Consider the following 137296-nt stretch of genomic DNA (forward strand, 5'->3'; position numbering starts at 1 on the left):
AAGAATGAAGCAGCTCAATACCAAAGCGGAGCCAGTGGAGCTGACATTATGAGAGCGGCTTTGCGAGTCTTCTTTGACGACAACGGCAAAGAATTCAAACATGTCGATGTTTGGGAGGCCGTCAAAGACGTTGAAAGGTGGGCCGTGGGTGTCCAGTCCAGCCATGGCTCGAGCTCGAAGCGCACGAAGCACACGACGAGTGGCCAATACTCGTCTAGTGAGGGCGGGTCAGGCAGCGCCTTACAAGAGGTTTCCTCACAAGAGGTTGAGGGCACGACCACCGATGCAGGGGGCTACTCCCGTGGGCGCCGTCGGCCGCAAGGAACCAAGGCGGCGAAGGCGGCTAGAGGGAGGAGGGGTCGAGGCGAATCAAGCCAGGCGGACTCGGGCTCGGTTTTGGGCTCGAACACCCTATTATCCATGTACTTGACCGCCACGATGGCGGACACTTCCCGCATGACGCCTCCACAATATCAAGTTCATCTTGCCGGAATTGAGTATATGGCAAGACAAATTGGTATTTCGCCTCCAGGTAGCTTGAGTGCACCGCCACCGCCTTCGGGGGATGATTCGCCGGCGGAGTAGTTTTTTTAATTTCTATAAAATTATATTTAAAATTATGTAATTTTTATTTTTTTTAGGATTTTAATTATTTTTTTTGAATTTTAAGTTGTATTTTTATTTTATTTAATGAAGTGTGTTTTTTATTAATTGAATTTGTTGGAAAAAAATAAAAAATGAAATTGAATGAATAGTTAAGGGATGAGTTGGTTAAGAGACGGTTAAGAGCATCCACAATGGTTTTCGCCCAGCCATAGCCCAACCATAGCCTAGCCACAAACTCCTCCTGCCACATCATCAGCACTAAAAATCCTCCTGCCACATCATCAAGACAAGCAAATAGCCCAGCAATAGCCTAGCCATAGCCTAGCCACATCACTCAAAATTATATAAAACAAATAATTAACAATCACACAAAATACGGAATTAAATTTACGCCACAGATACGAGAAACTGCAATAATTTTATTTAAATTTTTAAAAAAGTACATTTAAAAAAATTACATAATTAAAAAAAAACTAACTCCGTGCAGTTCTCCGCCGGCTGCAAGGCTCTTTGCATCCATTGGTTTATCTCGCGGGTCGTATAGGCCTCCAATGCTTCGGCCATTCGACGTTCGTACTCCTCAGCATCCCCCCACTACCACCCGCGTTACTCATTTCACGTTGTTGCTCTTGTACAGAAATTAAGATAGAGAGAAAACTCGTTAAAACAAGTTGTGCGAATGAAAATGAAGTGCAAAACGCGTATAAATAGTGTTTCGAAAATTAAAAAATAAAAAATCCGCTGGGCGATGCGCTCGGCGATCCGAAGCCTGCAATGGTACCGAGCGGATCTCCCAGCGCATCGCCCATCGCCCAAACATCGCCTAGAGCTAGGCGATTTTTTTTTCCGGAAACCGGCTCGGCGGTTACAGTGGTTCGCTGAGCGCACCGCCTAGCGCCGGGACTCGGCTAGGCGGTGCGGTAGGCGCCATTGTGGATGCTCTAAGAGACGGAGGGTTGCAAGTGTTGTCTCTTAGTTAAGAGATGAGATGAAAAGTACAGTGAGACCCATAAATAGTGAAGAGATGAGACGGTTAAGAGACGAATAAAAGATAGCGTTGCGGATGACCTAATGATTGTACGAGACCCAATAAAAGAAACTACTACACTCTTTCCATTCACAAAAATTTAACAACACACTGTGATAATGTATGGTTAGCATATAAATAGAAATGATCCTATTAAAGAGATAAATTTAATGTAAATATCAGCATTATTTTTTGTGGAGAGTATTATTTTAAAACGACTCTAAAAAAAGTTCAATAGTCAATGTCCCAAGGGTAATAATAGACGACAATGTTCTATGTTAGTACGTATTAGGTAATGTTATTTGTCGTTCGCATTTATATCCTCTACGTAAGTTCCATATTCAAGTATATATACAAATCCATGACGTCATAAATAAATACATTAAATATGTCATGCATGCAGAAGAGATAGGTGGTGAATGAGTATTGATTGGTAGTAACAATAAAGATGGTCCCATTCTGTTCAATTATTATTGCGTTTGTTGATGATATGAATGTCCTTTTCACCTTTCAACGTGATGCATGTCTCAACTTTTTGAGGAGATATTCACTTATTTCACCTACTCAACTTTTGAATTCTCTCAATTCCACATGAAGACTTCAATATTTAATGAATTAGTAGTAGAAATACACTGTATATATACATACATACTATAATCGTGTCTATACAAAGCAATTGGACAATTTTTTCATAGGGTCAAGTGTGATCTCATATGCCTCCGACAGTATATTTGGGCTCTTTGTTAGTAGCTAAACAAGATCGCTCATGCTACCTTCAACGATATATTCGGCTCGAGCATGTGGCAAGCTATGATACCATATTAGATTTTACGCGCACTAAGCATATTTAATATGTGGATGGTGAAAACAATCAAACCTAGTGAATTTCAATCCAAAAATCAATTAGTTATAGGAGAAGTTGGTCACTAGACACCTTTGCTTCACATTTTGCCCTTTTTTATGTGTGACAATTTCCTTGTGAATGTCTGAACGTTCGGTCCTTAATATTTCTATTCCCTTCGTCCTGCAATAAGTGATACAGTTCTTTTAAGTACGAGATTTAAGAAAATGGTGTTTAGAAAATTAAAGTAGAGAGTAATTGTGTAATGCTCTGTAAGAAAATGTCTTACTTAGATGGGACGTCCAAAAAAAGAAGTACGAGTCATTTATTACGACGGAGGGAGCACTAACTATTGCATGAAGATAAAGAGGGTATCACATATTGTGCTATAAAAGCTACTACAACCTTATCACATATTGTGCAGCACAACACCTTCCTAGCCATCAAGTGCAGCTCATCATCTTCCTAGCCATCAAAGCCCTAACTTGTATGCATAAAAATGGCCTCTCCGAAACCTAGCAAAGAGTACTCGAGCATCAATATACCGCAACCGATAATCTACAGAGTACCAACGCAAGTGCGAGGGTCTGGGGGTGGCCAAAACAGAGTGCCATCACTGGTTCGAGGGGCAGAGGGTAGGCACCAAATCTATGACCCGGTCCTAGTCTCCCTCGGCCCCTACCATTACGGCCTCACTCAACTTAGGCCGGTCGAGGATCTCAAATCCGAGATCCTCGACCTGCTCATCCCCGACAAGCACCAGCAGCAGCAGCTGATCACGGATATACAAAATCACTCAAACCAAATCAGAACCTTCTACGAACGCCTGTCGATACAAAACGACGTCGATTTGGCTGAAATGATGCTCCGCGACGCCTGCTTCCTCATCTACTGCTTGAAGCAGGCGGACGAGCACCATGGCAACGACGACAACTGCGTCGTCCTCCGCCGCCTCGGAATGTCGAAGCTGGCGTTCGTCGTCCGCGATTTCTTCATGCTGGAGAATCAGCTCCCCTATTTCACAATCAAAATGCTGATCCCCCACACATGCGAACGCGCTGCCGGTAAATCAATCGATGCGTATTTCTACGAGCTCGTGAGCTCCATGATGAACTGCGAAGAAAAACCGCCGCAGGGGAGAAAAATCACTCACCTCCTCGACTGCTGCCGTACGCTTCTCGTCGGAGATAATAAGAGCGGAGGAGCTGAAATTAAGGGGGAGAAGGAGAAATTGAAGGTGGTGAACAGCCAATTCCAATCGGTAATGGATCTAAAAGCAAAGGGGGTCCATTTCCGGCCGACGAAATCGAAATCGTACCGATTAACCGACATCGAATTCAGATCTCATTCCTTTTACGGGATGCTCCGCCTCCCGATCCTGCTGCTGGAGAGCAAGACGAAGGTGATACTGTCGAACATCATCGCGATGGAGATGTCGCCGGGGAGCGGTACCGATTTCGCGGTGACGTCGTACGCGAAGTTCATGAAGTCGCTGATAATGAAGGCGGAGGACGTGAAGGAGCTGCGGGAGAAGGGGATTCTGGTGATGGCGTGGCAGGCGGACGACGAGGAGGTGGTGAGGATGTTCAGGGAGCTGGAGACGGAGGGGGCGTGCCGGAGGGATATTTTCCGAGGGGTTAGAGAGAGAATCAACGATCACTGCAGGAGCAAGACGAAGACGTTCAAGGCGGAGCTGCTTTATACGTATTTTCGGAGTCCGTGGACCACCATAGCTCTCCTCGCCGCCGTGGTGCTTTTGTGCATCAATTGCCTCAATTTTCTGCTGAATTATCACAGATTCGCCCTCCAGCTTAAACGCCAATGATCATCCCAATAAACTCTGTTTCTCTCTACGTATAGTCTGCATTTTGCTGCTGTGGGATTGTACTCCATATTATAGAAGCTTCTTTTACTCTTCAAGAAATGTGATTAAATTTTGTTAAATTACAATTATTTTCAATTATTACATTCGGTTCGGTTTTCGTGATACTCAAAATGACATTTAATTATAAAAAAACAAAAAATTACCACTTATTTAAGAAAAACATTTTAGTAATTTTTAAGTATGGTCAAAAGGAGGAATGATATGCTACCTACCTTATGTGAGCTCTTTATGTGAGCACCACCCTCGTTTAACGCACATTTAGCGTTGCTCGTTTCAATTTATATATTTAGTTTGATTCTAATACATTAAAAAATGTTATTGAAATTTTTAATTTCACAAAATTCATAAATATCAAAGCTCGATTTTGTTATTTTATTAATTCATTTGAATTTATATAGAAAACGAGCAATTGATATTTATGAATTTTGTGAAATTAAAATTTTCAATAACATTTTTTAATGTATTAGAATCAAACTAAATATATAAATCGAAATGAACAATGCTAAATGTGCGTTAAACGAGGGTAGTGCTCATATAAGGAGCTCACATAAGATATGTAGCATATCATTTCTTTGTCAAAAGACCATTTTGGATATAAGTTAGCCATTATTGAGACCTTTTAATTTAATACTAGTAGGAGTATTATACTTTCACATGACTGACGAAAATTTGACAGATGATAAAATTATTATTATCCCTAACTTTCAAAGTAAATTATTAAGCCCTCCGTTCCTTCATAGTTGAGGCGGAACTTTTCAGCATGAAAGAAAATGATGTTTAGTGTGTTAAATAGATAAAAAAAAAAGAAAGATAAAAAAATTTAAGAGAGTAGAGTAGAAAGTGAATAAAATAGGGAGAATAAAAATAAAAAAAAAGTAAAATAAAAGTGGCAAAAAGAGTTTTAATTATTAAGTGGTATAACTATATATAGAAATAACTCAACTATGAGAGAACTTCTTAAAATTAAAAAAATGACTCAATTATGAGGGAACGAATGGAGTAATAAATTCTCAATCAGTATTTTTTTAAAATTTCAGCATTTTTAATTATCCTCCAATTTATAGCATTTTTTATTTGTAGTATTAAAGTAAATAACTCAAAATGACATTAGTTAAATATATAAAATAACATTATTCTATATTTTCTACAATTACGTCATTTAAATACTTGAAAGTACATAGATTAAAATTCAATTACATAATTTAAGTTTTTCAGAGGAATGTAAAACATGTGAATTGTGACTAAAATTAATAATTAAAAAAAAACAATTTTGTGATGAAAATTAAAACAATTGATTTGTGTTTGGCAAAGCAACGGTATACGGGGCTGGACTGGAAATCAGTTCCGGAATCACACCTCTGGAGGGGTCCGAGGCCCAGTCTCCCACATAACGGACAGGGTCCCCATACCTCTGGAGCGTTCCGACCCAATTTTAAAGCCCATTACTGATGCTCTTGCCGATAAAAATAATAATCAAACTGACACTATAATTTTATTGATAAAAGATAAAACCAAAGGCAAGATGTGGAGTAATATCCTTCGAATATAATCACTACGTTTAAGCAAATCTCCAAACTGGCCACGAAATTTATAAAACAACAAAACATAAGAACTTAAATTATCTGCAAATTTTCTACCAATCAGGAGAAGTTCGAGTAAACAGAACATATGGGGAAAAAGAGCCCTTTCTGTGCTAGGATTAAATACTAATTAAATCAATAACGATATAAGAAAACATGCTTGCTCTTTTCTCGATTTGGGAAAGAAAAAAAAAAGAAAATGGCAATTTTATATCTGTCTAGTGAAAAAGTTGGCCACATGTTCTGTTAGTAATTCTTGCTGTATAACTATTTCCCTCAACATTACAACACAGTAATAAGTCACTTAATAGCAGGCTAAATATACGATAAATGAGTAATGGGATCTCATCTCTAGTCCAAATCAAGACAGGCATAAGCAAAACCTCATGCCAAGTACCTACTAGAGTATCTTGGTGAGAGCTGCTTGAAAATATCAGCCTCGGAATAATTTTATGCAGAGGACGATCTCAAGCCGGTAATTCAAGCTTTGCATTATTCTTCCAGCTGAGAAAATGAAATCAGAAAACAAATCAGTATAAAGAAAGTACAAACTTTGGTCATGTGGTCGCGATATCAAATGTACTTTACCTTTTGAAATAGTAATAAAAGAAATCAGCATAAAGCAAGGTCTGGACAAGCCCTGAAACCCAAGCTGCAGGGCAGAAATAAGCACATCAATTTAGTACTATAAATTTCGGTAACCAGCTGTTCCTCTTTAGAGATTCTAGCTTCCGCAGGAACATCAACCAAATTTCATGATTATAAGGCAAAACAGATAGACAAAGAGAGAGAGAGAGAGAGAGAGAGAGAGAGAGAGAGAGAGAGAGGCTTTACATATCCAGTGGACAAAGTGTGGCTGAGTGAAGTAACGGTAAACCCAGTTCAAAATGTAGAATGATCGGTAGGCACTGCAAGAAGAAACCAAGATATAAAAAAAGTTAAACTATAAACTACTTACAAGAAAATGATCATAAGCAATTACTTTATCATCATCAATGTAACATCATTTTGCTATGCATACAATCGATGGAGTTGTTTACCCATCAACCAGTTAAGAGTACAAAACCTAGTAAATTTAGCTTTAAAGAAAGGAACAAGAGGTTCTAATGGAAGTGGTAACTCGGTAAAATCATGTTCCACCAAGTAAGCAAAAGAATATCATGAAATATGAATATTTTGACAGACATAAGTTACCAGCGACCTTCTTACTGTGAAAAGGAATGGAATCTGATAAGTCAAATCCATCTAATCATTTTTCCATCTCACAAACTAATTGTAAAATTTATGATAGAGACAACAAATACACCAGTCGATAACTAAACTGGATACCAGTAGTTATCAAGATAAAGAGTACAGAGTGAGTAATATGAGCTTTAATCAATATTTCTACTATAAGTGGAGTCTTTCATGGGAATAAATTTCCACTCCTATTATAGTACATAATTGATGTTTTTCTAGCAATAAAGTTACATCAACTGTTCAACAAAGAGTGGTAATGAGAGAGAAGACTGTACATAAATCATCACCGTGCATCCTAATAAAAAATTATGTTCTAGCTAATAGTGTTAATAATATTTTAGAAAATGTAAACAATTTTCAATTGGAATTACATCAAAATTGAAAACTAGGTCTGCTTAACAATCACATCTGAAATCTTCATACAAGCTACTTCCTCCATATATATTGTAATGCTCTAATTATAAGTCATGTCGCAAGCACCCAAGGCAGCATAACACATACCGAATTCAAATATTCACACAATCTGTACATTACATAACAATAAATCCTAATAATTGATTTCGAAAATCAAGGCTGAATCTCATAAGCTATACTTTTACGGTTTTACCCAAGACTCTTTACCCTATTAAAGTATAAATTGGATTTTATAACAAAAGAATAAAAAAAAATTAAAGGGGGGAATCATATATTACCCTAGAAGAAAAACATATTGCCCTGTCAAGTTGTCAATATTTCTCGTTCTCTGTAACAAGACCAGTTGAGGAAGGATGGCAACAGCTTCCAGGTACAGGGAAAAGGCCCACATAACCTAGTCAATCATATAAAGCATAAATATTTGACACAGAAATATGTCGGTACATATAGTAGCTTTCTCATGGGATTACAGTACCTCTTTAAAGGTAAACTTCTCATGAAAGACCAGGGCTAATAATAAGCATGGAAGAATTAGAAAATAGTGGCGAAAAGTGTCGTGATCTTTGTCGTATGATCTGCGCACAATCTTGTGACGCCTCATATACCAGACGATTGAGAAAGAGCTCACCAAAAATATTACTTTCATAAGTGTGTTATAGACAGACACATATTGTGTAAATAAATCCAAGTAGCGAGTAGCAAAAACAATAGCATAGAGCTCCTGAGTCTTCAGAGAAACGCCTGCATAAACACATACAGTCAACATCGTAAAAATGATTAAAGAGACATGATTCACTTGGGTGGAACACAATCAAGCCATGAGAAGATGAAAAGGCACACCTCAGCAGGCAACATATTCAACTGATGAGTTGCACATATTAGGTCCAGACCCTATGCATAATGAAGTGAAAGTAGGCTGCAAATGTAAGTCATCATCTACTCTATCTGATTTACAAAGCATGTATACCGTTTCCCAATTCGATTTACAACCAAAATAGAAGTGATCTACCAATCATATATGTCTATAACGGATCTAAAAATAGATGCAGGGTCTCAATGAGCTTAAGAATTTTCCACTGAAAGTACAATTTTGTGAGCATTAATACATCATTATACTTGTAATACCACCAACCTCAAAGGATTGGTAGTTTTTCAGCTAATCTGAAGCATAAAGCTTGCAGTTAATTTTAAATACACTACACCAGTAAACCTCATCACCTATGTCTTGATGTTACCTCAGCTAATCCACTATCAAAGTATCAATAGAATCATTTAACCTCTAAAAAATAAACTTTCCTTGATTACAATTATTTCCACCCTAACAGATGAATCTCCTCTAGAAACTCTTACATTAAAATAGAAAGAGGAAATGACCATCAAACTACTCCAACCTTTGATCAGTTACTTGGCTGAACACCTGGTATATTTATTATAGCTCTCATTACTAAGATAGCCTACAACATCTCAATTTGACCTCATTACATCTAGCTCTACCTGGTCTCCGAACATGACTAAGCCCAAACAACAATGCCCCAAACACCCTTATGCCAAGTGCACAAAAATATTTGCACCCAACCTTAATGTGCATCAGTTTCACGATTGATAATTTAATAAGTAAAATTTAGATTGACTGCGCCACAGTTCGTGTGACACGTACGGAAGCAAGAGAATATGTTCCATTGCCAGAAAATAAAACCATTCCACCAATTATACAAACACACAACAATGAAATCGTTTTGTCTCACTCTGTCTCTCTCACACACACACGAGGCACTGAATTAGGGCTTTAGATGCAATAAATGGGGGCGTTTTTGCCGCAAACACCAAATCTCTTAATCTGGATCTTGCGAAGCAAATTGGATAAGAAAAAAAGGGAAATTTGAAAATGCATACCTGCACATGATTTGATAGTGTGAATCTTGAGGAGCAGGACAAGAACACTTGCCAAATGTGTCATATCCCCTACTAGCCTGAATATATTCATCTTCACTACCTTTTCTTCTCACTCTCTCTCTCTGCAAACCAGAAAATTTTTGCTTGTGCCCAGAAAATAGCAGAATAAGATTTTGCGTAATACTAGTATTTCCCTTTTTTTTATTTTAGACAAAATGAAATTGGGAATTTTTTTTTGAAGAATAAAAAAATGTAGTGAGTTAGAAATTGAAACTGTAACGTGGCACGTGCGATAGGTCTGAGGACGTGTTTCAGCCAATGAGATAAAAGTTTGACGCGTGTGATCTTCAATTTAGTTTATTTAGTTATATTTATATATAAATACAATAATTTTTAATAATTTTTTGTTTTATTTTTCAAACTTTATATTTTAAATTCAAAAACTTGAATTTCAGATTTCTACTTTTTATGATGATAAACCACTTTGATGAGATGACGTAGACTATATACATATCATCTACATGTCAGAATACGACAAATTATTTATTTATAAATATATAAATTTCAATATTATTTAGTATTTTTTTTACCCATTAAACCAGTTTAACTTTTTCCTTTTTCCAAAAAAAGGTGAGTAGATATACATAAAAACGGGATTTTTGGGAAAAAAACATTATGGTTACTTTTGAATGCACATGTGAGGTTATAAATTAAAATAAATTGAATATTCAATCTTCATAAAGTTGAAAAAGTAAAAAATTATTTTTGATTCTTATGATGATCACCGGTGGTAATAAATAGTTATTGAAAGAGATGAAATGAAAAGATTTTAGAGTGTTATCTATTGAAATTGTATTTGTAAAAACTTGAAATAAATCGAATTCCATCTTCATTTAGTTGGAGAAGTAAATAGTAGTAGTACTTATTAGTAAATTTTTTTGGTTCTTGTAATAATGAGACCATTTTCAATCATACATAAAAAAGGAGATTTGGTGTAGACAATTTCTACAATGATACATTAAACCCAAATCTATTTTGGGTCTTTTCTATGGACCTATACCCAACATAGTGCTACTATAAACATATACTTACAAATTGTGTAAAATTTGAATTTGACATGAATATTTAGACTAAAATTACTTTTTAGTGTAACATATAGTTAAGAAAATATTTGAGTTTGGTATAAATGGTAGAAGATGATTTCAAGAAAAATGAGTAATTGAGGAATCTTATGTTTTGTATAAAATGAGTTTGATATAAATGGTTGAAGATGATTCGAAGAAAAATGAGTAATTAAGGAATATTATGTTTTGTTTGGATGGTCTAATAATTTATGTAGTACTGTGTTGTTTTGTTGACATAAATTTACTTTTGCATAACATATTTCTCCATCGTTATATTTTCATTCTATATTTAACTACTATAATTCAGTTTTTTTTTCTTGTTTTTTTTCCCTGATTGGCAAATCTCAAATGCATTTTTAGAATTTTAGAAAAGTGCAAGAAAAGCACGAAAGTTTATGTACTCCTATCTTATATATATACACAATTATCTTTCTTTTATAAAAAATGACATAGCTAACACATCTTAGAGAAAATATAAGTGGACCGCATATCAGGCCAATGGCCTCATCTCAATATCGGATATTCTACGCGAATAATAGGGCAAAAGAATATTCTTCTCAAATAAAACATTTCGATTTCGATCCATCAAATTTATTATTAATAATATTATTATGACTAGTTTAAAAAATCTCAGTTACCTTATGCATATACTTATGTAGGCACAGATTCATAAAAGTTAATGCCTAATATTTTTATTTTTATTTTCATTATTCTATAGGAGTACTATTTATAGTAAAAAATACTAAGAAAATACACTTTAAATATATTAAAATCATGTAGACACAACACATAGTCCATTATTTATGCGTACTAAAATCATACTACTAGAAGTTAATGGCTACTATTTTTATTTTCATTATTACACTATTTATTGTAAAAAAATAAGAAAATATACTTTAAATATATTAAAATCATGTAGACACAACACATAGTCTATTATGCGTACTAAAATCTATCAAAATATTAAACTTCAAAACAATCAAAATTCATATTTGGATGCATATTTGTTGTGTCAATATGATTTAATTAAATAACTAATCATACTTCATTATACTATGAAAAAGCAAATCAGTATGTGTTACCCTTTAAAACTTCATAATTTTGAGATCTGTAATTGATTTTATTTTTTTTAGATTTACAAATTGATTGAGTTAAGCAACAATTCAAATTTAAATTTATAAATTTTATAGTATGAAAAATGACACATACGACTCACACAACAAGATGATGCATGAACATACCTTACTAATTAATTACACCATTGTACTTGACTACTTTCAGCATTTAATTTTTACAAATTGGAAGTATGTAGTGTTGTAGACACGTTCAATGCATAAATTTTGTTTTAGTAAACACTGAAATCAAATCTACTATGCTAATTTAGGGGATTTAGTTGAAAGAATGATCGAAAGAAGTAAATCAAAATACATAAAGCGTAGTTCATTGAATTATCATTTGAAATATGCCTCGAAAACGGCAAGCATGTAGCAATTCTCTGATTTCGAGGTGCAGATTATAATTGACGATTTTGTATCGATTGATTATATAACTGACATAACCGCTCATCACTGCCCTTTTAATTCTTCACCCCATCTTCATATTCGAATTCCTTTTCACACACACATGTCTATATATACAGAAATAGCCACTTTGTAGGAATGAGAATTTGCAGAAATCTAGAGCTCTTAAAAGAAGTTGCGTTTTGGGAGAGTTTCGTTTGACTCATAAAGAAGGGAGCTTTATTGCTTTCAAGATTCTTTTTTCTATGCTTTGATTTGGGTTTAGATTTAGCATTTTTGAAGGGGGGAAATGGCCCCGCAAACAGGGAAAATGGTGGCTGCGGTTTTCATTCTTCTTTTCTTGGAATTAATTCAAATTCATTGCAAAATTCCCACAACCCTCGATGGGCCCTTTGATCCTGTCACTGTTTCGTTGGATGAGAATTTCAGGGGAAATGCTATTGATCTGCCTGATTCTGACCCCAGAGTGCAAAGGGATGCCTCAGGTTTCGAACCTGAACAAATTTCGGTGTCTCTCTCTTCCACTCACGATTCTGTCTGGATTTCTTGGATTACAGGTTTGAATCTCTTCTTTTGAGCCTTCAATTTGGTTATTTCCTGTTATTTTCTTTTTGTGCATTCATTCTGTGGTGAAACTTATGATGGATGAATGTTAAGCTATGCTTTAGTTTTTGTTACTATATATGTGTCTTGCAAGCCCTTTTCTTGAATTTGTTGAATTATAGATGATCAGTTATGATATGATTAGGCCTAGTTACTATTTTGAAGTGAATGCTAATCTTATGAATAATGAATGCTAAATTAAGCATAGTTACTTTTTGTATGAATGTGAACTTATGATGAATGATGAATGGATGCTGAACTTATGATGAATGATGAATGATGAATGAATGCTAAATTAGGCCTAGCCGAATAAATGAGCGCTTCATTTTGTGACTGGCTTCTTGATGATGATGATGATGTCTTGCAGGGGAATTTCAGATTGGTGACAACATCAAACCGTTGAATCCGAAGAGTGTTGCCAGTGTGGTTTACTATGGAAAGCTAAGATTTCCTATGCATCGCATAGCTACCGGAGAATCTGAAGTCTATAGTCAGCTTTATCCCTTCAAAGGACTCAAGAACTACACTTCCGGAATCATTCATCATGTCCGTCTCACAGGTGTGGTAAAACAGTTTTTGCCTTTTCATGTCGAGTTGCTTGATAATGTTTACTTGAAGAACGCATCCTATCCGTCAATCATTTAGCTCATAATCTGAATTGTAGTGTGCTTCCAAATATGGAATTGTAGTGTGGTAAAAGAGTTTTTGCCTTTTCCATGTCGAGTTGCCTGATAATCTTTACTTGAAGAATGCATCCGATCCATCAATCATTTAGCTCCTGGTCTTGTATTGTAGTGTGTTTCCAACTTTTGTATTCTATGAGAATTGATTTTTCTGCTCAGATCGTCCCTTTGCAACGCACAAATCTTGATTTAAATTGTGATGGTAGATTTTCATTTATTGTTTTGTAGATTTGGATCCTGATTCTAAATACTACTATAAGTGTGGTGATCCTTCAATACAGGCAATGAGCCGTATCCAACATTTTAGGACAATGCCAGTTTCTAGTACACATAGCTATCCTGGTAGAGTAGCTGTGGTTGGAGACCTTGGTCTCACATACAACTCCACTTCCACGATTGATCATGTAACGAGAAACAATCCTGATCTAATTGTGATGGTTGGAGATCTGTGCTATGCAAACTTGTATCTTACCAATGGCACTGGTTCTGATTGCTACTCGTGCTCGTTTCCAAATACTCCTATACACGAGACTTATCAGCCTCGCTGGGATTATTGGGGAAGGTAACATCTCGATTATCTTAAAAACAGTTTCTCTTACTGGTTTAAAATGTGTAACTCTAGTTGTCATAAACTTCAAACAGTTGTGAGACTATATATAACTGTACTATTTGGTGTATGATCCTTTCAGATTTATGCAGCCACTGATATCGAGAATTCCAATAATGATGGTGCAAGGGAACCATGAAATAGAAGAACAAATCCACGGCCAGACTTTTACTTCCTTCACTTCTCGATTTGCATTCCCACATAAAGAAAGTGGCTCTTCTTCCCCATTCTATTATTCGTTCAACGCAGGAGGCATACATTTTGTCGTTCTAGGTGGATATGCTGCCTATGGCAAGACAGGTAACAAGAAGCCTTGAATTATTATCCTAAGTCTCTGATAATTGGTACAGTTGGTTCTAATTCCATGGCTCCTTCACTGCAGATGATCAATACAAATGGTTGCAAAGGGATCTAGCTAATGTGAACCGAGATGTTACTCCATGGTTAGTCGCTACATGGCATCCTCCCTGGTACACCACTTACACGGCACACTACCGGGAAGTTGAATGCATGAGGGTATCCATGGAAGAGTTACTGTACCAGTATGGTGTTGACATAGTCTTCAATGGACATGTAAGTTTATATGGTCGTAAATCATGGTTTATTAGGTCGTTCTTTTGCTAAAACCTGAGAGAATAATAAAAAAGGTGGAAACAATATTTAGGTACATGCATATGAGAGGTCAAACAGAGTGTACAACTACACTCTTGATCCCTGTGGTCCTGTCCACCTCTCAGTAGGCGATGGGGGAAATAGAGAGAAAATGGCAACGACACACGCTGACGAGCATGGAAACTGCCCAGAGCCCTCCACCACACCCGATGACTTCATGGGAGGATTCTGTGCACAAAATTTTACATCTGGACCAGCTGCTGGGAAGTTCTGTTGGGACTCACAACCTGAGTATAGTGCTTACAGAGAAGCCAGCTTCGGCCATGGAATTCTCGAGGTACTTCCATTTTGTCTGAATCATTCCTTACAGTCTGAGGGCCTAACTGGGAGTATGGATGTCATCTATGTTGAGAAGTCAAGTCTGTTCTAGTTTAGGTCATCTCGTTTGGGTTTATCCGTGCAGGTGAAAAATGAGACACATGCTCTGTGGTCGTGGCATCGCAATAAGGACATGTACAACGAAACTGGTGATCAGATTTACATTGTAAGGCAACCTGAGCGATGTCCAGTTCAACCCCAGGTAATCAAAATCTGGGGAACTGATCATTTGAACAGTGCATCTTTTTTTGATTCTATTAATTGAATCTTTAGAAGTTTCTGGATCTTGGAGGGTATGAATTCTTATTGTATCCTTTAAGGTTTCAACTGGAAACAGCTGTAGCCTACTGCAAAAATGAAAATTTGAAGAAAAAAACATTGTTAGCTTGTTAGTAGCTTTTTAGAAATATTGTTAGCTCGTTAGCTTTTAAGGTTTTAGAATCTTATACATTACTACAACTTGTGTAAGATTGTCAACAGATGTTCAGTGAAGGAAAATTTACTTGAATTTCTTGCCTTTTCTTTTTCTCTTTCTCTTATAATCTCAAGGTTTCTTCCAATGGCTTATTGATCTGATTCAATTTTTTGTTTATGTAAATCTGCAGCTTTAACATATGAAAACTGAAATGATCTGAATGGGGGTGAAGAAATTGCATTCATTTATAATTATGGGATTGTTCTGTATAATTATTCATATTCTTTGGTGTCACAACATTCATGTAGAATATGTATTATGTAAGGATTAAAGAGAAGATTATATGGGATCCAAATTCTTGAGCTGCTAATCCAGTCTAATAAAACATTAAATGATCAAAAAATTGGGTATTAGTTCTACCAACCTTCAACTGGGAAAATGTTGAGCTTGCCAATACAACTCGAGGAAAAGATCAAATATCTTCCTGAGAGAGACAAATCAAGGAAGGCTACAAATGGCTAACACAAAACTGGGGTTCACCTACTTCTCGAGTTATATATATATATAATATCCTGGTGATTATACAGCACTATATTATCCGGCAAATAATCATGAAACCGAGCAAGATGATCAGAGGAGACGAGGCTGCTTGCTGCAGTAAGATTTTGGACCCCTTAGACATGGGGGCGTCGGGGATTACTGTCCCTGTCCCTGTCCCCGTCCCTGGTGTTAGTCCGGCTCCACTTCCGTATAGAGGAGTGGCTCCTGATGGTGGTGTGGTTGAACTTGGAGTGGTTATGCTCGTGGGTGTTGTGGATGTTATTCCTGATGAGACTCCTCCTCCGGCAGAACTGCAAAAAAATCAAGAGACACGAGTGTCGTTAATGTATGCCTTCCATGGATAACACTTCAAATTTACAGGTATGCACAAATGCTAAGCAACCTTAGATCTCTAAACTACAAACCTTAAGCCTTTCCATAGAACTTTTCATTTCTACAAGACATGACTTCTGTGGTTATTTGGCACGAGGTCCCAACATTTCGACATTGCAATTTTATTATTCACAAGAATTAAGTCCTTAGCCTATGGATGCTAACCCAAAGTGTAATTATCAAGAAGTGCGAACCCAGATGAACAAAAAAGACAAAATGAAGCTCCCATATCCAAGAAGCATATTTCTTATATCTAAGCGATAAAATACATTATATGATGGAGTACAAAACACCATGTACATAACTCGATGACACTTGTAAAAATAAAGGCATATTGCCACTCCAATTCTTTATAGTGTTATTACAAATTTAATGCTATATGTGAGAATTTATAATATGAGATGTCATTACAAAAAATGGGAATAATGTTAAGGCACAAAACAGCAAAATGAGCAACATTTGGAAAAGCACAAGAACTCACTGCAGAAACATATGCAAATGGAGTGAAAAAAGAGAAAGTAATACCTTGCAGATGATGGGTAAACACAAGATCCATAGCCTGAAAACAGAGAAAAACACCAACAAATTTATAGTAAAAAGAAAAAGAAAAAAATCAAGAAGAGTCACCAAAAAGTTTCAATATTCTTTCGACAAGTAGAGACACACTAAAACACAGATATGTAGGGAGGGAGAGAGAGAGAGTAAAGAAAGGAACTTGGATCAGTTCTGGCGATGGTAGAAGTGGAAGCAAAAGAGCAAGAGTCGGGAGCATTGTTCTTGCGCTGATAATAGCTGTTGAAAGCGTAGGAGGCATGAGCCTGCAGCGTATTAGGCAGAAAGCAAAGCCCATTCGGCTGAATAGGCGAGCAGTCAGCTCCGGCGCTGCATGAATAGTCCAGAGCCGTCTGCAGCGCCTGCTCACTCGCGTCGCTCCTCACCACGCACCAGTTTCCCGCCGTCGCCGCCGCCGCCGCCGAGAGCAGGACCACCACTCCGAACACCGCTTCTGCTGCCATAGAGAGTGTGGAAGAAAGAAGTCAAGAAGGTAGAGAGGGTGGTCAAAAATGGGGTTTATTGATTCTGTGTGTGTTTCTTTATTGCTGGGGCCGATGTACTTTCCTTTTCTTTTGCTCCATCCCCTCCTGTTTTTCCCTATTTGTCATGTTTTGCTCTTGCTGAACAAGTTCATGTTTTCTGCTACCCTCGCGACCATCGAGGAGTCCAGTCAAATTCATGCTGTGGAACGTCTCAAATTTGAAATACAAGAAAACAAAAATTGGAGTGTAGTAGTATCACATAATAATTATCCATTCTTCTGCAATGAAAAAAACACTGGGTTTTGATAGCTGGATCTGGGCTATGAATAATATATAAGTAAATTGGACCAATACCATTACTTCTATTTTTTTGTGCTTAACTTCTGGATAAAGGAACATATAAGAAACTTTTGTTTTTTTATTAGTCTTTTCGTCACATTATTTATGGGAGGGAATATCTTCGTAGTTCTATTTTTTTTCATTTTAATTTAGTTTATCAAAATTGGAATCTTTAATTTATGATATTTTTTTCATTTTATAGATGTGAAGTCTATTCTTTATTAACAAAATTTTTAATATATTTCTTTTAACATCAATTTTTGCATTAAAACTTATCACATCCACGGTCAAAATCATTTTTTATATTTCTTTTGTGCCGTCTATTTTTACATAAACACATTTCAGTTATCAAACGTGTTTATTATACTCATATAATTTTAAACTAATATTGATATATATGTATATTTTCTCACATATTTTTCAATTCTCCTAAAAAGTTAGTGTTTTTATTAACGAAATGGAGAGAGTAATAAATTGTATTGTTATTTATACTATGATTATATCAAAGAAATATTTATTGATATAAACTTCAAAGGATTGTTTTATTTAATCAATTCCTCCCCGTGGGATTAATTGCCGTCCTTGTTAAAGTTTTTGATAAAACACAACGATTTCATATCATATTATGTTATTTGTGATGTGTTTATTGTGAATGAATACAGATACGAATATTTTCATGGCGAGAAACGTATGATAGTTCAATTTCCCAAATCGAACATGGGCCAAAATTATAGCGAGCTTTAAATTTTCAAATCAAATGAGCCCGTTACGTATATAAATAATCACTAACCCTGCAAATGGGATTAATTAATTCGTAAGGTTACGAAATACTTAGTTTTTTTATTATACGAGATGTGACATTTATAATTCATAGTGATAGTACAATATTTATAAGTCACTTTTATTTTTTTAGACCCTATATAAGTGTCTAAAAAAGTCCCTATCCTATATAAGTGGAAATATTTTAAAATGTGAGTGGTTGCACCGTGACCAAGTTATAATCGTACCTAGCCAATGTTTCGTCGTATTTATTCGTTCTTTTCTTTATTTAGTAAATAACAAACTAAATGAGGTGGAATTATGTTAATAAAAAATTAACGGACTCAGCACGCGAAAGAGAACGAAAATATAATGAAATATGTAAAATATGATTCAAAATCGCAACAACCTTCACTCCCATAATGGAGTTGTTTAACTAGGATGTATCAAGTTTAATTAATAGTACAAGTTAAAGTATTTATTTTGCGAGTAAAGGCCAAAATTGGTCCTAAACATATAGTCATTTTACGATTTTGGTCCTAAACATTATCTTTTGGATTTTTTGGTCCTGCACATATGGACATTTGATCATTTTGGTCCTCCGTCAATATTTCCGTTAAAAACTAACGGTCAACATTATATTTTGGATTTTTTGGTCCTGCACATATGGACATTTGATCATTTTGGTCCTGCACATATGGAATTTTGATCATTTTGGTCCTCCGTCAACATTTTCGTTAAAAACTAACGGTCAACGGCCGATTTTTGACTAAAACAATGGGTTGGGTCGAGTCGTGTTTGGGTCGGGTCGTGTTTGGGTTATACGTTAAGAAAAAAAATAATATTTTCTTAAAATCTAAGCATAATATTTTCGTTAAAATCTAAGCATAATATTCTTAAAAAATTAATTAATATTTTTTAATTAATAAAATTAAAGTATAGTATTTTTTAATTAATTTTTTCATGAATTTGAAGAAAATATTATGCTTAGATTTTATTAAAAATAATTTTTTAATTATTTAATTTTATTATATAGATTTAATATTAATATACTTTAATTTTATTATTTTGATTAAAAAATGATTATTTTAATTTGGTAATATTTTATTTTATTGTGTAATATCATGTTTAAATAGAATAATAACATCATGTTTTAGTCGTTATAATATTTTTAATCAACAAAAATAACTAAAAATTAAAGTTTTATAATTTTTTAATTAATAAAAAATAATTATTTTTTTTCTTAACGTGTAACCCAAACCCGACCCAAACACGACCCGACCCAACCCATTGTTTTAGTCAAAAATCGGCCGTTGACCGTTAGTTTTTAACGAAAATGTTGACGGAGGACCAAAATGATCAAAATTCTATATGTGCAGGACCAAAATGATCAAATATCCATATGTGCAGGACCAAAAAATCCAAAAGATAATGTTGACCGTTAGTTTTTAACGAAAATGTTGACGGGGGACCAAAATGATCAAATTTCCATATGTGCAGGACCAAAATGATCAAATGTCCATATGTGCAGGACCAAAAAATCCAAAAGATAATGTTTAGGACCAAAATCGTAAAATGACTATATGTTCAGGACCAATTTTGGCCTTTACTCTTATTTTGCAGAAATTTAGTCTTATTTGTATCAAATTCTGCACTTATTTGGCGTGTGACAACTGCAAATTGAAAATTTAACCAAAATATGCATAGTAAAATATTTCATTTCAAAATTTGGGATCCGAACAGAAATTTGGCAAAATTGGGTGAAGTGGTTCTTCTTCTACAGTCAATATTCGTTTATTCATCAATTTGCAGACATTAGAGTTTTTCAGTCAACATTATATTAAAGATTCAAAATTGATTCCTCTTTTAAATGGAGAATGTAATATCAATTGCATTAGTTATTTGACCACCACAGTAATACTTCTCATGCTCTTTTGCACTACCTACAAATCTATCATGGAGCATTACACTATCACTTAATTTCATAGTATTTCTTATTAATTACTTATTTATAATAATGACTTTCAATTGTATAATTTTTTGAATGAAAAAAAAACTAAAATATCATTAAATAAGAAAATTATACGATTGAATAACGGAAAGTTAACCATTGGAATAATTTTCTACATTTAAATCCATTTTTTTGGATTTAAAAAACAAGTAAATACTACTCCCACAGTCCTACTCAAGATGGCCACATTCTTGAGTGGCACGAGATTCTAGGAATGTTGTTAGGTGGAATAAAGTAGAGAGGAAAAAAGTAGTTGAATATTTTAATGAGGAGAGAATAGAGAAGAGGTTATTTCCAAAATTGGAAAGTGACCATCTTGATTGGGACAAACAAAAAGGAAAAATTAGTACAAAGGGAGTAATTATTAAGAAAAATGCTACGTAGTGCAATGACATTGCCCAATGGGTCAATGGAATCAGACGTGCAACGCCCACGTGCTCTCGACTTTGAGGCACAAGCTTTATCGTTGAGTATGGTGCTACCGATGCTCTAATCTACGTTACATCGTTTTCCCAATTCACAAAGGCCGATACAAGTACAACCTAATGCTAATAAACAACCTTTTTTAACAAAATCAAATTTAGTACTCCCTCCGTTTCACCATAGTAGAGGCGAAACTTTTCGGCACAGAGTTTAAAAAAAAGATATTGAGTGTGTTGAATAAATAGATAAAATAAGTAAGAGAGAGAAAAAGGTGGAGAGAATAAAGTATAAAGTGAATAAAGTAGAGAGAAAAAAGTAAGAGAGAGTAAAGTAAGAAAGAGAAAATAGTTACTATATATGGAAATGACTCAACTATGAAGAAATTTCCCGAAATGGAAAATGACCCAACTATAAAAAAACGGAGGAAGTATAATTTGAGATCAAGATGATATACTGATGGCTTACTACGAAAGCATGGACATAGTTTTTGAACAAATATACAAACTCCAATAAAATAATACTCTCCATTATTTCACTATCACAAACTTTTAGTACAAAACATAATTGTGCTAAATTATGTGCTCCATAAACGTAATTACTGGGAAAACATGTGTAATAAATCAATCGAAGTAGTGATCTAGGAGTTAGTGACACGTGTGACTGACCAATTTATTGAAGAGTTTTTTAATTGCACTTTTCTTTTTGTGCACCTAACTTTTGTTTCGACATTTTATGACTAATTTGGACCACGTAACTTCCTTAGTGTTTAGTTGTCTAGCTTATGACGATAATATTAATTAAACAGCGATAAGCTTGATTAATTAGAATAATCCGAAAAGCATTTTGATTTATAATTGGTGGAAGGCATGATGGTCTTATTGTTGAAGAGAAGATGGGGGCAAGTACAACTAAGCTTTTGCAGAACATGATAATTTTATTTAATCGCTAATTAAAACTTTGCCGGTTGTCTAAGTATGCAGTCACTTAATTGACAAAATATATAAATTATGATATGCGTACATGGACAAAAGTGACACAAAACTATTACTACATCTCTTGAAATAAAATTTCCTTTTTCATGTAGTTTAATTATGCCACTAGCTAGTGATTAAGAGTTGTTGGCTAGGTTTAAGTTTCTTGTTGTAAAAAAATGCTTAGAGCTATGTCTAAACCGTGGTAAAGGTTCAACAGTAAAAAACACAAAATTAGAAAATAAAATGTCAAAAACTATATTATTTGTCCATAATTGTAAGAATATGCAATATTGAGAATAACACTTTATTAATGTCAAGTAACGTATGTTTAAAGACATTTTTGTTATTCATGTACGTTACAGTAGTAGTAATATATGTATTCATTATACGGAAAATAATTTTACATACCTTAGTCCTTATATATGAGAGCACTATCCTATTTTGATGTTAATTTGTTCGTTTTATTTATAACTTCAAATAAATAAATAAAATTATGGTATTGAATAGAATTCAAAAAAATGTGTAGAAAATAATGAAATATATATATATATATATATATATATATATATATATATATAGGATTGTGATCAAGATAGAACCATTCTTAAACGTAGAACCATTCTTAAACGTAGAACAAATGCCAAACGGAGGTCGTTAGATCTTTTAATCCAATGGTGTTGATTTGCACAACAACTTCCCATTACAACCAAAACTATTATTAATGGGTGAATGCAGATAAGTGAAAAAATAAAGCATGCATGGACTCTTCTTCGTTTCATTCATTCTTCCATCAACATGTGAGTTTTTTCACATGTTGAGTCCGGAATGTCGTGAAAACATAGTCTAATATGTATGATTTTTAATCTTGACCGTCATTTTTTCCTCATCCAATGAATAAAATATGTAGAGTTCTAGGTTCTACACTTAAGAATGGTTCTATCTTTAACGCAACCCTATATATATATATATATATATATATATATATAGAATGTTTCTCATGATTAAATTGATTCTTTTTGGGTATGATTGTAACAAAATATATAAAGCTAGATTCTATTTCCCATAAGAAGATGAAAATTGTGTGAATATTTTATTGCTAGAGAGCAAGTGGTGTGCAATAAAAGTAAACATCGATTGGGGGAGGGGAATCCATTGGGATGTATTTCTAACTTTTCAACTTTCCTACTCATTTATTTTAATGTTTAGTTATTTTTGGTATTAAATAGTTTTATCTGAAAAAAAACTAATTAACGGACCTTTATAATCATATCAATTTGAATAAAATCATTTCGTCCTTTGATAATGTAAGGATTTTTTATGACAACTGACAAGGGTATTATCAGAACTCGGAAAGTGGGACATCGACGATCAAACTCCAATACTCCCCTTTCTCTTCTCCTTTAAAAATAATTTATAACTTATAAATGAGGAACCAATTGTGTGACAAAATTTCAAGTATGCTTTTTAAATATCCCTATATCAAACCAAACCCTTGTTTTATAATGGTAGGAAAAAATTACAACAAATTTTCTACTCTAAACCATATAAATAAAGCGTTCTGCTTTGAGTCACAAATATATGACTCTTCAACATACAAATATTAGGTAAGAACAAAATTCAAAAGTTTTTATTTATTTGAGAATCAATATGGCAAGTTAGTCAAAAACCATTTTGTGGATATTCAAAAATGAAGAAAGTATATAAAATTTTATCATTTGAAAATTGGTGAAGCTAGCAAAGTTCTTATCTTCTCGTCTAAGAATTTTGGAAAAGGAGAAGTTAAATGAGCACTATATAACCACAACATATTCCATTCTCATCGTTATTTTGTTTTTTGTAGACTTCCTACATTATTTGATGTGATGTTCAAACATAAAAAGAAAAGCCTAATTTCGATAATTAATTGATCAACACATGCTACTAGCAATAATGTGGCTAATGAATCCATCCACATGCCTAAGCCTTGTTTTGGAAACTAAAGTGAATGTGTTGCTACAAGGATCTTGGTTTTATTCCAATATATACATGTCTTTAAAGTCCAAAATTGTGGCAGGAATAAAGTAGTACTACTACATGATGATGATGAAGAAAAAGAAAAATAAAGTTAAAAGCAACTTTGATCAACTTGCAGCATTCAATAATATTTTGGGTTAGTGAAAACAACAGAATTAGCTAGGGGAAAACCATGTGCTACTTGGCTTTAAATAGGCATTAGAATATCTGTTAATCCTTAGAATAATTTGAACTGACAAAAGTGAACAAGGGATTGATGAGAATCTTTGTCTCTTGTCTGTTCCAATTAGACATTCCAGGGTTGGATGATTTGGTAATTCTAAAAGGAAATTGGTTGACATCATAGTATTCATCAATTCCTGAATAATTTGTGTGTTTGGAGGTGAATTGGGTTGGGATTTGAGCTATTTTCTGCAAGAAAAAAGATGGTTTATGATTGATGTATATCCTCATCATGTCTAGTGAAATGATTTACGATAATTATTAGAGTGATGCTAAATGACCACATTATGGCAGCAGCACATGATTAACTTAGTCAATTTGCAAATATTAGAAAATTAAAATTACTTAAATATCCTTCTCCCATTTTTAGTCTTTTTGTTTCCCTCCATCGATTATAGAGAATTCAGCCTCTTTCAAATTTCAAATTTTGAATGAAAGATGCATTAATTACTCCTTAATAGCAGATTTAATTACTACTTAATGAGAGTTTAATAATCTATCATCTCTTGTAAGATTTTAGTACTGACATGTTAGTGATGGACTGATGTACGAAAAATGCCATTTTAGTAACATTTTTCTTTCTTAATATTATAAATTTAAATTATAGATTAAAAATCTATTTATAAATTTAAAATATATAATGAATCGTAGTTATAATTTTTAAAAAGGAAAATTTACACGATAAGTGTATTAATAAACTCATTTAAAGAAAGTCAATCTAATGGAAATGATAATTGAACAAATCAATCTACTACTTTTATATTCTATTTTTTAAATGTAATTGAACAATTAAGGTGAATTTTAGATACAAATGAACAATTGAATATCGATTAATGTATAACTTTAATTCTAATTTAAAAAAGAATGAATTATCCAGTTTAATATAAAATTCACATATAATATGTAATTGAATCTAAACATTATTGAATTGTTCGATTTTTATATAAGATTCAATTAAATTGAGTAGTAGTATTAATAAAATTTTTGGAGTGTATCAAATTAATTCATTTACCTTTTATATCTTATTTTCAACTGTGGTTGGGCAATTAAGGTAAATTGTAGATTCAAATGAATAATTCAAGTGAGTCTAAGCATTATTCAATTGTTCAATTGAACTCTCTAATTACATCTTATAATTAAGTGAATCTAAGTATTACTATTGCTCAGTTGATTCTATGTTCAGTTAACTCTAAGTTCGATTGAATTGTTTAGTTACATTTTACGATCAAGTGAATCTAAGTACTATTGAATTGCTCAATTGATTCTATGTTCAATTAACTATTTTATTGAATATATAGTTACATCTTATAACCAAGTGATTCGAAGCACTATTAAATTGTTCAATTGATAGTACTATATTCAATCAACTCAAGTGTAGTTGGATCATTTAGTTAAATCTTATAATCGAGTGAATCTAAACACCATTGAATTGTTCAACTGTTTCTAAGTTCAATTGAATAATTTAATTGTGTCTTATATTTAAGTGAAAGCAAGCACTATTGAACTTTGCTCAGTCAAATATAGCTTCAATTAAATATCAAACCAATTTATATTCGATTGAGTAATTTGATTCCTTAAATTTTAAAATCCATGTATTTGTTTGATTATATGATGATCTTTATTGTTATTTTTCAAATAAAATCTTAATTATTATCCCCGTTGCATTATCCACACTAAAGTAAATAGTACCGTCGAGAATATCATTGTCGTTGCAAACTTTTTTCCTACTCAAAACCGGTGTCAAAATACTTGGTTGAGAATTACAACTTGTCTCAAACAACAGGTTTCAATTTGAAATTTTAAGGTAAAATTATAAATTCCAAGAATAAAAAGTCTTATATAATCAATGCTTAACTAAAAGTCAGTGACAAATTTTTACCTCATATAATTAATCAGTTTATTCTGAAATTATTAAAATATAAACTGTTAATGTTTTAAGGTCTATTAACATTATTTTTGAACTTATGGCATAACTCATGTTTATTTATGTTTAATAAAACAACTGTAAACTATTACAATATTATACTTTATAGTATTATGTTATTTATAAATGCACATTTTTACATTTACTTATTATTGTAAGCTCTTTAAATTGAAATAATTAAAACAATTTTTTTCAATAGTTGGGAAGAGAGAATCAGGGACGGACCTAGCGTGAGCCAAGCCACCGCTGGAGCGGTGGCTTGGCCGGCGCCGGTACCAGAACCCCACCACGGCCGCTCCTGACGCTGCCGGTGTCTGCATTGTGACCGCCCATGTTTTTACGTTTTTCAGTTTTTATGCTGTGAGAGGAAGGGAAAGGAGTTAGAAAGATTAATTACTCTCATTTACTTTACAGTTGGCAGCAGTGGGGCCCATTTTTTGATTATGGAGTAATTGATTTGGGGAATATCCGTTTCTTTTGTGTGATTAAATATGATTTGCGAAATAGGAGCACATTATAACTTTAGTCGTGTGTTTTCAGAGATTTAGGAAAATACTCTTTTTATTTGATGAATAATGTCGTGTGCTATTTATCTTGCATTTACTTTAATATTTATGTTTTAAAAATGTTACTAACAGTTATTTAAATCATGAAATATGGTCTAATTTTAGTTAATCTGTAAAAATTAAATCAAGAAATTTATGTTGTTCTCAATTGTCTCATTCACGTAAATAAAGTCGTAAAAATGAAGACATTTTTAATACTAATGTGATAGTAATTGAGAAAAATTAAAATTTTGTGATTTAATATTGTGTTATAGGACTTAGCAAATATTACTAAACTGCATAATTTGAAAGACTATTAATACTTATAAAAATATTTTTGCATTTAAAATTCATTATTTATTTGTGTTTTTATCATTTTATAAACTTATAAAAAGAAGTAGGAAAGGTAAGAATTTTGAAAAAATATTTTAAATATATATATATTATTTTCAAAATTTTATTTGAATTGCTAGTTCTGCCCTGGAGAGAATAGTAAGTATGGGCCCAACTCCAAATACATATTCTTCCTGTTTCTAGTTTCCAATGCTATACACCACGTCGCCATCCATATATTCACTTCTGCAACACCATATCTGCAACGACGATTCTTCAAAAACAATCAAATTGCTTCTCTCTATTGATTTATCGTCACACATGGACATAAGTAAAAAAATCAAAACTTATTTGCTAGACTTGACATGAAGCTAAACTCATACGAGAATTTAGGTATCGTAAAATAAGAATTTTGTGCGCAAATCATTAGGAAAATAAAATTGGATCCATTTTGTGGAAACGCTGGCGCTTGCGGGAGAATAATATTAAGAGGGGAGAAGAAGAGCAAAGTCCGCCAATTTCTCTTTCAATTATGACAAGGGTATACAAGTAAATCAACAATTACTAAACCGGAAATTTCAAGTAAACCGTTTTTTTTTTGCTATTAAACCAGTTTATGGCGGGCCATAATGTGGCCACATAGCTTTTTTCTAATTATTATTCGTGAGATTTAAAGCCTTAAAGGTGTAGGTTTTGTTGTTGATGTTGGGACACCCTAATGATTATTGACATATTGTTATCTGAGCTCGGAAAGTGCACGAGACATCTCATTTTACCAAGCAATTAATTTCGCCTTTTATCGAATGTTCAAGAGAAAGGTGCTACTGACATGATTTATGATAACAATTAATGAATGGAGTATTTCTCTATTGTAGATCATAAGTTCAGAATGTTTCAAATGTAAGTAATATTTTACTATTAGACAAATAATACGTATGTTCAATAGATGATTTCCTAGCTTTCTCACATTGAACGGGATGAATTCTAATATACAGTTAGTTTTTTTTTTTTTTTTTTGAATTCTAATATACAGTTTATGCCTATATTTTTCACTAACAATAACATAATTCTTAAATGAGTAATTAATTGTCTCATCATGATATGGATTAAGATTCAGATCTATCTCTAGTTTAATTGTTATTTTCTTTATGTTTTTAAAGGGTAATCAATAACGATTTCTCATTCATCTATAGTGACTTAAACTCTCTATCCATTAAATAAAAGGGAAGTTGTCTTACCAATTAAATTGTATTTCATCGTGTACATAATTTAATGGTTACTTTTATGTGTATTTTGATTTGAATCTTTGTGCCGTCTCCTATAGCGAAATAGTCCTACACGAACTTCCATCTACTTAAATAATTTTAGTTACCACATAGATATTTAATGATTCTTGATGATAAAATGACAAAATTCACCCCAGACATATAGTATGGCAACAAAAATGCACACACATGCGTTGAGATGCTTATTCATCCCCTTTGGAGGTTAGATCAAGAAAGTGAATATAGACTTATTGACATTGAGGAGTGGCTTAAGAATGTTGATACATTGACACTATATGAAAATGATGCATATTCTAATAATTTGTGGCTCGAATTTGGAGGTGAAAATATTGGTCGTTTTTCTCAAAAAACCCTAATTAATTCAATCTTTATTTTTAATTTGATTTTAATTATGAGTTGTTAAAGCGTCTCCAACCTCACCTCAAAGGCCACGTTTCGATGCCAGAAGAAAAGCCAAAAGTTGTATGAATACCTTAATTAGTTGTTTGCTCTAGACTTTCCTAATTATTTTACAACTAGATTAGGAAAAAGACAGCCATGATTTCCTCACATCTATGATGCAAGAAAAATAGTTTATTTGCCCTTTTCTTTCTAATAATACTGCTTGATGATAATGTTAACTATGTTTTGCGCTTAAATAAAACGTAACGACAGCCAATCATTGGATGGCCCTAAACTTCATTATGAATAAAGAAATGCGCCTAATTACAATAATTAGTAGATAAGATATTAAATGATAACTTCATTAACTTTTCACCGAATTCGTGGATTTAGTACTACATTAGAAATGTGATGTTAACAACCCATAAAAAGTTCAATTTCTTGCCATTCGAGGAATTAATTAATCAAAACATAAATAACAACTATCAAATCAAGTTCATGACAAGACTTAGACATCCATTCATCAAAGTTCATCTTTAATTTGAAACAAATTTTATTAATGATTGTCACTACAAAAGACAGAACTTACCAGACGGATCGTGGCAATCGGCAATAGCCAAAGCCTGTCCCAAAAAAAAGTTTACCGACAAATTTTGGCCATTGGAAAATTTACCTACGGATCCCATGTAGGTAAAATCCAACGGTAAAATTGGATGTGAGATCAACGCCAGCTTCAGATCTCGTTTTTTTTGTAGCGTGTTTAGTTTCAGAATTAATACTACAACAAATTGATATTACACTTTTATTTTATCCCTGTCATCGGTACAAAACTTTTACCTTTTGGATATTTAATGTAATATATCGATAACAAGGATACAAAATGCTACTAGTAATTTTTTTGATACACGTAATTTGTAACCGAAGACATTTATTAGAGAATTGAGAGAGCTTCCTCTATAACATTCTACTCATTATAATACAGTAATATTTTACAAATCCCACAAAAGTGATTAAACCTTGATTACTTAACCTTTAATTAGTTATTTATCTTAAACCCAAAAAAAGTTAGTGTGGGATCGAAGTATGCTTTATACTATTTTAACTAACAAACTGAAATGATGACACTTTTGTTTGTGCTATCATGTGGACGAATAGATAAATCACATGTTTGTTGATTGAAGAACAACCAAACAAAAAAGTAAATCTAGAGAGAGTTTAAGGAGGTTCTTGTCACTATCATCCAAGAATATTTATACATTAACCCTAATAATAATTAATAATCCCAAGACGCAGGAGCGACAACACCGCACCTGTTCACTTTTCATTGGTCGAGCACGAATTTCTGAATAACCGCAATGCTTTAATTCATTAATTAACATATTACTTGTTATAAATACCCTTGTGGCCGCAAGCTATGTCATTTCTTCTCTCTCTCTCTATTTGACATTCACATGGCTAAGAAATTTCCAAAGATGGAGCCTTTGAATATTCAATTATCTGAGTTTTCTAAAGAGAGTTTTGTGAGAAAGCTTCATGCACATTCTTTTCTTCCAACATACAACCTACCCCACGCTCCATCACCTGCGATACCGGGGGTAGATTTGTCTTTTCAGGAAAACCCTTACTTCCCCGCCGCGGAAGCTGATCAAAACCGGCAGACATGGCTGAAGATGAAGACGCAGCCGATGAAGAGAGCGGCGGGGTCGGGGAAGCTGTTCAGGGGGGTGAGGCAGCGGCACTGGGGGAAGTGGGTGGCGGAGATACGGCTGCCTCGTAACCGGACGAGGGTGTGGCTGGGGACGTTCGACACGGCGGAGGAGGCGGCGTTCGCGTACGACACGGCCGCGTACCTGCTGAGGGGGGACTACGCTCACCTCAACTTCCCTCACATGAAGCACAAGATCAGGGCGAACTCGCTGTGCAGCAGCACGGTGGCGCTGCTGGAGGCGAAGCTGAAGGCGGTGGCGCAGGCGAAGAAGGAGGCGGGAGGGTCGTCATCTTCGTCGGAGGAGGTGATTGAGAAAGGGGGAGAGGAGGTGGCTGAGATGAAGAAAAGCAGCAGCAGCAGCAGCGTCGTCGAAGCGATTGGGATTGGGAGTGGGAGTGGAGAAGGTGATGCGGTTCATCAATTGAGCAGAGTGCCTTCTTTGGATATGGATATGATTTGGGATGCTTTGTTAGTCTCAGATTTATGAGATTAGTAAAAACTTTTTAATTTTTTGTGTTTTTTTGGGGATGTATAAGGGATTCTCTATGCAATATTATTGATTTCTTGATGATGTAGAGTAATACTCCTTTTCTTTTTTAATGTTTTTTTTTCATGTTTATTTGCATTAATATAACCAATAATGTGTGGAGAATCTCTAATTTCTTATACTTTGACATACACTACCTTGGTTCGGTTCGGATATTCGGTTTCCGATTTTTTTGCTCACCCCTAGTTTCTTATTATTAGAAGTGACCATAGTGATCATGATCATGTATAAAATTAGTAAGTATATTTTTCATTTGCAAGTTTTCCACTTAATTAAGGCATTATTAGATAAATTAAGAGAAACAATTTTGCTACTCTAAAACTTGATTTTGGTTTTTCAACCTTATATAATTAACTAACCTATTTGTTAGAGTTTTTAAAAAGCTCCAATAAAGTCGATTTTATTAATTTATTTACATTAAATCGACTATTACAACAGTGTTAGCATGAAAATGCACACTGTGGCGCACGGATGGTTTCGGCCATTCAATATTACGCATAGTGCGCATCTAGTGGTGAACCTAATTTTTACACATCTGTAACAAAAAAAATTATTAGTGTTATGACAATACATTATTAGTAGTTAAATATTTGGATTTGACTATGCGGAAAAGATACTGTTGTGCTAATATGCATAAAGTCAACTTATTAGTGTGATTAAACTTATATGAAAGCACATAATACTACGTTTTTCTAAATTATGTTTCTTATCTTTGATGCTGATGACCCATTGCAGAACCAAAGCCTCTTTTATTCGTTTTAGGGTCCCATACTTTTTCATCATCAAAGGAATAAAATTATTGTATGACTTAAAACATAAATTGAATCATATACAAAAAGAAGAATATATGGAGAAGAAATAAAAAGTCGAGATAAAATACTTCTTGTCATTATCATCCTGAAATCATGCTTTTGTCAAATGAATATTTTTTGGGCCTCGAGTTTATAATTGTAATAAATATTTCCCAATCCACAAAATAATGATTCCTTTTGCTATTTTAAGTACACAATTATTCATTTTTATTATTTTTAGTAAATGAACCTCACATAATTACTCGAGATTGACAATTTCTTAAATCTGCATCGGCACAAACTGACTCTTTAAATTGTGAACAAAGATTACTAATTAACCATTTACATGATGGTATTAAACATACATTTATTAGTGTATATGTAGGTGAGTCATTTATGTGCATAGGAAGAAATCTAACTTGTTCAACCGTATTACAACATAATAGTCATATAAGTGCAGTTAGGAGATAACTACTTAAATACTAAATACACTTCTTCCCTCACAAGTTAGGTTCTATTGTTAACAATATAAACGAAGTCTTACCAGTTCTGTTTTGGACAGAGCATTTTAATAGATACTTTATCGTCATAAACTGATGTTTGAGATAAAATCAGCTGCTGTGGCAAAAATCTAGATAGTATTAGTTGACTAGTGCAATTAATCATAATTAAACACGATTGCTGCTGTAACATGTTACCTATAATTTTCTAATTAATGCTAAATTACAATCCTTTAACAAAAAGTTACACGAATTCCATCCAATATTATACACGAATTGCCTAGCCTAATAAAATTAATTTAGAAAAAAAATAATGAATAAAATCAACTACAGTTATATCACCTCTTATGATATGCAACCACGGCTCATCTCGGGCGTTGGTGGCCCCAAAGACGAAGAACGACTGGAGACTGGAAAAGGCTTCAAAAGAGAAGTTCAAGAATTTGGTGTTTTGGTGATCGGCTGTCTGCTGATACATAATATGTAAGGTCTTAACAAAGCTCGAAAATCCAGCAAGAATGGGGAACAAGTTGAATATGTGTGGAGAAACTATTAAACTGATCCATTGATTGCCTGCAAAATATGGATAATAAAATCTCATGATGATGCAATTTTTCTGGCAGTTGATTATAAATACTACATTAATCATAACACACATAAAATAAATAGTGCCATCTTACAACAATGTAATACTCCAGTTACATTCTCGTCGTGTATCCTGACTAAAATCATCATAACAAAGCATGATGTATACATATTTGCGTATAAAGTTCACCTGAAAGTAGAGAACATCCTCCAAATCCACAGACGAGAGTTGAAAGGTTCATTCCATTTACCGAAGCTTGCCCTACAGACTAACTGTGAAACGTAATTAAATGGACAACATCAGTCTCTTCCTAAAATAAACTAGTCAACCGTAAGAATGGAGCAAAATATTATCAGATGGTAGTACTTGATCCGTGTCTAAAAGTGCGTTCACAAACCATGTAACTCGGACAGTGAGACATGTGTAATCGTAGACAATAGGTCACATGAAATTGGTGTCTTGTTCCTGTTGCTCAAGAACAACGGTAGCACACGCAAGTCTATAGGCTGTGGATCTCATATTTCTAACCAGAACATAGATCTCTTTCCTTCTCCGCCTTACAGGTACATCTCTCCATTGTTCCTCCCGAAGCCTGGAAAGTACGCTCGCTTCGCAAAGAGCCCCTGCTGTGGCCTTCTTGCTGCATACTCAAGAGAGAGGAAAAGACACGTCAAAAGAAAATTGAAGGAATTACATGAAGAAACACCCTATAAAACAAGCATTTTATACTCCTACAAACAGAGCATGCTTTCAATCAGAAAATGTTGCAAACTTGCCTTCCTCGAACAAAACCAGTCGTAACAAAGCCAATGGGCAATCTATGGGATGAGAGAGCTTGATCCTCAGGTATCTGAAGTTCCCATTTACCGGAAGGTGACTGCATGAAGTATGACATAACTGAAGATTGAGTTATTTGAAGTGGTTCGTCGTTGCTTTCTGAGCTGCATCATTTCAAAACAATTGCATAGATTAAACATAATGATTACACCTAAATGAATGACATACGACTCTATTATATAACTCAAGGAGTACCTAGCAGTCCATAAATGTATGTCAGTAGCAAGGGGTGCACAAACCACTGCTCCCTGTTCAAAAACGCCTTCCTTAAAAGCACGCAGAAGTACTCGAACAAAGCAAGGTGGTTTTCTGGACTTCATTTCTGACATCACAATGTCTTGTTTGAGAAAATCTTTGTTCCTCATTAACTTATGCAAGCAATTCTCAACACCATGTATACTAGGGAATAACAAACGATTGCCACTGATATTATCTAGGAAATCATTCAGCATGCATGAAGTCCTTGCTACAATACCCTCAAACGGAGTAGCCTGACAATCAGAAACATTATCTTTTGATTTTTCAGAGGCAGAGTTTGTCTCCATGTCATCAATTTTTTCATCTTGAGTTCTACATATATCTGCTTGAATTTTTCCAGCTTCAGTCAATTTCTTCCCAAAATTGTAGACCATGCAGTCCCATGGAGGTGGTATAGGAACTTTCAGTGGCCTCTTAGAAGGAGGAACAAGCATAGCTTTTTGGTTGACTGTGGCTGCCTCCATTTCCATAAAATCTGAATATGCATTGCAGTCGGGAAAGTCCAAGGGGAAGTACGGCAATCCAATCTGCAGAAAGACAAACGACATCATCACCAGAAATCTCTTTACCCTAATCAACATAAAAAAATCTCTTGGTGGAGCATCATCAAAAGTATAACTTACTTCACCCGCAACCCAGTGCTTCTCTCTTAAGCCTATAGCATAAGCACCATTCGATACAAAAGTATTCCAAAATGCCTTTACCCAACTTAGAGGTATTATAAGAGAGCACCTGAAGAAATTTTTAAAACCAAACAATTGCTTAGTTATAAGAATACCAGAATCATCTGCCGGAAATATCTATTTAGAAAAACATCAATAAACTTGGTTGGTTGAGCTTGTATAAATAACCAACAAAAATAGCCAACTCCTATTATCAATCCAAATGTCAAAGTTGAAAACAGCTCTATCTATAGTTAGCAAGTAGTTAGGAGTTGTCATAAATAGAATTTAAAGACTTTCATCAGAGCATGTGAACAGTGCATTGTGTTTTGCAGAAACTTGTGAGGCCCATGAACATTTAAAATACCATAATTATTGATTAGGCCAAACGTTGTATAAGAAAAAGTTGTATGGAAAACATGAAACACCACGAAAATCATCAGTGAGACAATATACCTTGTAACAGAATCTTCAAAAATTCCATTTTTCAAAAGCAAAACAGGACACGATCTGGTGGAATTTTTATCAATAGTTTTGTTTTGAGACCCAGAACCTTTTTGGCCAAGGCAAAAGAACTCCTTCCGCTGGTGATGCTTGCCAGCACATAAAACACTTTCTTCCACTGGAGGGTCTACAACTTTGCTAGCATCCCATAAATCACCATACTCGTGTTCAAATTCAGCTTCATGGTTAGGCGCTGATGTTTGCTGTTTACTCTGGTATTCATTACCTAATAAATCAATGTTCTCTCCATCAGAAACAGCCACACCCCCAGTCTTAATCAGATTACGAGGGTCCTTTACAACCATGGAAAGAACTGCAGAAGAAGATATCTGATGTCCATTCTCAAAGATGGACGTATTTTCAGATTCCACAGCATCATCATGCTCATGAGCTGAACATTTCTTCACAGGCCAAGGGTTCTCCGAATTACTGAGAAGCCAAACAACAGAAAACCATCAGTTGGAATACATATTCATATAGATAGAGAACAATTATTACTCTGATGCACTCACAGCTTAACAGGTTGCAATGTCTTGTGCAGCAACTGAAATACCTTTGTGCCTATCAATTCCAATTTTGCAAGCTGTCCCTCTCGAGAAACGCATTGAGCTGAACAAGTCCCATCTGTCTGGATAAAAAAACTCATCATTTGCAAACGCATCAAATATATGCTCAGAAATTAAGTAACCTATAGTGTAAATCAATGTGAACAACTGAATCCTTCCCCAGATGAATCTGATTTTTTAGGTAGTCATGTGAAAGAGAAATACAAACCCAGAACAAATAATAACAAAATAGCTGGGTGTATTTATAGAAATTTCAAATCTAAGCACACAACAAATGCATCCTATCAAGCCCACAACCCGAAAAAGAGAGTTGCATAAAAGTCATGCACAAAATATTTGAAGTTATGTAACCTACATTCGTTTCACATGCTAAACTCAAAGAATCATATGCTTCTTTAAAAGAGGCAGCATGTATCCACAACCAGAGCTGGCGGATAGAGGTGGTGTTATCAATATTAGGACCTTCACAGGAAACTTCCTTGCGAAGCTCATCTACGTTGGTAGATATCTGCTGCATAGGCCGCCACATGTAGGTCACAGGAGCAATAGTAGGCAAACTAGGTTTTCCAGAATCATGAAGCTGCATAACCATAACTATTAGAACACTACCAATAGGTTAGTATCCAAATTCAGGAAACGTAGAGGATTGTTACTTTACCATAGCGGTTCCAAAGATATTGCCCACAAGAACATCATGCAAAGTTTCTTCACAACAATCTGATGGAGAAGGCACTAGCACAGAACTTAGAACTGATATCAGCGTTTTCTGGAAACACAAACAAGGAGGTTAGATCATGCTAAATATACACACAAAAGCACACCAAAGTGGTCTAACATTGCATATTTTGCCATTATCCAAAACATGCTGGTATATCCACCAGCATAAGGTGGAAAAGAAGGCAGTGGAGGATAAGAAAAAAGTGAATTAAGATATTCAGCAAATGTTCAAAATTAAAACTTTGCATGAGGAAGGGAAAGAAGATGCCTGCCTGTGGACCCTCTAACTGGATTGCACCATGGTAACTTGCATCGTGCACAAGCACTCCATTTTTTAATTTTTTCAACAGAGCCCTGGAACCTCGTCCTCTGCATTACATAATTTGAAGTATAAGTTATCTTGCTTGCAAAATATAAGATCGGTTTATTATTGACCATAATGGACACCTAAAGGATATCAACTAACTTTAATTGCTAAAGCTCATCTTTTAAATCAAGAAAGTAACAAACCTATAGATTACATAGTCATGTTTTGACTTGGCCAAAATACATTTAAGGTAAGATGCTTTTCAGAAACAAATAAAACAGCCACCATTTTACCACAAAAGTTTAAGAAGACAACTACCTCCCATGAAGGCCAAGAGGAATATAAAATCCCCAAAGTTTTTCCATTTTGAACCGCTTTGCATGCCATACATGCGTTCTCAGTCTCTTGGTCCCATCCCCTGAAGTAACGTAACCAGTTGGGAGGTTCTTCTTAAGTTCAACATTCCTCCGAACACGGCGAGAAACTTTCTTTTCATCATTCCCCGTAGAATCAATTTTTCCTGCAGGTCCTAATCCATCTATACTTCTCTTTCTGAACTTCTTTCTTGCAACTCGATTATCATGTCCAGTAGTTCTCCTCCTCTTGTTCCTTTGAGATTTGAAATTGTTATCCATACGATCAGCAATAACAGAATGCAGTCCCTCAATCTCAGGAGCTCTAGACTCTGCAAATTTCCACACATGAAGTTCATGTGGAGGTGCTGCTGGCACTCCGGCTTTATTGCTATTTATTACCATATCCGCAGTGCTAAATAATTAGACAATTTGTGAACTAAGAGCCGCAGGCAGCTATCACAAGCAAGCTCTTCGTCTGTGAAACAAAAGAGAAGAGGACAATATTAAATTTAAAATGTAGATAATGTCTTGAAGTATCCAATTTTCTTAGAAACTAAAACGCAAATAAAATATGTTCAATTGAACAAAACAGTTAGAACTATAGTACTTTTTAACACAAGTTCATTCTGACTATCACAACTTAGCATTCCAAACTGAATTGACACCTTTAAAACAAGAGAAATCTGGAACTCTAACCTAGGCCATTGTCCATTTACACACAAATTAAATTACACGAACGCTAGTAAAAAGTATAAACTAGCTTGTGTTTTACTGCATGTTGTAATAATGATTGCAAAATGAATATAGTACATCACAAGGAAGTTAGTAAAATACTAAAAGCCCTATTCTCTATTTTCCACGTTATGCCGTCGTTTTGTGTTTCTCTTTAAAAAAACCAACTACTTCTTCGACACCAATTCCACCCGCAATCAGTTCCCTTCTGCCTATCCCCCGATAAATTCCTAATCCGCCACTTTTATCTCAAAAACACTCATGTAGATTCCCCTCTGCAGTGGAAGCAGCCGCCAAACATTGCGACACAAGCCGGCTCCCAATAGGGCCACCTTTTTACACCCCGCACGAGTGCACATGGAATAGAAGAATCAACACATGGAATAGAAGAATCAAACGATTAAGCTGCAAAATTACCAGAAAATAATGCCGCAAAATCGATACTTTTCAGCTTTCAGCCCGGCGACGCAGATAGTATTTGCCGCTTACCTTCGGTTCCTCTTTGCTTTGAATTCTTTTTATATCAGCAAACTGCTTCCTAATTGGGCATGTAGATGGGTATATGCCTAACATAAGGCCCATTAACACCCTTTGTTTATAGTATAAGATAATTCCAGTATTAAAAGTTTACAAAAATATAATGTAGTAGTACTTCTAATTTATGATATTCGCAAGATAATTCCAGCCATGAGTATAATGTTCGATTTTGTGAATAATTTTATGTAGATGAATATTGTATTTTGTGAGTATTATGCTTCTGTTTTATAGTCCTTTAATTTATTTTTTTTAATATAAATATAATCAGTTTACATAAAATTAGATTTTATGCGCTCAGAAGATATAATTTTAAGCATGGAAGATTGTAGCCATTTACCGAATTCTTTATAAATTCTTTCAGGATTTATTTAATTATATTTCTAATTATTATACAAATTTCTTATAAAGCATAGTAATGTTATTAACTTTTAAATTCTGAATATATTTTGTGAGAAGATTACTTTAGAGCATTCCCAACGGTGATTGCTGGGACGGACGGCGTCCGTGCCGACGGCGCGACAGCGCCTCGTCCGCCGCTGCACTCTTGCAGACGGCACGGTGCTGCTCGATACATCGAGCACGTCCGTTGGTATTTTTCATTTTTTTAAAAAAAATAGTTTAAAAAAATATTTTCTCACTTCCCAATAAATTATATCCGTTTTCTCAACATTTTTAATTTATTTTTCAATTTTTTCCCCAAAATTCACATTTTCATCTATAAATACTCATATTTCCATACAAAAAATTTTACACCACACTATACAATTCTCATTTAAATTCTCTAATCAATTCTCAATCTTTCCCTTCACTCTTGAAAAATAAAATGTTCGGCTCCGGCGATCACCCCTCCGGCTCCTGTGGTTGGAACCACGAATAGTTCCCTAGTCTGGAAACGGAATTCTCGCCCCCTCCTCCAACCCAAGGTTCTCAAATTCCGGGTGGCTACCGTCCTTACCTGGTGGACGAGCAAGATACCCCCGACGGGCGATACGAGTGGGCACCCGAACAAGGACCGGGAGGGAGCGGCGGCTCCTAAACTCTTCCTATTCCTCCTCCTCGTAGCACTCGTGTCATGGGTCGTGGCGGCGATCCTCACGTCCACACCCCGTACACTCCGAGGGAGATGGATATGATTTTCAAAGCCTATTTGGAAATCTCCGAAGATCCGGAGGTTGACACGAACCAAGCTAGGGATAGGTTTTGGCTCCGCGTCTCTCGCCGGTACAATGCTACCCGACCGGAGGGAACCATCGAGCGCAATGAGAGTATGGTGCGCATGCCATCTTCAGAGCCAACGAAGAAATCCAAAAGTTCAAGGGGATTTACCTTCAGGAACAGGAGTCGGCGGGGAGCGGCAAGAGCAAGCTCGACATCATCAGTGCCTCCATGGCGACATACCAATCTTGTTATTACAAAGCATTCAAGTACCTCAGCGCTTGGCAGGAGGTGCGTACGCATCCGAAGTATAAGGGAGGCTTATCATCATCCTCCCGCTCCTCCAACAAACGGTCGAGGTCGTTATCCAACGTCGGCTCAGATGTTGTTGCTAGCCAGCTTGCCGCAGCTAACTTGGGCAGCCCCGACGCCGGCCAGAGTAGTTCCCAACGCCGGTCTCAAGGAAGGAAACAGGCGGTGGCCAACCGTCGTCACGCCGCTTCCGTTGCCGCTCCTACTCCCTTTCTGCCACCTCAACCGCCCACCAACTCGTTGTGGACCCTTTTCGCTCAACTCAATATAGTCAATACGTCGCACATGTCTCCTGAGCAACTTGATGCACATTATGCAACGATACGAGGTCTCCGAAAAACATTGAGGATAAAATAGTCTTCCACGAAGGTATTTTAAGTATGTAATTTTAATTTGTAGGATTTTAATTATGTAATTTTTATTTTTTAGGATTTTAAGTATGTAATTTGTATGATTTTAATTATGTAATTTTTATTTTTTAGGATTTAAGTATGTAATTTTTATTTTTTAAAATTTGTAATAGTAGTCTGAGTATTTTTAATGTATTTTTATATTGTAGAAATGTTTTTAGTAATTAAAGTATTTAAATTAAATAATGGAATGGTGAACCCTTGAGCATGTCTTTGTGGAAGAGCATGGATGTGTGTGTTGTACTATTGGGGAAGAGCAGAGAGTAAAAAAGTAATAAATGTTTGGCCGGGCTCACATCCATGCTCTATGAACCATCATGGGGATGCTCTTAATTTCATGAATCTTGCAACACAAGCCCATCTATGAATTACGTGTGGAAAATACCAACGAGAAAGAAAAATAAGAGAATAACGACGTCGTATAAGGACGCTTTGGTCTCTTGACCATTGAGATAGACTCCTCTTTCTTCAACACGTTTGATTCAATTCAATCCCATCGATTTCGATCACTGCATCAGCTCAATTCAAAAACTAAAGCAGGTGAAATCAACAAGAGAAAGAAAAGATGTTGGAGAAAATTGGGCTGCCGCCGAAGCCATCACTGAGGGGGAATACTTGGGTGGTCGACGCCTCAAATTGCCAAGGATGTTCCTCACAGTTCACTTTCATCAATCGCAAGGTCCGTCAATTTGCCTACCTCTTTTTCCACTGATTAATCCATTTGATTTCTGATCATGATTTTAGTGCTTCGTTGATGAAAACCCCCTTTTCGTCAAATTTATTGGTTCTTGAGTTTTTGTTACTCGGTCATGATTGTAATAAGTCAAATTTTCCTGTATTTTTTTGATGGGTTTGGTTGAAGTTGTGATCTTTTCGCGTTGATCACGATGGATTTGAATTGAATATTTTGATGTCTTGGGCTGGATGGATTTCCAGCACCATTGCCGCAGGTGTGGAGGCATATTTTGCGGCAGCTGTACCCAGCAAAGGATGGTATTGCGTGGTCAAGGCGACTCACCTGTCCGTATCTGTGAACCGTGTAAAAAGCTAGAGGAGGCTGCACGGTTTGAATTAAGATATGGACATAAAAATAAATCTTCTAGAGGTATTCAAAGATATCTCTATTTGGTTCATCCTCTTCTTTTATTTTCATTTACAAGTGGTTCATCCTCATAATAAGTGCTCTGTTGATTTATTTTGCAATAACCCCCATTGCTTTCTTTTGTAAACTTGCTCTAGTTTCGAAAGATTAACATTGCTCTCTGGCTAGGCTGTTAGCTTTTACTTCTCCTGTTACTTATTTACAAGTGGTTCATCTACATGTTAAGTGTTTTGTTTTTCTTTTGTCTTGCAATAACCATCTTTGCTGTTGTCTTTCGTAAACTTACTCTAGTTTTGAAAGCTTGCCATTGCTCTCTGGCTAAACTGCTAGCTTTTCCGTCTCCCTTTATTTATTTACAAGCGGTTCATGCTCATATTAGGTGTTCTGATTACCTCCATTGTTGCCTTTTGTAGACTTGCTCTAGTTTCGAAAGGTTAACGTTGCTCTCTGGCTAGCCTGTCAGCTTTTACGTCTTATGTTATTTATTTACAAGCGATTCTTCCTCATATTAAGTGTTTTGTTAACTTGTTTTGCTATGACCGTCATTGTTGTCTTGTGTAAACTTACTCTAGTTTTGAAAGCTTAACCTAATACTAACATTCTCTCTGGATGACTTGTTAGCTTTTACCGTCTCCTGTTATGCTATGTTAACTGGTACTACAAAAGTAGGTCACACTCAACAATATTTGGTTAATTTGTGATGGACTACTTAAATCCCTTTTTTGAGATATATGTTCATGCTGCTGGATTATATTTCTATAATGCTTCAAACTTGGATAAGTGCAGAGTACAGAGAACCGTATTCGATTTTTGATTGAATACATATGAACTGCCTTGTGTCACTGCACGCAGAACAATTTGTTTCAGAAGGGTCACTGCTGCGTGTCTCTAAATTACCTTTTAAACATTCAATTCTATATCATATGAAAATATTTTTGTTATGATATTGAACCATTTGGTATAAAAATCTATTTTTCGGCGCTGCACATTAGCATGCTTGCTGTTGCTATATTATCTCTGGCAGATGAAAGAGGAATGTGGTTATCTGAAATTCTGAATTAGCCATTGCAGGTGGTTCGAAGCATGCTTCAAAGAAAGATGAAGAGATTTTGAATCAGATTCTCAGTAACGAGAATGGGCATTTCTCTTCACAAAAAGGCAGTGCATCATGCTCAAATATTTCCGAAGTAGCTAGTCAGGTTGAAGGTACAAATGTAGTTAGAAATCTCTCTCTCGATAAGTCTACTTTCACGTTGACAGAGTCAGGATCTGTCACCCCAGAAGATTTACGCCAGCAAGCTTTACATGAAAAACAGAAGCACAGAACTTTGAAAGCTGAAGGAAAACCCGAAGAAGCATTAAAAGCTTTTAAAAAAGGGAAAGAGCTTGAAAGGCAAGCTACAGCATTGGAGTTAGCTTTGAGAAAAAATAGTAAAAAGGCGTTGTCATCAAGCAACATAGATGATATTCAACAAAACAAAGATGAAGCTAAAGCCTCTGGTCTTAAAAACAAAATCCCGTCTCAAAAGAGTAAAGGAACTGACGATGTTTCTGCCGAACTCAAGGAGCTGGGATGGTCGGATCTAGATCTCAACGATGCAGAAAAAAAGCCAGCAACCATGTCTTTGGAGGGTGAGCTATTTTCGCTTCTCAAGGAAGTCTCTCAGAAACCTAATAAAGAGAAGCAAACTGTCAGTGCTGATAAATCTAAGGTAGTTGCTCATAAGAAAAGGGCTCTGGAACTTAAACGAGCTGGGAATGTTGTCGAGGCCAAGGAAGAACTTAAGAGAGCTAAAATTCTTGAGAGGAAAATAGAGGAAGAGGAGCTTCTGGGTGGGTCTGATGATTCCGATGATGAACTTTCATCACTAATACGCAGTATGGATGCTGACGAGCGTGCTGATTTTTCGGGGACATATAAATCAAACATGAATTTGGATTTCAATCAGTTGATTGGAATGGCTGATGATATTGCTGTGGATGGTAATTTCGACATAACAGATGAAGACATCAATGATCCGGAGATGTCTTCTGCCTTGAAATCGTTAGGTTGGGAAGACGACTCTGCAGATTTTGATGACCATGGTAACGAGGTTGCATTTTCTAAGAAGGATTCATTAATAGCGGAGATTCAGTCTTTAAAGAGAGAAGCTCTAAATCAGAAAAAAGCAGGCAACACAACAGATGCATTGGCACTTCTTAGAAAAGCAAAACTTCTTGAAAAGGAGCTCGAAAATCCCAAAGATTTGATCAATCAGGGTTCTGCTCCTCAAAAAGGTGTAATATTGGAATCTGTGGAAGAATCTTCATTTTCCAGCAGGGCGAGTGTGAATGACGCTGGCCCTAAGTCAGCTCCAAAGAGTAAACTAATGATTCAGAAAGAGCTTATTGCCCTGAAAAAGAAGGCTCTAGCACTCAAACGGGAAGGTAGATCAGATGAGTCGGATGAAGAATTGAAAAAGGCGAAGGTTCTTGAGGAGCAGCTTGAAGGTATGAAAGAAGCTCCCACTGCAAGACAGCCAAGTATTGGCAACAAGCTGAGTTACAGCATAGATGAGACTATGGATAATGGAGATGAAGAAGTGACGGATCAAGATTTGCACGATCCTTCGTATCTGTCACTTTTGAAGAACTTGGGCTGGGAAGATGAGGATAATGCAGATATATCATCAACTTTAAAAGAACATAACCAGTCCCAGAAGCATATAGGTGGGCCCTCTATCACCCAATCTACCGCTGATTTTGGAGTGAAGATGCCTAAGAAGAGTAAGAGTGAAATTCAAAGAGAATTGTTAACGTTGAAAAGAAAAGCTCTTGCACTGAGACGCCAGGGAGAGGTCGAGGAGGAGGAGGAAGTGCTGAACAAGGCCAGATTGCTGGAGGCACAGTTGAAAGAATTTGAAGAACCGATCAAAATAGACGATTCTCCCCCAAAAAACAAGGGAATCGCATCTGTTCATGAAGATTCAGAAAAGCAAGCTAAAGTTGAGATTAGACTAGAGAAACCAGATGGAATACCGCAGGAGATTGAGAAGCCACAAGAATTGCATGCTTCTCAGTCGACTGTTTCTCAACCATATTCAAGTTCCCTCCAACAAGAGATCCTTGCGCACAAGAGGAAGGCGGTTGCCTTCAAGAGAGATGGGAAATTAGCAGAAGCTAAGGAGGAGCTTCGGCAGGCAAAGCTCTTGGAGAAGGGCGTGGAGGAAACACCTCAGACTACGACAACCAAATCCAGTGACAGTTCAGCATCCAATGTCTCGTCTGTGGACAAGGAGGCCAGTCCCAGTTCAGTTTCTAAACCGTTGTCAAGCCGTGAAAAGTTCAAACTGCAGCAGAAATCGCTTGGCCACAAGCGTCAAGCGCTCAAGCTGAGAAGGGAAGGTAAAACAGCAGAAGCTGAGGCCGAGTTTGAACTGGCAAAAGCTATAGAATCGCAGCTGCAAGAGTCGGACGCTCATGATTCTGCTGGGCCAGCAGATGATGTCAGCGTCGAGGATTTTCTCGATCCTCAGCTCCTGTCCGCATTGCAGTCAATCGGGTTAAATGATGGACAATCCAAATCCAAGGCTATAGAACGACCAGAGCCGGCCAAGATCGAGGCGGATGCTGATACAGAGAGAGCTCAGCTGGTGGAACAGATCAAGGCCGATAAAGTGAAGGCGGTGAAGTTAAAACGCTCCGGAAAGCAAGCTGAGGCCTTGGACGCCCTACGACGTGCTAAGCTTCATGAGAAGAAATTACAGTCTCTAACTTGAAGAAGAATGATGTTTTCAGCCTTTTGGCATGATTGGAAACGTTCCATGTATTTTTGAAGCCATAATCTTATGGAATCTTCATCGGTTGTATTCAGAGTGTATTATAAATTCAATCTTGAGGATATATATAATTTTTGGGGTTGATTTTTAAAATTTCTAGTTTTATTTTTAATTATTTCTCTATTTAGTTGGCTTTGCTGGTTGGGAAAGTGAAACATTACAACAACAGATCCAAAATCAATCAAGGAATACTATGGAAATAATATCATACAAACAAATGAACATACAAATATTTGTATGAATCAGTATGTACATTTTGTAGAAGTTATCAAATCTACATGACTCTTAACCTTGTTTCAAACAGGTCTCCTGCTTCAGTCATATAGTAGAAGCTACTCTTCATGATCTTCATCGTCACACTCAAACCCGACCCAACTGATAAACGAGAAAAGGAATTCCTTGAAGCTAACCTTCCCGTTCTTATCCCAGTCCATTTCCTCTGCATAAGCAACAATGCCACTGTTAAAAGCCAAACACACCTCTTGCTAGTAATAAACCATGTACTACGCAAAATATTGAAATTATCGAAGAAAAAGGAGGGTTCATAACTAAAACGGCTGTGTGTGATGTGTGAAGGAGATTTCTCCTTGGGAGAAGCCTCGTTTAATGCCTTGACGACATCCTTCTTCTTCAGCTTCCCAACACCGTTCTTGTCAAGAAATAAGAACACCTCAATTATCGCATTCAAGGTCGTTTCAATCTGAGGCGAACACATCTTCAGTTTCTGCTGCAAGTTCATATAACGGAGAATCATAACCTGATACCGAATCCCGTGTAAGCAAAGAAGACGGCAATGCTTATACCGTGTTAGGTGAAGCCGGAGCATCCATGAGGAGATAAGTGAGAAATACAACAACTATAAACTCCTTCAATTGTATCCCTTCCTTTTCGTCTATGTCACAGTAGGCGACAAGATCACCAATTTCCTCATCACTAATGCTGAACTCGAACACGTGCAAGCATTTCTTCAGCTCTTCATTGTCAATAGTACCATTCACGTCTTCATCTGTGGTAAAGGCAATAAAAGACTCATCATCAAGAACACGAGTACGATCTCAATAGGAGTTGAGACCTCACCATACTGCTCGAATATGTTCCTAATCTCTTTCAGCCCCTCTCTGAACTGAGGGAATTTCATGATTATGCTGTCGAATGATTTGAAATTGTTATTCCTCGAAGGGTTCCTCTTCATCTCCACCATTTTCCTCTCAAGGGCCGCGTCTAGTCTCTTATAGCTGTTTGGCAACGTAGAACAGCAAAGTATGTCTTGCAACTTGTCGTATAACGACTTAAAGGGTGATTGATATGCACCTTACACGATACAAAGACTTGTGTCAACAACAACAACGTTGCATTACAAACAAAGCATTCAACAGTTGATCATCAAAACAAGGTTCAAATAACTTTCATTTTTGAATTTGCTAAGGGCATCCTTCTTATTTCTAGACATGTTAGTTTAACTGTTGATATTCATACTTAAAAATGAAATCTTTATTGTATAAATAGTCATGTCTACACAGATAAATTATGACCACTTCTCAACCAATTTAGCTAAAGGGTTCAAATGAATACCAATGCTAATCTACTTATAGCAATTCAAATAATACCAATTCACAAAAAAATCTGTGAATAATTTCACTAGAAAAAGGCAAAATATTCTTGCATCCTAGAGCTTCAAATAACAGAAATATCACTGAATTTCCCATATGATGAAAAGATAAAAACCAAAAATGAAAAAAAATGCATAGGGCTTTACCTTGTGGATCTTTCATGGCTTTGAGAGTAAAAATACCTGAGAAAGTATACACAAAAGCAGAGAACAAATGGCATAAGCAGATATTTTATATCTAAGCAGAAAGAAATGTTAAAGAATGGAATTGTGTATAAGAAAAGTAAAGTAGAAATGTGGAGTTTGCCTATGGAATAATGGTTTTCGAATTAGAATATCTGAATTCTCTTCTTTTTTTTTTCTTTTCCATTTTTATTCTCAAGTGGAAATGTAATCATGGTTTTATTGAATTCCACTTTGTTCATCTCAAGCACAACTTTCAAGATTCTGTTTTATGGGGCCATTGATTTTATGATTTTCATTTTTACTCCAAGAGCCATGCCATCCTATAACTTTGTTTTATAATTCTCTCTCTTTATTTTTAAAATTCTTTCTTGTTTTATTTAAAGGAATGCATTTTTCTTTTTTATATTTCCACTCAAAATGGTGAACCTTACTCCCTATTTATTTTATTTTTCACTTAATAGTACATTATAGGAACGCTGCATAAAATCTCTTACTAAAAATGCTTCGTTTTAAATGAGTAGATGAAATATAAAATGTGTATTTGAGAAGACAATAGAACAAAGAACAAATAGAGGAAGGTCAACCAAACGCATATCGGCTATCGCTTAGTGCGCTGATCGTTGAGACAAAGAATTAATACTCTGACAGTCACGAGGATTATCTTGGAAAACAAAAAAAGGTGAGTAGAATAAATAAATCTCCTTATTGTTTTTCTTTTTTTGGATTTAAATGAAAAGAAAATTACTGTAGTTTTTATCATTGGACTTGACAATTTAAAATTAGCAAATCCAACTGTTGAAAAATCGTTGAGCAACTACAGATAAACCTCATGAAGTCGCGTTTCTTCAATGCCTCTCTCTTCCGCAAAACCCCTCGAAGACTGCAGAAAATGCAGAGTAGAGTGTAGGCGAACAAGGGGATGATACAAATCAAGCATTGAAAAGGCTCAAAGAGTGCAGAAATGGCAGCTCGCATTGCCTCCTCCAGATCCCTCTCCTCATTCCTTTTCTCTCCTAGAGGTGTGTGTGAGTGCGCGTGTTGTCATGTGCAATTCAATTTTGTGTGAATTCAATCAACAGTTTTCGTTTTGCAGTAAACCCATTTTCTCCGGCCTACTTCTCCACAAACTTCGTTGGTGATTCCCCAGTTCTCGTAATCCCTCCTCTTTGTCCCAGCTAAAGAATTGATTTTTATTGATGTTGCTTTTGGAATTTTAGGCTTTCTCATCTTGTTAACGTTTTTTGAATGTTGAAGGTTAGGGATTTTATTCGTGCGGCTTTGTATGATCCAGAATATGGATATTTTTCTCAAAGATCGGACTCAGTTGGAGTGCTTGATCGAAGCATTAAGTTCAATCAGCTCGACGGTTAGCTGACATGTTTGTGGATATTTAATTTTTGTTAGATTGGTTATTTGAGATAGAAATCATGTTATTACTTCTCAGCTTTGTGTGTTGAGAGGTTGAGCTAAGGAAGGTTGTGATTGTGTTATGAATCCAGAGTGTTTCTGATATTATCTGCCAGCTTGATTAACCTTTCCTATGGATGATTTTGTCAAGAATATTTTACTGATGTGAAAAAGGGGTGCTTGTTGATTTCGAAGCAAACAGACATTTAGAATCTCACGATTACCAAGATTTTGGGCTGTTGTATACTCTGGTGGCTTGATGGTTCTTCATGTATATTTGTAGCAAGAAAAGGATATCCATTTCAGTTTGCTAAATTTACATGTTGACATTCTTCATTATTGAACTGAGGGTTGCTACTTAGTACTAGTTACCACTCTCTCATAGGTTAGTGTAATAGTACAAAATTTCAGTATGATATAGATCTCATATGGGCCTTGGGAACTATTAAATGGATTTTCAAGCATTTGGTCTTACAATTGCTCTTGCTTGGATGCCTTGGAGTTATTTTTATGTATGTGCTTTAACTGTTCAAAGTGCAACAAATTTGAAGGCCGGAAAGCTTATACAAAGCACGTGGATGCTATCTACAAGCAGAACGATATATCTTGGTTTACCCCTGTGGAGCTTTTTAAGGTAAAGTTATGATGATTGAGATGCAAAAGTATTACCTTATTTCAAACTTCTTGTTTGATAGTGAAGTAGGGGGCTGATGTGAAGAATAACCTACCTATATGAACATACTGCATTATTTCTGCACGTTATACACTTTTGAAAAATAATAATGGCTTTTGTTTCTCACTATTGTCATTGCTTATTATGTTAATATCTGTTCTTTTTGAAGCCTTGGTATGCCCATGGAATAGCTGAAGCAATTCTCCGGACTACTAACCTATCTGTTCCACTAAAAGTAAGTGCATCAATTTTTTAGTAGATAGACAAACATGTGAACATCTTGTACTCCATCATGATTCATATGCAGATTCACTCTGGTTTTAGATATGATCATATTAAACTAGGAATAGACAATGGCAATACAATTAGTACTTTAACCATCTGTCCGAAATTCCAAGGCTGTGGTATAGTTAGAGTCCTGGTTGGCATGCTTATTGCTGTAAAATAAAAAGGTTAGATTCGTATGGCACTATCTGGCTTAATTTTGTCTTCTGCAAAAGTTGTAAGTTCTGGTAAATGTGATTGATCATATTTTGTCCACGCTCACCTCCTCCCTCTTCCTTTCAACATTTTTATTTGTTACATTCTATTTCAGATATATGAGATCGGAGGTGGATCAGGAACCTGTGCGAGGGGTGTAATGGATTACATAAAAGTGAATGCACCTTCAAGAATTTATGATAGTATGCAATATATGTATGTAATGTCCTGATACATGCTGTTGACAAGATTTTGGGCTCGTCTGTTTTACTGGTGCCTCTATGTCCTTAGCATGCTTGGCTAATAATATACTCCCCACAAGGACCCCTAGGTTAATACATGAAGTATACAATGTATTCGGTTATCCAGTACTGATTAAACTTAGAACTAGCTGGAATACTGATAAATTTCTGAAGATTTTGAAGTAGGGTTGATATTTTTCCCAAATGAGACATTATAATGGAATTTTGTTTTGGGATGTTATGCTTTTGAGATATTTGTAGATAATAATTGTAATAATGTGATATGTTTCAGTTCAGTGGAAATTAGTTCTTCGCTGGCCAAAAAGCAACTGGAAACTGTCGGAGAAGTTAGTAGCCACGCGAAAAAGTTCAGGGTAGAATGCCGTGATGCTGCTGATCCAGGTGGATGGGGTATGCCTGCTTTATTTATGCAGACTTTGTTAAGTTGTGGTTTGATCTATACATGAATTATGAAGAACAAAAAATGTTCGGGAATCAGGGCTTAGTCTGAACCTTATGTCTGTTGTAACAGGTTCTGAGCAACAACCGTGTTGGGTGATAATGCTGGAGGTATGTAAACATAGGATCGAGAATTGATTGGTTGGATAAAACAAGTTTGGATATTCTTATTATTGACATGAAAAAACTATAACCAGCATATGAGGTCGTTTGTCTGATAAACTTTTGCAGGTGCTTGATAATCTTCCACACGATCTAATCTATTCTAAGGATCAAGTCTCACCTTGGATGGAAGTTTGGGTTGAAAAAAGACATGACAAGTAATTCTTATTTACCTTTTACTTGGAATGGATGTTCTTTGGTTTGCTCGTTTTGAGTGTTATAGATTTATACTGCTTTTATATCAAAGTAATTTACTATTTTCTGTTTGTCTTCATGTGTTCGTCAATAGTCCCGAACTCTCTGAGCTGTATAAGCCTTTGGAAGATCCACTTATTGAAAGTTGCATGGAAATCCTGGATTTGGCAAAAGACGGTAAACCTCATGGAAGCAGGATGGGTTCAATCGCTCAAAGTTTTTTGGCTAAAGTTTTCCCGAGGCCTCGAAGATGCTGGCTACCAACCGGTTGTTTAGTAAGATCTTTTAATAATATTTCCAATTCTTACAATTGTTCTGGATTTACATATTTATGCAATATTACTCCACTGAAATATACAGAAACTCCTACAAGTTCTACATGGCGCTTTACCAAAGATGTCCTTAATCGCATCCGATTTCACTTACCTTCCTGATGTAACAATACCAGGCGAACGCGCCCCTCTCGTTGCCAGCAAGGTTCAGTACTCTAAATTATATTTGTAATGTTTCATTAAATTCCCTTCAATGAAGTTTATTTGTAGTTCTATCCTATTTGTTTGCAGAAAGATGGCACTAACTCAGATCATAACAGTTACCTGGATGCCAAGGTTTGTTTCCTTTATTGATGTCACCTTTATGAAATAGAGTGTTTATTAGACGTGTCGTTCATCAATAGTTTTCCATGTCTAACAACTGTACCATATATCAATTATCCTTACTCAAGAAATGACTTTCTGTCGTTCGCCCTATGAGAGTTGAAGGTTAATTAAGATTTCTTATGGTTATGATTCTTGAGAAGAGTTGGAAGAATAACTGAAACAACATATACTAAAATAACTGTTTACTTATGCACCCTTCAAAACCTTAATGCATCGATCAATGTCTTCCTTTACAGGGTGATGCCGATATATTTTTTCCAACGGACTTTTGCCTTCTGGAAAATATTGATCACTATTGCTCTGGATGGTTAAAGCCAACAGAAGCTAAACCATTGAAGAAAGGAAAGAAGAGGCGAACTCTTATGGTAAATTCGACTTCACAATATTATATGTGGAAATGATGCGTTTTTGTTGCTGAATATGTCGTGTTCTAACTACTGGCTTCGTCTCCCTGTATTTGCTACCCTGGTGTAGCTTGATACATCATCTTTTATGGAAGAATTCGGCATTCCTTCGAAGACGAGAACCAAAGATGGATACAATCCGATGCTGGATGATTTCAAGAACACCAAGTTCTACCTGAGCGTTCCAACACATAACACAAAGTAGACTGATGGGATCCTCTTCCATTTGTTTGGTTGAAACCACAGGTGAGTTTGGAGAAAGCATTTGCTACCAATAAATTTAGAACCAAAAATGATAAAAATTTGTGCTGAATTCTGGCATAATTTTGCAGATCACAAAATGTTGAAGCATTAGTAATAGCGTAAGCTGCTTTAGATTGACGAGAACTATGCTTTTCCCATATTCAAAGAATGATATAGGCGGCTATATATATTGCTACAAGATTTTCATATGAATGGTTATTTGTAGTTTCTTTGATTATTTGCTTGTTTGTGATGATCTTAGAATAAATATTAGTATTAGTATTTGTTGTATTGTTTGGTTGATTTAACTCGAAACCCGCCCCAACAATTTTACAGGGTTAGGGTTCAAAATTTTTAACTCGAAAAATTCACTAACCCGACTAACTCTAAACCAAATGACATGTGGTTCGAAATTAACCGAAGTGGTTGGTTGACCCAATATGAAATAATTCTCATTATTTCAATTTTAATTACTTTTTTCAAATTGAAATCATGGTGGTTGACCCAAAATGAGATAAATTAGTTTTGTTAATCTATAGCTAATAAAATGAAATGATATGGAAAAATTTTCATATGAGTTCGTGCTTGATTCGGAATAATTATACTACAATATTCGGTAAAATATATTCTTAAATATATAAATATTTAATTAAAGATTTTAATAATTTCCTAAATTGTTACTCTCTCCGTCCTTGAAAATTTATCACTTATTTTCATTCCTTCAAAATTTGTCACCTTTCACTTTTACCATTTTTGGTCCTTGTATTCCACTAACTAATTCACACTCACATTTTATTATAAAACTTATATAAAAGTAAGATCCCCTTGCCACCAATTTTTTAACCCACTTTTTATTACATTTCTTAAAACTCATGTCGGATCAAACGGTGATGAATTATTAGGGACGGAGGGAGTATATATTTCTGACAATAGGCTACAAAGTATACAAAATATATAGTTTTTCTACCTCAAAATGATGTAGAATGTCAAGCTACAAAATAGTACTCCCTCTATTCCAAAGAAGATGACTCATTAGGTAACACAGGATTTTATGCACGTTTATTTTATGTATTAAATGAAGAGATTAAAGTAAGGAAGAAAATAAAACAGAGATAGAAGGTGTTTCCAATTTTAGTAATGTGTCATCTTGGTTTGGATAAAAAAAAAAGAAATTGAGTCATTTTCATTGGGATGGATGAAGTATATATTTTTTCTACCTTGAAATGATGTAAATTTTCAATCTTCATTATGCTATACTATTATGTACTACGTATAACATAAATTTCCCATCTTTGCTATGAACATAAATATGATAGTGTGTATTAAATTCGAAATCAGGTATTTCTTCATTCGTCATTTCTAATAAAGATTATCAATGTTTATTGATGATTCCTCATTTTCTCTACATGGTAATCGGAACCCGTAACCCATTCATTGAAAAAAAGCTTTATCTTATTAATTCAATTGCATTTTATTATAGTATTAAATTGAAATCTGAGCCCTTTTTAAAGGTTATATCAAGATTTTCATGAGTGAACATGAGATTTTGCTTTTCTTTTGGTTATTTGCCTGTTTATATAGGACCAACTTCTCTTGAGGTATAAAGCATACTATTATATTTCCGTTAATTGGAAATATATTACTACTACTAGCTAGTTTAGATGCAAATATCAAAGATTATTATTATATCCAAATTTTATTAATTACTAGTATAAGATATGTGTTACTATGTTATATAGATTTTTTTACATCTGCTCATTTTTACGTTTTGCGCTTGAATTGTTGAATCAATATTCAATATGGTTTAGTTCCATTTTTAATAACCATATTTTAGCATAGTATTTTATTTTTGTAACGCACATTTTGTGGACAGTGCATTAATATTGTGCAATCTCATATAAATTTTTACAATTTTGGTCAAAATTGAAATCAATCAGCAGAACTTAGGAAGGAAATCAAAAGAAATTAACCATGCATGAAATGAAATAAAATATTGATCATGAAAAAGTTGACTAAAAATGAAAAAAAGGAATGGGTGAAATGAACAAGATTCTGAATCTTATTCATTGTTTATTGACTTCATAAATCCTAACATATATAAGTGTACTCAACTGAGAATACAAATACTTATACAATCAATAATAGAACAAGTTGCATTGCTTTACTAGCTACATTCAAAAGAAAAAAAATATGGCATCTCAAAAATGGTGTATCTGCATATTTTTGTCTCTCTTGTCATCACTTTTTTCCACTAGGGCTGCAAGAATCGTGGTTGATCCGTTGACGAGTGGTGGTTTCAGAACCGTACAAGCCGCCATTAATTCCATCCCTTCCGGCAACACCAAATGGACTACCATTGATATCAAAAAAGGCATTTACAGGTCAACAATAATACATACTCATTTTTCTTTTTAGTATGTCCCGATAAAATTACCTGAATCCATCCATTTTCTCGTATACTCATTTTATACTCAAGCCCCTACTAAATACTCATTTTATTCTATTTAAAAATCTATGCAAATTGTCCAAAAATACTTTTAACCTATATCTAGAAAAATACTATGAAAAATAGTTGAGTTTTTTTCAGTGTCTGCCACTGTAGTCACTCCTCACCATCCCTTATTTCCTCTCCGCATTCTTTTAGAGAAAAGCTACATTTATTTGGATCATGCATCTCATCCCTTACAAATAATGTTGATTTGTTGCAGGGAACAAGTGATTATTCCTAGTGATAAGCCATTCATATTCCTGAAAGGAGCAGGAAGTGAAAGCACCTTCATTTCGTGGAATGGTCATGGCGCCATTAACGAAACCGCTGCATTCACATCTAAAGCAGACAACATAGTCGCCATGGACATATCGTTCATTGTATTAAGCTCACGCAGAATATGCTCAAGCTGTTTTCAGTTGAATTGTTAATTAGGTTGAGTAATTATTTGGCATGTGCAGAATACTTTCAACTTTCCCCCAAAGGATAATAAAAATCAGATGGCTACGGCAGTGGCAGCTCAAATTCAAGGCGACAAATCGATCTTCTACCATTGTGGATTCTTCGGATTGCAGGACACACTGTGGGATGCTCAAGGCAGACATTACTACAAAAGTTGTACCATTGCAGGTGCCGTAGATTTCATATTTGGTGCTGCCCAATCCTTGTACGAGGTAATTAACTAGGGTTTCCACTTTCTGTATTTTTATGGTGTCCAGCTTATAAGAACTCTAATGTTAAACGTGTCTGGCTTTGGGAAATTGTGAGAAGGGTGACCGAAGCTGCTGCCCATAGAGCGTGTGAGTGAGAACAAAGCACCCCAGAGACTTATGTTGGTCTGTGGGGACATGTGCTAGTCTGTGAGTTGGGTCGTTACAGTAAAATTGACCTAATTTGGGAAAGAGATTATCACCTAATCCCCACATATACCACCAATTCAAGGAGTTTATTTGATCATATATTATTCAAAAACTGAAATCTTATAATGCATAATTACTCACAGTAAACGCCCTAATTCTTTTGCAGAGCTGTACTATATCAGTAACTGCAGGGTCCTTAAACGGACCAGGATACATCACAGCTCAAGGGAGAGAGCACCCTAATGATAGGAATGGGTTTGTGTTCAACAACTGCAACATAGTTGGGGACGGGAAGGTGTATCTTGGAAGGCCGTGGAGAGCTTATGCTAGAGTCCTCTTTTACAACACGCAAATGTCCGATATCATTGTCCCTCAAGGATGGGATGCATGGAAAAGCACGGGCCAAGAGTAACAACATTATTCTCATGTTAATTTTAGGGTTATTTGCTAGTAAATTCAGAATATATCCAATATTAAAGAATCTATAGGCAAATAGCCCTTAATTTTATCCATTGAGATCTAATCATTATCATTCCAATATGTACTTACAGGAATCAATTGTCGCTATCGGAGTATAAATGTAGGGGTCCAGGTTCAATGAATTCAAGGAGAGTCATATGGGCGAAGAAACTGAGTGATGAAATGGCTAACAACTTAGCCACCATGTCCTTCATTGACAATCATGGATGGGTTAAACGAGCGTTTGAACATCTCAATTAAATACATACTAATACACGTATAACTAAGTGTATGATTTGTACGCATATGCATATTATGTCTATGGGCCATACACGTTCAATTTTTGTTCTAGTGTACTTCAAGTTCTACTTTCTTTATGTTTTTTTTTTACATATTTCTATCAATAATAACCGCTACAAATGATAGAAAAGATATAATATGTCAATCTTCATTATGTTGTATTATGCATAAACTAAATTTGCCATCCTTGCCATGCACATGAAATATCATAGTATGTACTCCATTAAATTTAAAATTAGGGGATTTTTTTTCCTTTCTCATTTCTTAAAAAAAATATTAATGACGATTCCTTATTTTCTGTAAATGGTAATTGGAAGTTATCACCTATTAAATAAAAGAAGCTAATTTTATTAATTCAATTGCATTTGTTAAATTGAAATTTGATCCCCTTTTAAGGCTATTACCAAGTAATAGTAATATTATCTCTTGTAAGTAGATGAAAAAATGAATGAAGATCATTAGATAAATGAACACGATAACTTATCCTTGATCTTTAACTTCAGGATAAAGCTAACATATAGACACAAGTCAGCATATATACAGATAATAACACAGATCATTCGAGTATATTAACATTGAGCATACAATCCATAATAGAACAAGATGTATTTGGTTTATTACATTAATAAGAAAAAATTAATTATGGCATCCCAAAAATGGTGCATCTGTATATTTTTGTCTCTCTTGTCATTAGTTTCGTTCATTAGCGCCGACATAATCGTGGTTGATCCATCGAAGCGCGGTGGTTTCACAACCATACAAGCCGCCATTAATTCCGTCCCTTCCAACAACACCAAATGGACTGCCATTGAGATCAAACCAGGCACTTATAGGTGTTACTCATTTTTTCTCAATATACACATAATAAAATGATTTACTTTTGAATTAGTTAATTTTGTAGGTATAATTATAAGTTCTTTTGTGTCCTCTATCAATATATTTTTCTACATTCGAATTGAACACCTCATCCCCCTTATTTTCCACCCTTAGATTTTTTCGGTAAAAATCGGCTGCAATCATCCCTCTCTTTAATAAATAGTGTGTTGCAGGGAGCAAGTGATTATTCCTAGGGGTAGGCAATTCATCTTCCTGAAAGGATCAGGAAGTAACAACACCTTCATTTCGTGGAATGGTCATGCCGACATTAACGAAACTGCTACTTTCAGTTCTGAAGCCGACCTGGGATATCACGTTCGTTGTAATGAGCTCATGCACCACGTGCTCGATCGAATTAATTATGTTGTTTTCAATTGGATTATTATTTAGGTAGAGTAATTATTTGGCATGTGCAGAATTCCTACAACTCTCCCCCAAAGGGTAATAAAAATCCCTTAGTGCCGGCTGTGGCAGCTCGGATTCAAGGCGACAAATCGGCCTTCTACCGTTGTGGATTCTTCGGATTGCAGGACACATTGTGGGATGTTCAAGGCAGACATTACTACAAAAGTTGTACCATTGAAGGTGCCGTAGATTTCATATTTGGTGCTGCCCAATCCTTGTACGAGGTAATTAGCTAGGGTTTCCACCTTCTGCATTTTAAGCAAATTATTAAAATTATTTAGAAGTTGAGTAGCTCGTAAGAGTTATTTATTGATTTCAGTTGCCTCTTCAAATTTACTAGTACATCATTTCGATTATCAATTGCCGATATGATAATTACGTATAAACAAAAAAAGTGGGCTCATCCAAATTTAAAATAAAATCACTCTAGTAGGGAATAATTTGTTGTCATTGAAAGTGTGATCCTACGTACTAGTGGAAATAACTCCACCTAATTTTGTAAAAATAACATTATAGCCCCAATCCATGAGATATACTTGCATACACCGGCAAGTTTATTTAATCGTGTAATCAACAACTCAATCTTAGTGCATAATCACTCAAAGTAATTGCACCGATTCTTTGCAGGGCTGCACCCTATCAGTAGGTGCGGGAGCCATAAATGGACCGGGATTCATCACAGCTCAAGGGAGAGAGAAACCTAACGATTCAAACGGGTTCGTGTTCAAGACATGCAACATAGTTGGGGAGGGGAAGGTGTTTCTTGGAAGGGCATGGAGAGATTACGCTATTGTCCCTCAAGGATGGGATGCTTCGAATAGCATCGGACGAGAGTAACCTCCCTATTCGCATGTTAATTTTTCTATAAATCTTTGAACTTTCCGCAAATTCTGATTTTGCATACTAGCTTTAAAGGTGATATGCAGAATCTAAATATGCTCGAGATTGAAGAATTTTTACGCAAGTATCCCTTACTTTTACCCATTAATATCTAATCAATATTCAAATATGTACTTGCAGGAATCATTTTCGTAGTATAAATGCAGTGGTCCAGGTTCGATGAGTTCTAAGAGAGTGGGATGAGCGAAGAAGATGAGTGACGAAGAGGCTAACAAGTTAGCCACCATTTCCTTCATTGATAATCAAGGATGGGTTGATCAAGCGTTTAAAATTCTGGGTCCTTAATTTACTCTAGTTTTACAGTGAACTACAAAAATAATTTTTAGATAATTGTGTAATGTGTTCTAAAATTTTCGATCTATGACGAATTTTAATACTATTATGGATAGTCTCTATTATAATTTAAAAAAAAATCGGAAAAAAGCAAATAAGGAACATTAATCTCTATATGCGGTTTTAAAAATCTAATTTTATAGGATTAACGTTTTCTATCATTAATTAGATGTTTATTTCCGTAATATTATCAATCTACTCAGACAAGTTTATATATATTTAGTATTGTCAAATTTCCTTATTGTATCTGATGTATATTTTTCGAGCTTTTATATCAATGAATTACTTACACACAAGCTTAATAAAATAGCTCTAAAATTACAACTTTCTGCAAGAGTACAGATGTAGTTGTAGTAAAAGAGTGTCGAATCACAGGGAGGCGTAAGTTATTTAATTGGAGATTGATAAAGTAGAATTCGATAAAAAGATGATAAAACACAAAATGATAAGCAAAATACAAAATTTAGAAAATCGGATAAGAAGAAAGCATTGCTCCTATATGTCTCGGGCATACGAATTGGGATACTTCGATGGATTACTACGATCAAGACTATGCTTAAGAGGATTAAGTTTGTTTTACGCTCCCTATCCGCTGAACACTTCAAGAGAATTGTATACCTAGGATAAGTTGAACACGTCTCCCAAGTTCTACTCACTAACCTATCACCACCACTAGGTCGCGTAGCAAGCTTTAGATTAGTTTCTTCAATTGTCAAACACGATAATTAACTCATTTTAACTTAATGCCCACGCGGAAGCGCAGCAGACACCAAACCAAATTTATAGATGAAAACTATCGATCCACTCGAGATTATCTCTCTGAACAAGTATCAAATCTCGAGTTCCTTGTATATGAGTACGACCAAAATCTATGCTAAAGAGGCAATAGAATAATGGCTAGAAAATTCTACCTAACTAGACGTCTCAAGATTAGTAGAAAAATTAAACAATTCATAAACAAGAATCACACGTAAATCAAACCATAATAATCATCAAAGTATCCAACAATTCACCCTACAACATATTCGGAGCAACGAAGGAAATCTAGCCAAACATACTAAAATGAATTACACCAAAAGAACCGTGAACCGTGAACTCCGTGGTGTTCTCCAACTCTAGATGATGGATGATCTCCTCCGGGATGGAGTATGGATCATTCCTTCCTCTTCTCTCCTTCTCCTATTTTCTTCCTAGCCGTCTAAAAACTGTCACACCCCCCTTTCCAATCACTCAAATTAGTCCCTTTAATCTCTGACAAGCCATGCTCCCATCACTCCTCCTCACGTCACCTTTTTTTTTTATTTAATTGCTCAAAACTCCCGAGAGAAAACTGCCAAAATGCAGTTACAGCACCAAACGCCCGACCGGGCAGAATTAAAAGAGAAATTCGCCCGACCGGGCGAATAATCTGTACTCCTCATGCGTAATGACAATTGCCCGACCGGGCGTTTTTGAATCTTGGAATCGCCCGATCGAGCGAAGAATCTGACCTTCGCATGCATGCCTTCCTTCTTCTTCCTTCATTCTTTTCACCATCCGAGCTTCGTTCCTACACCATAAACATACTTTTGCGAGCATCAAACTATATAAATCATGTAAAGTCAGGGGAATAAAAATGTATAATTTGATTCACATCAAATACCCCCAAACTTATTTGCTTGCTCGTCTTCGAGCAAGATCACATAAAACACAAAACTTTAAAGCTCAACTCACAAAAGTTTTTCCAAAAGTTTTCATAAGAGTGAATCACGTAGAGACATGAATGACAAACTCTAAACCCCCAACAATTCCAATCAAGATTTCCCACTCTCATGAACCATCCCTTATCAACCTAGAACTTCAAGTCAAGGTGCATTTCACAGTAAGTCCAAACATGTGATCATACAACTCAAACCGTCATCATTGACTCGTCAAGCATTACTTATCACATAGACTCGCGGATTTCAAATCAAACTTCATTAACTCTACCAAGCTATTTACAAAACATCCACAATGTCAACAATAAGGTCCAAGGTCTTAATTCAAGGTTGTAATAGGCTAGGGATGAGGTAGGATAGATATGGATAGTGAGCTCAAAGGCTACACATTTGAGTGCCAAATTCTTCATTCCTACAACTTCCTTCCAAAGATTAATCAACGGAAAAAAATTTACAACCAAACTCGAACTCCCCCAAACTTGAGATCTATTCTAGACAAGATTACTTCAAACAAATATAGAAGCTCTATCTTTATTCCATCAAACTTTTTTTTTTGATAAAGACCTCGACTCTTGCAAATTTGGAGGTCGTCTTTTTCTTTCTTTTTGTTTTTTTTTTCCTCTAAGAACTTCATTCTTTTCACATTACATCAAGTCTAAATATGTCTACTCTTTACAATTCACCACCCACACTCAAACTCAAACCACAAAGCTCTAACTTGTATTTAGCACCCAAATAGTAGCACGGTCTCTTGATGAGGCTAAAATTAGGCTTATATAAGTAGCTCAGTGATCGGCTAAGTGTTTACACAACGAATAGGGAATTAAGCTCAAGGTGGCTTCTAGGGGATCATGTATAGGACTAGGCATGTGATCATTTGGCCATGAAGTTCATCCTAGTGCCTTATCCTCCCATATCATTGACACAAATGAATACAAGCGGTTCACTCGATAAAGCAAATCAATCCAAGATAATCTCCACAAGACATGTAATTTTCATACTCTCCTCAACTCAAGAAATCGATTAAAATCACAACATGCTCTTTCAAAAAAAATCATGCACAAATTCCATCCATCCTAAGCTTCAAAGATCAAGTAAGATCAAGCAAAATTTCCCAACCAGAAAGTCGAAGATCTAGCATGCATCCGTCAATTACATGATTCAAAACACTTTTAGCATATAATACACCCAATAAACATGCATCCCAAATCATTCACAATCCCCCCCAAACTTGAATGCTTCATTGTCCTCAATGTATGCAAAAGAGAACATAAAAAGTAAAGGGAAAGAAGACTCCCCCAAACTTGGCATGATGTCCATAGTGCATTCGGGTGGGTGGGTGGGTGTATTTTCCTTTGTAGGTGTGCTTCCTCATAAGCTCGAATGTGGATCCTATCTCCACGTTGCTCCTACAAAAAGAAAAATTAAAACAACAAAAAGAAAACAAAATACTCAATTCATAAAAATACATCGAAGGAAAGAATTGAGCGAACAAAACCCTCGATTTATTAAGAGAAAATAAAAAGAAAACTAAAAACTCATTGGGTTGCCTCCCAACTAGCGCCTTTGTTTAAAGTCGTTGGCTCGACTTAGTCTTCTAGCTACAACTCTGAAACAAAAAATTAAAATGTTAGAAAACTATACAAAAATAAAAACAAAAAGAATCCTAATTAAATAACCAGTTGCCTCCCCGGCAACGGCGCCAAAACTTGATGTATATTTTTCGAGCTTTTATATCAATGAATTACTTACACACAAGCTTAATAAAATAACTCTAAAATTACAACTTTCTGCAAGAGTACAGATGTAGTTGTAGTAAAAGAGTGTCGAACCACAGGGAGGCGTAAGTTATTTAATTGGAGATTGATAAAGTAGAATTCGATAAAAAGATGATAAAACACAAAATGATAAGCAAAATACAAAATTTAGAAAATCGGATAAGAAGAAAGCATTGCTCCTATATGTCTCGGGCATACGAATTGGGATACTTCGATGGATTAGTACGATCAAGACTATGCTTAAGAGGATTAAGTTTGTTTTACGCTCCCTATCCGCTGAACACTTCAAGAGAATTGTATACCTAGGATAAGTTGAACACGTCTCCCAAGTTCTACTCACTAACCTATCACCACCACTAGGTCGCGTAGCAAGCTTTAGATTAGTTTCTTCAATTGTCAAACACGATAATTAACTCATTTTAACTTAATGCCCACGCGGAAGCGCAGCAGACACCAAACCAAATTTATAGATGAAAACTATCGATCCACTCGAGATTAGCTCTCTGAACAAGTATCAAATCTCGAGTTCCTTGTATATGAGTACGACCAAAATCTATGCTAAAGAGGCAATAGAATAATGGCTAGAAAATTCTACCTAACTAGACGTCTCAAGATTAGTAGAAAAATTAAACAATTCATAAACAAGAATCACACGTAAATCAAACCATAATAATCATCAAAGTATCCAACAATTCACCCTACAACATATTCGGAGCAACGAAGGAAATCTAGCCAAACATACTAAAATGAATTACACCAAAAGAACCGTGAACCGGGAACTCCGTGGTGTTCTCCAACTCTAGATGATGGATGATCTCCTCCGGGATGGAGTATGGATCCTTCCTTCCTCTTCTCTCCTTCTCCTATTTTCTTCCTAGCCGTCTAAAAACTGTCACACCCCCCTTTCCAATCACTCAAATTAGTCCCTTTAATCTCTGACAAGCCATGCTCCCATCACTCCTCCTCACGTCACCTTTTTTTTTATTTAATTGCTCAAAACTCCCGAGAGAAAACTGCCAAAATGCAGTTACAGCACCAAACGCCCGACCGGGCAGAATTAAAAGAGAAATTCGCCCGACCGGGCGAATAATCTGTACTCCTCATGCGTAATGACAATTGCCCGACCGGGCGTTTTTGAATCTTGGAATCGCCCGATCGAGCGAAGAATCTGACCTTCGCATGCATGCCTTCCTTCTTCTTCCTTCATTCTTTTCACCATCCGAGCTTCGTTCCTACACCATAAACATACTTTTGCGAGCATCAAACTATATAAATCATGTAAAGTCAGGGGAATAAAAATGTATAATTTGATTCACATCAGTATCAATCCAGTATATCAAATTTGTTACTTTGTAACACCATTTACATATCCAACATGATCTAATTATCTTAATTACATTAATTAGCACTATATCTAATTTTTTTATTATGCCAATTTATATTCGTGATTTCAAACACTCCCCCAAAGGTTAATACAAATCCGCTGGTAAGGGCAGTGGCAGCTCGGCCTTCTACCGTTGTGGATTCTTAGGATTGCAGGACACATTGAGGGATGTTGAAGGCAGACATTACTACGAACGCTGCACCATCGAAGGTGCCGTAGATTTCATCTTTGGTGCTGGCCAATCCTTGTTCGAGGTAATCACGGTTTCCACTTCCAGCATTTTGATCAACTAATTAGCATAGTTAGTAGTAGTAATTTGTTGTTATTGAAAGTGTTATAGTATTTTTAAAATTATTTTTGTGTTGATTAGTGCATTTAACTTTTGTAGCGATTCGAATTCTCATTTTGTGTTGTTTAAATCAATTGCCAGAACCTACTTTCTAGTGCTAAATAATTAGATTGGCAATAGAAAATCTGTAATTAATTTATGTACTTAAATGGGCTTGTCCCAAATCTAAAAACAAATTAAATTTATGAGGTAAAGTGTGATACTTAAGGATGGGATGCTTGGACAAGAGTAACCGCCTTATTCTTCTCATGTTAATTTTCAGGGCTATTCACCACTAAATTCTTTAAGTTTCAGCAAATTCTTATTTTCCATACTACGCAAAATTAGAATTTTCCCAATATTAAAGAATTTACAAGCAAATTAAATAGCCCTTAATTTTATCTAATCGACATTCAAACATGTAACAGTCAGGGTCCAGGTTCGAATAGTTCCATGAGAGTTAAGTGACAGACGGGGTCGGTCGACACCACCACTGGCCCTGGAGTGCCGCCAAAGAACGGCCGCTGACCCCACGTTGGAGCTTCTTCGCCCGAACGACACACACTTCTTTCCTTCTGTTTCTTTCTATTAGGATTCTGTAAGACTGACCCATACTTTTACTTCTTTAAGTTGAGACCTAATTTTGTCGAACTACATCTTAATATTTTGCTTAAGTTAAGGACTAATTTGTCTAACTACATTTGACTCATATTTTGTTGCTATTGCCTATTTGCATCCTTTAATTTTAGCAATTGAAAATGTCCTTAGTCATTTTTTTAGCTGAGCGTTTAAAAATCAAATTACCTTAGTTAAATTGATTACAATATCTATTTTTTATTATATTAATTTTTTTTCGAGATTTTTATCTATCAACAAAATATAATTTTACGTAATTTATACACACATAATACACAAATCGTTTGTTTACAAAATTAATACAAATCAATAATTTGGTAATTTACATGAAAATTTGAAAGCCGATATGTAAAACCAATATTTTAACAAAATTTATAAACTTATATGCAAATCACCTTATTTTCAACCGAGGCTATGTTTAATTATCTCTACTATTTCCTTCAAACAACAACAAAAAAAAAATACATTAAGCACCAAAAATGTTTAAAGCTAGGTTCCTCAGCCAACCTTCACCATCAATAAATGAAATGCTGATCAACTCCTTCAACTCTTTCTCACTTAGCTTATTCGCCCACTTCACTCTCTTCGAAGCATTGGCGCCTCTCCCACAACACTTGACCTCCGCAAATCTCAACTGATTCCTGTCCAATCTCCATTTTTTTAGGACAAGAACATTGGATTTTAACTGTTATATTTGATTGAGAGAAAGAGCAAGGAGATCTTACTCGTTGCCAGCGCTGTACCAAGCGTTCCAGCCTTGAGGGACGATGACGTCGGTCATAAATGTGTCGTAGAACAAGACTGTTGCGTGGTCTCTCCATGCTCTCCCGAGATACGCCTTCCCCTTCCCGACTATGTTGCACTCTTTGAACACAAAGGCGCTCGTCTCCCTTGGTCCTGATCTTCCCTGTGCTGTGATGTAGCCGGGGCCTTTGTGCAGATTTTCAACTATTGAGATAGTACATTTCTGTTTTCAACCAACAAATATTCAAGAAAGGGATATATTTGATCAACTAGCTTGAGATCATCATGCAATTTCAGTGGTGGACACAGAAAAAAAATGTTGACAGTGACTATTAACTTGACCATGGAAAAGTCATTTTTTTATAATTTACATAAAATTAGGGGGGGGGGGGGGAAGGAAAATTAGACGATGTCGAAAATGTGGAATAACTTGAAATGCTCTGTTAGACTAAATCGTCATTTTATTGTTTATAGGGCTTTTTTGAAGTTATAACTTCATTTTATTTTATTTTGAATTTATAGGTTTCCGAACCATTTATAAATATTGGCTTTAATTTCTATGATATCTCTACAATTCGGTCATTCTTGTGGCGCGTTTGCATCAGATCATCATGGATGGCATAATTTGGGGATATTCTAGTATACCTCGTAGAGGGATCGGCTTGCACCAAAGATGAAGTCGACCGAGCCTTGGATGGTGCATAGTTTGAAGTAATGCCGGCCTTGGACGTCCCACAACGTGTCTTGCATGCCGTAGAAACCGCATCTGTGGAAGGCCGATTTGTCGCCTTGGATCTTGGCTGCGAGTGCTGGCCTCATGCGGTTGTGAGTTCCATTGTTGAAAGAGTTCTGGTTTTGAGAAGAGGAATAAGAAAATCATGAAACATGTGTGATTTTATGTAAAGATAGATTTTTTTTTCTTACAACAAATGATATGTCTTGTGCCATTGTGTAGTCTGCATAAGAGGAGAAGGTAGCACTTGTTGCAATGGAGTCATGAGCATCCCATGTTATGATTGTGTTGTCCTTTCCTCCTCCTTTGAGGAAGATGAATGGTTTGTCACGAGGAATGCTAACTTGCTCCCTTCAAGAATTAATAAACAAAGTGAAAAATTAAAACTAGGGGTTTTATTCAAAAAATTGCATGAGACTAGTGTGAAAGATGCTGAGTTTATTCACCTGTATACACCCTTTTTGATGCGTATGAAAGTCCATTGTGGGTTGTGAGAGGGGACGGCATCTATGGCTGCTTGGATCGTCTTGAAATGGCCCTTCCCGGATGGATCAACATCGAACACATTATGGATTTGAGGCTTCCTGTGGTGTTTTGCAGCATTGTGGTGTGTTGCGGAATTGGTGGATGAAAATAGTGAGAAGAGAGCAAGAAGTGTGTAGAGAAACAATTGAGGGGAAATTTGCATTTTTTTTCAGTGTTTTTAGGTTGGATTGGTTCAATGAGTGTCAAGATTGGAGAGTTTTAGTATAAGAGAATGCAATGACTGAAAATTAAATCAAACTTGCTGAAAATATGTAGACAGAATCATGAGACCATTTTTTGTATTAAAAAAACTACGACAAAAACTGATTTCAGAAACTAGGCTGCTTGATGTCATTTTTCCATGTTTTGCTTGAATTGCTTTCCTTTTACTTATACTGAAATAAAAGAGTGGATTACAAATTTGATTCATGGAAAATGGTATTTAGTATTTACACGTTATTCTCTCACAAAATATTTCACCACAGGTTGTTTATTCATTTGTTACATTTTCAATTATTACTTTTGTTGTTTTATTTTGCAACTAAGAAAACTGTTTTTATGTAGAAAACTATTTACAAATTACGTAAGCAGACATATTTCTGCTGATGGACAATATTGAAAAATTTTAAGGTTGTCAACGCTTATAACATTTTCATTAGAAAAGGTTAAATTTTGAATAGAAAAGTCAAAACAAAAAAATAGATAATCATCAATTTCTAATATGCATCCTAACCTTTCTTTGGTAACACACTAACACTCGTAGAAAGAGCAAAGCTAAAAAAAACTGTCTAGCTAAATAATAACACCATTGATCATAGAAAACATGAAATCACAGGTAATCATCAATTTCTAATATGCATACTAATCTTTCTTTGGTAACACTCAGATCGAAAAAGCAGAGCAAAAAAAACATGTCTAGCAAAATAATAACACCATTGATCATAAAAAAACATCAAACATTAATGAAATCACAGCTAATCAGTCGAAAAAAAAGTAGAAATATAATAAACAGGCGAATTGGCAATGTTTGAAGTCTATTAAAACTTGCAAACTTTGAGAATATGACATCCGATTTCAACAACCATAGTAAGTTTGGCATAAAACAAAGAACCGACCAAAATATCTAAGTCGCAGACACCATCGTCTCCAACATCGTTATCACTCAACAGCTATCTATGGCAATATTTAGTACTTGATAGGAGCAATGACATCTAGCTGTGAGCCGAGCTTCTCCAGAGCAACCTTCTCAGCCTTGACTCTCAGCTTGTTCAATTGCTTCTTCCTTTCATAAGTTACCTGAGCTCTTTCCTTTCTCTTCTTCTCCAGCTCCTAAAACAAAATTTGAAAAGAAAACATAATTATTAGTCCATTGATACAAACAGTCTGCGCTCGCAACAAATTGAAGAGTACAAATTTATAATGAATTTTTATAATATCAAGTTTATGTAAGAAGAAATTAACAATCTAGAAAGAAACAAAGCGTACAAGGCTGAGATTTCAAAAAATTTCATGCGAGAGTTGAATAAAATAATTTATCCATAATCCAAGAAATGAGGAAATTATATACAAGTTGGGTTTTGAACTTACCCTGATGGTATCATAATGATTCCACCCAACTTCTGATGAGAGTCTGCCCAACAAACAATATTTGTGGCCAGCTTGAAGCCTCAACACCCTAAACAAAGGGAAAACAAAACATGAGTTGAAGATTAAACATTTTAAGGAAATGGAATTGAAAGATAATTGATTGCTAACAATTAGAAGAATGGCTAAATAATTAAGCAGTACTCACTTGAGTGCATCAGGGATGACCATCCTCTTGATTTTGTCATATGGAGGTGGGACACCCTCGTAAACTTTCAAGCGTGCAAGGGCAGCTTCCCCTCTCTTGGTCTTGTGGGGAATCATCCTGCAAATACATGCAGGGGAACACGTTAAACATACTCCAATCATAAGTATAACAAAAACCATACTTGTAAGTTCTAGCATCATTGCTAATCAGAAAATTAGGATAGTCCTTTTAAGAAAATTATACTGGTTCAATGTGGTAGGGAATCAGATCAAGAAATTAGGCACACGAACGAAGAAAGAGGCATGATCTCATAAACATAACATCTAGTGGAATGGTATAGAAGACTAGAAGCCATAGGACTAATGTTACAGAGTAGAAAAGTATAAAGCTACGTAATTAATGTTACAAGTAGAAACCAATGATCACGAGCTTATAAATTGCCAACAGAATTACAAAAATCCACCAGAACCCCACAATGCCAATATGAAGTATGCAAGGGTGGCATCTATAATCATCAACAAATTTCATTTTGTAATCAACAAAAGCAACCAGAAAGCAAAGGTACAAACTTTTGAAGCATGCATAGAAAAGAGGAAGTAGTAACTATCAACATTTTGTTTAATAGTATTATATATAATAAACCATTGAATACATAGTCTTAAAAAGACTATAGCAAATAAACTTTCAGATCATAAGCATAAGCTACAGAACACAAGTGAAATCATCTTCCATTAGATAGCATTGAAAAAATAGAAAGGAAGAAAATCATACCCACGGATAGTTCTCCAGAGAATCTTGGAAGGGGCGCGGAAATGGATGGGCCCGTGCGACGGCTTGGTGTTCATCCGCTTGCGGAGGAACCGCAAGTACTTCATCTTCTGGCGAACAAGGCCGCCGGAGAGGCAGATTTCCTCGCATCTAACCACCACCACTCTCTGCCCATTCAAGAGCTCCTTGGCCAGAATTGACGCCAACCGCCCGAGCATGTGGTTCCTGGCATCGACCACCACTCTCTTCGCGCAGATCCCCGAGCCTGACACCATCTCTACTCTCAGTCTCTCTCACACTGCTCTCTCTCTGCTCAGAGGCGGAAGGGTTATAATGCGGTGAAGGTGAAATTAGGTTTTTCTTAGGGTTGGGTTTTGGGGATTTCTTAACTTCGGTTTCTATTTGGGCCAAAGCCCATGACTCTCGAATTGGACAAAAATCTATTACATTTTCTCAGTTCGGGCTTTGGTCTTTGGGCCCAAAAGAAATTCATTTTTCGTCTAGACAAAAATCTTTCCCCGTGTCCCAAAAATGATTTAATCAGGTTATAAATAGATTTTATTTGCAATTTTTACAAGTTGATATATTAACATTTTGGTTTATTATTTGTATATTATGATCCAAACTTTGAAAAATACAAATATAAAAAAGTTGAATTTTCATGAATACGTGAATTTTAAAAAATACAAAATTAAGCACTTGCTAATCAATTTCATAACAATGAGATCAAACAATATTAATAATTAATCACTTGCTACCAAAACCATGTGCTATTATTGAAATATGGTAATGGTACCAAAGCAAGTACTAACACAGTATGACATAAGCAAGAGAAGGTACAACCCCACCATGCATGGTACCTTCTAGGGGTGAGCAAAAAAACCGGAAACCGAATATCCGAACCGAACCAAACCGAAATTTTGAAATTCGGTTCGGTTTTTCGGTTAGGTTCGGTTTTAAAAATAAAAAAAAATCGGTTTTTCGGTTCGGTTCGGTTCGGTTCGGGCGAAGAAAAAAACCGAAAAACCGAAAAACCGAATTATATATATATTCTATTAATTTAATATATTATATTATATATAATATATATTCTTATAATATATTCTACTATATAATATATACTAATTTATTATTAATTTTATATTATATATAAATATTCTATTAGTATATATAAAATAAAATACACATATATAAATATATATTTATATTATATTTTTTTTTTTTTGGTTTTTCGGTTTTGTTCGGGTTTTTCGGTTTTTTAAGTTCGGTTTTCGGTTTTTTGGTTTCGGTTTTTCGGGTTCGGTTCGGTTTGGATTTTGAACTAAATTTGGTTTTTCGGTTTTGGCAAAAAACCAAACCGAAACCCGAATGCACACCCCTAGTACCTTCTCAAACCTCTCTCTTCTTCTTTCTAATTTCTGACAATTCAACTCTTGTCTATCACATCGCAACACATATTGGATCCTTTGACTTTGTCAAATTCTGTTGGAATTTGACACCACTTCATCATATTTTGTCTCCAACTGTCACACACACATGATTTGGTCATCATAGCAACTCCAATAATATGTGGAATCTAGAATAGAATGAAAATGAATCAATATTCATAAGACTTGATATTTTTTCATGGCATGCTGCTGCTGTTGGAATGTAAACAATTCAGTATCTGCTGAATTGAGTTTGCCACATCTTCAGCTGTCAGCATTGCTTCTCTACTCATCTACAAATCCAAATTAAATCTTGAAAATGCCAAGAATCACTCAGAAATAAAAAAAAAAAAACATAAATAAAAATTGAATCTTGAAAATGCCATGAATCACACTCAGCAGTGCAGAAATAAAAATAAAAATTGAATCTTGAATGTACCTTGTAGGGTGGCTATGCCTTAAATGCTTAGCCTTACCTTTTTGACTTAGGCATAACAGCTTTGTCTTCTGAAGATTATGGCTCCTTATTTCTTGCTGAAATGCAAGTCATATATGTGGAGATTTGTGAGTGTGTACGTGATATTTTTGGAGCACACATTGTGGACTTTCTCTTCAACCATTTTTGCCTATAAAAGGAGCATGGGAGAATGCCTTTGGTGTAGCACCACTACTACTTCAGAACAAAGCTTCAAAGCTTCTGCCTTCTTCTCTCTTTTGTAGCTTAGGCTTTCTAATTCCATTATCCTAAAATATTGGTGTTAGCCTTTTGTAATCATCCCCACATTATTAGTGAAATTTTCTCCTCCGGCCGTGGACGTAGGTCGCATTGACCGAACCACGTAAATTCTTGTGTCCACTGTCCAATTTATATTTCTTTCTCTTGTCTTTGTTATTACAATTTTTGGGTTATTAGATTGAACCGGAACTCCGATTCCTAACAAACTGGTATCAGAGCCGGTTTTCCGGTTCTGAAATAATCTATAGCCATGACAATAACAAAGACGTCAATTGAAAAGTTTGACAGAAATGTTAACTTTTCAATGTGGCGACTCAAGATGGAGGCCATCCTCATTCAGGACGGTTGTGAGCTGGCACTCCAGGGAGTTGAGGAGAAGCCATCAGAGATGACGCTGCAGGAGTTTGCAGAGTTGGACAAGCGGGCCAGATCGGGAATCATATTAAATCTCGCATATGAGGTTTTGGCGGAAGTTGCTGCAGAGACGACAGCAAAAGGAATGTGGGATTCATTGAAAGCGATTTACATGAAGAAGACCATGGAAAATCGGCTTTATCTGAAACAGAAGCTGTATAGCTTGAGAATGACAGAAGGTACATCTATAATCTCTCATCTAGATAGATTTGACTCAGTCATTATTGATTTGGAGAATGTAGATGTTAAAGTTAGTGAAGAAGATCAGGCCATACTATTATTGTGTTCCCTTCCCCCATCGTTAAAACATTTTCGGGATACTATGATTTATGGGAAAGATACCATCTCATATAGTAGTGTCAAATCTGCTTTAAAGTCAAAAGAGCAGATAGATAGGGACATCACAGGGGAATCCAGTAGTGGTCAGGCAGAGGGATTATTTGTGCGGGGTAGACCAGAGAGTAAAGATTTTGAAAATAGATCTAAAGGAAAGTCAAAATCCAAGCATGCAAATAAAAAATGTAATTACTGCAAGAAGAAAGGGCACATCAAGGCTGACTGTTTTAAATTGAAAAATAAGGAGAAAAATAACATTAACCAGAACAATAACACTGGCGAAGCTAGTGTAGCTGCAGATGAAAGTGATGGAACTGTCTTTATTGCCTCGGCAAATGTTGTGAGGTCTAGTGATGAGTGGATCTTAGATTCGGGCTGTTCTTACCACATTTGTCCTAACCGAGATTGTTTTTCTACTTATGAATCTTATGATGGTGGATATGTTTTGATGGGAAATAACTCCCCCTGTAAGGTTGTTGGTAAAGGTGCAGTTCAAATCAAGATGTTTGACGGTATTATCCGAACACTCACTAATGTTAGACATGTTCCGGACTTGAAGAGAAATCTTGTCTCTTTAGGTACCCTTGATGCACAAGGGTGCAGGTTCTCGGCTGAAGGTGGAGTTTTAAAGATAACCAAAGGTGCTCTTATTGTGATGAAAGCTTGCAGGTCTGGAAACTTGTACGTTTTGCAGGGATCTACTGTTACAGGTGTTGTTGCAGTCTCTACTACTCCAAAAGCTGATACCACAAGATTGTGGCATATGCGGCTTGGGCACATGGGCGAGAAAGGCTTAACCTTGTTAAGTAAGAGAGGCCTCCTTTGTGGTCAAAGTACAGGTAAGATGGAATTTTGTGAGCACTGTGTTTTTGGGAAGCAAAAGAGAGTTAGCTTCAAAACACCAGCTGATCATAAAACAAAAGGTACTTTGGATTACATTCATTCTGATTTGTGGGGTCCTTCTCGCATACCCTCTAAAGGTGGTGCCCGATATATGTTAACTTTCATTGATGATTATTCGAGGAAAGTTTGGGTCTATTTTCTTAAACAGAAAAGTGATGTTTTCCTAACATTTAAACATTGGAAAATATTGATTGAAAAGCAAACAGGAAAACACATCAAGCGGTTACGGACTGATAATGGCTTGGAATTTTGTGGAAGCGAATTCAACGAATTTTGCAAGAATGAAGGAATCGCTCGACACCGCACGGTCAGGATGACACCTCAACAAAATGGTGTGGCCGAGCGCATGAATCGGACTCTTTTGGAGAGAGCTCGATGTATGATCTCTAATGCCGGGTTGACTTTAGATTTTTGGGCAGAAGCCATCGCTACTGCATGCTACATTGTCAACCGCGCTCCTTGTGCTCCTCTTGATTTCAAGACTCCTGAGGAAATTTGGTCAGGTAATCCTGCTGATTACTCTAATTTGAAAATTTTTGGGTGTCATGCTTATATGCATGTAAACGAGGGAAAATTAGAGCCTAGAGCTAAGAAATGTATTTTCCTTGGTTATGCTTCAGGGGTGAAAGGATATAGATTATATTGTCCTGATCCCAATTCACCCAAATTTGTAATTAGTAGAGATGTAACATTTGACGAAGCCTCCATGTTGTATTCTAGAAATGAGTCTTGTAATCCTTGTAATTTAGGAAAGGGGGGTAGTGAACAAAGTGATGTGGAGTTAGAGATAGATACTTCAGATTCTTCTCAAAACTCTTCTACTAGAGGGATGGATCAAGAAAATGAAATAGATCCAGATCTCTTTGAAGATGAACGTGTGGAGCAAGAATATTCCATAGCTAGAGACCGACCAAGAAGAGATATTCGACTACCACAAAGGTACGTTGATGTAGCTTCATACGCTTTAACAGTGGCACAAGAAACAAGTGGAGATGGTGAACCTTCCACTTATCTGGAAGCGATCCAAAGTGCACACTCAGATAAATGGGTGGTAGCTATGAATGAAGAAATGGAATCTCTGCACAAAAATGGTACATGGACTCTTGTGCAGCCGCCGAAGGGTAAGAAAATAGTCGGATGCAAATGGGTCTTCAAGAAGAAGGAAGTTGCTTCAGGTGTTGAGGATGCAAGGTATAAAGCACGATTGGTTGCAAAGGGCTTCAGTCAGGTACAAGGTGTAGATTTTAATGACGTTTTCTCACCTGTTGTTAAACATAGCTCTATTCGTGTACTACTTGCATTGGTGGCCATGTATGATTTAGAGCTAGAACAGCTTGACGTCAAGACAGCGTTCTTACATGGTGAATTAGATGAGAAAATCTATATGAAGCAACCTGAAGGTTTTGAAGTTGAAGGAAAGGAAGATCAGGTATGTTTGCTAAAGAAATCCTTGTATGGATTAAAACAATCTCCAAGACAATGGTATAAAAGGTTCGATTCTTTTATGTTGGGTCATGGTTTCTCCAGGAGCAAGTATGATAGTTGTGTTTACTTCAGGAAGTTGAATGATGGCTCATTTACTTACTTATTGTTATATGTTGATGACATGCTCATTGCGGCTAAGAATCTTGCAGAAATTCATCAATTAAAGGCCTTGTTAAGTGGTGAATTTGAGATGAAAGATTTGGGAGCAGCTAAAAGGATTCTTGGTATGGAGATTAGACGTGACAGGGGAGTTGGTAAGTTATTCCTGACCCAGGAGAATTACCTTAAGAAAGTTTTGGAGAGATTTGGCATGCACGATGCCAAACCGGTAAGTACTCCTCTTGCTAGCCATTTTAGGCTATCTGCTGCTCAGTCACCAACATCGAAAGAAGAAGAGGATTATATGGCACGAGTTCCCTACTCTAGGGCGGTTGGTTGTGTTATGTATGCAATGGTTTGTACTCGTCCTGATATTTCACAAGCTGTTAGTGTTGTTAGCAGGTATATGGCTAACCCAGGAAAAGAACATTGGCAAGCGGTGAAGTGGATTCTCAGATACTTGAAGGGTACTTTGAACACTTGTTTAGAGTTTGGTAGAAACGATAATACATTGGTTGGTTTTGTAGATTCAGACTACGCCGGTGATCTCGATAAACGCAGGTCTCTTACAGGTTATGTATTTTGTATTGGAGGTTGTGCAATTAGCTGGAAAGCTACTTTACAACATGTGGTGGCGTTGTCTACCACCGAAGCAGAATATATGGCGGTTACTGAGGCAATCAAAGAAACATTATGGTTGAGAGGCTTATTCGGTGAATTAACTCTACAACAAAGCGTTACTACCATTTTTTGTGATAGTCAAAGTGCAATTCATTTGACTAAAGATCAGATGTATCATGAGAGGACTAAGCATATTGACGTTAAGTATCACTTTATTCGTGATGTCATTGCAGATAAGAAGGTCCTTGTTCAGAAGATCAACACCAAGGACAATCCTGCTGATATGTTTACGAAGCCCTTCCGGTGAACAAGTTCAAGCAATGCTTGGACTTGATCGGTCTTTCAGAATTGGTGAATTAGCCCGTTGGGGCTCTGCCGGAGTTGATAAAAAAAAAAAATCACTAGTATTTTGCATTTAAGTCAAGGTGGAGATTTGTAGGGTGGCTATGCCTTAAATGCTTAGCCTTACCTTTTTGACTTAGGCATAACAGCTTTGTCTTCTGAAGATTATGGCTCCTTATTTCTTGCTGAAATGCAAGTCATATATGTGGAGATTTGTGAGTGTGTACGTGATATTTTTGGAGCACACATTGTGGACTTTCTCTTCAACCATTTTTGCCTATAAAAGGAGCATGGGAGAATGCCTTTGGTGTAGCACCACTACTACTTCAGAACAAAGCTTCAAAGCTTCTGCCTTCTTCTCTCTTTTGTAGCTTAGGCTTTCTAATTCCATTATCCTAAAATATTGGTGTTAGCCTTTTGTAATCATCCCCACATTATTAGTGAAATTTTCTCCTCCGGCCGTGGACGTAGGTCGCATTGACCGAACCACGTAAATTCTTGTGTCCACTGTCCAATTTATATTTCTTTCTCTTGTCTTTGTTATTACAATTTTTGGGTTATTAGATTGAACCGGAACTCCGATTCCTAACATACCTTGACACTGAAAGAGCAGACAACAAGTTGTTCAATGGTAGTAATGTGAGTTTGAAGAATATGAAGATGCAAACACTCAACTGCAGAGATATTCTTGGTGATCTGTCCACGCCGCCTTCCCGACAGAATCTTGATCATCCCAAACAGCCCCGAGAGCCTCACTTCAACCTCTGCCAACCAAGACTTGCTCCCAGCCGTCTGATCATGGTTATCAAGTGTTGGAGGCAGGATCAACGGTGGTGGTTGTTGTTCATGATGATGAACTGATTCAAGGCATTGGAGGAGTTGTTGCAGCTCTCACAAATTCAATTGCTGCACCAACTATAGAAGCCTGATCTCCCTACATTACAATATCATGTTTTGAATATATGTTTCATTGAAATTATTTAATTTTTGGTGACAAAAATAGGAAATAGAGTTGTTAGTTAGTACCCTGTGGACATAGTAGGCCGGCATGAGGGCCCTCAGCATTTGAAGATGCTCGTCCATTTGCTTCCTCCAGTTCCTCTCCACCGCGATATGAGTCATCCTCTGCCTCTCGACCTCTTCACTAGTCTTGCTGGCTTTCGCCCTCTTCCTCTTGTTCTTGCTCTTGCCCTTCGCTTCAAGATTTTTGACTGCAGAGTTCGATGTGTTCCCCTCTTCAAACTGCATCATCTCTGCTAAATCTGAGCTGTTCAATGAATGTGTGTGTGTGTGTGTGTGTGTAAATGAGTTGATGTGTAGAGTGGTGTGACAGAGACTTTTACTGCAAGAGGACACTCTCTAACTCTCTTGTGATGTTCAAAGATAGGATTGTTGTGTAATAATTTGAAGAGAAGCAATTGAAAATCAGAAGGTCTACTGAAATGATTGGTGTTGGCACATGATGTAGTGACAAAAACTAATTAATTTGAGCATGCTATTTCTGGAAATGGGTTGTGGTTGAGGACATGTATGAGCACTGAGTAAAACCACCATCCTCTGCAGAGAAAATACAGAGTGAAAGTATGAGATTCTCTTTCTTTCAATCACAAGCCATTCATTTGGTCATATATAACAAAGGCACCATATAAGATTCTCTTTGAATCCGCCACTAGTTACATCGACTTCTTTATTCAATCATTTTGTTACTAGACGGATGACTCAAATGATAGAGCTTGACAATCTTCTTCTTCTTCTTATCATCATCATCATCATCATCATCATCATCATCATCATCATCATCATCATCATCATTATTATTATTATTATTATTATTATTATTATTATTATTATTATTATTATTATTATTATTATTATTATTATTATTATTATTATTATTATTATTATTATTATTATTTCTAAAAACAAGACTCCAAAAATTGAATTATGTGCTTATCATAATCACTTCCTAAACTATTCTATAAGGGCAATGTTACTATATGTTAATTCATTTTTAAAATTTAAAATTAAATGAAAAGGACACAATTTTTAGACTTCATTGAAGAAAATAGAAAGACATGAATTCTTCAACAAAAATATTCAAACAAAAAGCAAATGAAACAAATCCAAGCTGATTAAATCACTAGCGTCTAGAAGTCACCAATTGGTAACAACATTCTTGAGCTTCACCAATTGTTCCACGTCAAGTTGGTCAGATTTTTGCGAATTCCACATCGTATAATCGTACAAAAATCCACCAATCGATTTCTCAATCCCTCTTGCGTGGAGAAACTCTCCCAACGCCTTCTGCAACTCACTCTCCGGCCTATATACACACATTTATAAATTAATTATCGAAAAACACAAACAAAATTAATTAATAAATAAACAACTCACTCGATGCAGAGCTGAGAGCAGACGACATTATTATCACCATCCTTGGTAGTCAATTTCTGAATCACAATTTCATCAGCAGAAGCAGTCGCCGCAAAATTCATAGATTTTCCATCTGCTTTGTAGATTTCAATTTTCAAATCCACGGAAGAGGAATCAGAAACACTCTTATCCTTGTGTTTTTCGTCAACCAGCCTGACCTCGATTTCCTCTCCGGCGAGCTCCCTCGTCATGCTGACGTAGCCGCCGAAATTGTGTTCTATTTTGAAAGGGAACTCGGCTGGGGCCTCTGGCCTCTAATTAAACAGTGATTAAAGTGCAAACACTTAATTATAAGTTAGTTTACAAAAAAAGAAATCGATAGTAATTAATTTTACCATTTGAGTAATGTGTTTGATTTTGGAATCCAAGGCATTGACGAGCATGCTGTGAGCTGCGGCGGCGGATGAGAAACGACGGCCGTTGCCGAATAGTAATTTGCGAGAAGAAGAAGCAGCTACGGCGCGAAACATCTTGGTTATTGATGTGGTAATTAATTAATTAATTGTGAAATTGATTGGCCTTATATTTATAGAGAGAGGATGGGATGCGTTAGGGTTTTAGTTTGGCTTGGTAGGCAAGAAAGAGATCTACATTGAGTTTGCCTTCGTAGGCAAGAAACATTAATGGAAAGATTTTGAGGATTTTAATGCATTTTAAATCATAAAAATAAATGTATTATTTAGTAACTTTTGAATTATTTTTAATGGGATAGTTTGAGTACTAGTATTAATTTTTTATAATAAATTGAGAATCGTGATGCTATATTCTGTCGAGTAAAACAAGGAAATCTATTAAATTGCATAGCGTTTTTGTTAATTATATTCTGATAGTTCCGTACTAAGGTATGAAAGCATTACTAAGATGTGGTAGCTCCGTAGCAGATTACATCTGCTCCCCCGGTCCTATAAATTTTATCACATTTTGACCGTGCACAAATTTGAAAAAAATGTAATGAAAATTGAGTTAAAAAAGTTAGTGGAATATAACAAATTTTGTGGAATGAACGAAATAGAAAAATAAGACAAACTTTGTAGAATGAAATGAGTAATTCTTTATTTTTCTCCATATTAAAGTTTTGGATTACGCCTTGATCGTGCTGGTGTCAAATGTTGAGCTCTATATATCAAAAACGGAAACGCTTCGTTGATCGTGTAGGTGTGAAGGTATTGGATCGTGATCAATGACTTTTCTTGTTTCGAGTAAAAGTTTATATCTACACATTACATGTTACTATCATCGAATTAATTAAAGAATTGAGCAGTTAAATATTGTTGTTATTTAACTAACTTACTACCGTCTACATCTTAATCAATATTTACATCGAATAGAATTTTTCAATCTTTGAGGGGTTGCTCTTAGATTCTCTTTTGAATGCATTTTGTTTACATTATGACACACCCCTATTTTACTATTAGTTTAAATTTGTTTATACTAATTAGTAAATTACTTTTTGTTTATATGTCAGATTGTAAAATAACATCATAATTTGATATCATAAAGTCAACCTTACAGTTAATTAACTCTGAAACTTATCAATTTCAAAAGCAAAGCATATTTCTCTCCCATTACTGTTCTTGACTTCTTGTCAACTGAAAAAGTGGTACATCAAATCAAATACTACTAGAATAATAAAAAAAGTCTACCAATCCTCAACAAATTGAAGCAAATTTTTGAGGTCATCAGTTTCAGGCTTTGTTGGGGGAACCCAAATTGTAGGCCATCGGTTGCGCTTCTCCAACATATAATTGTACAAGAAACCAACACTCGATATCTCAATACCTCTAACTTTGACAAAATTACTCATAGCATCCTGCAATTCACCCTCCAATTTCAATCTCAGAGAGGGAATGTAGCTATTGGCCTCACTAAATGCTATTTTATCAACCAAAATTTCATCACTAGAAACATTAGCTCCCACGTCCAATGTTCCCTTGTCCTCTTTAGAGATAGACACGTTTATGCGAACGCATGGCGGGTCGCCGTCGCCATCATCGTGGGCCGGGTTCACGGTGACCTCGATTTTCTCTGGGCCCAACTCCCTTGTTAGCATGACGTGGCAGTACTTATCGTCATCTTCAATCGCAAACGGGAGATCGTCCGGCACCGCCCTCTGCAAAAAATATGCATATAATTAATTCATTTGTAGTAATAAATAGAGTACTCAAACGGAAAGGATAAATAGATTACTCTTTTCATGATATCCAATTCAATGGCTTCGATTTCGGAATTTATGGCTCCGATGAGTTTAGAGCGGCCGGCGACGGTGGAAAGGAAGTGTGAGGCAACTGCAGAGGTAGAAACTAATCGAAGCATGGTGAAAATATGTTTTACACTAGTAGTATTAATTATTGATACTTGGAAAATATATAACGGCTAAATTTATAGAACAAGTTTTAGGGTATGTATGACTTGGCTACCAAGAAACTAATTGAGATATGATGTGCTAATTAATATACCGTAGTCCTACGTGGTACTATATTTTTTATTTGGGCCAAATCTTATGAAATTTTGTTTTTTCTATATAAATCCAATTATATCACATATAATTTCGCTTTATGTATATTCCTTAAAAAACACTTTCCATTAAATTTTATAATGTGTTACATACGTACATGATACATCAATTATATTAGTAATATACTATTATGGTTATTCTATAAGATTCGCTAGATAGTGGAAGTGGAGTGTCTTGAAATTCAAAAGAAAATAATAAAAAAAACTGTTCTATTTTTCAAGCATTTTTCATTAGCTTGCCACCAAGTCCAAAACCATACAACCAAGCTAAAAATATTAAAAATCGATGTTTTTCTTTATTATGATGATTAGTTTAGTCATGATTCGATTTGCATTCTCAAATTTGAAAATCAAATCTTATTGTAAATTAACTTTAAACTAAAATATATACAAATTGCCATAAATTAGAAATTAGTAAAAAAATATAATAAAACTATTTATTCAACCCGTCTTATTTCGAATACATTGTTTCAGAATTACGATAATTTTTTTCACAAATATATTAAGATTAGATTGGTCATCATGTGCTACTAACTAGTGACTAAATCCTTTGTGGAGTTTTATTCATTTTCTTTGTGGTCGAATTTCTTTTTTATTGTTCCATTATAATTGAATCATGTAGGAGTATTTTATAATTGAGTATTTATTTTTTTTAAAATTTGTCTTCCTTTTGAAGACAACCGCCAAAAGACGGAAGCCCTCTCCATTCTTCCCTTGTCATTATATTATTATATACTAGTATAAATAATGTATATTTTATTACTATAGTAATTTTTATATTTATTCATTTGTGTATTAATATTTTTACACCTAACTATAATTTCCCCTATCGTGGCTAAATCCTGTATGGCGAGTATTAATTTTTTTTGTGGTCAGTATTTCTATTTTATTACAAAAATAATTTAATACTCCTATCTCTTAAACTTTATTTTCTTTTGAATTATTTCTTCTACTTTATTCTCTCTTTAATAAACACTAGGAAATATTGAAACAAAAATATGACAATTTTTGGCATAAAAACAGATATTGAAATGATTCCGCCTACATTGACTTTTATTTCAACATGAATTGATTAAGATTCAAAATTTTTATCCATAACTTCTGATTACATGAAAATCTCCTTATCAAAGTTCTCAAAGCCAAAAGCAAAAAAGTGCTTCCTTTTTCAAACAAAATTGATATAAGTGGAAGTGGTTGTTCCATATGGTTAAGCTACAAGCACAAATATATGACTATATACGAGAGTGTATTAGTGGAGGTCATGCAAGACTTTGAGAACCACCGCGCAGCTGATGAGGAAGAGAACCACCGCATTTTGGGCTTTCACTGTTTAGACTTCGTCGACTGCATTGGGAGGTTGTACTTTTCATAAGTAGATTCATATATTGGGTGAATTTGAGATGACATTATTTGTGTAAAGTGTGAAACATGATTGTGGTGATAATCTTGCAATCCTATGAGGATTGTAATTTGTAATCCGATCGTGCGGTGAGAAAATGTAATTTTTGTCGTGGTTGAGATTTCTACTACTGGAAGTGTAGTCAGACAATTAACTGTTTTTGAGAGATAATATAATTATAGACATCGATGTGACATCATATTAATTCAGCATAGGGTGAAACATGTTATATTTCCCTGTCAAATAACCAAAACCCCACCTCCGTCCAGAATGAATTTCTCATACACATATGAATCAACAGTGGTCAAAGAACGCATGACCACTGATCATGGGGAGCAAATATTACAACCACTTTGTATTCTTGAGTCATATCAATGTCACTCTTAAACCAAAAGATTATGAGTACTTATTTATTTATCTGTGGCCTAGAATACTAATAAAATTATTGTCGCTAAAATGCAAAATAAGCTACGAAAGGCTACAAGCATATTCAGTGCGGTAGCTTCTGTAGTTGCCACTAGCAATTTATTTGCTACCATACACTGAAGTACTGTTGTTTGGTAGTATTATTTTCAAATTTTATGATGTGAAATTTTCACTACTGTGGTTAGATGGATATTCAAACTAGGACACTAGCCAAAAGGATAAAGAATCTAGAATGTAACCAACTAAGGAACATAAGTATAAGATTTTCTTCTTTCATCTTTCAAGACGAAATGATAATAAATCAGCTTGCAAATCAATTATTAACATAAACACATGAAGGTGTAATATACCTGTCTAAAGACAAGTGCTTCTTGGCTCCGTAACATCGTTGAATTTTTTGTGTTCAGACTGCAGACTCTCAGCTACTATCAGCAAGTTTAGCTAAGTGTGCTACCACATCTTCAAGACAGCTGAAATGGTTCAAAAACTTTTCACGAGCTTCACTTGAGTCGGGTTGATTCTGTTGCCAATCGGAAAGGCCATCTAGCATAATCTTCAAGCCGCTCTGTAGCAGTTCAACTCCTCTTGAGATTTCGCTAGGGAATTTCCTTTTCTTGCTAGGCTGTTTCTCATTGTCAACATCCATCATATCACATAATGTCACCACTGGAGCACATTTCACACTGTCCCTACAAATTTCCTTCAGCACTTGACCTTCTTTCACTAGCAATGCGATCTGATCGGGACTAGCTTGTATTGTTGGACATGCCATATCCTTCTCCAGAACTGCCTTCAACTCCGACATGAATCTATCTTGGTCGGTTTCACTTCCCCTCTGCAAATCAAAAGACAGGGCAGCATCTTGTGGCACAAACCTCCAGAGTTCATCACAGGAAGTGTGAGAAGCAAAATACCCAAATGCAGTGATAGCTAAGTGAACAAAAGCCCAGTGCCTCTCCCTGAGTACCATTTGATATAGTTCACATGCAGCCGAACTTCTCGCACTGTCATCACTGTCTGGTAATTTCATATGACCAAGGCCAGTCATGAAGCAAACTAGATTAGGTTTGCATAGGAAGAGTTGGTCATCTGAGAAAGAAGGTCTCGAAATAAAGAGGTTCTGGAGCTCCAAAATAACTTCTTCCATTTCATCAAATGAGTATAAATGCTTCAGGTTAGATATGATCCCTAGCAGTTCACCAAGAAGCATTCGGTACCCATCCTTGATTGCATTGTCGGAGGAAGTTCTGTACTTACAAACAATAGCAATCAAGAACTTCACAGTCTTCATGTCAGTATCGGACAGGCTTACCTGGCTAAACATAATCAACCAAAGGCTTTCAGAATTATCTAAAATAAAGGGGAAAAGGGGGCACGAATAGGTAGTGTGTGCTCAAGAGTGCTTTCGTAACATGTAGATTGAGTCTTAATATAATGTACTTACAGAAACTGCAAAGCAGCACGGAGAGCAAAGACAGGAGCACCATAAACAGAACTTTCTCTTGGTGAGACATCTTCGAAGCTCTCCAGGAAGTCATAATATTCAGTCACAATTCTCTGTTTGGCAATGCTTCTTTTCTTTTCTGAAAGCATATTCAGGGGAAAACCTTCCATGTGCAGACTTGCATGCACATTCAATACATGTTGAGATGTGGTGTTGTCAAATATCCTACCATAAACTTGATCAGCCAAGAATTCTGGTCCGTAAGTAACAATTGTGCAGATAAGTCTTGCAGTTTTTCGCAGAGAGCTATGAGGAAGCAGTGCTGATTCTTGCGATGTTAGCATCAATAGTGAACATAGTTTATCGATGACATCGTTCACCATACTGCGCTCGGCATGCCTAAGGACAAAACACCAAAGTTCAGTGACAACATCCCAACACAGATGGTGAGGATGGAAAAGGTTTTCACTGAGGAACGACTCTACTTCATCCCATGCCTGACTTGAAGAGACCACAATCATGAATGTCTTAAGTGCATGGAGTACAGCACAAACCATAGGTTGGTAAGCCAATTCATGGTTTTGGCTACTGTTTAAAGGAGTCCGCAAAACAAGAATAGAACAATAAACATCTTCATATACAAGTGTATCCAAAAGCCATCCAAGCTTTCTGGCAATGCCAATTCTGATGTCATCTTCGAGATCAGGAGCACACAAGACAAGACTAAGAAATAAGGCAACTCGGCCCAGAAAGAAAATCCTTTCCTTGTTCAAGTCATTGGAACTTATGGTAAATATCACATCTAACGAATTATGGCAGCTGCTAATGCCAACAGTCACAGAACTCATGTCGCCTCTGTTACTAAACAGCCAGTCCAAAATTTGGAGCTTGTCTTCTTGCTTTACCAGAGCTGAGTATAACAAAGTGTTGAGTAAGTGCAAGGATGTCGGCTCCAAAATTTCTGCCAGTACTTCGCTTGCAGATTTCAACCTTTCCACCATGCTTAGTGCAATTCTGAAGGTTAATATCATAACAACCAACATTGCTATCTCCTTGTACACCAAGAAGGCTTGGCTTTGGTATTGTGAAACAATTCTTACTGCATTTATTAGATAAAACTTGACTGGAAGGAAACTCCTTTTGGCCTCTGCCACAGAGACTTCTTCCTTTGTAGAAGATGACCAAGTGTCAGCAGCACATCTCAATGATTCACTGGCCAATGAAATCAGGTTCATAATAATATCTGTTATATTCACCTTTGTTGCTAAAGACCCCCTACCAAACTGAAGCAGAGAAACTACACCTTTCCATGACATGTTAAGTAGACTCACAAGACTGCCTCCGTCGCTAGCTGCTGCAGTGCCCAACTCACATAACTTTTTAATTGTGCAATTGGTTACATGAACAACATGGTCACCATTTTCAGTCACTCTACAGTCTCTTAAACTTTCATTTTCAGTTTTTGCACGGTAAATATCCCAGTCCACACCATTGCAGTATACCTTGCATAACCGAGTTGCAGCATCTACAGTCATCTGTGCTGCCTTCAGTAGCTCTGGACCTAGAACATTAATCCTCTGTAGAGCAACATAGAAGTGCAAAAATAATAGAGATCAGATGTTACTGCAATATATGCATGAAGACGCAATCTAAAAAGTGAAATATGCATGATGAATGCTTTGGCTGCAAACTTATTTGTGTCTCGGATGAAACAAGAAAGATGGGTAAACGAGAAGTAAATTCCACCGACGTAATCCTTGAAGAGAGTTGCTAACAAAGAATTCCAGAAGGCTGTTAAACAACTAGAATGTACTGGATTTGGTATTGTGAAACGAAGGTCCTACTTTACTTAAAAAAGGATCAAAACATCTCTCCTGATTAAAGAACATACATAATACATGGTTAAAAAATGGCAGAAGGTAATAGTCAAATGCACTTGTTACCTTTATTTCTGATACCAAGTCTTTCATCAGAGTGAACTGTTCTGCAATAAAGTTTTCTAGGCTGCCCACCAACTCTCTATTAACAGAAATAGGATATCTTGCCAAAGCTGAATAAATAGCAGCAGAGTAGCCAAGTAAATCCAGAATTAACTGAAAAGAAGTTGAAAGATGTCAAAAAACAGTTGATGGCTATAACTTGATGAGTTAGGTGAAAATGCACTTGTCATCAAAATTAATGTAATACAGAAATAATAACAGTAAAAATAACAGGGGCCAACAGAATGTTGAAAAGTTGTAATTAAAGAAGCAAGGAGAAAAGGTCCAAAAAAGCAACTGGAAATTTCATTTAGGCTTTCAGACCTTTGGATGCTTGAAAACCATCCTTCTGCAAAAAATAATGCATCTGGCACATATGCAACTTAGCAGAATCTACTTTGATAGGATATGTGTAAGTGCATGATCTCCAATCAAGAGTTACAGCCTACATGTGGAAACAAAGAATACATGTTCCAGCAACCTTGTCTTATTCTTGCATCACCCAAGTATTTTGATAAGTAACACTGACATGGGTTATAATCAAACTCAGACATAGTCCAATCCAGATGAAACAGAATAAAAAATGAATTTCCCATTCATGTTGGAAATACTTGCATGATTTGAAATGTGTTTGTAACTGGTATGATGTTAAAGTGAGATGACTGACCAAGACGTGGATGGATTGGAGATATTGATGCAGAAATCATAAACCAATAACAGTCTATCTCTATTGACTCTAGTCCAAGATCTAGTAACGCCAAAATCTGTGTGGAGTTTCACAAAGTTCAAGTTCAAGAGGTGAAAAAACTGCATTCAATAGTAGATCAGATATCACTTTTATTTATCCTAGCTTGTCTACCTTACAAGAACAACTCAATTAGAGAGAACTTGTCCTTACGGACTGCATATTCAGATTAGGACTCATAATAATAGGTAGCATTTAGCAATAATATGAAACCAAGCAGTTACCTGATAGAAGAAACTAGAATGCTCTTCTTCTGGGGAGTCTTCCAAAGACATAAGAGTCATTTGTAAATGCTTTCTACACCAGACATTTGCCTAAAAATGATGATACGACAAAAATTGCATATCATTTATCTGCCATACATTGCTACTCTTGGAATTTTCTGATAGTTTAATATACTATTTCTGCAGGGAAATTAAGTGCTTACTTTTGATCCTAGAGCCAGAAATTGTATCAGGCACCCTGAGATGTCTGTCTCAAAGTATTTTGCAGCTACTTGTAAAATAGTTTTATTCAAGGTGCACTGAGATATATCCAGACAAGTATAGTCTTCCCAATATATCTAAATTGTTGAGGCATAACTAAGACCAGCTCCAATAAACAGTTAACTAGAATCAACAGATGAACTACTTTATTTAAAACTGAAGAAGAATATATAAGTGTTTGAAACAGATGTATTATAGATTCCTTAATTCCAATATGAGCCCACCACAACCCAGAGACAGAAATAGTTCTACACTCAGATGATATGAAAAGAATAATTTACTAGATTCCTGATTAACATCTAACAGTTGCCAATATATGAAGCTATATGTAATGCATTAGCAATGAGGTGATCCTCCACCAAATGTGTTTAGTTCCATAAAATACGAGTATAACCAGGAATTCTAGTAATCAAGTCAAGTAACTTCGACCATTTTCCTTACTGAGGCAACAGCACTTTTGTAGGCTGTCAAAATAGAAGACTAAGACATATAATCTTGATTGCATGGAAATGGGAACTCCGTTTCTACTCCATACCTCAAATGAATAGGTAAATCTACAAGGCTATGACTTAGAAGTAAAGTAAAAAGGCTGAACAATGAAATTGAATTGGTGCCTGAATGATTAGGATACTGTTAGGGCTTCAATGAGAGAATTAACGGAAGACTTTTCGTTGACATCAATATCCTCCAATTCCTGGAGCAATCGTACCCGATCCTCAACAACCTGCGTATGTGTTCAAATTTTCAAGTATCGTGAAGCTGATCCGCAGATGCAATTAAATAAATGAAATAAAATTGCTCCACTCCGATACTTTAACATTCAGCCAACTATGATACTAATCAATAAAGTTAAACTAGGGCATGGTACCTCAATTTACAATGTCAATATAAACCTCAAAGCGTAAAAATAGTTTTAGCACTGTAATATCCTACTCTACGAGATAACTACAACAGCCAACTCACCAAGGAAATTGAACAAGGTACTACATATTTCGAAGGAAGTAAAAATAAAGCTCTCCAGCAAGATATAAAAATAAATCGCGAATTCAACAATTGTTAACATAATCAAGCAATACAACCGACTTACTAAGAAAACTCACCACAAGGCACTATAATTTCCGTAACGAAATGCGAAATTAACAAATGTAAATAAATGCATATAATAAAAAAAATCGTTCATAAGATCTGAAAATGGAATGAACTGTGGTATGGTTCATAATTGGCAAGAAGCTCACCTCGGAAGCTTTGATGGCTTCAAGCAGGTCCTGTGATTTTGAGCTTGAAGTCGAGTTCTTCATTTTTTGCTGCGCCTCTGTCTCTCCCTCTCTAAACCGCAGCTTCACTTCCTTTTTTTGTATTTTAACCCTTTGTTTTTAGTATTTTTTTTCAATTTTAATTTTCGCGCCAATTAGCGGGTGCGACAGATTCATCAGGCACGCCAACAAAAAATTCTTCAATTTCATACTCAAAAAATACATGTACTATATGTTTCCAAACTCGTATTTTGTCTCCTTAAAATTTAAATGTACATTATAAAACATACCATCTACATCTTCACCAAAATTAGTATAGAAAAAATACTGACATATAGGATACTTATCAATACGAAAAAAAAAATTGATGGTAACAAAGTTGGATAACTACCAAAGTAGAACTGGCTACCATAAAAAGTTACTCCATATATCTTTATATTGTGTACAATATTTAGTTGTATTGAAGTTGTACTGATTGGTTGTCAATACATGTTAATTTTGTAGGATAAGAAGTTGCCAGCTCAATAAATGTATTTTACACGGTCTCGTTGCATAATTAAAATATTATGAATTTCGCAACCTAATAGGAAAAACACTACCTATTATAAATGGTTGTACTGTATAATATATTAAGTTTCATAATCTTAGAATTACAAATAGCACTAGTGTGGTACGACACTTAAATATAATGAGTAGTGAGATAGAATTTTTCTCTCTGGTTACTAAACACTAACAAAAATCTTATCTCACTAATTGTTATTTTTTTAATCATTTATATAACATTCGATATACGACATTAATTATATACTTATTACTTTGATTTGTCATACGTTAGGATTTTTTTAACTAAAAGAATCGTGGCATCTTGAGTAATGATAATTAATGTCTTGTTGGGCTACGATTGTTATTGCATTCAATCACGTCATGACAGAAGGCGAGTTGAGTATGTCACCTATAGGTGTTTAAAAAATGAATTTGTTATATGAAACCGACCGAAATTCATTCCAATATAATAAATCATATTCTTGAACTATTATTACTATTAGCAAAAAGACGCAATTACTTAAGTATACAAACACTAAGTTATTAACGAATATTTAATTAAATTAAATATGAGAAATAAATTAATGAACTGATTATCCAGATTACTTGTAAAATATGGATTTGACTTAGAGTGTGCAATATGAATTTATATAATGGTACATATTAATTTTCCACCAAACTGCAAATAAATCCGGCCTTAATTTAATTAGTAGGTATCTTAGTAAGGAAATTTAAGCTCAAGCTCCTTTGCTATCTATCTTAGTCTAATACTTGTTATTGAAATCAAAGGAAAATATTATCAGGATGGAAATTTATGCGACAGATTTGTTTATTAGTATTATTACTGTTATTATTATATTTATGCTTTTGTATTTGTTTATTAGTACTCCATATATATCACCTTAGTCAAAGAAGACCGTTGCTTTGATTATCACATTCATAGCCATTTTCTATCAGAGGCAAATACAATTAAATGCGAATATCCGATTGCATGTATAATCTGTGTAATGTTGTTGTTTTCTATTAAAGGCAAATGCAATTAAATGTTACTGTACTACAAATTACACGTTTACAACTATATATGTAAATATGTAATACATTGAAACTGTGTTGTATACAATCATATTATCATTCGAAATTGAGCAGAAATGGAGAACGCAACCCCCAGTTTCACCACTAAGAAGTTTGCAACTCTCTTTGTCCTAACATTTTTGCTGATATCCCTCGGTAAATATATTGACCTATCTATTTAGTTTCTTAATTATTTTTTTCATATCAATGAGACAAAACAAATTACTATTGGTTAAAAATGTTAGTCAAGTGTGATGATCATATATAATTTGTTATTCTTTCTAACAAAATTGTTTGATTTGCAGAATGTGGGGTGATAGAAGGTCAAGGAATTCAGTGCCAAGGAAAATGTGAAGATATCTCTGATTGCGATGGGTTTTGCCAGAGGTCAGGGTTTGTATCTGGAAAGTGTTATCCACCACTTTACCAATATTGCTGTTGCTCGTCTTGATTCATATATTCTATATTAATGAAAATAACACAACTTGAGAAATTAAGAATTGAATTGAGCACATTTGAATTTACTTACAAGTATAGATCCCCACGATATGGGATTTTAAATCTACCATCTTCTAGATAAAGACTGATTCATTTCATTATTTAATTAGTGGTATTATCGTGATTAATACTATAAATTTATTATCCAAATCAAGATTACATAATTAAAATTACTTTTTGATTTATTCATTTTTTGTGTTTAAGATATTCTATGTTTATTAATTAATTGAGACTGGTAATAGCTCAATTTAATTATTTATTTTTCTAAAGAGTGTTAAGAGTTTTGAAATGACGTTATATAATATTAGTACTATATTGGAACAAATTCTAACTACCTAAGCTTATGCACAATATCAACTTGATCATGATACAGTATTTTTCTGGTATAATATCAATTTCGATATAGTCGAGACAATATTATATAAGTAATAATATCGATCAGTTTTATATGTTGATCACCACTGCCTAATATGTCATGGTTTTGAATGACAAAAAATTAACACATATTTACAAGTCAAAGTACCTTATGAACAAGTCCATAACTTTTGTACTAGCGGCAAGGAGCTTAAACATTGATGTATGAGGTGTCAAGTTCGAATTCTTTTAACATCAGTTGTTATTACTTAGTCATTGTGATCCATTTTATACTACAATACTTCGGTGTCATCAATCATTCGATCCGTTTACATAATATCTAGGTTTAGAATATTCATTACAATATCGATTAGAGATCTTATGCAACTATGAGTCTAACAATCAATCTAAAACAGAATGATTGTTCATTCCATTATTAATTATTTTTCTATGAATTTAATAAACAAATAATATCAAATATCAAACCATGTGATAAAAAAAATCATTCTCACAGATTGGTGAAAGCCACTAGAAACGTGATTTTTTTGTACATCCTAATTAACAATAGATTAAAGGCAAAAATTAGTTTTGAACATATGCCCATTTTACGATTTTGGTCATAGACTTTATCTTTTGAATTTTCGTATCCCGAACATTTCAATTCGGATCACAATCGGTCATCTGCTAACTTTTCCGTCTATATTTAACGGTCAATGTTTTTAATTCCAATTTTGACCAAATTAAGTTGTTAATTGTAATTATTAACTCCCTAATTATACCCTTAATATCATTTAAAATACAAATTTTAAACGAAACTAAAAAATTAACACCTATATACAGTCTCCCTTCATCTTCTTCACCAAGAAATTAGTCATGAAAACACACAGCAGTTTCTCTCTCTTCACACTCTCTCTCCTCCTCGTCATCTCATCCAAAATCTGCCGCGCCGCAGACTTCCGATAGTGACGCAAAACTGCAGCGGTGGCGGCCCCAACATTAGCTTCCCATTCTTCTTCCCATCGCAGCAATCCAACTACAGCTACCCAGGCTTCACGATCGATTGCAGCAGCAACGGATTTCCGCTTCTCAATCTCTCGGAAATGTATGTATTTTCCTCTCTCTCTCTCTCAAAATTCAAATGATTTGTGTAACACAAGCCACTTGTGTAAATTGTAAATTACTCGTAAAATTTTGCATGTAAAAACACATGCGCACGCTACACGTACCTCCCACCTTGCGTGCTGCACACTCGCATGCCACAGCCTATCGGCTACGTGCATGCAACACGCGCCTAGCCCTATTAGCCCGACGATGCATCGGGCGGGTTATAGGGCACCCCACTGCTCTTAAAAAATAAATGAAAGTAAAAGAAAAGGTTGGTAAAGTACGAAGTCACATTGTATACTCCATATTAGTTTTAAAATAAACCTTAATTACCAGCAGTAGTAGTAGTTATTTGAAATTATTAGTAGTAGTATTAGTTATTTGAAATTATTAGTAGTAGTATTAGTTATTTGAATGTGAAGTCCTATTAATTTAGTAAAAATATCAAAATGACATGTTAATATTAGATATCCTAAATTAGCAATATGAGATGTTTTATAACAATAATTTTGTGATGACAGATGGTGGTTGATGCAGTCAAGAAGGGCTTTGAACACGCAGCGAATAAAACGGATAGTAAAAAAAGCAAAGATATATTAGAAACCGGCAAAGTTATTGCCCAAGCCGTAAAGGAAAGGATCGATAAAAAGGATTAATGAAAACACACACAAGCACGGAGTAGTTCATTTACAAATTATTTGAAGTGGATTGGGTATCATATGATTAATGTTAGCTTAAGATAATCAATGTATTTATTTTCATTTGTCCTATGTTCAACTTTCAACAACAATAATATCTATTCATTATGTTATTTGCAAAGAGACAGTCGTTACATTACAAGTGATAGAGTAAAAATTGACCGTATAGACGTATTTTGTTATATGATATGTCTACTGAAACACATGGAGAGAAAAACGGAGGAGAGAGTGAGATTTCCTCAATAATATCCGCAACTAATGTTCTACATTTCTTTTTCGGTTCATCCGTTATTACATATCTCTATTTATATTCTACTCTACTAGGCTACTGAGTACTTTAATTTGACTGTTCAATTTTTTTTTGAACATGCTAATACTCCTTTTGTCTTATATTACTCGTACTTTTTTTATTTCGTCTCGCCTCAAATTATTTATGCTATTTATATTTTAAACAAGAATTAAAATAATTAATTAATATATTAAAATTTAATTAAGTATTTTATTATTAAGTAATCTTTATTATATTTAAAATATTAATTTAATTATATTACAAATTAAAATTAAATTAACAACCTAAAATAAAAAAAAAATGCAAGGAAGATAGATGAGTATATAAACTTTTCTTCAAAAATGATACAGGAGAGAACAAAGAGGAAGAGCGGGAATGATGGCGGCGGCGGCTGGTGGAAATAGGGCGGCGGTGCTTTCTCAACCGGTGACATTCGTAACAGGAAACGCCAAGAAGCTCGAAGAAGTTCGCGCGATTCTCGGCAACTCGATCCCCTTTCGTTCGCTTAAACTTGATTGTACGTAATGCATCCATGATCTATCCATCGCCGTTTGTGATTTGTTTTACTGACTATTTATAGGAATTTTTGCTTTATTTTAACCAGTGCCAGAGTTGCAAGGCGACCCTGAGGAGATTTCCAGAGAAAAAGCACGATTAGCTGCGAAAGAGGTACTAACATATTGTGCCGGTAATATGTTTGTATAAATGTTTATAAGAGAATGATATTTATGAATCGTTGAAAAAGTGATAAGTTACGAAAAAGATACGAACAAATTCATGTTTTTATAAATGTTTGTAAGAGAATGATGTTTATGAATTTTTGAAAAGGTAAACGGGCCGGTGCTGGTGGAGGATACCTGCCTTTGTTTCAATGCTCTGAAGGGACTACCTGGTAATATTAATCTATTAGCATAAGTCATGATGATTGTTTTAGAATATGGCTAATGATTGACACAATCTTTGCAGGGCCTTACATGTAAGTTCCTTGCATATTCGTCCATCAAGGTGAAGTTGTTTTCATAGCATTTTTGTTTGGAGCTTTATGAAGTGAAAACTCACAAACTAGTGAAATTTATCTTATGTTACTTCTCTAGGGCTTGGAATGTTATGGGAACGTAGTAATTCACAGTTATATCGAACTATGGATCTTGTATGTAAATAGTGGCGACTTTTCCTTTAATGCTCTAGCTTATGCATTGGGTATATTTTGTACCTTAATCTTGCTTTGTACTTTGCTCCTTTATTTTGCATACTATTATACTACCCACTCTTATGTGTGCAATTTCTTTTAGGGGTTCAAGTTAACAAACCTACGTGAATAACAACCACTTTTACCTCCCCACCCCTCTATGTAGTCCTCATCTTTTCTTTGGGTGTGCTTAATGTTGTAATTTTATTGTGGGATCTTTCATTATGCTTCTTTAACAGAATTGGACCGTGTAATGACTAGCAAGCTTTACCACTTTTAATTCTAGAAACATTGAATTAGATATGTATATATCCTAAGACTGCTTTCAAGTAATGTCATTGTGAGGAAGGTGAGACAAATACTATATCCAATTTTTCTTCTTCTTTGGCTACCAAATTTGACATTTTCTTAATTTGTTAATGTGCACAATCGATCAGTTTATCTTCTTCAATTCCATCTACTCATTTTGCTTTTTGTGTTATTCTACCCCACTGATGTGGATAAACAAAATTGCAGCAAGTGGTTTCTGCAGAAGATTGGTCATGAAGGTATCATTGCCAAGCATAGTTTCTTGTCTTGTTGAATTATTTGTGAAACTTGCCTCCTAGTACTTTATATTTATGTTTCTTCTGTTTCTCTTTAGGTCTAAACAATATGTTGATGGCTTATGATGATAAATCTGCTTATGCTCTTTGCGTATTCTCTCTTGTTATTGGGCCAAATGCAGATCCAATTACTTTTTCAGGGAAGACTCCGGTATGCTCTTTGCTTCCTAATTCTATAATAAATTCCACAAAACTAGATCCAGTGGCTTGATTTTCTGTACAAATTGAAATAGAAGCATGCTAGTTTTAGGGGGGGGGAAAGAAAAAGAATGAAAAGAGTTCAGATGATATTACTGACTAGTCTCATTTTTTTGGTAAATCAGCACTTAAAGCGATTAATTTGGTTGAACGCAACAGTATATGATTTATGATGAAATTCCGCAAATATCTAAACTCAACTTACCCACCCAAAATACAACCCATTCCTACCAACATAAGAAAAGATTTCAGTAAAATTGTCCTTAATTGCTTAGCTTCTTTGAAAATCTGTTTAGTTCATAATACTGAATAGCATGTCAATGAACAAACATCTCATTTTAACCAATACCTTTTCCTGAAACTTCAGTTCTTTCTGGCTCATACCAATGCTTTGGTACAGCTGAGAATTTTACCTAACCTAACAATATGGAAATAAATTTGCTTAAAGCAAACCAAATATAGTTACATCTTCAAACTTCTAACTAAATAATAGCTTATGCTGCTTAAGATGTACTCTCTCCTTCCCACAATAAGTGTGACATTTCTCTTTGTCAAGGAATTTAAGGAAGTGGTGTTTAGTGAGCTAAGTGGTAGTAATAAAGTAGGAGAAATAATAAAGTAGAAAAGTGAAGACATAATAAAGTGGAAGAAATTTAAAGGAATGCGCCTCACTTATCGTGGGACAGAGAGAGTGCAGCCTGGATCAGTTTATTAGCAAAAGTGGTTGTCCTTATTTATACTTTTATGTCCCTTATCTTGAGGGAATATTCAATTTTCATATTCATATATAGGTATTGATTAAACAGTTAAACGCTCATGAGCTGATCTAACACTGTACCACTTTTCCTCGCCCCTAATAAACTGGTAGACAATCTAACCAACTCTGCCATCACAAGTCATAAGTTGTACTACAATTTATATTGCCAGAATTTACTTGTGCATACATGTACTAAAACATTTTTGACGGACAAACTCAGTGCATGTACTTTCATTTCTTTTACTTGTAACCCTTTGTGTGTTGGCTCTGATTTGGTTACTTTGCGTGAATGTTCGACTTTACAACATATTGATGGACCCTGTTTTAGCATTGAACTAGTACCTTCCATGTTGGGACCGTGCATATGCATCCGATACTTTACTCACAAAACACGCATATAGTACAGAAGTGATATAACTTGCTGCTGCCATTTCAGGGAATGATAGTTCCTCCTAGGGGACCAACTGATTTCGGATGGGATCCAGTTTTCCAACCTGATGGATATGACCAGACGTAAGTTCATTACTCGACTCTCTAGTAGTAAAGACTTTGGTTTTATTCATTGCGTAGCATCATAACTCGCCAATCAATTTGCCATAAAAGCCGGCCTACTAACCAACCAATGTGCTTTTACAGTTATGCTGAGATGCCCAAGGAAGAGAAGAACAAGATTTCTCATCGCTACCGGGCCCTTGCACAGGTGAAATCACACTTTGCTGAGGCTAATTATGCTTTCCAGAACGAATCCTAAACTCTAGAATGCTCTATCCCATTCATAGAATATGAAAGCACGTTTATGCAAATTATTAACCCATATTTAAGAGCTAAGAAAATGGTTTTACTGCAAAATTTGACAGTTATGCAATGGAAGTAGTTTTTTGCTTTATTGTTATATCCTGCCTTGGCTATTTGTTTCATAAAACATTAGATTAGATGCTAACAACCATTTGATTTAGATAAAAAAAAGTTGGAATGTGATTGAGATAATTCTTGATTGAAACTGCATCTGCATGTACCTTAGTCTGTATTGAATGTGAGAGTGGCACATATGTATATAAACAAGTAACATGGAAGTGGGCATCGATGCTGGATTAATTAATTGTGACTATGGCTGTTGGCCCCATTTTGTTTATACGAAAAGAGAAAATTGTTAGCTCACTTGCTATATGGACCCATCATCACATGCTAGCCTATGTGCTTCACCAATCGTTACATGTGACCAACGATGCATCCCACGTATTTAATTTTACATCTTAATTAAGTTTTACTAAGTTATAATTAGAGTATTTATTCGATTTGTTCTTTTCAAAGTCTGTTGTTTATAATTGAGTTTATTAAATTTAATTTAATAATAAAATTACATTCCAAACTTATAGGAGTATAATTTTATTATGACCGATGTAATTTTTCAAAAATTGTAATCCCTCCGTAGAGGCTATTTTCTACTACATAATTTTCCCTCTTAAGGCTGGAACGGAGGAATGACATGTATAATGTCTATACCAATTATTAAAAAAAATCTCGTTTTATAAAATTTAATTAGCATATCGTATCCTTAATTTAAGGACAATATTGCAATAGGAGTATTTATTTATTCCTTCTGTCCTTTATTAATTGTTCATTTTTGCCATTTTCGATCCTTGGTCATTAATTGTCTATTTTCACTTTTTTTTACCATAAATGGAAAGTAGACCATATGTTCCACTAACTTATTTCACTCATATTTTATTATAAAATTAATACTTATTATATAAAAGTGGAAAATAAATTCCATTAACTTTTTTAACTCGTTTTCCTTTACATTTCTTAAAACTCGTGTCGGAATCAAAGTGGATAGTTATTGAGGGGATGGAGGAGTATCTATTTTACACAATATCCAGATAAAGAAGCATCTATCTTATCAACAAATTATTTAAACAAATAGTCAATAATAGCTACAAAATCAAAACAATTCATATTAAAAGAGAATTATAAATATCAAACTATAGAATAAAAACCTCGAATTTCCATTATAATGTCAACTACAATTCACTATCAACCTGAAACCAAAATTCAATCTTACAAAGAAAATAAATATATCAACTAGGAGTATTTTATTCTTTAATTATTAGCTAAAACTACTAATAAAATATATAAAAAAAAATAATCCAAAGGCAGCTATAAATGATAAAATACAATTAGAGATAGATAATCAGATCTGTCGAGCATGCTGTAAATTCTAATAACCACAATGTATCACAAAGATGAAGTAAAATCCAAATAAAATAGAATCCACAATCATTCAGATAAAAAAGGAAAAAGGTCGCTATCAGAGAACAAGTAGAAAACAGCAAAAATATAGTAAAATCATAATGCATTGAACCTCACTACTTACATACTATGCATCATCTATTACATAAGTCCTTCTTTTCTTCTTCACCACTAAGTTTTGGACATTCACACTATAATATGGCTCCATACAACAAAATGAAAGGTAGATTCTCAAAGGGTAACCACAATTTTTGTGGATAATAATGATAAACAGATATTCATATATATATATATATAGATGGATATATATTCTCAGTTACGACAGGGATGGAGGTGGATGAGATTTTGGACAACGCTTCCGCGCCTGTTTCCAGAACAACGATAATTCTTTCCGACTGAATCAGGCCGAGGTTGCACAATAATGTGGTGATGGTGGGATGATGAAATGGAGTGTGTGATTGGAGAATGTCCAGGCATGTATAAAAAATGTACACTTGCCAATGTGAATGAAGCATGGGAATTTTAAAAAATCGGGGAAAATAGGGAGTATTACTGTAAGGCTCGGAATCTGTAGAAAGAAAGAAGGCGGGGAAAGAAGACCTTCTTTCTTTGCTCTTTTTTTTCATGCGGTAGGCTAGCACTGCCGCCCACGGCGGCAGCCAAGGGCCCCTGCACCGGAAGTAATGGATCCGACCATGGAGGAAGACTTTGCACCCAAACTCGAAGCACGAGCGTAGCTGGCTGAAGCTCCAGCTCCGGATGGTGTGAAGTAAGCTCCGTTCAGCATCAGGTCTCCTTCTGATCTCCAGTTCCAGCTCTTCCATTTGCCTGCAGCTGTGTCGACTCTCTTTGTCACCTGATCGTAGCAACAGCAGAAGTTTAATAAAATCTTGTTTGTAGAGAGAAATATGTGACAAAGAAGTGGAAATTCTGAGACTTGCAGTACCTCCTTTGCAAAAGGATTGACTGGTGCAAGGTATCTGTTGCCTTGGCTGTTGATGGTGGGCTCTGCACTTCCACCTATAGCGTACATCTCCCAGTGAGTGTAGTCGTTGTTCACGACGTGGAAGTAGCCATGTCTGCACCTGAAAGGGGTTGATACATAACAGATCAAGATGGATTTTTTTAAGCCAAGACAAACTTGGAAGATTGGAACATTTTTTCTTGATTGTAATACCTTGGCATTCTCTGGATGAGTCCCTCTCCAAAATGGTTGAATGCGATAGTCGCCTGCATCGTCTTGTCTCTCATGTAAGAATCACTGTGGCCTAACAGAATCACCTGTTTCCACCTAAGTGTGTTAGTAAAAACTCTTCAAAATGCAAAACAGATGAAGTTGTATTTTGAAGGAAGGCCAACCTCATTGTGGTGTGTGAAGTAGTTGTTGGAAATGGTGATGGCAGTGGATCCCATGACAGCGTCCACAAGCCCGTCCGCGCAGTTAGACAGCGAGTTATGGTCGACCCAAATATGGCTCGACCCAAAGATGGAAATCGCGTCACCATCCGCCATAGTCCTCCAGCCGTAATGCGAGGGCGAGCTCCTCACCATCGCATTACCAGTCGGCTTGCAGTCATGGATGTGCAAGCCATGGATGATGACATTCGTAACGAACTGGATCGTGATGCATGCGCCGTTAGCAATGTGCACGTTGACACCACGTCCATCTATGGTCTTGAAGCTGTTCATGATCAGCTCCTGCTTCAGCGTGATGACCATGTCGCGCTTGAAGACGATCCACAGAGGCTCGTCCTGGATGACAGCGTGGCGCAGGGTGCCCGGCCTCGGGTTGACAGGGTCGTCGTCGCCAGCGTCTGTGACCACATAGTAGCGGCCGTCGCGGCCACCAATGGCGTTGCGACCGAAGCCAATCCCGCAGTCCGCGAGGCGCTTCCGGTTCTTCTGCCAGTTAGGGTCGCAGCGCCAGCAGTCGTCGATGGGGTTGCCGGTTCCGCATGAGAAGAAACCGAGTTTTCTCCTCTCCGTGCTGTTTCTTGTGGCCCTGTACGGTTCAAAAGATTCCTCATCAAACTGTTGTTCTGTGTCGGTGGAGTAAATATCTCTCTCTCTGGTTTTATTTATTTAATTAATTAACTAACTAACTATTTGTAATACTCCATAACACTCTGTATAGGAACACATGCAGTCACGTGAAAAAAGATACTAACACAGCTAATCCCACTTAGAATGTGATTGGAGAAGTAGCTTTCATAACTAACAAAAGAGAATTAAATTTCCAGATAAGGAGCAGAGATACAAGCAAGAACGTGAATAATTATGAATTACTATAAAATTACCATGAGCATTATATGTGAAGGAATGTTGTACAAGGGAGTAAGAAAAGAGGCCCCCATATTCCAATTCACACATTAATTAAAATAATCAAAGAAAAAATCTATAGAAATAAATACAGCATGTGGGTAGGGACGTAGGGCTGCTGAGAAAAAGTATAGTGACATTGAATTTTTGCTGACCACAACGAGAATAACTCATTAGCACTAAATGCAGAAAACGGCAATTAAATATCCCAATAATTCTTTAAATATTAATAAAAAAATGATGTAACAAGAGAGAAAAGACCTACATTACTACCATTCTTGCCACCTCTTCTGGATCATCAACTGCGTGTTCATTGTAATACTCCTCTTCCTCAATTCCTCCCAACCTGAACCAATTTTTTTTGTTAATAAATGCATAATCACATGATTCTGTAAGAAGTTTTTCTCGAAGATTGGGATCTGAAATTTGACCAGGAGTTTACCATTTAGGCTAGACCATATCGATTATAGCTGATTCTCTAGGGAGGTCATTAAAATTGAAAAGGAAATAATATAAATTTGTGCTGTAGTAATTCCACATGAGGGTGTCAGTTGCTACCGACATTTCACAAATTAAATAACTATACATACATAGATATTTTTCTATATTTTCATCATATTAATTTTGGAATTCCACTTTAGAAAGTGGCTAACGCCTCACACATGACTCACCCACCTAGTGCACCACACACGAGTGTCGTACATTGAGAGATAGAGAGAGGAGAATATAAACTGATAACTGATTAAATTAAAGCGGATCAAAATGCAGTGCTCCAAATTACAGAGAGCGATAATATCTTAAGGATAATTCCAACATAAGAATCCGAGGAGATTCGCCTAACATAACAACCGATTAAACTGTTCAACAATCTGCAGCGAATATGGAACAGATTCCTTTTCGCGAAACGGAGATGGTGCTCATTTTAGAAGATCCGACGGCTTAGATCAGAGTTTAAGAAACCGACGGTTTAGATATGTGAAAAGTAGTGTTTACTCACTTTTCCGACGCCGTCGAATTACGAGACCTCTGCAACAGAAACTCCTCTTTCTCAACCGCACTGCCGCAACAAAAAATATATATATAAATATAAATACTATATACTACTATAATGCGCTTAACAGAATCATAAAAATGTGCAGATTTTAACTCTGTTTATCCTAATCTGAGTAATCCTTCCTCCATTTCCCAAGCATAAACAATCACAACATTTTCCGCAAAATGCAAGTGATTTACGAAGCAGATTTGAGAAGAATAAATAGAATTAAATAAAAATCTGCGAGATCTCTGCTGAAATCGCGAGATAAAAGCGAAATTCAGCATTAAAATGAGGAGAAATCAGTATTTTGAGTACTTCCCCAAATATTGAAGATGGAATCACAAGCATTTTGAAAAAAAAAAACACAGCAAAAATCGCGAAGTTGAACCTCAAAATAGCTGATTCTTCGACTTTCTGGATTCTACACAGAGCTCCGGCGACAAAGGCGAACAGCAGCAGCGAAAACAGAGGTAGCGATTTCTTAGACGCCATTAATTGGCCTTTCTCTCTGTATGTGTGAGTTTAAAATGTGTATGTATAGGTGAAATATGTGTGTATTTGATTCGGTGAAGAATGCGGAAGAGCAGAAACGAAAATGGAGCAGGAAAAGGTAGCGCTACGACCAATAACGGACTCCTCCTCGTTTTATAGACTGTGACGTACAGAGAAACGTTATACTTAACGTCCGTTAACTAACTGCCATTACTGCCACCCCCACTGCCTCTAATTACCGGTTAACTGCATTCACTGCCAATCACAATTGCGCTTTTATTTTTTATTTTATTTTTCGTACTATCATAGTATCGCTTTTTTTTTAAATCATAAGTATCATTCGTTCATTTGAGAACATTCAATTAATAAAAATCTTATCTACAAAAAGGATAATGGAGTATTAATAAACTTCTAGTCTGATTTAATGAACCAAAGATTTTATATCCTTATAAATTACTATATTGAATAATCAATATAGTTCATTTATGACAATAAGGCATTAATGATTAATTATCTAAATAAAGATGAATCGCATAAGTATTTATTTTCATTTCGCATAATATCTATTTAAGGGTTACATTTCACTTTGTTTATTTTTATAACAGACTTTTAGTTATGAGTTTAATTATTATAAAAAATGAAGGTGGTTATTTAATTATATAAAATGCTTATACTTTTATATTGTTTTATTGAACTTTGATTTTTTTTAATGATTTCAAGAAGTTATTTTTACGTGGGAAGTATTAATTAGTATAATCCTGAAATTATTACTATGAGTCGATGTATAGATATTAGTAGTAATCAATTAAACAAGTAAATGACATTACAAACATTCTTTATCATAGAACGTATTTTATCTTCAGCGAATCAACTAAACTATTTTTATTCGACCTTAATTATAATTAAGATCAACGACGATGATCCCATCCCTCCCGATTAATTGAATCGATATAGATTTACAATTTTTAATTAAAATGAAATTGTTAGTGCTATAAACATGCATGCCCCTTTTGACAGGTGCGTGAATTAACAGGTTTATACCGTATTTGGATAATTTTTTTTAATTGGTGGAATCTCTAGTGAAAAATTTATAAGTACACGTGTAAATATATGGTGACCTCTTTCTGAATTTAATTCAGAAATGATAAATTAAAATGTTTGCTGTGCGGAGAATGAAGTATTTTTTTTTATGATAAAATTTTACTGCATCAGCAGCGGTTGAAGGACGGACGACGGCGTCTGTCCGTCCGTGCCAGCTGCACGGCACCTGCTGTCCGCCGCTGCGCTCTCGCCGCCGGCACGGAGCTGCTCGATGCATCGAGCACGTCCGTGCCAGCGAGCAGCTGACGTGTCCTCCTCTGATTGGCCAACGGCAATACCGTTGGAAATTTTCTTTTTTTTTTAAAAAAAAAATCGGATTTTAATTAAAAAAATCCGATTAAAAAAGAAATATTTTCCCACTTCCCAAAAAATTATATCCGTTTTCTCCTCGCTTTTAATTTATTTTTCAATTTTTTTCCCTAAAAATTCACATTTTCATCTATAAATATCCTCACTTTCACACAAAAAATTTCACACCACACTACACAATTCTCTCATTTCCATTCTTACAATTCTCAATCTTTCTTTCACTCTTACAACAAAAAAATGTCTGACTCCGGCGATCACCCCTCCGACTCCCGCGGTTGGAACCACGAATGGTTCTGCTCGCAACCATTTGCTAGTCCGGAAACAGAATTTTCGGCCCTTCCTCAAACCCAAAATTTGCAAGCTCTTGGTGGCTATAGGCCTTACCCGGTGGACGACCAAGATGCCCCCGAGGGGCAATACGGGTGGGCACCTGAACCACCCGTACGTAGAGCGGGAGGGAGAGGGGCTCTCAAACTCCTCCTATTCCTACTCGTGGTGTTCGCACCCCGTACACTCCGGGGGAGATGGATCAATTATTCAAAGTTTTTTTGTCTATCTCTGAAGATCCAGAGATTGACACGAACCAGAGACCATTTTTTGTGGCGCATCTGTCGCCGGTACAATCAAAACCGGCAGGCTAGAACAATCGAGCGCAACGAGAGTATGGTGCGCAATGCCATATACAGAGCCAACGAAGAAATCCAAAAGTTCCAGGGGTATTACCTCCAGGAAGAGCGGTCGGCGGGGAGCGGCAGAAGCGAGGTCGACGTCATCAGTGCCGCGTTGGCGACCTACCAATCCCAACACTACAAACCGTTCAAGTACCTCAATGTTTGGCAAGAGGTGCGTGTGCATCCGAAGTATAGGGGGAGGCGTATCATCCTCCCTATCCGACGTCGGCTCCGATGAGGTGTCCACCCAGCTCGTCGGAGCTAACTTGGGTAGCCCCGACGCCGGCCCGAGTAGTTTCCAATGCCAGCCGCAAGGAAGGAAGAAGTCGACAGCCAACCGCGTCGCGCCGCCACTCCATCCGCCCCCGCTCCCGCTCCCTTTGTGCCACCTCAACCCCCACCAACTTGTTGTGGGGGGTTTTGGCCCAACTCAATTTGGCCGATAGGTCAACTATGACCCCCGAGCAACTTTGATCGCATGTGGCAATGATACGGGGTCTCCAAAGAACATTGGGGGTAGAGCCGGATGAATAGTATTCAACGGTGGTATTTTTAGCCTTTAATTATGTAATTTTTATTTTTTAGGATTTTAATTATGTAATTTTTACTTTTTAGGAGTTTAATTCTGTAATTTTTAATTTTTAGGATTTTAATTATGTAATTTTTATTTTTTTCATAATTTGTAATAGTATTTCAGGTAATTTTAATGCATTTTAATATTATGGAAATGTTTTTATTTAAATTGAATAATAGAATAGTGCGACCCTTGAGCTTATCCTTGCGGAAGAGTACGGATGTGAGTGTTGTGCTCTTACCTAAGAACATGGAATAAAAGTGGGTCCGGGCCCACATCCGTACTCGTTGACAATAGCACGGATGGGGATGTTCTTAATTTTGTTTCAATAGCTTAATTATTGGCACTTGTAACGAACTAGTATTGCTTTTATCCACTCTGTCTGCCCTGCTACGTGCCAGTGTCGGTCGCTAACGTGGCACACCTCACGTCTTCTGTTTTTATTTTCTTATCAATAAATGCATTGTTGGCCTTTATTTACGTGAGTCGGAAAATGTTATAAATCGATCTAGGCACATTTAATGAGTAATTAAGCACTCTAAAGTATACTAGAATCATTTCAGTTTTATTAAAATGACTTTGGTAAAATGATGTACTGTAACAAATTTCCTATCGAAATGTACTCGGTGAATAATGTATTATACATTTATGATTATTAAAAATATATACTCCATATCATTAAGTGAAAATGGGTACAATGATAAAATACTACTACTACTTAGTATTGAACAATATTTTGAATTGAAGAAAACTTATTACTGAAAAAAGACAATCTCCATCAAAAAAATCCAACACCAGCGCTAATTTGCTGCTATAAATTTAGGCCACTTCCCGCTTGGAATCGGCGATTACGGTTCCAAGAGATGTTTTTCTCGATTTTTCGGTTTTTACCGGTTTTGACCTTTTGGGCCGAATGCATTCCGGTTAGTTATGATGGGACTACTCTGTAAAATAATCTCAATGTTCCACGAAAAACACAATTTGGGGGTTGGAATTTTGCAATTTTAGTTATTTTGGGTATAAATGAATTAGTTAGGAGTTGATTGGGCGGGGGCGGCAAGTTTGTTTCGCTTGCTCCATGAGTCTCGGCGCATGTCATTGCGGAGTAGGACTGCCTAGATTTAAAGCATGGTTTTTGCTAACAACCAAGCACAATGTTTTTTAAGAAACGGAAGTTGTGGGAACGTACATAATGAAAAAAGTTTTTTTCATCATCCGATTCGGAAGATAGAGGAGGTGCGACTATTGTTCCTTGCTTAGACAACGATCAATTTCTTATAAATATGAGATAAAATATTTTTTTTTCTTTATTGCGTGACCTAATTCATATAAGTATGATGTAGTTTTGCTTATTTTTTAATCCAGATGATTTGGAGAAAATTAATTTCATTATTAAAATTTGATTTATAGCACCAAATATTTATGATTTTTTTTAATTATCCACAGCTCCTATTCACCACACCTATATAACTTATAATATTGAGTTTATTTTTATAATTGATTAATCAGGTACAAAATGTCAAAATATAATACATTCGTTTGATTTTACCACTCATTTTATATTGAATTATATTTTCAATAATATAACCTACAACCTATACATTGTAAACAAATTAAGTAAATAAAACGACCTTTTTAGGTATGTCAAAAAAATCGATATTCCTATCTTTTTGGGGAAGCGAAGCATGCATGCAAACATCAAATTTATGTGTTCCAATCATAACGCTATGTCACGCTTGCTTCAAAACAATTGCCCCAAATTTTAACTCTTCAAAACAAACTTTTCCCTATTGATGCATTATTATAACTGCCGGCGGTTATATATAAGGAATCCAAGGACGATGATGACTATAGACAGCCTATATAATCATTTACGGTTGCAGTATAACTAAGATCAAATGATTCAAATCTTATTTATTTGATGCCTTGATGGAATTATGAAAATTGAAAAATTGCCATATCACGATTCACGCGTCACTATATAATTTAGAAGCATTAAATGGTTCTCCCTATAAATTAATAATTATCCTGATAAATGTTGTTTTATTTCCAACGAATTAACTTTAAAATGAATAATGTGACATTTGATAAGACTTAAAATTAATTATTTTAAGCAGTTGGCTGACAATATATTCGTTTAACAATTTAATTAAACATTGGCCTAATCATAATTTCAGCATCATTATGAGGCGTAATTAGTCGATGTCGTGATTTTGTGGTTTGCTTTAATTCTCCGTTAATTAGTAAGAATTTCAGGAAAAATTAAATAAAATTAAAAAGGCCCACAAAGTTATCAAAGCTTTACATTAATGATTAAATTTGACCACTCAAAAACTATTCAAACTACTTCATATGTAATTCAATCACATTTAGTCATTTTATTTTAATTATGTATTAAGACTATATAGTGATGATGTTATATTGTATTGCTACTATATTTTTACATAGACTATATACAGTGAATAAATTTATTTAAATTTAAAAATTCAATGGGACACGAAGTGTTAGTGTTGCTTCTTCCAAATTGGTAAAGATATTGCTTTTGTGGGGTTCTAAAATAAATGAAAGGTAGATTTTGTAGGCCAAGTTTTGTTACCAGAAAATTGGCAGGTCGTTGCTATTTAACCATCTCCACATATTCGATAAAAAAAAATTCATCTTTACAGCTTTTTTCTTCTTCAATAAAGTACTAGCATGCATCCAATTAAAGTATATGTCTATCCCATTACTCGAAAGAAAATAATATAAATAAATATTACTAAACAAGACAAACCAAAATCATGCTAGATTTCGGAGTTTTGTTTATTTTTCACCTCAATAGCAATTTTCTATACTTGAACTATTCCAAAAAAACAAAACTCAAAATTGTGGGTATTCTTTTCTCTATGAGAAGTCTAGGAATAAGAATAGAGACATTTAGGATGGAAATAGGTACATGAATCATCAACTATATATAACTAGGAAGTATTAAGTTTACTTTTAAGAAATTAATTAACACTAACCTTAATTTTGTTCAAATAAAAATGACATAGGGATGTCACACCACAAAAATAAAGTTTTTTGGGATTCCCTTTTCTTAGTAAGTTTCCTAACCAACAACCGTTTGGAAAAAAAGGTACTACTACTTGTTAACTAATTAGTCATTTCATAAATCCAATCAATTGACAAAAAAAACATTTGTTTAAGAAGACATGAGGTAGTTTGAAACAAAAAAATATATTTTGAAATTATATGTATTAAACAAAAAAAATAGAAAAAAACATAATTGCAAATTCAAACAGCCTACATACAACGGTACGGAGGTGTCCAAAGTCAACAAGCATTAATGTTACTTTATTCCAAATCAAATTTCACCATATGAGTAATATAAGTAGTTCCCCATATATATTAAAATAACATCAAATTTGGCAATAGTCTCCATACACAATGTTAGGCCTTGGGGAAACGTACATGGGCATATCATTCATTTCTATTGTGATAGTGTGAATATATATTTTTTATTTTTCTCTACTTCCCTATTGAAAAGAAAAAGTAACTTAAGAACCCTCCTTAATCAAAATTAATAAATCGAAGAAAAACATCTTAGTATATAGTAAATTAGCCCAATCAATTTATATTCATATTATCACTCCTTTTATCACCATGAACTATGGAAATAAGTAGTAGTACGGAGTGATAATTAATTTCTCAAGGATAAGTATCCGTAACTGTATAATACAAGAATATGAGATATTATACATTGAATTAAATGAAATTGTTTTTGGTGTATGACCACCACCATGTCTCCCTACCATACACATGGAGAACATGGACTTCAATTTCATCCATCCAATCATTTTCTCCCACCCAAAATTTGTTCAATAATCAATCCAAAATATTCATTGGATAATTTCATATTCCTAACAATACAACTAGTTTGGGTGTTGATCATAAATACCCCTACCAAATGCATGTGCATGTGTGCACCATGTGCTAAGTTGGAGTCATGCCCATCAAGCATCACATACATATGCATGTAGGGAGAGGTTTAGGCTGTTTTCTTATGTAATTAATGAATCTGCTGATAATGAACCTTTTTCTTAACCATGGTAAATTACGTACAAAATTTAGTAATTTATATATTCGATGCAGTTATATACTGTACTTATGATGAGAACGCATTAAAAATATTACCAATATATTGAAAAAAGTTTGAAGTTTGATTAATGTTTTAGTGCCACGATTTTAAAAAGGTGTTAATTAGACATCACTATTTTAATGTTTTTCTCAATTATCCCGTTAATTTAAATTTGGAGGAATTTGTGTATATCCTAAGTCCAATATATTACAGTAGAATAATCATATACTCCGTATTTAATATTTTTCAGACTTAAGTCAATGGCTTATGTTAGAGATATACAAATATGCATAAAAAACTATAGATTTCGGCTTCTACGTTCCTCCAAATCAAATCAATGTGATAACTGAGAGCCGGTCAAAGTTGTGATATACTACTAATATAAGAGCATCCACAATAGAGACGGATGTCCCGGTGGACATCCCAAAATACCTTCTGCCACGTCATAAGGACATCCCACAGCACTGTCACGTCATAAGGACATCTCACTGCACAATAGTGGACATCCCCAAGGACATCCCGACGGACATACCAATAATCAAAATTCACAAATTCACAAATATGCAATTTTACGGAATTAAAATTTCGACACAAATACATAGAAAATGCAACCATTTTATTTATAAAAAAATACATAATTAAATACATTCTTCAACGTGCACCCCTCCGCGCCCACAACTCTTCAATTATATCATTCTGGAGTCGAATATGAGCTTCTTGTTGGCGCATGTCGGGAAATGCACGGACCCGATCGACGTTCCCATGAGGTATCCCCATTCGTACATTGGCGGTGGCCACGTCGTGGCTTGGACCGGCAGCATCAACATCATTATTGGTCCAATCAGTCAGCGCTGGACCTTCATTTTCGACAATCATGTTGTGCATGATAATACATGCGTACATGACATCAACGATACACTCGGGATACCACAGCCCTGTTGGGCCCTTCACTGCAGCCCATCGAGCCTGTAGCACACCAAAGGCCCGCTCCACATCCTTGCGCGCCGCCTCCTGTCGACCCGCAAAGTAGACCTTCTTTTCATCTATTGGTCATTTGATCGTCTTCACAAAGACGAGCCAACTGGGGTATATCTCATCCGCCAAATAATAGCCCATATCGTGTTGGTTGCCGTTGGCGACGAAACTGATGGCCGGACCAACTCTCATGCACTGCTCGTTGAAAAGGGCGACGAATTTAGGACGTTGATGTTGTTGTTCGACCTGGCTACTCCAAAATACGCATGCCAAATCCATAGCCGGTAGTCAGCTACGACTTCGAGGATCATCGTTGGATTCTTGCTTTTGAAGCCGGTAGTGTACAACCCTTTCCAAGTGGCCGGGCAGTTCTTCCACTCCCAATGCATACAATCTATGCTACCCAACATTCCCGGAAACCCGTGCTAATTCCCGTGCATATCCATTAGAGTCTGGCAGTCTTCGGGGGTAGGCTTCCGAAAATACCTTTCCCCGTATATCTCAATAACGCCCTGAAAAAAATACTTCAGACACTCACGGGCAGTCATCTCGCCGATGTGGAGGTACTAGTCGAACATGTCGACTGCGTCTCCGTATGCCAGCTGTCTGATTGCGGCAATGCACTTCTGTATAGGCATGTGACCGGGTCTACCACTCGCATCCTCTCTGAACCTGAAATAATTGTACCGACGCTCTAAAGCGTTCACAATACCCATGAATAACGGCTGGTGCATTCTAAAACGTCGCCGGAAAAAGTTATCCCCAAATCGCGGCTCTCCGCGAAGTAGTCCTCAAACAACCGGCGATGTGCAGCGACGTGGTCCCGTGGAACAACAGCTCGACGATGGATGATGGGGCGAGGTACCATCGGATGCAGATGCCGTTGCAGGTGCTCTTGTATCCGAGGATTTATCTCGGCGGGCGTATAAGCCCGCAACCGTTCATTAAATTGTCGTATTGTGTCAGCAGCATCCCCACCACTACCACTAGTCATTTTGGATCTATCGATAGAAACGTAGAGAGAAAGAAGAGAAACTCGTTAATACAAGTGGTGCGAATGAAATGAAGTTCAACGAGCCATATATATAGAGCTTTTTTTAAAACAAAAAAATCGAATTTTTGGGATGTCCGCCCCCACGTCCATCGTGTCGCCGCAATAGCGGATGTCACGACGGACGTCGGGGCGGACGTCCGCGCATAGCCGCGGACGACCTCTCGTCCCCAAGGGACGTCTGCGTCCGTCGTCCACAACGCAATAGCGGACGTCCGGGACGGACGACCGGCACGCAGGTCGGATGTTCTCCCCGACGTCCGCTATTGCGGATGCTCTAACTATCTATTTAAAAATTAAAAATTTACCAAAATTCGGGGCTTTTCACAATGGGTAGTGATTTAGAGACATAATGTCTCTATGACATAATGCCCCTATGTCACTTTGCCATAACTATATTTTATATTGTGACTAATCTACCCTAATATCATATTAAATGGATATATATCTAGTTAAGGAAAATTGTATCAAATTAAATATATTTATCTAAATGCATGCTCATTTATTAGAGATAAACATGAATCATGCATTAAAGTTATAAATGGATTTCAAAAAAAATCATATGTATATATATACTTATGTCATGCTAATTTAATACTTATTTAAAAAATATTAATTCAGATTATAAATTTATCATTATAGTAGTATTAATTAACACACTATATAACTAAAATGTTATATTTAATTATAAAATAATTTGATAACTTAATATAGTACTACTATTCTTTTATATCTTGTTCTTTTTTTTAAAATATTCTAAATATACAACAATGAAATAATTTATTTTAATATATGAAAAAAATAAAAATTAAAACATTTTTCTTCTTCAAATTTGAATTTTATAATAAAATAATATAGTTATTATGATGAAAATTTTTTGCGTTATCTTATTTTTTGTGTTATTTTCTATAGCTTTTGTTACAGGGGAGGCTTTCTTAAGTTGCAAACTCTAATAACTTATCAATGCAGTGAATTAAAAATGTCAATACAGTGACATTAAAATGACAATAAATAATTTTGTTGACATTTCAATATACTGTGTTGATATTTTAATGTCACTGTGTTGATATTTTCAAGAAAAGTTATTGTTTTTGAATAAAATTTATTATTTTAAAAGGATCAATAATAGGTTTCTATTTAACATGTGATGACTCAAATCCTTTGGTCTATTGGATAGATAGAGAGCTTGTTATTTACTATACTTTAGCATAGAATAAAGAGCATTGTTATTGGGAATAAAATTTACATTTACTATGAAAAATTAGTGTTTAATACTATATAAATTTACTAATTTAGTTTGTTGCAAATAAAAGTTATTTATTGCAGAAAAAAGTTATTTATTTTTGCTATTTGACAAGAGATTGTAATTGTTAAAAATATAATCATTTTAATTAATAAAATATTAAATCAATAAAAGCATTATTGTAACAAATACTACCTCCGTCCCACAAGAATATACACTATTTCTTTTTTAGTCCTTCCCACAACAATATGCACTTTCTAATTTTGGAAAGTCATTTCTCTCTAATGAGGTGGAACTCATTCTCCACTAACAATACTTTAATTACTTTTTCTCTCTACATCGCTCTTACTTTATCAATTTTATATTAAAACTCGTGTCGACCCCAAAGTGCATATTTTTTGGGGACGGATGGAGTAATAGTTATAGTTCTAGTTAAATGAAATTATTGTTCCAATAAATAAAATTTATTATTCTTATGAATAACATTTATTATCCTTGTAAATAAAAGTTAATGTTTTGGGAATAAAAGTTACTGTTATTGCAAATAAAAGTTACTATTTTGAAAATAAAGTTACTATTCTCATAAATAAATAATTTTGTTCTAATGAATAAAAAGTTAGTAGTATTAATTTTGTGAAGAGACAAAGCAAAGGGAATTAATCAAATGCATATTTTAATTTGTATGTGATAAAATGATATAAATAAATTTTTTATTGTTATAGAAAATTAGAAATGAGCAAATTGGAAAAGAGATAAGTTGTTGATGTAAAACTATACTTGGAGAAAAAGAAAATGAGAATTCATTGATGGAGAATTATAATGTGAGAAAAAAGAGAGAATTTATTGATAGACTTATAATTAGAAAAGAGGAGAGAAAATTTAATAAAAAAATGAATTAAAAATCTTTGAAATTTAATTAATTGCTAGGCACAAATCTCATTAAGACACACACCTTCCTTAATTGAAGTCATACATACCTTTTATACCATTAAGGGTAAAATAGTATACATGTAAAGCATTAATTTAATAATAAACACAATATAATACAAAATTACTACTTTAACCTCATTATGTCTTAGACATTATGTCTCCAAAACATTTTTCTTTCACAATTTATCTAGTATACTAATAACTCATTTTAATATGGCAATAATATAAATAGGCCTTAGTTGTTAAGTACTTAGTATTTGCTTTTTCGTATTTATTAAGGCAGGTGTTGAATACTTTGAATTATTCATTTCATGATAACCCATAAATGCCTGAAGATAGCAAGTATCTAAGTTTTACCCAAACACAACATAATTGTCTTCGATTAAGGCTATGAGTGGACCAATGCGTTAAATTAAAATGCAGCACAAGCTGTTATTATCCATTAATTCATATCAAATATTAAAGTCAAAATAAATATAAGCCATGAAATTAATTTGGAGATGCATGTGTGTTGGCACAAGAGAAGGCAATGAATGAAATGAGAAAGCATAAGTTGCCACACACAAAAAAGGGAAAATGTTTGTGTGTAATGAATTATACTTTGGTGTATATTTCACTTGAGCTAATAGTAGTAATTAATATTCGGAATAAGGCCAATAAAATATTCAAGAGAGGTTTAAGAAGCACCTTGATCAATGTTTGTGAATTACTATATATAATCCAGTACATAAACTAATTAATTTATTAAACTTCTTGTATATTTAAATGCAATTATCTGGAATACAATTATTTGAACTTTTAAAATAGTTTCAAGATTATGTTGTGGAGTGATTGATGGCTTTCACTTTTACAACCGGCCACGTATCAAATTTGCCAGCCTAGCCATTTTGTTATGAGAATATAAAGATAAATATGAGGTGTTATCTTAATATTAGTTGTATTGTGATTCAACAGTATTTAGGCCAGTACATTTTTTTCCAATCATTCATTATCAACTTATTTATAATGGAAAGAATCGCGATATGTCGCCCCATAATAAATAAAAATGAGCTTGTGTGATTCTAGTATTATTCTTAACATACAATTCTAATTTAATAGTAATAATATTCCTTTTTTAGTCAGAAAATGCAGTCAAATGTTTGGGACAATATAATCGATCAAGAGATATTACTATTAATAGGTGACTCTGGATTCGATCATGAGACCGTAACTCCAGGAGGAAACTTCGCGAAGAGTTCTATTAATATTAATAGGTGACTCTGGATTCAGTCCCAATATAGATATCTCATTCACCGTATCACACCCCTAAATTAATTATTTGAATAATATTTCATATAAAAATGAATTATTAGTATAACATACTAACACATATTGATATTTTTAATTATATCGAGTATTCCATTTTGAATGTATCAACTTTATATATTACTAATATTTATCTAAATAAAAGTGTTAATAATTCTGAAAAAATAACTACATATCCACATTTCATGCAATAAATTTATATTAAGTAAATGTTTAACAAAATCATATAAAAGAATTTAAAAAAATAGTACATGTATTGAAGAAAAATGGACCACTAAATATTACCTATACCAAAAAATGGAGCATTGAATGCCACCCGACATCCAAAACATGAATTCATAAGGAGTTATAACTGCTAGTGTAAGTTATGAATACGCATTAATTTTATTTGAGAAGAATTTTACTTCACATAAGTTAAGTGATATAAATATAATTTCATTTGAAAGTTTTGTCGACGGCTTTAAGTTTCGAAGTCCTACCTCTTCTATAATTGATATAATAAATTGTTTTTTTAAAACTTTTTTATATTATAAATTTTTAAAATTTATTCATATTTTATACATATAAATGTATTAAAGCCCCTATTAATAATCTAAAATACTTAAAAAATTTATTTTTAAGTATAATTTTGAAAATTTAGCCCCTACTTACATTTATTTCTGGTGGCCGCATGGTATTCGCCTAGGTACAACAGCTACTCGTCTCACTACCAAGAGTTCGAATGCATGAGGTTGCAAATGGAAGCACTTCTCCACAAATATGAAGTTGACATTGTGTTTTCTGGTCATGTATGTTAGTTTCTTTATTTATAGTTGTGTTAAAGAAACTGACGGTGCAGTGGCTGCAGGTGCACGCGTACGAGAGGATGAATCGGGTCTACAACTACACGTTGGATCCGTGTGGGGCCGTGTACATCACGGTTGGGGATGGGGGCAACATTGAGAAAGTTGACGTTGATCACGCGGATGAGGAGGGGACCTGCCCTTCTCCAAGTGACAACGTGCCCGAGTTTGGGGGTGTGTGTCACACAAATTTCTCGTTTGGAGTGGGGAAAGGCGGATTCTGCTGGGACAGACAGCCCGAGTGGAGGGCATATAGAGAGAGCAGCTTCGGACATGGCATCGGAACCAGGATATCTACAAGGAGAACAGCCGAGGCGATCAGATTTACGTCGTTCGACAGCCTGAGCTGTGTTTGGCTGGATCTAAGGTAGACAAAAGCTAGATAGATTCAATGTGTGAAATATAGTCCTTTGTTCTAGTACCATTTTGTATCACTTGCTTGCTTTTTCTCTCCAAACTCTCAGTTAGAGGAAGAGAGAGGGAAATGCTGTCATGTGCTTTCTTATGTATGATTTGATCATTTGAAGCAAGAACATATATCCCAAAACAAATTCCACTAACTTATTTAAATCACATTCTATTGTCATAATTAAACCTACAATGCATAAAAATCTTCACTCATAGTTTATTAATCTTTGAAAAAATTGGGCTGAATCAAATTGAAACTTTATTTATCTGAGCTACAGTCTTTCTAATTATTCGGTCAAATTGAAACGTTGGACTACTTAGTTTTTTTTGGTTATAGAAGTTGGGAGCAATTGTGGCGCCAATTATTTTTGCATATTTCATATGCACATATGTTTCGATAATCCGAAAACCATGGAACGCCCCGTTTTGTCTACCAATCTTCGCCTCGCAACCAAACCCCGATTCTTCAATTCCTTTCCCTTTTTCCCAACGTCGAATTCACCCACCTTGATTTTTTTCCAGAAAATATATCAGAAAAAGATGGGGTAAGAACTTGATAAGATTTTCTTCATGAAAAAAAGGTAAAATTCGGGGTTTCCAATTATCTCCTCGTTCTAATTTTCATTTCCCCCCTTTTAATCTTGCGTGGAACAATAATATTTCCTTGGTTGTTCAATGCTTTGTAGTTTTCATGCATTAGGGCCGATTTTTCTTACTATATTGTAATCTTACATTGATCGGATTATTCAAACATCATCTCACACGGTTTTCATTTTCTTTGGATATAGTCTCTGTTGCTCCAGATATTTAATACTGATATCGCGAGCAATTGGGGCGTTAAGGGTTTGCTGCGTGATTGCTGAATAATTATTGAAGGGTTTTAAGTTGAGGTTATCGTAGGAACGATTTAAGTCTTGCAAATTTGTTGGTGAATATAATCAGGAATTCTGAATAAGCCGCTGTAAATGAATGGTAGTCTATTGTTTCCGAACATTGCTTGTTAGCTCAGTCATTACATCAGATGATATAGGCGTAGAGCCACCATGAGAGTTCGTTTTGAATAGAGAGGTTTTACTAGTAAGACGGCATGATTTTTTTAGAGATATGAAAAGAATCATGGATGGCAGTGGAATTGATCTTTGTGCGTAGACATGGGAAGCAAGTTCCGTGAACAGACTGATGCTGATTATCAGAACAGTGGAGTTAAAAGCCCGCCTAACATATGTGTGCAGACAGGGGAGGAATTTTTAGATGAATTTTTGAGGGACCGCGTTGCATCTAGGAGAGTGCCTGTTGCAAATGATGCCTATCAGATCCCCTCGAGCAAACCAGGCTATGATGTTGCTCAGGATCACCTTGTTACAAGTAATCATGATACTAGGAAAACAGATGCCGAGAGTTATCCAGATTATGTAGATTTATCTTCTGGTGAGGGGAATGGAGTCTATATGAACGGATCAAATGCATATTACAAGGAATTGCATGTGAATGGACAGAACCACAGAAAGTGTTCTGGGGATTTGGATAGAGGTAGTCCATCTGGTCCACTTGTTTACTCATCAGAGTTTCCTCATTCAAATCAGAGTTATAGTAAGGCATCACAATGTACAGACAGTTCATTTTCAGGAAAATTAAAACTCCTCTGCAGTTTTGGAGGAAAAATATTGCCAAGACCAAATGATGGGAAGCTTAGATATGTTGGTGGTGATACAAGGATTATATCTCTTGAGAAAAATGCAACATATCTGGAGCTTCTGAAAAAAACAATGGTGATTTGTAAGTACCATAACACAATCAAGTACCAACTTCCAGGTGAAGATCTGGATGCGCTTATATCTGTGGCTTCTGATGAAGATCTTCATCATATGTTTGAAGAATATCATGATCAAGAGAAAGTATCTCAGAGACCAAGACTTTTTCTTGTTTCTTCTTGTGATATTGAGAGTCCATATTCTTCAGAAGGTAGGACTATGCAGCAAGGTGACTGTCCATATGTTGCTGCTGTTAATGGCATGGTGGATTCTAGCCCTCGTCGAACCTATAGCAGGGAGAGCTTGGAAAGCCAGTGGACAAATAATGTCGACAGTCCAACTCTACAGATGGACTCACCTACTTCTTTTCATCATTTAGAATACCAGAATGGAGGTGGTTCATTAAATACCACATGGACACTTTCTAACCTCAGCAGTCAGGTCTTCAGTACTCCTCAAGTACCTTCTACGACCTGTGTGGCATCATCTCCATTTCCTCCTGTTCAGTTTACATATCCCAGTGCTTCCTACTTGAAAGGGTATGAAGATGCTCATTCCTCCTATGGATATACAAACAAGTTTCCTTATGTTATGGAGAGCACAGCAAACAACAATCCCCATTGTTTTGATGCTGCAGTCTATTATCATAACCAGCTTGTCGATACATCGGCAATATCGGATAGCTCAGATCAAAACAGCCAAATGGCATATGCACATGCTACTACTCCTTTAGCGGTCTCTCACTTTCATATGCCTAGTAAAGACTTTCAGCCTACTTCACCATATGCTCCCAGGTTTGCCGATGCTATGATAGGTTTTGCAAATGTGCCACCACAATCCGAGAAGTTAGTCCCTTCTCAAGAAAAATGTGGTTATTATCCAGTTACTGATGTTGGTAACTCTTACTGGACAAACACCAATCCTATTCCTGAATCACAGCCAACGAATGAAGTGGGATCAAAAGTCCCTTTAGAACAAGATACAGAAAATATTTCCTGGGCTTTTGGTGCAGAAAAGTTACCATCCCTTGAAATGTCTGTTTCATCTCTTCAGGAAGTTGAAGAACAGAAAGCACGTGAGAAAGATCAAGTAACTAAGAGTGAGTATCAGGTTTTTCATGAAACTATCAATCTTAACAAGGACTCTATCGAATGGGGAGGAGATACAATAATGCCGATAAAGAATAATTCCGTTGGTCGGTATAGGGAAACTTTTGCCATTGAGAAGAATTATGTCCTAAATGACGAGTTTTTGGAGCACACAAAGAATTTGCCTCAAATAATCTGCCGCCCAGACTCACAGGTCTCTTTTCATGTCCCAAAGTCTGAGTTGCAGATGTCTGGAATCCAAAACTCTTCTTCGTCCTTTAGTTCTGCAGAATATCCAGCAGATTTCTGGAAAGAGCTTTCTGGAAACTGCCAAATAAGTCAGAACAAGCCTGAATTTCTCATCAAGAGCCAAACAGGACCTCATCCAACTGACTGTGATACAGATTTCTATGGTAGTCATGTGCTTCATCCTGTTTCAACCAAAGGAAATAATCAGTTCTACTTCTAGATAATTCTAGTGTGGGTTTATGCTTGACAGATCATCTCATTTTCCCAGAAACAACTGCAGACCATTCTCTGAAGGGAGATGTCACTTGCCAGAAGGAAATGGTGAAGAAGTCTAACGACATGACAAGTTCTCATGAATGCGCAAAGAACAAAATTACCTATATAAATTCTATGGAAGACTTGGACAGTAGAAATGGGACCTTTGTAAACTCTCAGTACCCAAATAATTATCATAAACCTGGCATACAGCAAGGTCCTGTTAAAGTTGAAGATGTGGCTGGCAGCCTGCAACATGGAATCCCTTCCTCCTCAACAAATTCCATCCAGGGACCCGAGGAAGACAGTGAAGCTGCTGAATCCCCTGAAGATACATCAGGAACTGAAAGTCATCTATCTGAATCTAATGATTATGTATAACATTCTTAGTGCTTCAATATCCAAATATGAGGAGTTGATTTTATTGATTTACTTGCACCTTCAAATATAGGATGTTGGAGTTGGTGAAATAACTACAAGCGAATCATTAAGTGAAGCTGCAGTTATTGAAAAGGAAGCCAGCATCTATGGTTTGCAGGTTCACCACTACATCAACTTCACTAGCATGCTAACTTTTTTCCTTCTAATTTGCCATTCTATTTATTCATGATTGCATATTGAAGAATCGTACTATTATTTAAATTAAAATTACTTTGATTAGATATAAACCTTTGGTTAAGATTATATTTGTTTCTATACAAAATAGATGTCTGTGTGCATGAATATGTGTATGCATCCATGTTACACCTCATAAACCCTTACCTCTCTAAACAAGCATGTGGCTGTACAGACCGCTTTTTCATGCCACTTTCTGGATGAAGTTTGATTATTGTCAGATTAACAATGCAGTTATTGCAAAACATACTGCCGTTTTTTAAATTTAAAACGTCTGAAACTAAATAGATTGAGTTTGTAAATTCTACAGCTATAAGATTTGGTTGTTACTTAGTTTCTCATTCGAGAAAGACTCTCTGCTTCTATTGGAGTTTGTGAGTTGTTAGGTTACTTGATGCATCATATTTTACTAGTTATATAGGTGCAGGGAAGATCCAAAGTGGTGCACCAAATGGTGTTATGGCTTTCTTTCAGCCTCCCAGTTGACAATGTGCTATGATTTAGCTGCTCGGGATTCCTTGGGGCTTGATTACTTCTGCAAAGCTATTTGATGCAATTCTCCTTTTTCTAATGTGTTGTGTTTTCTTTTTCTTTTTCCTGTGCAGTATCCATTTATGAAAATCCATTTTTCTTTTAACAAAAAGTAAACCATAGTGGGAATTAGTTAGTTGGTACTGATTTTTCTGTTGTAAAAAGAGTGATTTTATAATGTCGGCTGAATACCACATAACCTGGGGCAGATCATAAGAAATACTGAACTTGATGACCTACAAGAGTTGGGATCTGGTACCTTTGGAACTGTATTTCATGGAAAATGGAGGGGGACAGATGTTGCGATCAAGAGAATAAAACAGAGCTGTTTTGCTGGGAGATCTTCTGAACAAGAAAAACTGGTTTGTCCCCACTTAAAGACATAACTGAAAAGTCTGAGTTCTTCTATATCATAAAATACTCGCCAAATTTATTTCCAGGAAAAGACTGTATTAAGTCAGGGTGGATTCAATTTCTCCTAGAAAGCACAAAAAATACTTCACATCATCCACTCTTTTTACAGGCCAAAGATTTCTGGAGGGAGGCTAAAATTCTTTCCACACTTCACCATCCCAACATAGTAGCATTCTATGGGGTGGTTCCTGATGGGCCTGGGGGGACATTGGCTACTGTTACCGAATACTTGGTAAACGGGTCACTACGACATGTCCTCTTGAGGAAGGGTCGGTGAGTTGATGTGTTTTTCATATTCTTCTCAGTTGCAATTTTGGAAAATGGACTTTGAGTTAGATTCCACTTGCAGAGTGTTGGATCGGCGTAGAAAGGTTATAATTGCATTGGATGCTGCTTTTGGCATGGAATACTTGCATGTGAGAAACATAGTTCATTTTGATTTGAAGTGTGACAACTTGCTAGTTAACTTGGGCGATCCTCGCAGGCCTGTGTGCAAGGTAATGTCTCATAAAGGATATTAGTTTACTCTTTCTTTTCCTTGAGGATTATTTTCCTTTAGTATACTGTCCAAATCCGAAACTCAGATACCAAATAAAGTTTGACGTTTCAGGTTGGTGATTTCGGATTATCAAGAATCAAGCGGAATACTTTTGTTTCAGGAGGTGTTCGAGGAACACTTCCTTGGATGGCTCCGGAATTACTAAATGGAAACAGTAGTCAGGTTTCTGAGAAAGTTAGACTTCTATAAACCTTCAACTTTTCATAAAGATACTTAGAACTGTGGCTATTATCAATCATCTCTATCTAAACAAACCATTCTGGCAGGTAGATGTTTTCTCCTTTGGCGTCACACTGTGGGAGATTTTGACCGGAGAAGAACCTTATGTGAATATGCACTGCGGTGCTATAATAGGTAAGCTGTCTAACTACATTAAAAAACCGATCATAGCCGTAGCCTAATTGACTACACCTACATGTTGAGTAGCATGTTTGAGCTTTCTCGATTTACTGTGAATTGTGGTTGAGCACAAAGGTTATGCTGTTACGTGCAGGTGGAATTGTGAGCGACTCTCTGAGGCCACCAGTGCCAGAACGATGTGATCCAGAGTGGAGAAAGCTGATGGAACAATGCTGGTCGCATGAGCCTGAAGAAAGACCGCCGTTTTCGGAGATAACAAAGAGGCTTCAAGGTATGTCCAAGGCTATCCTACCGAAGAGAGTGAGTAGAGTTCAGAGATGAATAAGATGGCATAAATATTTTCTCTTCATTTTCAGAGGGCCTTTCATTCCTTGAGCTGTTGTATAGCTATCTTTTTATGTACAGATCCTTCTCAGCTTCCTATTTGGAAGTTTGCATGTTACCAAATCTGGAAGAAGAGCTTGCTTTATTGAGTTAAAATCCTTGCGTTTTTTGGTTATTTAACTTGTCAAATAGATAGGCAGGTTTGATTAGGTGAAAGGATAGAAGCATATGCCTATAATTGCACGGTTTTAGTTTCTTTCCCTAATTTCATTTTTGCTATTACTCCCTCCATCCATGAAATGTTGTCCATGTTTGACTCAGCGCGGTTTAAAAAAATGTGAAGAAAAATGAGTTGAAAAAGTTAATGGAAGGTAGATCTCATATTTATATATTAATTTTATAATAGAATATAAGTGTAATGGGTTAGTGGAATGTGGACTACATTTAATAAAAATGAAAAACAAATTAAAGTGGACAATATTTTCGGATGTTCCGAAATGATAAAACTGGACAATATTTCACACACGTAGTATTACTTTTGTTCTGCTGGTAATAAAAAATCTTTATTTGTTTGGTGGAATAAATAAACACACTCCAAAAGTCCAAATCAACAAATAAACACTAGTTATAAAATCCTTAATTTTTGTTAGTATTATTTTCCCTATGATTTACTTTTTCGAGTTAGGTTTTTTTTAGTTCATTAGAACAACGTATTTAAACATCACGTTGATAAAATTCAAAATTGGCTTGCTTGATTAATACTGCTACATCAATTGCGTCAATAACGTAACTTTGACAAAAAAAAATGTTGCTTTCTTTTACATATTCAGTAAAAACTAACAAAAATATTATGGGTATAAAATGAAGACATTGTTAAAAGTTGTTTTTAAAAAAATCAAGTATTGGATATTAAAACATTGATCTTTGTTATCCTTTTTCTTCAATGAATGAACACCTGACGTTTTTTTTAAAATATATAGCACGTGCTACAATACAATGCATGAATAAATTATATACTCTTAGTTTTTATATGTGAAATAAGATGTGAGTACTGAGTACATGAAAATGATTTCAGGGGCGCCCACCACTCCGTCGACCTACTAGTTTGGCACACAACTCAAAGAGTCTAACTAATTAATAAAATAAAAACAGAGTTCGATCTAAACTAATTAAATTACCTTATAAATTCTCCTCCTTCCACGATTGAGAATATTTTTTTAATTTGATAATTAAAAATAAATACGATGTTTATATAGGTGATATTCGGAAATAATTCCAAAGATAAAAATATACTAGTATTTTTTGTTAAAATTCCAAACGTCACTGCTTGGAGTTTTGAATGATAAAAACAGTTGCAGTTAGGGATGTCAATCAGGCCGACTCATCGAGTTTCGGGCCAACTCTACTCGGGTTGCAGGTAAATCGAGTGCGGGCTAACCGGGTTGTGATTTCTTTCATGTTATAAAAGTTCAACCCTAACCCTAAAAGCTCGGATTTCGGGCTAGCTCAACGGGTTAATCGGGTTTCTGCTGATAAGATTAAGATGCGGACAATCCAATAAATCATGATGAAAATTAGTTATATTTATAAAATATAAAATATTTAATTATAATAAATTTGAAATATATGCTTAAACACAATTATAAACATGATAAATACTAATATTTGAGATATTTTGTGAAATTTTAATGAATATTTTAGAAATTTAAATATATTTTTAGTGAGTTTAATTTATTTAATAATTATAATATTAATAAAAATGCAATATATAATTTGTATATTTAATATAAAATTGAAAGTTATTATAGTTATCTATATCATAAAATTAGTCAATGAATTGTCGAAATAGGAGTGTAAAAAATAGAACAATAGAAATTTTTGTTGGGTTACAAACCCATCCCACATCGGATGAGGGAGGGAAGTTAGAAGGTGTATATAATTCCTGTCCAACCCCAATTAGTTTGAGGCCTTTTGGGAGTGACCCAAAAACAAATCCGTGCGGGCTTGACCCAAAGCGGACAATATCAAACTAATGTTGCAGTCGACGATCCTAACAAGTGGTATCAGAGCCCAGGTGGCTATGGGTTGTGCCTGGATGAGCCCCGGTTAGGGTCGGGCCCTGAAGGACTCAAAGTTAGAGTCGGGCCCAGGATGACCCAGGGGCCAGGGCTGGAACGACCCATGTTCGTGTCGACTGCGTTCCTGATGTGGTCTCGGTTTGAGGGGATGTTTGTTGGGGTACAAACTCATCCCACATCGGATGAGTAGGGGAAGTTGGAAGGTGTATATAATTCATGTCCAACCCCAGTTAGTTTGAGGCCTTTTGGGAGTGACCCAAAAATAAATTCGTGCGGGCTTGACCCAAAGCGGACAATATCAAACTAATGTTGCAGTCGACGATCCTAACAAGTGGTATCAGAGCCCAGGTGGCTATGGGTTGTGCCTGGATGAGCCCCGGTTAGGGTCGGGCCCTGAATGACTCGGGTTAGAGTCGGGCCCAGGATGACCCAGGGGCCAGGGCTGGAACGACCCATGTTCGTGTCGACTGCGTTCCCGATGTGGTCTCGGTTTTTATCGGGTTTGTACCCCAACAATTTTATCAGGTTTTTGGTTTTGGCCCTAACGGGTTGCGGGTTAATCGGGTACGGACTTATCCGGTTTTAATTTTATCGGAGTAGAAATCTCTAACTCTAACTCTGTAAATTTAGCGGGCTATTTGGGCCAGCCAACGGGTTGCGAGCTAACCTCCCTAGTTGCAATAGGAGTAATATATTTTTGTATTTTTTGTAATCAATTAATAAGAATAGTTAAACATGAAGAAGAATTACTTTATTGCTACGGTGGAAACAAGGAGAATTACTTTATTTAATTATTATTGTGTGACGTCAAATTAAGATATAGGAGTATAGTCGTATCGTAGCGTATACTTTCGTATGTATATTTGCTCGTTTTAGAGATAATTTCACATTATTGTCACATTTCCCAATACCAACCGAAGATCGAAACTCCATATACGTATATATACTGTATACAGATATCAAGCTTCTTCCGATCAAAATTCGATACAGTTTGTTGATAAATTTTGAGAGAGAGAAACGATGGAAAAAGCAACTGAGAGGCAGAGAGTTTTGCTGCAGCATCTCCGTCCGTCCTTCACTTCATCATCCCTCGAAGATATCGATTCTTCACTTTCCGTGAGTTTATGCCAAATCTTTTCAGTTGACATTTTTCGGTGACGATTGATTTTTATAGCTGACTATAGTTAAATTTGTGGAGGATATTTGTGTGTGCTTGAAATTGATGTGATATGTTTGATTCGTTATTAAGTAAAGGTTGAAAGTCGGAAATGAAGATGTTTCGTTTCTGATGTGATTTAGCTAACGGTTTCCGAGTGTATGAGCTTACTTTTGTGGATCTAAAGGCAATTATGGATTTACTCGAAGAAGTGCTTATGTTTGTCATGCTTACAGTATCGCTGCTTGTATCTTAATGTGTTTCGCAGATAAAGTTTCAACATAAAACAGGACAGGACAAGTTCATAAATAATTCTTTTCAATATGAGTGGTTCTTATGTAGTAACAAATTGATTCAAATGTTTATGTTGAACAGGACACTGTTGGATTAGTGCATTTTGTGAATTATGAGTTAGATTGCTCAGAAGATTGAATTACTTTTTATGTGGTTTCAAATTGGATATTGAAATCGTTAAGGTTATAAACTTAGTTCAAGTTAATTATCATCTCCTCTGTTTCTGTTTCCAGTCCATCTAAGTGTAATAAGAACAGAAGAAGTCACCTGCATTATTTCTTGTATCTTGATTCTCTGTACTTGTTGAACTTATTGTATGTTATTTCAACAGGCATCGATATGTTCTGCAGGGGATTTTGCAGCGTACCATCGGTCTTCTGTCTTTGGTGATGATGTAGTTATAGTGGCGTAAGTAGTCTATAGTGTCCTAGATACACCTTAAGCTTGAGTTTCTGCTTCTGTAAGTAAAGTTATTGGTTTTCACTGGCTACATATTTCCTAAGATGTTCTGTTTATTTACTTGTGAAGTGCCTATCGCACTCCACAGTGCAAGTCGAAGAGGGGTGGATTCAAAGATACCTTTCCGGATGATCTGTTAGCTCCAGTTCTGAAGGTTCGTGACATTCTGCCTTGTGTATCCATTTTTGTTGTTCTAATGGGGCTTAGTTTGTGTATAGTAAAGCGCTTTTCCTTTTTGTTAATGTTCTATGTTACAGGCATTGATAGAAAAAACAAATATAAACCCAGCTGAAGTTGGGGACATTGTTGTGGGCTCAGTGTTGGCTCCAGGGTCCCAAAGAGCAAGTGAATGCAGGATGGCTGCATTTTATGCCGGTTTCCCTGGTATGCGTTAGCTGGTGTCTTTGTTTATGTTTTCTCTTTTCTTAAAACGTTGTTGATTATTTTTGTCTGTATTGAATGCAGAAACTGTACCTGTTAGAACCGTGAACCGGCAGTGTTCTTCTGGCCTTCAAGCTGTGGCTGATGTGGCTGCAGCTATTAAAGCCGGATTTTATGATATTGGTACGACATCTCTGTCTGTTGGCATAACCTGAAAAAGAGAGAGGCAATAATATCACATTGTTATTTTGGAGTAGGGATTGGTGCTGGGTTGGAGTCAATGACCACAAATCCGATGGCTTGGGAAGGATCAGTCAATCCAAGAGTAAACCTCCATTCTGTAACCCATTAATCCTGTATTGGAAAAGATATGAACTGGGTCATTATTAACACCAGTGGTTAAATTTCAGGTAAAAACAATGGCAGATGCACAAAATTGCCTTCTTCCGATGGGTATTACCTCAGAGAATGTTGCACATCGTTTTGGTGTGACAAGGCGGGAGCAAGATAAGGCTGCGGTGAGTCTCACATGATTTTGTGGGATTAGTTAGTTTCAAGGTATTGATTGTCATTGATGGCTAACAAATTCCCTTTTCAGGCTGAGTCACATAGAAAAGCTGCAGCAGCCACTGCATCAGGCAAATTTAAAGATGAGATAATACCGGTTAAAACAAAGGTATAGCTACTTCTGATGACAAAATTGGCCTTCTATCTTTTGCCTTCAGTATCAGTTTGGTTTCCATATTTGATATGAGTTTCTTCTTGCTCTGATCCTTTCTTGAGAAAGATTGTGGACCCAAAATCTGGGGATGAGACGCCAGTTACAGTATCTGTTGATGATGGGATCCGAGCAACCACAACCGTGGGAGATTTGGGCAAGCTAAAACCTGTTTTCAAGAAAGATGGCACAACCACTGCTGGTAATTAGGGTGCCACATCATGCATCTATTTGCAGTTCATATTCTGCTAAGCTAACTATTGTACACTTTTTTTCAGGGAATTCTAGTCAAGTGAGCGATGGTGCTGGAGCTGTTCTACTCATGAAGAGAAGTATTGCTATGCAGAAAGGACTTCCTATTCTTGGTGTATTCAGGTTTGTGAAAATTTGGTATATTATCATGCAGTTAAAAAAGCATTTTGGCACAATTTTCAAGCTGCATGGATCTGAGCTTCATTCAGACCCTAATATTTCTTCCAAATACATTGATCAGTATATTGCTTATAGTTATAATCATGTGACTTGTGTCCGAACTATAATCATGTGACTTGTGTCCGAAATATCTCTTCCTTTCTGGAAGACCCATGGTTTGCTGAAATACATGCAGGAATAGTGGTAATCATCTGATCAGCATCTTCATTCACTGTTCTCTTCTCTACATGTTTATATAAGCACTTCCACAATACACCATTTCTAGCATATTTTTCAATTCTGCATAGATGAACATTTTGATGAGCTTTTCCTTGTTCGGTAAAACTTTTATGGATAAGAGTCCTTGCAAACAGATTCCTCATTAAACCATGTATTGTACACATGATTTGTTCTGGTGATTTAGGGCTACATAGATACATAGGCCACTATTAATTTGAAGAAAGAAAGGTTGTGTTGTCTTAATCTCTTTATTCCTGCTCCTGCAGAACCTTTGCTGCTGTTGGTGTGGATCCTGCAATCATGGGCATTGGTCCAGCAGTTGCAATTCCTGCGGCTGTCAAATCTGCTGGTCTCGAGCTTGGGGATATTGATCTTTTCGAGATAAATGAGGTAGTATTCCCTAGATGAGTTGAAAGTAAATTTAAGATTAAAATGTTGTAAGCAAATTCTCATTGTGGATATTATTCAGGCATTTGCTTCACAATTTCTGTACTGCCAAAAGAAACTTGAACTCGACCCTGAGAAGATCAATGTGAACGGAGGTGCTATGGCGATTGGACATCCTTTGGGCGCAACAGGTACTTCATCATTCGATTTCATTACTATATCAAAGTTCGTCCATGAATACAAAAACGTGCCAGTATGAGAAAATTAATTAGATGTGTGATGGTGTTTTTCCGAAAATATGCATCTCAATATTTTATTGCTCAACCTTTGCAGGAGCTCGTTGTGTTGCTACCTTGCTGCATGAAATGAAGCGTCGTGGAAAAGATTGTCGCTTTGGCGTTGTGTCAATGTGTATAGGTCTCTCTCTCTCTCTCTCTCTCTCTCTCTCTCTCTCTCTCTCTCTCTCCCCCCCCCCCCCTCTCTTGATTTTCAGGTTCACAATTTTCTTGATCTCTATGGCAGGGACTGGTATGGGTGCTGCTGCTGTTTTCGAAAGAGGTGATTCGTGTGATGAGCTTTGCAACACTCGAACCGTGAAGAACCAGAATTTCCTGTCGAAGGATACACTCTAAACTTGAAGTCAGCTTTACAAAATAAATTCCAATAACGTTGCATCTCTTCCAGAGATCAATATGGCCGCGGCGATAAAATTCATAGTGCTCCAGATCTGCACAAGAACTTCTAAGTAAAGCATCTTTGAATATGTGTCTTGTATTTCGTCCAGATTTAATTATTTCTACAAATGAATACTCATATTTACGCGTCCAAAGTCGCTTACGCTATGATCGTAAATTCATAATCATCAATCAGGTTGTTGATAAAATGATTATGGGTACTTTGCAACACAATTCTGAATTCTCACTAACTGGTGAAGTTATAAAGGGTAGAGAGTTTAGGGAGTACGTTAATGTCTAGTCCCTCGTGCATTATGATTTGAATTTTGAAGTGTATCATTTTGATTTCGCGCAGATTTTAAAAAATTATTAAAACAAATTAGTAGAAAAAATAAGTAAAATATGGATTTCACTGTTATATCGGGAGTAGTACTATTTTGTTTCATAAAAATAAACTGTTTTGCTATTTTAATTTATTCCATAAAAGTACTTATAATTTTATTTTTAACTATTCTTTTCTCTTGTATGGGGATCTTCGTTTTCACTTATGATTCTCTTTCTATCTTTCCTACCAAATCAATTATGCTTAGTGTCATTCAAGATATGCTATTTTTATGGAACGAGGAGAATACTTTTTATTTTAGTAATAAAAAATGTGATTATAAATTTATAATGATTTAATAGAAAGTGGAGGGTTTCACTTTCCCAAAATGAAAATTAGAAATGAACTTTAAACTATAAATATGTCAAAATGAAAAAATGGAACATTTTTTAAGGGAGTATATTAAATTGGATAAAATTCATAGGTACTCCAGATCCAACCACTCTACTCGAAACCCAAGCACGTAGATGTTCAAAGAAACTAGCACTTTCATTAAGATTTATCATGAATAACCAAGAGTGTGTAACCATGCTCTTAATGTTGATGCAAATTCAGCACCCAAAAAACACGTCAACGTCAATCATATGTGGTTCTTCAAAACCTCCAGCATTTTCACCCCAGAAATGCTACATACTTGAAAACATGGATATCGACTCACACAAAAGAGCCAGGTTCCACTTGCAAAAACACGAGACGAGATCATGATGTTATGGATGACTTGCAAACTGGACAAGATGATCTCCTCCTCAGCCACGGATCAATACACTGATATCCCGGAAAGTCATATGTTAGTCACTAATAAGGTCATTAGGGGGGGGGGGTGCTACAGTATGTAAAGTTTTAAAGTGTTCTTACATCTTTGTGAAATTTGTGCAAACAAGGGAGGTGGCGGATTTTCTCTCCAGTAGTTGGAGTCTCGAGGCAGACTGCACAGGCTTCTTCGTGATCAGTCTGCATGAATGGATCAAAAGAGTAAGCAAGAGGATTCGATGAAAATTGCACATTTAACACATGATTACAGATTAGGGCCAATTTTAGGAAGCTTGCCTGAACAGTTGATTGTGGGAGGCCATTAATCTGATGACCAGATGCACCACCTCGACTGTTATTGTCATCAAGAGCCAGCAACATTTCATAATCGTTTCTGAAAAATCGCACAAAGTCATGCCAAACATAGTATAATCTTAGGGTTAATTGTTTGGTTTTGCAAATGAGTTAATCTCATACACAAAAGCTTTGCTTGTTCTGGATTCTCACAAATCCCGAAACAAACAACAATTATGATTTCCTTTCTCCCAGTGTCCCTCCCTGGCTATCTGATTTTACTTTTACTACATATTCATTATGTTTGCAACATCAGAGATTTTTGAACTTTTGTACTACTAGTTTATGACATCTTTAAATATGCGAGGGATTTTGAGTAAAATCAGCACAGTTGAGGACCAATGTTTGAAAAAGATCACCATGCATTGAAGTCTGACAACATATACTACCAAGTAATGAAACGAAGGAATGGTGCTATTCCAGGATTTCCAGCGTGATTACTTTAAAAAATAGTAGTAAAGTTTAGCTTCCTAAATCTTAGCACAAACAAGATTGCATGTAGACTCTAGACTAAGCGAGTGTTCAGATTAAGTCTTACTCGTTGAAATCACGGTTGGAGTGAAGGATGCTGGCATTCATTCCCATGTCACTGAACTCTTCTAGTGCTCCGAGTATTTCCATTCTCTGCAGAAAAGAGGACAAAATATACCTCAAGAAACTACCAACAATTCACAGCATACATAGATGAGAATCGACAGAATGAGCTACTGAATTAATCCCTCAGCCCTAGGCAACAAAGAGGAGCAAAAAGAAATGCGGCAAACATCATCCATTTCATCATATACACATATTCTCAACAGCATCCAGTTTTATATGTTGGCAGAATGCAGCAAGAGAGACACTTAGTTAGAAGGTTATTACATTATTAGCTAATGAAACGACAAACAAAATCTGCATGCATAAAAAAATGACAAAAAAATCAAAAGAGAGATGATGAAGGCTAGTACCATGTCAATATCCATGTCTGGGGGAAACATGGAGTTTCCCTGCCGTGAAGATGATAAGGTCCGGGGTTGCCCGGGAAAACGAATTCTTTGCCTTGTCATTCTTCCTGATGGTGGAGATCGAGCCACATATCCTCTTCGAGGAGCATTTGAGGAAGACCGAGAAGCGGATTGTCTAAGCATGTTGGGCATTGATCTCTGCACAAAAGTGTGCAAATTATTTAGTAACACAATTCAGAAGATAAATCAAACTATTCTCTACGCTTTCATAATGGTTCACAATTCCGTGGGCATGGTGAAGAATGTGTAGAACAGAAGTCTATAAGACACCTGATCACAAAAAAAAAATTATGAAAGAAGTCCATTGGGACATTCCTTGAAAAATGAATCGGATCAAACCATGTTCAATCAGGAAATGGGCATCGCTAAGATATCTGAAGCAATTGAGTGTTATTTTAATAATCAAAGGAACTAGAGCCATTAAATGATGATTGTAGTTGGATTGGACCAGGTTGAAATGGCCAACCCAGTAACCACAAGATCCCATTTATTTCTAAACATGCAGTCAATTGTGTTTCTTCAACTATAGTTCTTGAAAAAGGTTTCTTTATTCGGTATATATGTCAAAAAAATGTAAGTAAAAAAAGACCAATTGGTTTAGAATGATGTCTCAAGCAAGGATGGGGAACCTCTTTGCAACGAGCGTGTTTTATGGTTTTGACAACCTTGGGTCATACTTAGTGCACTCAAAGAAGCATTTTGTTACGTAGCAAAGATGACAAAATATGTCCCATCCACTTTTACCTCTGGGCAACTGATTAATCCAGAAAATAGTGAAGCAAAACAAATAGATATCACATAGCACATATCAAGAGAACATAAAGAAGACATTTAAAAATACTGTAGGCCCTGCAGTGTCACATGATATAAGAACACGGAAACTCACTACATCGAACACTGGCGCCCTTCCCCGAGAATGACCATGACTTGGACCTTCCTGTTGCTGCAAGGCCAGTGCTACATGCTCATCAGTCTGCCATTGAGTTGGAAAATGCATGAGAAGAAGCACGAAATATACTATCTGATCATAGATTCATATGTGGAAACATGTATAAAACAATTGAAAAGTTAACAAATATAGATGGGAACAAACCTCTAGAAATCCGAATGCAGGCATCTCATTATAAAGTTGTTCTTGAAGTTGACGAGCCATAAGTTCATCTGCTTCTAGCTGTCTTGCCCTAGCGTTGTCATCTCCGGTATCATGTGGCGGTTGAGGAGAAGATTCATCAACCTCAATAACTGGAGGCATGTTTGCATTACTAGAAGACGATCTCAAATTGGCTGCTTCTGCAGGTGAACTAAGCGAAACGAAATCTAGATTGTCGGAGACTGATGTGGAACATTCACCAGAACTACTGAAGCCAGATCCCTGCTTCTGCCTTTTAATAAGCATGCCTGCAGCTGAACGAGGCCCATTTAGTCGTCCCAGTCGAGCTCTAGGATGGGATACTGATTCCTTTACAGATTGAGCATGAAAATGCTCGGACGAGATGAAACTTGAGTCATTGTCACAATTAGCAAGATTTATGCCTTTTCCTCTTCTATCTGATCTAGTCTCATGTTGCTGAATAGACAATCTTGGAGTCACCCACTCCTTAATCAATTTTTTTTCCTTATCATTGGATGGCATATCATTCATTCCTCTAGGCCGGTTACGCGTACTCCTCCATCCAGCTGATTCTTCAATACTGTTACCTGCGTCGCCATTGTAATCAACTGATTCTACAGCCTTCTCACTGGGATTCACGGAGTTCCTGCAAGTTTATAAATTCAACTCGGTTATTTAGTAATAGTTTTCCATGGTCAAACAACTTCTAAACAGATCTATGTTGAAAGAGTCTTCAAAACCAATTAGAGCATTATATGAAGTTCACAACAAATTCAATGTTCCACTAACTCCATAATTGAGTAGAATACCTGCCAAGCAAATCCTTGGTTTCCAAATCAAGTCTCCTGGGCGAACAAGGGTGACTTATCACCCCTTTTCCCTTTCGTGAGTTAGAATAATCATCTTCAGTAACCAAATCCCTTATATCAATTGAAACGGGTACTGGATTAGATGACCTAGAGCCAATATTATGATCATTAGCTACAGGGCCGGTATTATGTCCAACAGCAACAGAGCTGTTAACACCATTGCCAACCAACTGTTTAGCCTTAGCTATGTTATTGGGAGATATACACCCATTTCTTACCAATCTCTTTTGCTTACTTACTCTAGGCAGCACAATAGGATCAGAAGAAATACCACCATTCTCATTTTTTTCCTTATTAATACCAACAGACCCCACTCTTTCACCCAAATTAATACTCGGACCACCTCTGCTAGGTTTCTTTTTCTCCTCACTGCCATTGCAGCATATGTTCGTCAAATTTGATAGGTCATTTGAAGAAGCTCCATTAGGTAAATCTGATCTCTTTTGGAAGTCAGTTCGATTGTTTCCAGGTATAGCACTTGGGGAAGCATTCTTACGAGCAGGTCCATGCAAACTCCACTCTGATAGCTCTAAGATATCATCGTCATGAAAAGATGAGGAAGATTTTGAAGGATGTGATGGTCTCACGGCCTCCACACGTTTATGCATGGAATCATGTGTTGGGTAACCGGGTTTCTTCTCAGCCACACCTTGTCTGTATAGGTTACTGTTTCTAGATGATGGTGAACTTGCCAAGGAAATGGACACAGAGGTATTGGGAAACTGAGAATACTTGGGAAAGCTAGGACGTTTTGGAGGACGCAGGGACAACCCTCGGCTTCCACTGTCAATGATCATTGGCTGATCTCTAGAACCCTCTTCAGGAAACATCAGCTCACGGAGGGGCATTGGTGACCGCTGATTTTCAGTTTTAGCACCATTCTTCCCATTGGCTCCATTTTTAGCTAATCTATCAGGAGTGTCAGGAACCTCAAGTATCTCATCGATGTCCATATGATCCATTTTCTGTACACAAAAAACATGCTGATTTAAACATTTTGCAATGCACAAGTTACATAATATCAGTATGTATCCAACAAACAATACCCCACACGCTCTCGGAAAAGTTGATTATCATAAACACTGATATTCAAACATCACCTAATAGACACCAGATAGTACATCTCACAGATCACTCACATTATAACATGCCAATGTATAAACAACCACTAAGGATCATGTAATACAAAAACCAGTATAAACGACTCACGGGGTCATTAAAAAGGGTAAAACATAACACAACCTTAATCAAAGTTTTGGTATCAAAACCTAGCTTATTTTATACACAGACTACCATAACTAACAAGAAGAAAGAAAAGCATACTTTGAAAAAACAAAAAAAACTAAATAGCTTATACAAATAAAAAAACACACTAGGCAAAATGAAAATCTAGAATTTGACCAAAAAAATGATAAAATTACGAAAGCGCAGACCGTTCATTACCTTTAGGGTTCGGATAATAAGGGGAAATAACAAAATCAATATTGAATAAGTCACCTTCCAAAATCTGAATTTCAATTGATGAGAGAAATAAAAAATCGGAGGTATGATTCACCTTTCTCTTACGTGGACTCTCCGGAAACTCCAGCGAGCTTTATGTGAAGAGAATGGCAACAGGAAAGTGAAAGTAAGTGTAAGGCTATTGAGCCTTAATAATCAATCAGACAACATCAACGCCATTTCCAAAATTTCCACCCTCTTTTCCAACCTTCCAAAAAAGTTGCAGAGATATCGATTCGGGTTCGTACGGGTCGGATCCTAAATTTTGGGTTTGATCTATTCAATAGAGGTAGATACATGAATCATGCAAAATGTATCACGTTTGTTTCATATTAATACACAAAATTTGAAGTTGACAAAAATCATACAAAAAGTTTTGTTCGTATTTCAATTTAGTAGTACTTATTTATTTTTAAACAGCATTAACTCTTTGTCTATATGAATTACAAAATGTTTTATCATTGTTTCATGTTGGTGCAAAAGCTTTTTTATTGTTTCATATTGGTACATAATTTTTTATTATTGTTTCATGGTTTGTACGTTATATAATTACAAAGTTAAAACCGTTTAAACACATATAACAGAATGTACTAAATTGAAACACGAAAGAAACTTTTTGTATGGTTTATGTCAACTCCAAACTTTTTGTATTAATATGAAACAAATGTGATAAATTTGTATGAGCATAATTCAATTTGGATTTTAATAGAAAAATAAAGTTTATTTCTCTTTAGAGATATTGGCCGTACTTTCAGGGAAATTTTTCAAAGATGTGTTTTTCTTCACATATTTTGAACTTGGTAGCATATCACAAAACTTAAATAGTTGTTCAATTTTTTAAATCAGGAACAAAATATAACTAAATTAAAATAAGATGGATAACCATATTTAGCTTCATGAGCATCATTATCATTTTTCAGTGGTAACCATATCTTATACAGTATGAGGTAATAACAATGAAATGTAGTTGAATTGTCGATGATATAAAAAATTCAACAATTATTTAACTTCGTGATATTATCATATGCCAGTAAAGTTTGGAGGGAAAATAAATTTTTGAAAAGTTTCTTGATATTAGGGGCCAACCTTTTTTTATTGATTTAAGTTTTAAGAAATTTTTAATTTTGTAAAATAAAATAAGTATAGAAAAATTTGTAAACATGGATCCCACTTTTATAAGTATTACTATATTGATTTTATAATAAAATGATTTAAATGAATGAAATATTATTGAAATGTGATGTTTATTTGTCAAAAATACTAATAGTGAAATGAAATATTTATGTTAATATATTAATTGACAAGAGAAAAGGTTAATTGAAAAAATAATGATTAGAGAAAAATTATAAACGTAGTGTACTTTTAAAAAAATGGAAATATAGGACTTTTTTAGATAAACAAAAATAAAGTACTGTGACGTTATTTTAAAACGGCAGAGAGTAATGTTAATATGGTTTGAAAATTTTCAGAATTGATCCTATATTGTTGCAAAAGAAATTAGAATTTTTAGATTTGATCTTATAAACTTGGGTAGAGGTACAATCTAAATTAAATCATGAAATTCGAATTTATTAGTAACTATTTGTTGTCAAAATTCTAATCACTTAGCGTGTGAATATTGTTTTTATTTATCAGCCAAACGTTTTAGAAATAGACAACATTGTTTAATTTATTGGTCAGTATCGAAAACATTGGTAAAAGACAAAGAAGTAGTACAAGATTCGGCATCGGAATTCAGAATGGAATTTTCAGACATTGAACCAGAGAGACTATATCCCATATGACCTCTACATAAAACTAATGCACTGTTTCATACCATTAGTCTTGTTTTACAAAATTGAAATTGATCTGCTAGAGGTTATACGGCTTCTTTTCAAACAGAAGCAGATCGTCAAACACATGACAGCAGGAGCCGGACTGCCATCTCATTCTGGGTCAGGTGAGCCACCGGGAACCAACTGTATTCAAAGAAAGAACAAGCCCTCAATTATTGAAAGAATAAGAAATGAAATGCAAGAGATGGGATTCGGAAGAAATGTTGAACAGGCGTGGCAGACTTACTATGGCAATGTTGTTGCCGTTGAGCAAGATTTGGTCAAGTTTTGTAATACGGCGTCCTTCAGAAGTGATCTCACTGAAATTAACCTACTTGGTTAAGGAAAAACACAGCACAACTAACATGTATGTATACAAGAGCATCTACAATGAAGCAACAATTGACACGTCAGCAAACAGATCGATAGCTAACTGATAAAGTTTAGACGAACAACCTTCCATAGTGACTAGCCATCACATACAAAAAATGAGATATTAATGACCTGAACTCAGTCTTCGTAATCGAGTACTTATGCATTCTCGCTTTTAAACCATCACAGATAGAAGAGTCAAAGCATCAGAAAGGTCATTAAAAACAGTATTACTAACTTCAGGTAAATAAATCCACGGTTAAGGGGGATCTTACTTATGAGGATTAGCCTAGATAGAAGTTTACTTAAATGTCTGAACTTTTGGAATATCCAAAGGCCCTTGATAAATTCTATCACTTGAGCTACTTTTGCTTTATTCATATCCCATTGAAAGGATGGGACTGACAAAATCCTAGCAACGAGGATAAAAATACTCAATCATGACTTAATGAATAGGCATAAACCGATAAACGGCCTTAAATCAAAACATAAACCAGGGTAGTCCGTTTCTTCTCTATACGTTCCAAAACTAATATTTTCAAGCACACAACAACTACCAAATGACTGTGCAGCTAAGACAGTAAAACCCTTCTATATTTTCAAATAGCAGCATGGTCTTCTAACTGTAACCGAAAATCCTAACTGATATGATCACATAAATCACAACTTCTAGCATTTTTTCCCTATTTCATTTGTCAATAAGTACTATTCCACAAAGCCCTTGTGAGCAAAGTATTAAAAATTAAGGCATGAAACAGCAGCTCCACATTTATATTAACGCATAAAAAAATTATCAAAATGCACATTCAAAAAGCAAGCAAATCCAGTAACTATTTTCTAATCCATCAAAATCAAATTGAGAAACAGCATTATTAACACCAACAAACTTACTATTCAGTAACATCTTCCAACACCATATTAACATAGACATCGAAGCCGCGGAGGGTACCAACCAGCTCCTTGTCTCCCTTCATTATCACCCATATTTTCGACCCGATACACCGGTCAATCAGCTCTGAAGCGCAAGGATCAGAAAATTAAAACCCATAAAAATGCTTCGATAACATTTAATTGCAAAATATGCTCATACAAATCAGGGGATGAATTGGACTCAGATGGAAACTAACCTGATGGGAGGAGCTGCGATGGATTGTTAGACGACATGAACAAATGCTTGGGGAATTTTACGAGTGTTGTTTCGAAATAACTTTTTAAAATAATAAATACTCCGTGAAGAAGACGATGGTGCGACCTACACTAAATCAAAATATTTTTCCTTTTACATGTATTACTGAATAGTATAACATTGGATTAACTAGGCCCAGAAAAAAATTCCCATATTTGGGCCCAAAAATTCCCATCTATGGGATTAATGGTAGTTTATTTAAAATAAATATAAAAAAACAAATAAGATTTTAAATTGTGGAAATACAAAAATAGCAAAATGAGGAGTTTATTGTATGAAAAACTTAAATTTAGAAAATTCATG

General features: G+C 35.6%; 23 protein-coding genes and 1 pseudogene across 36 annotated transcripts; 11 read left to right on the top strand and 13 right to left on the bottom strand.

Moving 5' to 3' along the window:
- The first annotated feature begins 2973 nt into the window (after nt 1-2973).
- Nucleotides 2974-4299, top strand: LOC121807931 (UPF0481 protein At3g47200-like). Its single transcript, XM_042208262.1, has one exon. It carries the CDS (start codon nt 2974-2976, stop codon nt 4297-4299), a length of 1326 nt encoding a protein of 441 aa, XP_042064196.1.
- Nucleotides 4300-6128: 1829 nt separating this feature from the next.
- On the bottom strand, nt 6129-9708 carry LOC121808516 (ER lumen protein-retaining receptor-like). Its single transcript, XM_042209055.1, has 6 exons — nt 9486-9708; nt 8068-8333; nt 7871-7986; nt 6774-6847; nt 6528-6591; nt 6129-6443 (listed from the first exon to the last, which is right to left on the bottom strand). The coding sequence occupies exons 1-6, from the start codon at nt 9574-9576 to the stop codon at nt 6407-6409; spliced, it is 648 nt and encodes a 215-aa protein (XP_042064989.1). The 5' UTR covers nt 9577-9708; the 3' UTR covers nt 6129-6406.
- Nucleotides 9709-11883: 2175 nt separating this feature from the next.
- On the top strand, nt 11884-15759 carry LOC121808510 (purple acid phosphatase 15-like). Of its 2 annotated transcripts, XM_042209046.1 has the most exons (8): nt 11884-12686; nt 13100-13291; nt 13644-13977; nt 14105-14322; nt 14405-14595; nt 14687-14971; nt 15098-15214; nt 15618-15759. In XM_042209046.1, the coding sequence occupies exons 1-8, from the start codon at nt 12419-12421 to the stop codon at nt 15621-15623; spliced, it is 1611 nt and encodes a 536-aa protein (XP_042064980.1). In that variant the 5' UTR covers nt 11884-12418; the 3' UTR covers nt 15624-15759. The 2 variants fall into 2 exon arrangements, with proteins under 2 accessions (XP_042064980.1, XP_042064979.1); XM_042209045.1 differs by lacking the exon at nt 15618-15759 and having other exon boundaries at nt 11885-12686; nt 15098-15520.
- A 60-nt stretch (nt 15760-15819) lies between these two features.
- On the bottom strand, nt 15820-17694 carry LOC121808519 (PLASMODESMATA CALLOSE-BINDING PROTEIN 3-like). The gene is made up of 3 exons (XM_042209058.1): nt 17076-17694; nt 16886-16919; nt 15820-16278 (listed from the first exon to the last, which is right to left on the bottom strand). Exons 1-3 carry the CDS (start codon nt 17374-17376, stop codon nt 16017-16019), a joined length of 597 nt encoding a protein of 198 aa, XP_042064992.1. The 5' UTR covers nt 17377-17694; the 3' UTR covers nt 15820-16016.
- Nucleotides 17695-29931: 12237 nt separating this feature from the next.
- Nucleotides 29932-30949, top strand: LOC121808515 (ethylene-responsive transcription factor ERF062-like). The gene has a single exon (XM_042209054.1). It carries the CDS (start codon nt 30059-30061, stop codon nt 30800-30802), a length of 744 nt encoding a protein of 247 aa, XP_042064988.1. The 5' UTR covers nt 29932-30058; the 3' UTR covers nt 30803-30949.
- Nucleotides 30950-32331: 1382 nt separating this feature from the next.
- On the bottom strand, nt 32332-38234 carry LOC121808509 (ribonucleases P/MRP protein subunit POP1-like). 4 transcript variants are annotated; one of them, XM_042209043.1, is made up of 13 exons: nt 38096-38234; nt 36909-37421; nt 36556-36652; nt 36225-36332; nt 35922-36146; nt 35513-35628; nt 34953-35429; nt 34458-34566; nt 33772-34361; nt 33516-33680; nt 33137-33379; nt 32929-33011; nt 32332-32726 (listed from the first exon to the last, which is right to left on the bottom strand). In XM_042209043.1, the coding sequence occupies exons 2-11, from the start codon at nt 37346-37348 to the stop codon at nt 33181-33183; spliced, it is 2526 nt and encodes an 841-aa protein (XP_042064977.1). In that variant the 5' UTR covers nt 37349-37421; nt 38096-38234; the 3' UTR covers nt 32332-32726; nt 32929-33011; nt 33137-33180. The 4 variants fall into 4 exon arrangements, with proteins under 4 accessions (XP_042064977.1, XP_042064976.1, XP_042064978.1 ...); XM_042209042.1 differs by having other exon boundaries at nt 33106-33379; XM_042209044.1 differs by having other exon boundaries at nt 32929-33379; nt 35513-35624; nt 36029-36146.
- Nucleotides 38235-40525: 2291 nt separating this feature from the next.
- LOC121808508 lies at nt 40526-45105 on the top strand. Of its 2 annotated transcripts, none has more exons than XM_042209040.1 (3): nt 40526-40771; nt 41029-41197; nt 42266-45105. In XM_042209040.1, exons 1-3 carry the CDS (start codon nt 40658-40660, stop codon nt 44950-44952), a joined length of 2970 nt encoding a protein of 989 aa, XP_042064974.1. In that variant the 5' UTR covers nt 40526-40657; the 3' UTR covers nt 44953-45105. The 2 variants fall into 2 exon arrangements, with proteins under 2 accessions (XP_042064974.1, XP_042064973.1); XM_042209039.1 differs by having other exon boundaries at nt 40527-40771; nt 42257-45105.
- Nucleotides 45106-45180: 75 nt separating this feature from the next.
- On the bottom strand, nt 45181-46980 carry LOC121808514 (probable calcium-binding protein CML22). Of its 4 annotated transcripts, none has more exons than XM_042209053.1 (5): nt 46769-46980; nt 46090-46323; nt 45816-46018; nt 45562-45736; nt 45181-45451 (listed from the first exon to the last, which is right to left on the bottom strand). In XM_042209053.1, exons 1-5 carry the CDS (start codon nt 46782-46784, stop codon nt 45345-45347), a joined length of 735 nt encoding a protein of 244 aa, XP_042064987.1. In that variant the 5' UTR covers nt 46785-46980; the 3' UTR covers nt 45181-45344. The 4 variants fall into 4 exon arrangements, with proteins under 4 accessions (XP_042064987.1, XP_042064986.1, XP_042064984.1 ...); XM_042209052.1 differs by having other exon boundaries at nt 45562-45739; XM_042209050.1 differs by having other exon boundaries at nt 45181-45736.
- Nucleotides 46981-47644: 664 nt separating this feature from the next.
- LOC121808513 lies at nt 47645-52022 on the top strand. The gene is made up of 15 exons (XM_042209048.1): nt 47645-47826; nt 47901-47959; nt 48062-48173; nt 48766-48848; nt 49057-49122; nt 49483-49583; nt 49902-50020; nt 50142-50179; nt 50300-50388; nt 50520-50700; nt 50786-50902; nt 50989-51033; nt 51321-51449; nt 51559-51734; nt 51821-52022. Exons 1-14 carry the CDS (start codon nt 47769-47771, stop codon nt 51691-51693), a joined length of 1332 nt encoding a protein of 443 aa, XP_042064982.1. The 5' UTR covers nt 47645-47768; the 3' UTR covers nt 51694-51734; nt 51821-52022.
- A 1913-nt stretch (nt 52023-53935) lies between these two features.
- LOC121807932 (probable pectinesterase 29) lies at nt 53936-55799 on the top strand. The gene is made up of 6 exons (XM_042208263.1): nt 53936-53940; nt 53987-54112; nt 54440-54599; nt 54681-54893; nt 55246-55487; nt 55631-55799. The coding sequence occupies exons 1-6, from the start codon at nt 53936-53938 to the stop codon at nt 55797-55799; spliced, it is 915 nt and encodes a 304-aa protein (XP_042064197.1).
- Nucleotides 55800-56480: 681 nt separating this feature from the next.
- Nucleotides 56481-58667, top strand: LOC121807933 (probable pectinesterase 55; the record flags this gene model as incomplete). The annotated part of the gene is made up of 6 exons (XM_042208264.1): nt 56481-56671; nt 56888-57056; nt 57131-57343; nt 57747-57911; nt 58209-58271; nt 58650-58667. Coding segments are annotated over exons 1-6 (819 nt in total), but the record flags the coding sequence as incomplete, so codon positions are not given.
- A 5974-nt stretch (nt 58668-64641) lies between these two features.
- On the bottom strand, nt 64642-66340 carry LOC121807935 (probable pectinesterase 29). Its single transcript, XM_042208265.1, has 5 exons — nt 66099-66340; nt 65844-66003; nt 65565-65768; nt 64919-65142; nt 64642-64816 (listed from the first exon to the last, which is right to left on the bottom strand). Exons 1-5 carry the CDS (start codon nt 66338-66340, stop codon nt 64642-64644), a joined length of 1005 nt encoding a protein of 334 aa, XP_042064199.1.
- Nucleotides 66341-67194: 854 nt separating this feature from the next.
- Nucleotides 67195-69089, bottom strand: LOC121808517 (60S ribosomal protein L13a-4). The gene is made up of 4 exons (XM_042209056.1): nt 68741-69089; nt 67970-68086; nt 67765-67852; nt 67195-67506 (listed from the first exon to the last, which is right to left on the bottom strand). The coding sequence occupies exons 1-4, from the start codon at nt 69010-69012 to the stop codon at nt 67363-67365; spliced, it is 621 nt and encodes a 206-aa protein (XP_042064990.1). The 5' UTR covers nt 69013-69089; the 3' UTR covers nt 67195-67362.
- Nucleotides 69090-75090: 6001 nt separating this feature from the next.
- Nucleotides 75091-76736, bottom strand: LOC121808523 (annotated as a pseudogene).
- Nucleotides 76737-77124: 388 nt separating this feature from the next.
- LOC121808521 lies at nt 77125-78041 on the bottom strand. Its single transcript, XM_042209059.1, has 3 exons — nt 77869-78041; nt 77495-77787; nt 77125-77423 (listed from the first exon to the last, which is right to left on the bottom strand). The coding sequence occupies exons 1-3, from the start codon at nt 78001-78003 to the stop codon at nt 77255-77257; spliced, it is 597 nt and encodes a 198-aa protein (XP_042064993.1). The 5' UTR covers nt 78004-78041; the 3' UTR covers nt 77125-77254.
- A 1066-nt stretch (nt 78042-79107) lies between these two features.
- On the bottom strand, nt 79108-79849 carry LOC121808522 (uncharacterized protein At2g39795, mitochondrial-like). Its single transcript, XM_042209060.1, has 2 exons — nt 79721-79849; nt 79108-79643 (listed from the first exon to the last, which is right to left on the bottom strand). Exons 1-2 carry the CDS (start codon nt 79844-79846, stop codon nt 79173-79175), a joined length of 597 nt encoding a protein of 198 aa, XP_042064994.1. The 5' UTR covers nt 79847-79849; the 3' UTR covers nt 79108-79172.
- A 1468-nt stretch (nt 79850-81317) lies between these two features.
- LOC121808507 lies at nt 81318-87968 on the bottom strand. Of its 2 annotated transcripts, XR_006052222.1 has the most exons (8): nt 87761-87968; nt 87157-87249; nt 86468-86602; nt 86265-86354; nt 85260-85409; nt 83317-84893; nt 82223-83188; nt 81318-81391 (listed from the first exon to the last, which is right to left on the bottom strand). XR_006052222.1 is itself a non-coding variant. In XM_042209037.1 (7 exons), exons 1-7 carry the CDS (start codon nt 87821-87823, stop codon nt 82291-82293), a joined length of 3006 nt encoding a protein of 1001 aa, XP_042064971.1. In that variant the 5' UTR covers nt 87824-87968; the 3' UTR covers nt 82125-82290. The 2 variants fall into 2 exon arrangements, 1 of the variants encoding a protein (XP_042064971.1); XM_042209037.1 differs by lacking the exon at nt 81318-81391 and having other exon boundaries at nt 82125-83188.
- Nucleotides 87969-92691: 4723 nt separating this feature from the next.
- Nucleotides 92692-95976, top strand: LOC121808518 (inosine triphosphate pyrophosphatase-like). The gene is made up of 8 exons (XM_042209057.1): nt 92692-92852; nt 92940-93004; nt 93164-93227; nt 93302-93311; nt 94041-94072; nt 94168-94280; nt 95521-95597; nt 95721-95976. Exons 1-8 carry the CDS (start codon nt 92711-92713, stop codon nt 95833-95835), a joined length of 618 nt encoding a protein of 205 aa, XP_042064991.1. The 5' UTR covers nt 92692-92710; the 3' UTR covers nt 95836-95976.
- A 1444-nt stretch (nt 95977-97420) lies between these two features.
- Nucleotides 97421-101294, bottom strand: LOC121808512 (probable pectate lyase 8). Its single transcript, XM_042209047.1, has 7 exons — nt 101078-101294; nt 100651-100710; nt 99919-99999; nt 98694-99336; nt 98512-98615; nt 98281-98419; nt 97421-98190 (listed from the first exon to the last, which is right to left on the bottom strand). Exons 1-7 carry the CDS (start codon nt 101179-101181, stop codon nt 97969-97971), a joined length of 1353 nt encoding a protein of 450 aa, XP_042064981.1. The 5' UTR covers nt 101182-101294; the 3' UTR covers nt 97421-97968.
- Nucleotides 101295-114138: 12844 nt separating this feature from the next.
- Nucleotides 114139-114670, top strand: LOC121807936 (purple acid phosphatase 15-like). Its single transcript, XM_042208266.1, has 2 exons — nt 114139-114245; nt 114305-114670. Exons 1-2 carry the CDS (start codon nt 114183-114185, stop codon nt 114668-114670), a joined length of 429 nt encoding a protein of 142 aa, XP_042064200.1. The 5' UTR covers nt 114139-114182.
- Nucleotides 114671-115077: 407 nt separating this feature from the next.
- LOC121808276 lies at nt 115078-121009 on the top strand. Of its 5 annotated transcripts, none has more exons than XM_042208674.1 (10): nt 115078-115288; nt 115496-117959; nt 118046-118425; nt 118502-118588; nt 119406-119558; nt 119720-119883; nt 119960-120107; nt 120221-120343; nt 120436-120523; nt 120663-121009. In XM_042208674.1, exons 2-10 carry the CDS (start codon nt 115859-115861, stop codon nt 120848-120850), a joined length of 3432 nt encoding a protein of 1143 aa, XP_042064608.1. In that variant the 5' UTR covers nt 115078-115288; nt 115496-115858; the 3' UTR covers nt 120851-121009. The 5 variants fall into 5 exon arrangements, 4 of the variants coding, with proteins under 4 accessions (XP_042064608.1, XP_042064609.1, XP_042064610.1 ...); XM_042208675.1 differs by having other exon boundaries at nt 120221-120331; XM_042208676.1 differs by having other exon boundaries at nt 118064-118425.
- A 2804-nt stretch (nt 121010-123813) lies between these two features.
- Nucleotides 123814-127860, top strand: LOC121808609 (3-ketoacyl-CoA thiolase 2, peroxisomal-like). Its single transcript, XM_042209177.1, has 14 exons — nt 123814-124047; nt 124713-124789; nt 124910-124994; nt 125098-125224; nt 125306-125404; nt 125479-125546; nt 125632-125739; nt 125820-125897; nt 126009-126141; nt 126218-126314; nt 126857-126980; nt 127060-127168; nt 127311-127394; nt 127500-127860. The coding sequence occupies exons 1-14, from the start codon at nt 123952-123954 to the stop codon at nt 127607-127609; spliced, it is 1395 nt and encodes a 464-aa protein (XP_042065111.1). The 5' UTR covers nt 123814-123951; the 3' UTR covers nt 127610-127860.
- Nucleotides 127861-128497: 637 nt separating this feature from the next.
- Nucleotides 128498-133879, bottom strand: LOC121806218. Its single transcript, XM_042206183.1, has 9 exons — nt 133677-133879; nt 132062-133086; nt 131235-131898; nt 131028-131114; nt 130085-130279; nt 129676-129761; nt 129081-129177; nt 128889-128984; nt 128498-128798 (listed from the first exon to the last, which is right to left on the bottom strand). The coding sequence occupies exons 2-9, from the start codon at nt 133081-133083 to the stop codon at nt 128733-128735; spliced, it is 2313 nt and encodes a 770-aa protein (XP_042062117.1). The 5' UTR covers nt 133084-133086; nt 133677-133879; the 3' UTR covers nt 128498-128732.
- A 1384-nt stretch (nt 133880-135263) lies between these two features.
- LOC121806811 (sm-like protein LSM5) lies at nt 135264-137076 on the bottom strand. The gene is made up of 4 exons (XM_042206965.1): nt 136935-137076; nt 136699-136822; nt 135683-135755; nt 135264-135579 (listed from the first exon to the last, which is right to left on the bottom strand). The coding sequence occupies exons 1-4, from the start codon at nt 136969-136971 to the stop codon at nt 135547-135549; spliced, it is 267 nt and encodes an 88-aa protein (XP_042062899.1). The 5' UTR covers nt 136972-137076; the 3' UTR covers nt 135264-135546.
- Between the last annotated feature and the right edge of the window lie 220 nt (nt 137077-137296).

The sequence above is a fragment of the Salvia splendens genome, chromosome 6 (assembly GCF_004379255.2).
Source record: "Salvia splendens isolate huo1 chromosome 6, SspV2, whole genome shotgun sequence".
NCBI lineage: Eukaryota > Viridiplantae > Streptophyta > Magnoliopsida > Lamiales > Lamiaceae > Salvia > Salvia splendens.

Bases quoted from the DNA above. Each gene is read 5' to 3' on its own strand.
- LOC121806811 (XM_042206965.1), bottom strand. From the start codon at position 136,971: ATGTCGTCTAACAATCCATCGCAGCTCCTCCCATCAG. The intron at 136,823-136,934 runs GTTAGTTTCCAT...CTTGCGCTTCAG, and splicing joins ATCGCAGCTCCTCCCATCAG to AGCTGATTGACCGGTGTATC. The intron at 135,756-136,698 runs GTAAGTTTGTTG...GGTTAATTTCAG, and splicing joins TTGGAAGATGTTACTGAATA to TGAGATCACTTCTGAAGGAC.
- LOC121806218 (XM_042206183.1), bottom strand. From the start codon at position 133,083: ATGGATCATATGGACATCGATGAGATACTTGAGGTTCCTGACACTCCT. The intron at 129,762-130,084 runs GTACTAGCCTTC...TCTTTTCTGCAG, and splicing joins CAGACATGGATATTGACATG to AGAATGGAAATACTCGGAGC. The intron at 128,985-129,080 runs GCAAGCTTCCTA...CCATTCATGCAG, and splicing joins TCCCACAATCAACTGTTCAG to ACTGATCACGAAGAAGCCTG.
- LOC121808513 (XM_042209048.1), top strand. From the start codon at position 47,769: ATGGCAGCTCGCATTGCCTCCTCCAGATCCCTCTCCTCATTCCTTTTC. The intron at 49,123-49,482 runs GTAAGTGCATCA...ATTCTATTTCAG, and splicing joins ACCTATCTGTTCCACTAAAA to ATATATGAGATCGGAGGTGG. The intron at 49,584-49,901 runs GTATGTAATGTC...GATATGTTTCAG, and splicing joins TATGATAGTATGCAATATAT to TTCAGTGGAAATTAGTTCTT.
- LOC121808507 (XM_042209037.1), bottom strand. From the start codon at position 87,823: ATGAAGAACTCGACTTCAAGCTCAAAATCACAGGACCTGCTTGAAGCC. The intron at 86,603-87,156 runs GTATCCTAATCA...TCAACAATTTAG, and splicing joins CTCTCATTGAAGCCCTAACA to ATATATTGGGAAGACTATAC. The intron at 83,189-83,316 runs GTAAGTACATTA...GATTATGTTTAG, and splicing joins CGTGCTGCTTTGCAGTTTCT to CCAGGTAAGCCTGTCCGATA.
- LOC121808509 (XM_042209043.1), bottom strand. From the start codon at position 37,348: ATGGTAATAAATAGCAATAAAGCCGGAGTGCCAGCAGCACCTCCACAT. The intron at 34,567-34,952 runs GTATATTGTCTC...AAATTTCTTCAG, and splicing joins TTTGAAGATTCTGTTACAAG to GTGCTCTCTTATAATACCTC. The intron at 33,681-33,771 runs GTACTCCTTGAG...GAAATGATGCAG, and splicing joins ATACATTTATGGACTGCTAG to CTCAGAAAGCAACGACGAAC.
- LOC121808517 (XM_042209056.1), bottom strand. From the start codon at position 69,012: ATGGTGTCAGGCTCGGGGATCTGCGCGAAGAGAGTGGTGGTCGATGCC. The intron at 67,853-67,969 runs GTGAGTACTGCT...CCCTTTGTTTAG, and splicing joins GTCATCCCTGATGCACTCAA to GGTGTTGAGGCTTCAAGCTG. The intron at 67,507-67,764 runs GTAAGTTCAAAA...ATTTTGTTTTAG, and splicing joins ATCATTATGATACCATCAGG to GAGCTGGAGAAGAAGAGAAA.
- LOC121808508 (XM_042209039.1), top strand. From the start codon at position 40,658: ATGTTGGAGAAAATTGGGCTGCCGCCGAAGCCATCACTGAGGGGGAAT. The intron at 40,772-41,028 runs GTCCGTCAATTT...ATGGATTTCCAG, and splicing joins TCACTTTCATCAATCGCAAG to CACCATTGCCGCAGGTGTGG. The intron at 41,198-42,256 runs GTATTCAAAGAT...ATTCTGAATTAG, and splicing joins TAAAAATAAATCTTCTAGAG to CCATTGCAGGTGGTTCGAAG.
- LOC121807931 (XM_042208262.1), top strand. From the start codon at position 2,974: ATGGCCTCTCCGAAACCTAGCAAAGAGTACTCGAGCATCAATATACCG.
- LOC121807932 (XM_042208263.1), top strand. The intron at 54,113-54,439 runs GTCAACAATAAT...GATTTGTTGCAG, and splicing joins ATCAAAAAAGGCATTTACAG to GGAACAAGTGATTATTCCTA. The intron at 55,488-55,630 runs GTAACAACATTA...ATGTACTTACAG, and splicing joins TGGAAAAGCACGGGCCAAGA to GAATCAATTGTCGCTATCGG.
- LOC121808512 (XM_042209047.1), bottom strand. From the start codon at position 101,181: ATGGCGTCTAAGAAATCGCTACCTCTGTTTTCGCTGCTGCTGTTCGCC. The intron at 100,000-100,650 runs GTGAGTAAACAC...AAATTGGTTCAG, and splicing joins AATTCGACGGCGTCGGAAAA to GTTGGGAGGAATTGAGGAAG. The intron at 98,420-98,511 runs GTATTACAATCA...AACCCCTTTCAG, and splicing joins CTCATCCAGAGAATGCCAAG to GTGCAGACATGGCTACTTCC.
- LOC121808514 (XM_042209049.1), bottom strand. The intron at 46,019-46,089 runs GTGAGGTCTCAA...CCTTTACCACAG, and splicing joins GAACATATTCGAGCAGTATG to ATGAAGACGTGAATGGTACT. The intron at 45,740-45,815 runs GTATAAGCATTG...ATGAACTTGCAG, and splicing joins CTCCGGCTTCACCTAACACG to CAGAAACTGAAGATGTGTTC.
- LOC121808521 (XM_042209059.1), bottom strand. From the start codon at position 78,003: ATGTTTCGCGCCGTAGCTGCTTCTTCTTCTCGCAAATTACTATTCGGC. The intron at 77,788-77,868 runs GTAAAATTAATT...CTGTTTAATTAG, and splicing joins TCAAACACATTACTCAAATG to AGGCCAGAGGCCCCAGCCGA. The intron at 77,424-77,494 runs GTGAGTTGTTTA...GTGTGTATATAG, and splicing joins TGCTCTCAGCTCTGCATCGA to GCCGGAGAGTGAGTTGCAGA.
- LOC121808522 (XM_042209060.1), bottom strand. From the start codon at position 79,846: ATGCTTCGATTAGTTTCTACCTCTGCAGTTGCCTCACACTTCCTTTCC. The intron at 79,644-79,720 runs GTAATCTATTTA...TATTTTTTGCAG, and splicing joins AATTGGATATCATGAAAAGA to AGGGCGGTGCCGGACGATCT.
- LOC121807935 (XM_042208265.1), bottom strand. From the start codon at position 66,340: ATGCAAATTTCCCCTCAATTGTTTCTCTACACACTTCTTGCTCTCTTC. The intron at 65,769-65,843 runs GTAAGAAAAAAA...TCTCAAAACCAG, and splicing joins CACAAGACATATCATTTGTT to AACTCTTTCAACAATGGAAC. The intron at 64,817-64,918 runs GTACAGCGCTGG...GAGATTGGACAG, and splicing joins CCTCAAGGCTGGAACGCTTG to GAATCAGTTGAGATTTGCGG.
- LOC121808516 (XM_042209055.1), bottom strand. From the start codon at position 9,576: ATGAATATATTCAGGCTAGTAGGGGATATGACACATTTGGCAAGTGTT. The intron at 8,334-9,485 runs GTATGCATTTTC...GTGTTTATGCAG, and splicing joins CACTATCAAATCATGTGCAG to GCGTTTCTCTGAAGACTCAG. The intron at 6,444-6,527 runs GTAAAGTACATT...TCATTTTCTCAG, and splicing joins TTTTATTACTATTTCAAAAG to CTGGAAGAATAATGCAAAGC.
- LOC121808515 (XM_042209054.1), top strand. From the start codon at position 30,059: ATGGCTAAGAAATTTCCAAAGATGGAGCCTTTGAATATTCAATTATCT.
- LOC121808276 (XM_042208674.1), top strand. From the start codon at position 115,859: ATGGGAAGCAAGTTCCGTGAACAGACTGATGCTGATTATCAGAACAGT. The intron at 117,960-118,045 runs GTAGTCATGTGC...TATGCTTGACAG, and splicing joins CTGTGATACAGATTTCTATG to ATCATCTCATTTTCCCAGAA. The intron at 119,559-119,719 runs GTTTGTCCCCAC...CTCTTTTTACAG, and splicing joins CTTCTGAACAAGAAAAACTG to GCCAAAGATTTCTGGAGGGA.
- LOC121808518 (XM_042209057.1), top strand. From the start codon at position 92,711: ATGATGGCGGCGGCGGCTGGTGGAAATAGGGCGGCGGTGCTTTCTCAA. The intron at 92,853-92,939 runs GTACGTAATGCA...TATTTTAACCAG, and splicing joins TCGTTCGCTTAAACTTGATT to TGCCAGAGTTGCAAGGCGAC. The intron at 94,073-94,167 runs GTATCATTGCCA...GTTTCTCTTTAG, and splicing joins GCAGAAGATTGGTCATGAAG to GTCTAAACAATATGTTGATG.
- LOC121807936 (XM_042208266.1), top strand. From the start codon at position 114,183: ATGAGGTTGCAAATGGAAGCACTTCTCCACAAATATGAAGTTGACATT. The intron at 114,246-114,304 runs GTATGTTAGTTT...CAGTGGCTGCAG, and splicing joins ACATTGTGTTTTCTGGTCAT to GTGCACGCGTACGAGAGGAT.
- LOC121808519 (XM_042209058.1), bottom strand. From the start codon at position 17,376: ATGGCAGCAGAAGCGGTGTTCGGAGTGGTGGTCCTGCTCTCGGCGGCG. The intron at 16,920-17,075 runs GTTCCTTTCTTT...CTCTGTTTTCAG, and splicing joins CATCGCCAGAACTGATCCAA to GCTATGGATCTTGTGTTTAC. The intron at 16,279-16,885 runs GTATTACTTTCT...ATTTTTTTGCAG, and splicing joins GTTTACCCATCATCTGCAAG to TTCTGCCGGAGGAGGAGTCT.
- LOC121808510 (XM_042209045.1), top strand. From the start codon at position 12,419: ATGGCCCCGCAAACAGGGAAAATGGTGGCTGCGGTTTTCATTCTTCTT. The intron at 14,323-14,404 runs GTAACAAGAAGC...CCTTCACTGCAG, and splicing joins TGCTGCCTATGGCAAGACAG to ATGATCAATACAAATGGTTG. The intron at 14,972-15,097 runs GTACTTCCATTT...TTATCCGTGCAG, and splicing joins TCGGCCATGGAATTCTCGAG to GTGAAAAATGAGACACATGC.
- LOC121808609 (XM_042209177.1), top strand. From the start codon at position 123,952: ATGGAAAAAGCAACTGAGAGGCAGAGAGTTTTGCTGCAGCATCTCCGT. The intron at 124,790-124,909 runs GTAAGTAGTCTA...TTACTTGTGAAG, and splicing joins GATGATGTAGTTATAGTGGC to TGCCTATCGCACTCCACAGT. The intron at 125,405-125,478 runs GTACGACATCTC...ATTTTGGAGTAG, and splicing joins AGCCGGATTTTATGATATTG to GGATTGGTGCTGGGTTGGAG.